This window comes from Carica papaya, chromosome 1 (assembly GCF_054855325.1).
Source record: "Carica papaya isolate Zhongbai chromosome 1, ASM5485532v1, whole genome shotgun sequence".
Lineage (NCBI taxonomy): Eukaryota > Viridiplantae > Streptophyta > Magnoliopsida > Brassicales > Caricaceae > Carica > Carica papaya.
Genome location: NC_142309.1, coordinates 25,090,025 through 25,202,913, shown reverse-complemented (window position 1 = coordinate 25,202,913; position 112,889 = coordinate 25,090,025). Strand labels below are relative to the sequence as shown.

At 34.7% G+C, this 112,889-nt stretch overlaps 12 protein-coding genes and 1 long non-coding RNA gene across 39 annotated transcripts; 9 read left to right on the top strand and 4 right to left on the bottom strand.

Annotated features, from left to right (window-relative positions):
• Window positions 1–3,321: 3,321 nt before the first annotated feature.
• Window positions 3,322–10,143, bottom strand: LOC110816746 (Peptidase M20/M25/M40 family protein). 13 transcript variants are annotated; one of them, XR_015821483.1, is made up of 7 exons: window positions 9,189–10,143; window positions 8,958–9,095; window positions 5,269–5,508; window positions 5,011–5,176; window positions 4,525–4,579; window positions 4,133–4,206; window positions 3,322–3,701 (listed from the first exon to the last, which is right to left on the bottom strand). XR_015821483.1 is itself a non-coding variant. In XM_088222561.1 (4 exons), the coding sequence occupies exons 1-4, from the start codon at window positions 10,056–10,058 to the stop codon at window positions 5,087–5,089; spliced, it is 1,338 nt and encodes a 445-aa protein (XP_088078687.1). In that variant the 5' UTR covers window positions 10,059–10,143; the 3' UTR covers window positions 4,823–5,086. The 13 variants fall into 13 exon arrangements, 1 of the variants encoding a protein (XP_088078687.1); XR_015821491.1 differs by having other exon boundaries at window positions 3,322–3,582; XR_015821486.1 differs by having other exon boundaries at window positions 4,133–4,198.
• A 1,264-nt stretch (window positions 10,144–11,407) lies between these two features.
• LOC110816784 (transmembrane emp24 domain-containing protein p24delta5-like) lies at window positions 11,408–12,875 on the top strand. The gene is made up of 4 exons (XM_022045099.2): window positions 11,408–12,039; window positions 12,159–12,371; window positions 12,463–12,539; window positions 12,670–12,875. The coding sequence occupies exons 1-4, from the start codon at window positions 11,803–11,805 to the stop codon at window positions 12,812–12,814; spliced, it is 672 nt and encodes a 223-aa protein (XP_021900791.1). The 5' UTR covers window positions 11,408–11,802; the 3' UTR covers window positions 12,815–12,875.
• A 695-nt stretch (window positions 12,876–13,570) lies between these two features.
• LOC110816715 (Thioredoxin superfamily protein) lies at window positions 13,571–23,246 on the top strand. Of its 3 annotated transcripts, XR_002540072.2 has the most exons (4): window positions 13,571–13,944; window positions 14,053–14,142; window positions 14,278–14,531; window positions 14,638–22,338. XR_002540072.2 is itself a non-coding variant. In XM_022045021.2 (3 exons), the coding sequence occupies exons 1-3, from the start codon at window positions 13,687–13,689 to the stop codon at window positions 14,365–14,367; spliced, it is 438 nt and encodes a 145-aa protein (XP_021900713.2). In that variant the 5' UTR covers window positions 13,571–13,686; the 3' UTR covers window positions 14,368–22,338. The 3 variants fall into 3 exon arrangements, 2 of the variants coding, with proteins under 2 accessions (XP_021900713.2, XP_021900714.2); XM_022045021.2 differs by having other exon boundaries at window positions 14,278–22,338; XM_022045022.2 differs by lacking the exons at window positions 14,278–14,531; window positions 14,638–22,338 and adding an exon at window positions 23,041–23,246 and having other exon boundaries at window positions 13,575–13,944.
• A 3,506-nt stretch (window positions 23,247–26,752) lies between these two features.
• Window positions 26,753–29,010, top strand: UMAMIT20 (nodulin MtN21 /EamA-like transporter family protein). The gene is made up of 7 exons (XM_022045035.2): window positions 26,753–27,298; window positions 27,455–27,517; window positions 27,665–27,781; window positions 27,882–28,116; window positions 28,207–28,365; window positions 28,460–28,611; window positions 28,723–29,010. Exons 1-7 carry the CDS (start codon window positions 27,105–27,107, stop codon window positions 28,874–28,876), a joined length of 1,074 nt encoding a protein of 357 aa, XP_021900727.1. The 5' UTR covers window positions 26,753–27,104; the 3' UTR covers window positions 28,877–29,010.
• A 3,019-nt stretch (window positions 29,011–32,029) lies between these two features.
• Window positions 32,030–34,418, top strand: LOC110816685 (WAT1-related protein At4g08300-like). Its single transcript, XM_022044975.2, has 7 exons — window positions 32,030–32,327; window positions 32,430–32,492; window positions 32,678–32,794; window positions 32,995–33,247; window positions 33,344–33,502; window positions 33,798–33,949; window positions 34,048–34,418. The coding sequence occupies exons 1-7, from the start codon at window positions 32,116–32,118 to the stop codon at window positions 34,220–34,222; spliced, it is 1,131 nt and encodes a 376-aa protein (XP_021900667.1). The 5' UTR covers window positions 32,030–32,115; the 3' UTR covers window positions 34,223–34,418.
• Window positions 34,419–38,898: 4,480 nt separating this feature from the next.
• On the top strand, window positions 38,899–41,851 carry LOC110816747 (WAT1-related protein At1g21890-like). The gene is made up of 7 exons (XM_022045062.2): window positions 38,899–39,299; window positions 39,450–39,512; window positions 40,163–40,279; window positions 40,566–40,803; window positions 40,894–41,052; window positions 41,147–41,298; window positions 41,429–41,851. The coding sequence occupies exons 1-7, from the start codon at window positions 39,103–39,105 to the stop codon at window positions 41,631–41,633; spliced, it is 1,131 nt and encodes a 376-aa protein (XP_021900754.1). The 5' UTR covers window positions 38,899–39,102; the 3' UTR covers window positions 41,634–41,851.
• A 1,580-nt stretch (window positions 41,852–43,431) lies between these two features.
• LOC110816712 (ChaC-like family protein) lies at window positions 43,432–54,319 on the top strand. Of its 5 annotated transcripts, none has more exons than XM_088222509.1 (8): window positions 43,434–43,658; window positions 43,744–43,820; window positions 44,750–44,803; window positions 45,437–45,493; window positions 45,574–45,614; window positions 45,703–45,774; window positions 46,207–46,286; window positions 54,179–54,319. In XM_088222509.1, exons 1-8 carry the CDS (start codon window positions 43,550–43,552, stop codon window positions 54,184–54,186), a joined length of 498 nt encoding a protein of 165 aa, XP_088078635.1. In that variant the 5' UTR covers window positions 43,434–43,549; the 3' UTR covers window positions 54,187–54,319. The 5 variants fall into 5 exon arrangements, with proteins under 5 accessions (XP_021900710.1, XP_088078639.1, XP_088078635.1 ...); XM_022045017.2 differs by lacking the exon at window positions 54,179–54,319 and adding an exon at window positions 46,382–46,846 and having other exon boundaries at window positions 43,435–43,658; XM_088222514.1 differs by lacking the exon at window positions 54,179–54,319 and adding an exon at window positions 46,382–46,846 and having other exon boundaries at window positions 43,440–43,658; window positions 44,743–44,803.
• On the bottom strand, window positions 48,315–68,329 carry LOC110816684 (translation initiation factor). Its single transcript, XM_022044974.2, has 13 exons — window positions 68,082–68,329; window positions 66,813–66,918; window positions 65,810–66,114; window positions 62,482–62,587; window positions 62,227–62,396; window positions 61,911–62,016; window positions 61,659–61,825; window positions 61,177–61,282; window positions 54,205–54,552; window positions 54,040–54,116; window positions 53,837–53,961; window positions 50,169–50,420; window positions 48,315–48,664 (listed from the first exon to the last, which is right to left on the bottom strand). The coding sequence occupies exons 1-13, from the start codon at window positions 68,249–68,251 to the stop codon at window positions 48,639–48,641; spliced, it is 2,064 nt and encodes a 687-aa protein (XP_021900666.1). The 5' UTR covers window positions 68,252–68,329; the 3' UTR covers window positions 48,315–48,638.
• Window positions 54,455–66,250, top strand: LOC148270470 (uncharacterized). The gene is made up of 2 exons (XR_015821464.1): window positions 54,455–54,568; window positions 65,913–66,250. It is a non-coding gene; the product is annotated as an uncharacterized LOC148270470 (long non-coding RNA).
• A 14,200-nt stretch (window positions 68,330–82,529) lies between the features above and the next one.
• LOC110816797 (elongation factor) lies at window positions 82,530–85,593 on the top strand. Of its 2 annotated transcripts, XM_088222484.1 has the most exons (6): window positions 82,533–82,930; window positions 83,344–83,461; window positions 83,582–83,793; window positions 83,873–83,900; window positions 84,506–84,623; window positions 85,331–85,593. In XM_088222484.1, the coding sequence occupies exons 1-6, from the start codon at window positions 82,646–82,648 to the stop codon at window positions 85,410–85,412; spliced, it is 843 nt and encodes a 280-aa protein (XP_088078610.1). In that variant the 5' UTR covers window positions 82,533–82,645; the 3' UTR covers window positions 85,413–85,593. The 2 variants fall into 2 exon arrangements, 1 of the variants encoding a protein (XP_088078610.1); XR_015821444.1 differs by lacking the exon at window positions 85,331–85,593 and having other exon boundaries at window positions 82,530–82,930; window positions 83,873–84,014.
• Window positions 85,594–86,209: 616 nt separating this feature from the next.
• On the bottom strand, window positions 86,210–92,917 carry LOC110816624 (basal transcription factor complex subunit-like protein). Of its 6 annotated transcripts, none has more exons than XR_015821442.1 (12): window positions 92,759–92,917; window positions 92,546–92,634; window positions 91,907–92,177; window positions 91,443–91,489; window positions 91,049–91,086; window positions 90,920–90,965; window positions 90,015–90,068; window positions 89,852–89,920; window positions 88,166–88,242; window positions 87,125–87,189; window positions 86,800–86,899; window positions 86,210–86,447 (listed from the first exon to the last, which is right to left on the bottom strand). XR_015821442.1 is itself a non-coding variant. In XM_022044886.2 (12 exons), exons 1-11 carry the CDS (start codon window positions 92,787–92,789, stop codon window positions 86,827–86,829), a joined length of 891 nt encoding a protein of 296 aa, XP_021900578.1. In that variant the 5' UTR covers window positions 92,790–92,917; the 3' UTR covers window positions 86,210–86,447; window positions 86,800–86,826. The 6 variants fall into 6 exon arrangements, 4 of the variants coding, with proteins under 4 accessions (XP_021900578.1, XP_021900577.1, XP_021900576.1 ...); XM_022044886.2 differs by having other exon boundaries at window positions 87,094–87,189; XR_015821441.1 differs by lacking the exon at window positions 86,210–86,447 and adding an exon at window positions 86,574–86,667.
• Window positions 92,918–96,912: 3,995 nt separating this feature from the next.
• On the bottom strand, window positions 96,913–100,046 carry LOC110816625 (lysM domain-containing GPI-anchored protein 1-like). The gene is made up of 5 exons (XM_022044887.2): window positions 98,823–100,046; window positions 98,082–98,199; window positions 97,783–97,944; window positions 97,663–97,694; window positions 96,913–97,368 (listed from the first exon to the last, which is right to left on the bottom strand). The coding sequence occupies exons 1-5, from the start codon at window positions 99,475–99,477 to the stop codon at window positions 97,088–97,090; spliced, it is 1,248 nt and encodes a 415-aa protein (XP_021900579.1). The 5' UTR covers window positions 99,478–100,046; the 3' UTR covers window positions 96,913–97,087.
• A 1,363-nt stretch (window positions 100,047–101,409) lies between these two features.
• On the top strand, window positions 101,410–111,004 carry LOC110816658 (P-loop containing nucleoside triphosphate hydrolases superfamily protein). 3 transcript variants are annotated; one of them, XM_022044942.2, is made up of 17 exons: window positions 101,410–101,875; window positions 102,073–102,210; window positions 102,576–102,740; window positions 102,848–103,141; window positions 103,291–103,385; window positions 103,976–104,033; window positions 104,166–104,378; window positions 105,154–105,213; window positions 105,829–105,908; window positions 106,047–106,363; window positions 106,457–106,548; window positions 106,629–106,758; window positions 108,084–109,114; window positions 109,193–109,464; window positions 109,694–109,876; window positions 109,973–110,088; window positions 110,213–110,554. In XM_022044942.2, exons 1-16 carry the CDS (start codon window positions 101,612–101,614, stop codon window positions 110,079–110,081), a joined length of 3,501 nt encoding a protein of 1,166 aa, XP_021900634.2. In that variant the 5' UTR covers window positions 101,410–101,611; the 3' UTR covers window positions 110,082–110,088; window positions 110,213–110,554. The 3 variants fall into 3 exon arrangements, 2 of the variants coding, with proteins under 2 accessions (XP_021900634.2, XP_021900632.2); XR_015821435.1 differs by adding an exon at window positions 110,753–111,004 and having other exon boundaries at window positions 101,411–101,875; window positions 109,973–110,373; XM_022044940.2 differs by having other exon boundaries at window positions 101,411–101,875; window positions 109,973–110,554.
• The last annotated feature ends 1,885 nt before the right edge of the window (window positions 111,005–112,889 follow it).

The following is a 112,889-nucleotide window of genomic DNA, read 5'->3' as shown; positions in this document are numbered from 1 at the left end:
TTCTCGTAAACTCAATATATTCTTCTTCTAAAATATTACTAATTCATTATTATTATTATTATTATTATTATTATTACTATGTATACATGTATGTATATATGATCAGGTAAAGATTAGTCGACGCTAGTTAAGAATTAATTATAATTATTTGTTTACTGAAACATGAAATTTTAAATATATAATATATATATATGTGTGTGTGTGTGTGTGTGTGATCACATGTTGTAGGAGCTTTGGTTTCAGAAATTCGGGATTGAAACGAGGATTTTGTTCATTGGAAATAAGAAGGAAATTTCTGACCCGAATAAACTAATTATTGAAGAGGATGTTTCTGTTGAAATATGGCTCAAATTAGTTGACCTTCTTCTTAATTTACCATAAGTAAATGCAACTTGATTATATACGTACGTATGTTTATTTACTATACTATTCTCAATATATACATATATATATATATATATATATTGTGCCTTCCAGTGCATTCTTCTAGATCATGTGCCATCTACATATATAAAACCCACTACATCATAATCTCAACAATTATATTTATGTGGAAAAAAAAAAGAGATTGACTTACCTAGTCATATGAAAAATGACCATTTAGAGTTATCCTTTTTCTTTTTCTTTTTTTCTTTTTTGGGGAGGGGTGGATTTTGAATAAAGTGATATATATATATATACATATACATATAATTATGCTCATATTTAACATACTTTCTAACAAAAAGTTCGTTCCCCATATATGTCGTGATGGAATCTTAAGTGGGTATCCCTTATCTCATTATTAGCTTGTTTGGAGGTGGAGAAAATTTAGGAATTAGGATTAGTGTGAGTAACTTTTTTAATACAAGTATTATGAAATATCCTTTAAAGTTGTATTGTTGGTTAGTTAATAACCAAAAAAAAAAAAAAAATTTACTTTCGAGCTGTTATTGTTGAAGAATTATGGATAACTAAATTAGTATCGCAGATGTCACATTTCGAGTTTTTAAATCATGTTATTCATAGTGTTTTATTAAACGTTTAAGTTCATTGTTCGTGAAATTACGTAGTGGGTTTATAATTGTTAAGTCTACGATTGTTAAATTTATAAAATTTTTTGTAAAACTAAAATATCATATTAAAGTGTAACGTATAAATATTTCTAACTTTTTAAACCAAGAAATAGATAAAACAAATATTTAACATACTTTCTAACACAAAGACTTCAAACAATCACATAGTAAGCGACGATAATAAAGCAATGATAGCAGATAACGCCACAATAATGTTTTGGGGGAGTATTTGCTAATGAAATGTTACTCTTATCTTCATGTTTGAATATCAAAATGTACTAGTGTTATGATTCATACATTTATTCTTCTAAAAAGATTATAAGTTCGAGTTGGACTGTACATCCGCTATATTCGGAGTTCATTTATGTGGTACTATAGTTAATATATATGTATTACTTAATTGATATATATATATATATATATATTTTTACTCAAAATATAAACATAAAAGTGAACAAAAGGAGAATTTTTGAGGCCTACCATGAAATCTTCTCTGTTTATTTTAATATAAAAAAAAGAGCACTTTCAATCAGGCTTCCTCAAATATTTCTATATAATACCATACCTACTCCAGGTCCAAGTCCCTACCTGATAAACCAAAAAACAAAGAACCCATAAATGCAGATTCATACCCTCTTCTCCTCTTAACACACATACAATACATATGTATTTATATTAAATGAATCGTTGTACTTGTAAAATATATATATATATGTTGCAGAGGAAGGTTATATATAAGATCTGTCTTAACTGGCACCGTACCCATAACCTTCCGTACCTCACACAACAATGAGATCAGAAATGCAATAATAATAATGGCGCACATATATATATATATATAAATATAGATAGATACATCCGTATTAGAAGGAGATGGAGATGAGGGAGTAGGGCCACAAAAGATTTTCAACCCAAAACAGGGGGATGCAGATAACAAAATTAGACCCTTGTCACTTTTTCAATAAATACACTAATGGAACAGGATGGGCAAAAGGAAACTGCTATGAAGGTTGAATCAAATCAAAGCATGTAGGAGGATGATGAGGCAGGATCCACGTGGGTAAGGTCTTTTCACCCCCAAATAAACTAATTATATATATATGTAACCATGTATCATCAGACCTGATCACCATCCATCCATGGAGAAAGTTCCAGGAAAATCATAATTTCTTTTAAAAGAGTATGTATGAGGATGAGGGTATCAATTGATCCAACAACCATATCTACATACATATCAATGGCAATCACTCATCACGTAATGCCTGCTAGTTGTTTTTACGTGTGTGAGCAATTATTATTTCTCAGCCCGCCAAGGATAGTTGTTGACTTGTATTATATATATATATATATATATATGTATATCCTGCATATATAGAAAGAAATAACTCTTCATGAATAATTATTTTTCTTTCTTTACTTCTAATTCTAACTTACCTCCCACATGGTTTTCTTTTTCCTTTTGACTTCTCCGTCGAAGTGTTGAAAAAGTTTGTTCTGCAGCAAGTTGCTTCCTGCATACTCATTAACTTGCCATTGCCATATATACGCTTATGCATACAGTATGGGTATATTCTTCAGAAAAATCAATCTTCAAACATATAATCTGTGTAAATATTGTTGTGCAATATGATAAACTAAGCCAGAACATCATGGGAAAGAAGGCACAAAATTTATGAGAGTTGGCAAGATGACGTAACTAAGGAGAAAAATGATTTTAAATTTATTTAATTTTTTATCATTTCTATTCTACTCCTCTCCTTCTCAAACTCTGTATCCAATAAATCCCCATATCACGAAATAGCAGCCAACTTAATTTTGAGGATAAAATTTATATATGTGTGTTATGCAGTGCGTGCAGAAAAAACAATATATATACATATATACTACACACAGCTAGCAGCAATCTCGTATTTCTGCTTCGTGAACAAGTACTCTGAACTAAGAACCAACAACATGATCGTTTAGTAACTAAGAACTTAATTTTCTACCTAGAAGTCATTAGTTTAATTCTCACTGAAAACATCTTCACTTTGCAGGTATATCTTCAGCTATAATGACCGACCTATAATATTAGATTCAATGATACTAGGAACTTAAATTCATTAGTATGATAGTAAAACTTAATCGAATTGAATTCAGTTTCAGCTAACTTAATATATTCCTGGACTAAAGAGATATTCTAAGATATTTAAATTTCTTTAATTGAGAAACTTGCAACAAATTAAAACTTCAACCAGTTTTTGTTTTAACTGTATTTTTAAAGTACTAAAAAAAAAAGAAATACTATTTATCATTAAATATTGTAAAATTAAGATAAATTACACAGGATGTATAATATATGCATATACATACATATAGATAGATAGATAGATAGATATAGAGAGATAATGAGAGAGAGAGAGAGAGAGATACTACTAATGGATAACAATATAAATCAAGGCATGCACGGGGGCGCTCCCTGTGTGCACTACTTTGAGCTGATCATGTATAACATTTAAGACTGTTTCATAAATCCACCTCTTCAAATCTGCATGGACACAGACGTGCACGGACATGGAATATCCAACTAGTGAATAGTCTACCTCTTCCCTTTTAAATAAAATGAAATTTGAACCACTCTATGTATGCAAATATCTCATATCCCGCCTATAAAAGAGAATAAAAAATATAAAAAGAACAAAAATAGACCCAAGAAATCAGGAGGAAAAAGAACAGTTCATTATCAATGGGGTGCAACTCAATTCTCCTTCTCTAAATGAGAATTTAGTTACCAAACTCCACTAAGATTTAACCCTTCAATGACTCAGTTAATTATAGTTCCTGTGTGAAACATTCGATTAAAAATGAACTTCTAACTCAGGTGATAATTATTTTCTCACTGGTTGTCCAACACTAATTCTAAGCACTCGAAGAGAGACAGAAAGGAAAATTCTAGTTTTATCTTGCTGAACATCGGCAAGCTGTAAAACCTGTAGTAGTATACATACATATATACTTCCATATGAAATTGATATAATTATGGTATAACTGGACTGGCGCAGCAGAGAATACAGTGTGTATTAGTCATGATTACTTACTAGGTAAATGCAGCCAGATTGCTCCACAGTAAGATTGCTTTTGTACGTCGAAAATCCTGATTAACACTGTCCAACTTGGCACAAATTCAGAATCAGAAGCAGTCTACAATATGGCATAAAAGAGTAAATGAGGTCGTAGCCCATGTACTGAATTGCCTAAAGGCCTATATAAAGGGATCTCTTATTGTTCTTTCAGAATTACGGAAGCAAAGTTATTTTCGGTATGTCAGGTGTGATTCTAACAGCAACAGAAAGAATTTCCATAGTACACTTGTAAAATTCACGATCCAAAATTAAGTTTTGCAATATCAGCAGTAATTTTTCTTTCTTTTTTTTTGAGAAACATGCATCATACAATAATGAACCCAAATCTGGTAGATCGTGAGGCCTACCTTCATAAATCAAGCCATGTAGCAAAAATAAATTCTATCAGTCACAATTTCCAACCTGAATAATCAAAAACTCGAATTCTATCATATCCATGGTATAAATATTTATTTACAAAAAGAAAAAGAAAAAGAAACCATATTCATCAAGTAGCACCAAGTATGCTTGTCTTAGTGCTGAACTATGTGACTCATCGCGTGATTTCCAACAAATCAGCTACATTAGTAAATCTATATACTATAATAAGGAACTTTTGACAGCTTTAGGACTATAAGTTCAAAACTGAAAGGTGGGAATTAGCAATTGAAGAACTAGGATCAAGGACCATCTTATTATCTGAAAAAGGGGTCCACCACGAAGCGCTTACAAATTGATCAGAGTTAACTTATTGCAATCCATGTACAAGGAATCTACAAATTAACTAAAATAAAGCAACTGCGACATGATTACAGAACTGCAACTATTGGTCAAGGGACACAACACAACCATACCAATGGAAAATGGCCATGATGTTGAAAGTGATGAAAAATCTCATCTGCTCCCTGTAAATCACCCCCTTCAAATCATCTAATGAGAAGCTCCGGCAAAGGAACTCAATGAACTGATCACAGATTCGTAAACCTTGATTCCTTTCAGGTATATGGTGTCCTTAAGGAACTGTAGAACATAGTTAAGTAAGAAAAGAACCAAATCAGCATAAGCACAAGGAAAGCTGTGTTGTACAAAGATAGTTGGCAAACTTTGCAAACCTCATTATGATCATGCAACAAGATGGGAGTGTTTGTCATTGGGGAGAAGCCTAGGGCAGGAATTCCCAACTTTCTCATGTAGCGTGCATCGGTAGTTGAAGACAATATTTCAGGCTTTCCAAGTTTTCCCCCAACTGCTTCAATAGCTTCCTTGAAAACAGACCACCATGGATTTGAACTGTTTGTTGGGGTCATTATTGGGCGGCCCAAATAGTCTCTTATAGGTCCTTTTTCAATTATCTGCCAAGCAAAGAGAAATTAGCCCCATCTTCCATTTTTATTGCTCAGTTGTTGATGGGACAAAGGAAAGAAGCACTTATAAACTAGTGGCTACTGGCAGGAATCATGAGACTCACAACCATAACTTCCACGGTTCCACCATGCCATCAACCAGTAACCCAACGATAAAGCATAAAAACCACACAATCAGTCGCAACAAAATTTGCATGTCACTTATTTAAACAGATATAATATATGTTGATGAAGTCAAATGAGAATCTTCTACTGATCTGAAATATTTTGGTATAGAGAACAGGTTGAAAACGTACTCTGCTTGCTGCAAGGATGCAAGGTTTTCATTGTTCCATCATATGGAAGCAGCAGATGTTAGTAAATTCGTTAGTATACGTTACCAGACTTGTAAAGCAAAAGGAAAATAAAACAAGCATTCTATAGGATATGAAAACAAAGGACTATACATTCCTGTCCATACTAATCTGATGGTAGAAGTTTTAACCCAGCCAGCATAGGAAGAACAAGGCAAAAGCAACTAACCACGCTTTCCAAACAAGGAGAAGAAAGAAAATAAGTGAAGAAGCACAGCTTTGCGGTAGAGAAAGAATTTCAATACCCATTCATGTTTTTCCTCTATATAAAACTCCATTCTAACACCACCTTTTACAGCTGTAACTAATCAAAACAACCTAACTAACTATTTTTAACAAACTCTTACCACTATTAATTGGGTCTTGACAATATCCTCCCGTGAAAGCATCCTTGTCATCAAGGATGTGTATAGCCATAAAGCACAGTACAAAGAAAAAACCCCAAGCGATCCACCACCATTCGGAACTGCCAATGCATTAAATTCTACTCAATCGGAACTTAATTCGCTTTTGGAGAAACAATCACTATCTACAATTAGAGTCTGGAATCTAATTGAATTTTCAAACGAGCTCGGTGCTGATGGCTTCATAAGGAGCTATAGTGATATCATCCCTTGACCTCCTTGCTGCTGATACATAGCTACAAATAACACTAGAAAATATTGTGGTTGGGGAATTTTAACAAGCACCTTATGCTCTTTCATCAAGCCACCTTTATCCAACATTCTTAACATACTTTGGCTCCTCTATGAATTCATCCAGCTTCTCAACAATCATAGATTCCACTATCTCCACTCTTCTCATTATCAACAGAAGAAAAATTTTCAGTAGGAAGAATTGGTGGTAAATTTGAAGATAACGGACGACGACTCCACGTGGTAAGAGAGGACGTGTCACCAAGGGATATCTATATAATTTGCACACTATTTTCCGTGCTTCATTGAGCTTCTGTTCACACCAAGGGAAACTCATGACATGTGAAACTGATGTAGATGGACAGGAAATGATGACAGCTCGCTGGCAACATCATTTTCATCTCCTTGATTTTGCGGTCCAGTCGATGTTCGCCCACCTATATAGAGCAACTTTCTGCTCCAATAAAAGTTCTGTCCTTAGGAACTTACCAATGGAGAAGCTGATGCACACGAAGGAGAAAAACTGCAGCTCGTTTGCAACATCATCTTCAACTCCTTGCTTTTGTGATCCCACCAGCATTGCTCTCTTCCAAATCTAATTTGGAACTTTGTCCACATATCCTTTTGGGATTTTGATTTTACGTTCATGACTACACTTGTGTTTTAAAGTTTATTAGAATAGAAAAAGGAGGAGGAGAAAATGGAGAAGGAAAGAGGAGCAAAGAGAAGGAAGGTGCAGCAGAAGAAATCCTGGCCGCCAAGGTATTAACCTGCCTCTTATACCAAGTTGTCAGGAACCTGTCCTGATATATGGAGAAGTAAAGGAAGAAGAATAAGCAGAGGAAAGAAAAGAATTGAAGAAGCACACCTTTGTTGTAGAGAAGGAAATTCAATATTCATTCATGTTTTCCCTTGATATAAAATTCAGTCCCTCATGTATAGGGTCTTCTCTCTTTCTCTAGCAACAAAGCAGTAACTGAACGGAGAAGACTTTCTCCTTTCTTCGATTTCTCTTCCTTGATATTAGTTGATAATACACTTGTGATTTAGGTCATCAATGTTCTAACTTTTTCATATAAGAAACGGAGAACTCAAACACAATATCTAGATAAAATTCATTATGAACAAAAAATTGAAGATCTCAAATATTAATTATTAGATCAATAACTCAACATTTGCATAATAATCATATCAATGGTCTACAAACAACACAACCAGAATATAAGAGAGGCTCAAAAGTGCCTTGATAAAGTGTTAAAGTTTCTACATTGAAAGGAGGATCAATATGCATATGAGTGGGGAAGTCAAGCAACTACATTAAGTCCAACAGATCAAACAATGAGGAAAGTGCCAAGAGCTTAGGTATATAATTTCTTGAAAACCTGTTTTTTGGATATTGTTCAGAGGATGCAAAGCATGCTTCAGTCACCTACATGAAATTCTATAGTTTTACAATACGCATCTATTGCAAGTTTATAATCAATATTAGTTAAAGTAATCTTTGCCTAATCTCAACATGTAAATCAAGAAAGTATTTGGCAAATAATTTAGCAGGCTCATAAATTTTAATGTAAGGAGTTTAGATAAGGTTAATAGATGCTCGAAGGTAATAACCATGAACAATTTCAAAAGAACTCTTACCAGTTGGTTCTTGTGTTCAAGAACCAAAAATTAAGTTATCAAGTCAGTATTATGTCCAAGCTCTCTTTCATCCTACATCCTTAATTTTTGTATTAAAAGTTGTTCCAAATACGACTTTTAATTTCAAATAAAATTAATATAGTACATTTTGAATTCTTTCGAAATTGATGGAATAAGAAACAGATTATAGTGGTTTAAAAGAAAAACAACTATAAACCATAAACATATACTTCAAAATACAAATAATACTACCCAAACACCATTATGCTAAAAGTGCATGACTAAAAATGCAATTAATTCAATAAAATATGTTAGAAGTTCATGGTTTATTCTGGATATTGAAATCCATTTACAAATAGAAATAAAACGAACTCCATTGTCCATTTATTCCAAGCATAACCTTAACTAACATGGCAACTTAGAGAGAGAGAGAGAGAGAGAGAGAGAGAGAGAGAGAGAGGAGATTCTCAATTTTCCTCCATCCAACTGTCATGAGCTTCAGAAAGTATTGTGTTTTCAATTAACTTATATCTAAAACTGCGGCTATCTTCCAAGCAATAAAGCTCCGAAGAACAAACAGAATCAACTTCCACCGTTAATAGTTTTGGAGCATTACACGTCTAAAACTAATCCTTAGTGAAGTAATGCGGAAAAACTTTATAAATAAGTAGAATATTCGATGTTATCAACAGTCCGTTAACATGATCACAGAGTATTAACCTACGTCCACAGATTAGAATAACCAAGCATGTATCCAGAAGAAAAAGAACACTCATATTAGCAAAGCTAAAAGAGCGTCATCAAGTACCGTGTATGTCATGTTCCTAGTGGCCGGAGCCCATTCTTCTGCAATTCTTTTCTTCAAAACGTCAGGATCCGCAGTAGGTGGCAATCTGACATCAAAACCAGCTTCTGCCTCTGAAGGCTGCATGTTCATCACAAATTCCTGTACAGCACAATCAACCATAGATGACGAACTCAAACACACATAACAAGGTTATATCTAAACATTTCCCAAAATGCAATTCAAGTTACTGACAGTGGAGGAGGGGATCCCGGCTTTCAGATATACGGGATTAACCGAGATGACCTCCGAATTAGCGGCCTGCCCAGCCTTCACCACATCGAAATGAGTGTCTCTGAACTTCGTAACCAACTCAATGCTCTTCATCAAATTCTCCATGGCTCCGTTATCATACATCCTGGACCCATGCCCGGGGGTACCAGTGGCTTTAAGCACAAGCCCCCATGGGGTCCTGTCCGCGTAGAAGACCCTGAACTCGTCGCCGGGAGAAGCCTGGCCTTCGTCCATCACGAACCCAACATTCAGCTCCCGGAACTCCTGGGAATCCGCGAACTTCTCCATCCCGTGAAAGCCGCCAATCTCCTCATCGGGGACGTACGACACATGGACCGTACGCAGGGGGGCGAATGCCCTGGACTTGAGGGTGCGGATGGCCTCCAGGTACTGCATGCCGATACACTTGTCGTCCTGCGCTCCACGAGCGAAAATCTCGCCAGTGGGGGTGCGAAAGGCGGAGAAAGGCGGGTGGAGCCATTTGGCAGGTTCAGCGGGGACGGAGTCGAGGTGAGAGTTGAAGAGAATTGAAGGGAGGGAAGGGTCGGAACCCCGCCAGGTAAGGAGGAGGACAGGTTTGCCCGGGACGAACTCGAGAGAACGGACGTTTAAGGCCAGGGATTGGGCTTGGTCGATGAGGAAGGAGATCGGAGCGGTGTAGTTGGGGTCTGGATGGGCTGTGTTGAACCTCAGGTATCGTTGGTAGCGGGTGACAGGTGTATCCTCTTCTTCTTCTTCTTGGGAATCTTGTGACTGAGATTTTGCAGATAATAGCGAGAATAAGAAGGCCAAGATTAGGAGGACGTATAACAGGCGGCGAGAGGCGGCCATGGGTTTTGTTAGACTGAGTGACTGACTGAGCCACCTCGGTCAACTACGATCCAGTCATTTATGAAGAGACGACTACTGTTAGCCCATATTTTTATTTTTAAATATGGAATTTCACTGTAAAACCCAAACAATGCAACTCAAAATAACGGGTCTGGAATTTAATTAAAATTGATTCAATTAAAAATTTCATCTCCATGAACAACTTATTTTGATATTATTTAAATTATTAATTTTTTTTGAGTATTTATATAATAAAAATTATCACCATATGCAAAATCTATAAATAGTTATTTACTGTTGCAGATTTGTTTGTATGCGATACGAGAGAGAACACTATTTATTATATTTCCTTAAAGTTAAATTAAAATTGTATGGTTTTTATACGATTTTAATGCTTCGTTAATCTTAAACTACGATTTTATATCTCTTTTTGAAAAATATTCTAAATCAATACGTAATTGTAAAATAATTTATTTTCAAAATAACAAGAAATAAATAAAACGCACACGTAATTTTAATACTATAATTGTCTTTTATATTATCGATTTTTATTATTTTTTATTTTATTCATCATAAAATAATAAATTATAAATATAGTATTTACGCATATTACAATTTTATATTTAAATATAATAAATTAAGATTTATGATTATTAAATATAATTAATCATTTTTAAACGAAACTAATAAATTGATAGTTTGTTGCACACATTAAATTTTATATTAAGTTAATTTATTAATAATAATAAAATAATAATATATATATTTTGTATTATTTTATTTATATATTGGTATATTCTATATACGTAAATTTATAATATTTATAAATACGATTTTACATATAATTAAAAATATAACATTTAAATAACAAGAAGATATAACATTATTTATATTTACACTATTTTTGTTACATTATTAATTTTTCTGACAAATATATTTTTTCTTCTTGAGAGAGCTACTATTTTTTTACTAACCATATATATATTTATATATATAAACTGCTTTCATAAACTTGGTACAATATTATTATATTGGATTCTTTCCCCTTGAACCTAACATTTACCTTTAAATCACCATTGACCAAAATCCGCTTATTTGCTTATAAAATCAGAATTCAAAGAGTTTTCAAATTCTATAATTATTTAATATATAAGTAAACTAATTATTCATATATTTACTTTTACAACAATATTATTTCGTCCTCATCATTAAATTTTTTTTTTTCTAAAAATACAGAATTTAAGTTAAATAAAATTGATTTGAAATTATAATATATATTTTATTGATATTTTATGAAATTAAAATTTAAACCACATTTTTGAACCTCTTAAAATAAATTCCAAATTGCGTTGACCACTGCTGCGTTATAGCAGTAGGAATTATACGCTATCCTGGTGCGTGATGAGTATGAGCGACGAGGGCGCGTGGGAATAAACCTTCCATTTCCACCGCCTTTTTTAAATTGACCATCGCAGCCCAAATATGATTGGATGGTCTTCCAACCTCTTACGTCAAAGTGGACCACAAAATCTCTCTTCCTCGAAAATCCAACACGCATTACTTCTCACGCGCCTATATAGATCTCAGCGACCCCTCACTCGGTTGCGCGTGGACAACATCTCCTGCTCTTAGTTAAGGAGCCTAGATTTCATAAAGCATAAACATAATTAAAAAATAAAAATAAAAAAAAAGAAACAGAAGGAGAGAATCAGACACGACGACCTGCGACGCCGAGTTTTCTACAATGGTGAAAGGCTCTCTATCAGGCTTCCATGTAGGGGTGCTGTCCCTAATATTTCTGTGCTTAACGATTAGCGATAAAAGCAATCTCGTCCCCGTTGCAGAAGCTTTATGGTTGACGATTCCTAGTACGGGTTCCAAGTGCGTGTCGGAGGAGATTCGAGATAACGTCGTCGTTTTGGGTAGTTACCACGTGTTCGACGACGATCATCCCGAAAGCGTTCCCAAGATCAGTGCTCGGGTATGGTGAATCAGTCTCGCATAAATGATATAGTCTTTTTCTCTTTTTTATTTGGACAGAAACGGATTATACGTAATGCGAGTGTAGTTTGATGAGAAAAGTGATGTCGTCTTGTGAAGGTAACATCGCCGTACGGGAAGCGTCTGTACGAAATTCAAAATGTGAGTTATGGAGATTTTGCATTTACAAGTCAGGAAGCTGGTGAATACATGGCTTGTTTCTGGACGGATGCCAGTCGGGAACAAACTACGCCCGTAAGTCTCGGGCTTAACTGGAGAATTGGGGTCGATGCCAAGGATTGGGCCTCCATTGCCAAAAAGGAAAAGATTGAGGCAAGCTTCTAACTCGATACTACACATTTATTTTCCAGTTTAAAATATAATCAACTCTGTGAGTACGTATGAGATATTTTTCTTTTTGCAGGGAGTGGAGCTTCAGTTGAGAAAACTTGAAGAATTAGTCAATGGAATTCATGATCGGTTACTCTATTTCAAGCTAAGGTATTTTGTTTATTGATTTTCTGTGTGTTTAATTTGTTTTTTACAGTTGAACATGAATGAATGTATACGTGTGTGTGTATATGTATATATATATATATATATATTTAATACTGGGATGGAATTATTACAGAGAGTTACGAACGAGAGAAATGAGCGAAGCAGCCAACTGGAAAGTGGCAAGGTTTAGTATAATGTCGATCGGTGTTTGCATAGTGGCCTCCATTTTGCAGCTCTGGCATTTGAAGCGTTACTTTGTAAAGAAGAGGCTTATCTAGATTTTGTTCATAATAGACTTCGTTAAAAAAAAAAATATATGTCTGCTTGTCTCAACATAAATTTTCTTTTGTTAATCATAATATTTTATATAATACCACCCTATTTATAATTTAAGAATTATAACTATTTTTTAGTTTTTAATAAATTAAAAATTAAATTTTTTAATATTTATACATAATTAAATTTCATATTTTATGAGATCCCGTTAAACTTATATCTTATAATTATCAATAATTAAATTTAAATATACATAAAATTGTGTATCTTTTTCTTCTTTATTATATTATTTTTGTTGTTATTTTTGTTTTGAGATAAAGTTAGAGTTAAAATTATTTTTGTTAGTACCAAATTTTTAATTTTTAATTTAATTGACGAATTTTGTAAAAATAATTATATTTAAAATAATTTTATAATATATTATTCAATAAAATTTAATATAAAAATTGTTACCAATATAAACATTGTAGTATTATGTTTAATTCAAAAATAAAATTTATGATTGAAATTAATATAAAAACAAAATCATTAAATTATAACACTCAAACACTCTGCTCAAATGTAAGTTAATTAAAAAAGAAATTGTACCTTTATATTAATTACCTAATTAGTTTATTATATATTAATGATTTGAAATATCTATTAAATCATACATGCATACATAAAATATGATTATGTTTGAAATTTACATGTAATTAATAATTTTTAAAAAGATTATCTTCGTCGCCTATGAGATACAATCAGCCCATTTAGGCCACGGCTCAAGAAAAACAAAGAGTTAACGCCAACTAAAACTAAGGTCAATCTTGCAGTACCGTTAGTTTACGGCACAAAAAGGGCCCGACCCGACTTCCTGCTATCGGGTTTTGGAAGGATGGCGATTGCAGCAGCGGCAGCAATAGCAGCGATGCCATCGTCAATGGCTTTACTTACAAGACCAAAGCCCAAGTGGAAGTTCACTACTACGGCTTATTCTTCATTTTTCTCTTCTTCTTCCTCGCCAACATCTAAAACTAGGAAGCTCGTCCTTTACTCGAAACCCGGTTGCTGTTTGTGTGACGGCCTCAAGGAAAAGCTCCAGGCCGCCTTCTTGCTCTCTGGTCCTGATTCCCTCCACGATGTCGATTTGCAGGCAAGTATATCTCTATATTTCTTTATCCTTCTATGTATTTAAATGTATTTATGTATGCATGTGTGCGAGTATGTATAAATTGAAATGGATTTGCTTGGGTTTTTCTAGGTGAGGGATATTACCAGCAATCCAGAGTGGGAAAAAGCTTACCAGTATGAGATACCGGTTTTGGCAAGAGTACTTTCTGATGGCACTGAGGTTTGTGTTATTCGGCTTGCCTTCCTCTGTTTTGTTTTCTTGTTTTTTTTCTTTTTTGTGATGGTTGTTTTAAGCTTTTTGTCTAATTGTGTCGTGCTTGATTATTGTTTTTAATGGGAATTTCTTTAATGTTAGGAAGTATTGCAGTTCAGAAATCCACATTTTAGGAAGACTCCCTTGGTTGATTTTCAGTCTGCAACTTTGCCATTAAATTACCTTGGTTGATTTTCAGTCCGTAACTTTGCCATTAAATACCTTGGAATTACATTCATCGAGGGGGAAGAAGAACATATCTTCCAATAGTGTTGAAGCAAGAATTTATTGAAAGCATAGCGAGATTGAATAGTTATCATTATACTAAAAGAACTCATTGGGGAGTGAGATGATAGGTGAACCTAAATATGTTATATCTAAGTGGCAAAAAGCTTTGAGAGGTTTCATTTTAAAATCTTGTTAAATTTTCCTTTTTTTTCTTTGTGGTTTTATACCTTGCAGATATTATGGCAGGCAATAATGTTCTAAATGAGAGGGCCAGTTTCTCTTGATATCCTATATTTTTTGTTAGACAGAAACAAAAGGTTAATGTTTTACAATTTAGTTGGGTGACAGTAGGAGATGTCCTTCAATGTTTTCTTTCTCTTTTAAGATTGATTATTTTAGCTATCGTTGCAGTATTTTATCAATCACCCCATTACAGATTATTGCAACTCTATTTATTTGGAAGGTCATCTGCAGGAAAAATCTATTTAGCACAACACTTGTGCAAATCATGTAGTGGATGTAGTGTCTTTTCTTCTTTAAAATATTTTAAAGAAGATCGACTTATAAAATAATGTAAATCTAGGTCAACTTTTAGTTAGTTTGACAATATTGTAGTATTATCAGGTGTATCTTTTTCAGCTGAATATAGTTGTTCTCGAAACAAACCTTGATCTATCCTTGTCATTAGCCCATATTTTTCTTAAACATTCTCTGAAGTTTATGCATGGAATACATCAACTTCTATAAAAAATCCTTTTGGCCCTAAAATAGGTAAGAAAATGGACAAAAAGGGATTTCCAAAATGACAGGTGTCACTAGGTGAGGATGCATCCAAAGGGAACCAGTAACGAGCGTGTTCTAGATGAGTCCAAGTCTTGTTCTTGGCCTTTCCTTGAGAGTCCTTACAATGATGCAATACCTGATATAAATGGTAACTAATAGCTGTTACTCTCATATTACAATTTTGAATTAGAATTTCTGACTTCTTCATCTCTAAAACAATTTTAAATTAGAATTTCATCAGATGGTTAGATTGTTCTCTGCCTTCTCCATCTCTAAAATATTAGCAAGTTAATCTCTCTTGTTGACTAGTTGTTGTCCCAGACTTCCAATAGTTTACATAATAAGATCATTCGGATATGACAACTTCTGCATCTAAAAGATGTTGAACTTTAGTGAGATGAGAGTTCACATCAACAATTTTAAATTACATGCAACTAAAATTTGTGAGGATCTGCTTTAGTGTCAGCTCTCTCTACTCTTTTCTGTCCGGTCATAACTTTAACGAAAAATATCATTTTCTCTCAAAAATCATTTGGAAATCGGGTACCCCTCCAAGAATTGCTTTTTTTGCCTGGGAAGCTGCAAAAGGGAAAATCTTGACAATTGACAATTTGATGAAAAGAGGGCATACTATTTTCAACAGGTGTTTCTTATGTAAGAGATCTCTTGAATCATGTAATCATTTACTTTTGAAATGTCAAACATCTCACAAATTCTGAAGTATGATACTCGGGCTTTTGGGGATCTCTTGGGTAATGGCAGATTCTGTTTATTCCAAACTTCTAGTATGGGAAGATTTGAGTGGTAACAAAGCGCATAGGTTAATCACTCTTACTATTTTCTGGGTTATTTGGAAGGAGAGAAACAACAGGGCTTTTGAGGGGCTTGAACAAGATTTTAATAATATAAAAAATAAATGGTTTCATTATTTTGCCTCTACTGTTTTAGAACATAATTTAGAATATTTTGAAAATCTTGGTTCTATTGTAGATATGCTAATTGACATGTAAATTTTTTGTAAATGGGTGGTGCTCCCTTAGCACCTCACATTAATATATATTCTCTTCTTTTATTTAAAAAAAAAATAAATAAATTGAGTGCAAAGTAAAGTAAAACAGTTTCAGTGGATCCAGTATTAGCATTCTTGCAACATACTAGGAGGGAACGTGTTTGATCCGTTGGGTTTTGATCGATTTCTGGTTAAGGAGGAGTTTGTTTAATCTCGTGCTGCTCTATAACTTACTAAATTGTTGAATTGGCATTTTGATAGGGTCTTGGGCAAAACTTATTCGAAGTGAAGTAAGAATTTGAAGAAAATACCTCGCTATCAATGGTGTAGGAAGTAAAAACTAAGATCCTTGAGCATGTGGAATATGCACATTGACCTGTAAAAGATCATTTGATAGACAATCTGTTACCTATTTTGTTTATGGGGTGATAGTATAGCTCTAGCTATGAAGTAAGAATCCTTCAACACATACAGGTTAAAGAAAAAGTAAAAGAAAGAGAGAGGGTACATCAGTGGAGAGTACCATACATGCCAAATTTAGCATGCTTCAGTACTGTGCCCCCTTCAATGGAGTTACTTATAGAATTTTCAGCATTAAAAGTCTTCCTCCCAATTAGTGTTTTTTACTAGCATAGAACTTAATCCTTGTTTTTCCTGCATATAGAGGATGAAGGAAAAAATTCAAAATCACAAGAATGGCTCCATAAGAAAAACTACGTATGCCTAAAACTACTATATGATTCTTGTGGACCTCCTCTTGCTCCCTAGGAGTATTCTGTGAAGTATAATCTCTTTGATATGAGCAAGAACTCAACATTTGTTGTATCCATCCTTGATTTTTACCCGTTGATTGTGAAGCTTATAATTGGAGTTTAAGCTCAAGTGATATGTCTGTTAAATAATGTACTTTACATGTAAATAATTAAGGTGAATTATGCTAAAAGACATTATGGTAAAATCCGTCCTATGTAATTAATTGTTGGTTTCCTTTCTTGTTGTGGAGAACTTGTATATATAACATTAATATTATTTAATAATATACCTGACATATCATTCTTGACATGGTATCAGAATTTTAAGAAAAATACCGTAATTTTTTTACAAACCCTAATCAACCTTCATTGTCAAAATAAGAAAAACACAAAAATCCTAAATGGGATTAGCTTTCATAGCCAGCCATCAGAAAAACTCCAGCGACCACAACCTGCAGCAATGAGCACCAGCAAGCCAACAGCGCACTCACCCAGCCACATCTGCACCCAGCCACATCTGCCTCTGAGCCACATCTGCCTCTGAGCCACATCTGCACCCAGCTTTATGCCTCCAGCAGTGTGCCTGCCACCCAGCAGTGCGCCTGCCACCCAGCTGTGCATCCCTCCAACCACGCCTCTGTACAGCTGCCATAACTAATTCTGTCCTGGGTGCAACCTTCTGTCCAGCTACATTCAGACCATTAGTTTGTCTTATCAAATTGCCCTTAATTTCCCTGAAAACTTTAAATCATGTAGGAGGTTATGTCTCAAGTTATTGGCGCAAATTCCAACATGGTAAATTCACAACAACTCAATGAAATTTCAAGCAATTCAGGCTGTCTATTGCTTGAATGCAAAGAATTACCTGAATTGGCTACAACTACTTCGGATGATTCTTAAAGAAAAAGGGAAAATCAGTCATATTCTGGGCACCGGATCTAAACTGGGAGACCCACAATTTGATGTCTATGATGAGGAAGATTCAATGATAATGACTTGGTTATGGGATTCAATATCACCTAAGATAAGCAATACTTGTATGTTCCTATCACTGCTAAGGAAGTTTGGGAAGCTCTTAAAGAAACTTATTTCAAAGTAAAAGATTCAGCCATACGATCTAATAATCAAATCTTGGTTTTCCAAGCATGGAAGTAGATAAGTGACGAAGTATGCTAATTTACTGAAAAATTAGTAGCAGAAACTAGATCAATACTACTGCCTTCCTATGGATTATTCAACAGCCTTGAAGAAGTTTGTTGGAAAAGTTAGAGTCGATTAATTAATGGGGGGTTTCAATGCAGAATTTGACCAGGTAAGGATTCAAATATTGGGAAAAGAAGACATGCTTTCGCTAAATGAGTTGGAAAAGAAAGCAGGAGAGGAGTTATGCCGAAAACCTCGCTCCATTAAGAGCGCGGTCATTATTCAACGGTTCCAAATCACTCCAACCGGTGAAGGAACTGAGTTAGATTGACACACTAGCAATAGGAGGAGAGGACGAAGATAATATGTGGTGTACCTTTTGCAAGAAGTCAAAGACACACCACGGAGAAATGCTAGAAACTCCATAAGAAGTCCACTACCTCAAGCAAGGAGTGAGGTATAAAATAACCCACAAAATATGGACAAGTTCATGTAGTCAGCCAGGAGGAGGAGGAAAGAACCATTGATCTTAGTAAATTCAAAGTTAAATGAATGCTAAAGAAGCAGGCTTGAGGAACTTGAAAAACCATAGGTATAAATTTGTTGGCACGCACAGGTACATTTTCTCTCTCACAGAGTTTAAATACCTCATACAAACCATTTAAACAGTCAATGATTATATACTCAGGGGTCACTAATTATATGAGTAACTCTTTAAAATATCTCCACACATATGTTTCATGTCCAAGTAGTAGAAAAATTGTCATTCCTGATGGTTCTTTAAACACCATTGCAGGAAAAGGTAACATTAAGATTAGTCATAATCTGATTCTCGAGAGTGTGTTACATGTCCCTAATTTTAGCCACTAAATTATCAGAAGACATGAATTACAAAATAACATTTTCCCTTCTAATTGTGACTTTCAAAATTAGAATTTGAGTCTCCAATTATAACTATGAATTATTGAAAACATAACTATACTTCTTTTGTTGCTATTAGAAAATGTTACATGCTTATATTTAGTACATTCGGATATATTGCAATGCAAATTTCTATTAAAAAAATCTTTAATTTAAAAATGAAACATAATCTTCAAAGTTGAACAAGATGAGTGTCGGAGTTGGAAACAAATTGTATTAGTTGGATGCAACTGGGTTATCTCTCTCCATCATCACTACAGACTCCATCAACAAGTTTTTACTCTACTACAAACGACTCCGACACTCATCTTGTTCAACTTTGAAGCTTATGTTTCATTTTTTAATTAAAGATTTTTTTAATAGAAATTTGCATTGCAATATATCTGAATTTACTAAATATAAACGTGTAACATTTTCTAGTAGTAACAAAAGAAGTATAGTTATGTTTTCAATAATTCATAGTGATAATTGGAGACTATCCTAAATTTTTAATATTTATAGAACTCGATAGTTTGTGTCTTTTGTTGATGATTGCACAAAACTCATATGATTTCTCCTACTTAAATTAAAATCTGATGCGAGTCATATAATACTTCAATTTTGTAATATGATAAAAACTCAATTTGAAACCCACATTAAAGATTTCGAACTGATAGTGCAAAGATTTTTTTTCAATCAAACATTTTCATCATTCTTTTACCATGAAGGGATTATTCATGAATTTTCATGTGTCCACACTCCATAATGAAAGGGAGTGACAAAATAAAAAAATGGTGACCTTCTTGCTACTACACGACCTTTCCTATATCAGGATAATGTCCCAAAATATACTAAGGGGAAGCAGTTCTTCCTGACATCTATATTGTAAACTGATCACCCTAAAGAATTTTGGATTTTGAAAGTCCTGTGAAAACATTCTCAAAATTCTACCCAGAATTAGGGACACAACTGTCTAGTCCCAAGAATATTTGAGAAGAAACTTGATCTTGGAGCCTTAAGGTGCATTTTTGTGGGGTACTTATCTTCTGGATGGGGGTACAACTACTACCATCTACCAACGCAAAAATTCTATATATTTGTGCATGTTACATTTGTTGAGACATTTTTATTCTTCCTAACCTTATCTTCTGCTGGAGCCTATATTTGAAGATAAGGATACTGATTTTTGTTTGAACTCAACTTTCCATCCTTACCACTTATCTAAGCTCCACTTACACCGCCACAAGAAGTCCATCGAAACCCACTAGAAAATCAATCTATCAAGAAACCATATAGGACTCGAAATTTATTCAGGTGTACTTAAGGAGGAAGAATCTGGGTTCTAAACTGAAACAGGTTCAAACACATAAACATGTTGACTTTAAATATTGCTCACAATTAATATAGCACAGTAAAACAAAATACATTGAAGTTGATGGACATTTCATTAAAGAGAAGTTAAATAGTGGCCTGATATGTACAATGTATATGCCTGCCAACTCATAACTTGCAGACATATTGACCAAAAATTTGAATATACTATTATGCCAAATTACCATTGTCGAGGTGGGAATAGATAATGTCTATTCCTCAGTTTGAGGGAGTGTTAAAAAATGTACTTAATGTGTAAATAATTAAGCTGAATTAAGTTAAAGAACATTGTGGTAAAACACATCATATGTATTTGATTATCATTTCCTTTCTTATCCTATTTGTATATATAAGGTCACATTACTCAATAATATACACAACACATCATTCTTGAAAATGCTTGTCTCAATCTTTTTATGTCTTAAGCTGCTACGTTCTTCTTGATAAGTTTCCCCCTTTCCCTTACAGCAATAGACTGTAGCCAATTTCTTAAGTTTATATTTTGAGGACAAGTGCATTTGGTGTAGGCATCTTCAATTCATCCCTTAAATTCAGATTAGGTCGTCAAGGTTCTTTCTCTCACGCCACCTCTGGACTAGAAATTGGTTCATTCTTCAGTATTGCGCAACCGTGTGTCCTTTCCCAAATGCAGGCTTTTTAGTTGTTCTTGAGTTCATTGGGTACTTAGATGTCAAAAGACATGTGCATTATAATAGTATCAATTACTGTTCTCTTGAAACCTTGATGTACTCGCAAGGCAGGATCACAAAATAGTGTTTTACCTCAGCCAGCTGCCAGTTATCTGGCACTCAACATGATTATGGGTTTTGAAGTGGTTTTCAGGTCACTTGTACGCCTAGGTCTTTTCCTCAAAGTTGCTTGTCAATCACTTCGTCATTATCTCTAGCTGATCTACTCCATACCTGTATAAGGGTGCTGGGCATTAATCGGTGATTGCAGGGTCTATCTGGGAACTTAAAGCTTCTGAAGGTTGAGCTTGAGCAGAGGCAGAGGAAAAGCCAGCGCTTCCATTCCCCTCTCCATCTTATTGGGTGTTAAGAAAGAGCTTAAATAAATGGTTTTTGATGGAATAGAAAACCACCCATTCAGAAGGTTAAAATTTGTCCAGTTATATCCTTTACTCTTGTATTATGGGCCACACTCTCTCCAATAGAGGAAGTTGTTGCTTGTGATTCTTCGACTTGTTGGGTTTTTCATGGGTTATTCACCCTTCAGTGGAACGCTTAGTTATGTGGAGAGGGGATTTGAAGGTGGCTAAACCCCTGAGGAGAGGAGCAATTTTTGCATGGCTGTGGACTTTATGGCTTGAAAGGAATCGGTGAATTTTTAACGATTACTTTTACGCTGTTTATTTAAAAAAAAAAGGAACAATTACTTTTTGACTAGCCTGAATTTAGAGGAACATATGACTCTATGGGTCACTTTACCTGTGCTTCACAGGAATTGGGATGCAAAAGCCTCATAGTTCTAAGTGCGAGGACTTCTACTTCTTTTTGTTTTTATTTCTTGTTATGCTATATAGTTTTTAATATTTCTTTTTCTTTTTCTTTTTTTTTTCAGATCTTCTATATGAAGGTCTTAGGGGGATATATTATTCTCCCAATATCTAATTATCTCTTTCTCTTCTTATTAATACTCCTTTTTCTATAAAAAAAACACAACTCATGGCATACTTCTGGGAATGTATAAGGAATTTCTTAGGAAGCAGTCTGAAACTGTAAAGAACTTGTCATATGGGAATTCTCTTAGCTTCCAAACTGGCAATGCAATTAAAGCAAATGAGCTTCTAGCTGTGTCTCAAACAGTACTGCACCAAGCATAGCACAGGCCTGTGGCTCTCAACAAGGTTCCATCAGACCATCATCATTCAAAACCTCCTTGTATTTATTACTTCCATCAACCTTGAGTTGCAGGAAGCATTTCAAATTTACATTGAGAAGGCCATATTACACAAAATTGGAGATTTTATATGCAGATGTATTTATTCAAGATAGTGTTTGATGCAATAATGCATTAATACTTTGAAGAGATTGACTTGAATAGGCTTAATAAAGTTGTATACATCATATGAGACATTGAAATATATTTGTAATCATGTCTTGGTGATTTTTTGAAGAAACATTATGTCTTCTAATCTTAGCATCATATCTGGTAACCACTTTCTCTAGTTTTCAGTCAGATTTCCTCTTGGATATGTTCTTCAGCCGTAAGATTCTAGAGCTAAATAGTTTTGGTTGCTTTTTCTTTTGAGGAACAAACGATCTTGGTTGCTGATTTGCTGTACTTTTTTTTCTTGATAATGTAAAGGCCCATTCTGGGCTTCAACCTGAGCATCCCCTGCAGTGAGGCCAGAACATGACCACAAGGACAAAGTGATCTGGTCGGTTAATTTACTTATTGTAAACTTGTTGACTTGTCAAACCAGAAAGCTATCTTATGACACAAATGATGGGATATCAAATATACTAGCAATAATTGTTGAAGCTTTTGTTAAGCAGCAAACCGCTGGACCCTTCTTGTCCACTTGTAAATGTGATAGAGCCAAGTGGAAGTACTCATGAAGTAGGGCCTGAATAATTTTCATGTTGAATGTGATTTCCTATTTATCAATTTGATTATGATTTTGAGTGATATATTTTTCTCTTTTTTTGTTCTCAGGAAACTCTCCCTAGATTATCTCCTCGTCTTGGAGTAGAGCTCATACAAAAGAAGATAGCGGCTGCTTTGAGACAATAATGAGCCTTTCATGACTAAATAATTCTAGATGTGTTATTTGGAAAACAATATATATTTGTCAAGAAGAGATCTTCTATTGTATATGGCAATAGTCAAGTAAATCTTATGAGAAATTTTCAATTTTGATATACTAAGGCATTTTACTTTTCAGTTCATTTTCTGCAACATAATTTGTTTGCCAGCAGAAAAGAAAAAAGTAATATTCAAATTGAAATCAATTTAAGTTGCATCAAAACTACTTATTCTCTCTGCGTCCTTTAATTTCTTCTCTGTCTTTGTTTCTTTCCTCCATTTTGTGTGGGTCAAATGCAGTGCAATTTACACTGTATAAAAAGTGAAGATCTATGTGCTGGCATGTTATATTCACACACATAACGCATTTGCTGCCTTTGACCAGTCCATTAGTTTAAAGGATATTGACAAGAACTTGTGCTCGGGTTGCTTTGGTTCCATGTCCATCAACTCCTTTTTCCTTTATGTTATGCATGGCTAAGTTTATCCGTGTTTATCATCTGTTTACTAATACTTGTTTTTGGTTTGATGGTAGTAAATGTATTTACTTGGGCAAAAGAAGTGAGACGAAAAAGGTGGTCATGCCAACCTGACACTGCCGAGTGATTCAGATAAGCCTGGCTTTTCTTAGCTCTATTTTGTTCCTGCTTTGGTGACTTTTAGTTAAATGATTCATGAGTTGTGAGATTAGTAGACCACTACTTGATGTGATTTTTGTCTTCTTTCTTAAATTAGCACATATAAGGTCTGCCTGCATTAATTTAGAAAAGTGAGGTTCGTCAAAAGTTATGAATCCAATTGATTGATTCTAGGCCCCATCACCTACGTGAAAGAGAGCTTGATTCTTTTTTCCTTTATATTTAATCTCTAGAGAATGCAACTTACTTTTCAACTAAACTTTCTTGAAAATACCAATTTTGAATCTCCATCACTACATTATCTGCATTTTGTTAAGATTGACACTGGAATCAAATTGACGTAGGAATCTCTCTATCAACCCTACCCCTGTAAAAAAGCTTCCGTTAGTGAGAGGCTAAAGTGCTTCCATATTTGGAATTGGATTTCAATTCAGAAGAATTGATATCCTTTAATTGACACACACACACACACACACACACACACACACAATTATATTTGGTCAAAATTTTGGTTTACTATTTGCTCCCCACATTCTTTATGATCTGAATATGGAATGTGACTGATTAATGCAAGGAACCCCAACGTGCCGGGCACGCCTTGTTGAGATTAGTTTTTTGAAATTCCTCATTTTCTTTATGAAGAGAAAAGCACCTTTTTACACTGGTTTCTTTTTTTCTTTGAGTAGGAAAGAAACTAAATTATTATAGATGATCATAAAGAAAATTTCCCCCACTTTAGATTGCCTCATGCTTTAGAGCAAGAAGATACATCTTCTCTTCTCTTTAATTATATCTCGCACATTGTCTTCTATGTTCTATACGCAAGTCTCTTATTATTATATGATTATTCTCGAGCTATAGTATGATCCCACTTAATGCTTTTCAAATTTCTCTTTAGTTCTGAGTGGATTTTAGGTTAAGTTGGAAAATAACAGTACCCTAATAATATAATTAATGATAATAGTTAATTAATTAAACAAACCTTTTGCTTAATGATTAAAGTTTCATATAGATTTTGTATCTAACATTTGTCTATACTACTCGATTTGATTAGATACATCTATGTGTTTGTGATGTGTGTACATACATACATATACACGTTTGATTTATTATCAGAACCCCTACTTGTGTCGTTATTTGTATCAATTGAAGTGTATATTTACATTGTCTAAGATTAATATTAAACTGTAAATTAGATTTCCAATCGAAAGAGGTTTACTTTAAATTATTTGCCTTCTTTCCTCATCCATTAAAGAAAGTTATATCTAGGGTTCATTGTCATTTTCATTGGCACTAATCTAATCTAATCTAATTTTGACGCTGCTTTACTAATCATCTGTACTGATAATTGTCGTCTTTTTTTTAAAAAAAAAAATGTAAACCCTTTCTTCACTTGAATCTTTCGACAAAAATGATACCAAAGTTTGGATTAATATTTTTATTTTTTAATTTCATTACAATATTAGAAGAAAAAAAAGTTCAATTGTATAATTTTACTTGAAATTTTCAGATAATCCTAAAATTTATTTAATGTTAAAGTTTAAAACAAATCTAGAAATCACAAATTAAAGTGCCCGATTTAGTTTAGTACTTGAAGGTATTTATGAACAGAAAATGTGTTAAAATATAAATACGTTACATTTTAGTAAAAATTTATAATTAGTTTTTGATTTTAATATTTCAATCATTATGTAATGAACAAAATAAAAAAGATTCATTTGTCAAGCAAAAGAAAGATTGGTGGTGGAGGGTTTGATAATGATACGAGTGGTTGAAGCAATTACAACAAATTAAAGTAAAGGAATTGAAATTTCAATGGTTTGCTTTAAACACACACACACACATATTTATATATTTATATATTTATATATGCATGCTGAATATGAATCAACGATACACGGCATTATGCATGGACTGTTGCTTTTCTTCCATGGCAGAATTTTAAATTGAAAACTCGATGCATTTAATTCTATTTATGCCTAAATAATTGAACCCACAACCACCATCATATATATATACACATATATGTATATTTTTTCCCATTCACGATAGGTTTAATTATAAACCTCCTGACCCGTTGAAATACTATTTATGTATGTACGTGTATCATCAGTCATATGTAAGAATCATATATGAATATATGCCTGTCGTAATTAACGAGATGATCGTATTTTTCTGAAGATGTATACTACTTAGAACAGTACCTTTATATATATATATATATATATATACACACACACACACACACATATACATACATATAAAGGAGTAATAATAGAGAACTATCCCAGGAGATGAGAATGAATTCACTTTAACTTGGCAAGTGAACAAGGAAGCACTTAACCACTGTGGCCTTCGTCTTTATATCACCACTTCAAATAATTATAATGCTGAATCCTGGTCTTCTTCGTCCCATGTAATTATCTTTTACACATACATATGTATTATATATCTGTACAGTTGAAGTACAGTTCTATCAGATATGAAAAGTAAAAACAAAAGATCCAATCATGAGATGCAAGTGCGTTGTACATTATGTGGATGACAGATCGAAAGATCTTTTGGATATATTGGTATGGGAAACTGTTCGAAAATGATACAATAATGAATCTTATTACGTATAAATAGTAGACACATCTATATATATATATATATATATGTACATGTATGTATGTACATGTATGCTTGTATTTTTATTTACAAATTAGATTATTGACAACAAATTACACAAATTAAGTAATTATATTTGATTGACCGTTGATTAAAATTATAAGTGTATACATATTCCACCTTTGTTCGATGAAAAAATTAAACCATTATTTTCAGTTCTATACACCAAGTTTGTAACTATGGTTGTTAATTAAATGAAGTTGTGAATTTGTGAAATTAAGGAATCCAACATCACTAATAGTTATGATGTATAATGACATGATCCTCATCCCCTATATGTATATCCCTATCCACAACCACATCTCCAAAATCCCACATACGAACTTAGGTGCTTTCCACCTCCAACTCAACAATCATAAAAACTAATTAAATATACAAGAGAAAGAGTCCTGTGAATGAACAGGCAGATAGAGATTAGTCATGAAAGCAAAAGAAATTGGTCCCTGAATTAACTAATTAATATTTAAAAGTATTTTTATATATCATCAATAAAAATACCTTTTTTTTTTCTATTTCAGGGTGTTTATGTATATATGTACGTAGTATATCTAGAGGAAGACATGGGTATGGGTGCATATATATATGTGTGTGTGTGTGTGTGTGTATATATAGTGTGAGAAACAGTTGAAGTGGGTGTAAGGTGTAAGGTGTACGAGATTAATTACTATGGGAAATTTAAGAGGAATTTTTGAAAAGGTTAAGCCGTATGTACTTATGGTGTGTCTGCAATTTGGGTCTGCTGGTAATCTCATAATCAGTATGGCCACTCTCAATCATGGCATGAACCGCTACGTGCTCATCGTCTATCGCAATGCTATTGCTGCACTCGCACTTGCTCCTTTCGCTCTTCTTCTCGAAAGGTTCCTTATATATATATTTAAATTAAGATTTATATGTTTTATTAATTAGATAGTACTAATGTGTTAATTATAATATGATTAATAATAATATAATTTGTTAATACTAACACACGTAATCTTATATATATATATATATATGTGTGATAAATTTTGCAGGAAAGTGAGGCCGAAGATGACATTGAAAATTTTCTTCCAAATAATGATCCTCGGATTTCTAGAGTAATTGCTTCTCCCCCACATCTATTATATTCTTAAAGTATATACATTTTAAATTATTAATTATTATATATATATGTATATATTGGTTAATTATAATTAAATGCAAAGGTGATTAGAGGAGATGTTAATTAATTAATTAATTCGCAGGCCAATCATTGACCAAGGTTTCGGCTACTTGGGGATGCAATTCACATCAGCCACATTTACATCTGCAATTATGAACGCTGTGCCCTCTATTACCTTCATAATTGCTGTCATTTTTAGGTAATCACGTACCTTCATGCATAATTAATTACACTGCACATATTTTGCTAATAATTAATCAACATGTTAGTTAGTTAATTAATTAATCGAAAATAAGCAGATTAGAGAGAGTAAAGATGAAGGAAGTGAGGAGTCAAGCGAAGATGATTGGGACACTTGTAACATTCGGAGGAGCTTTGCTTATGACGCTATACAAAGGCCCTGTCCTTAATCTACCCTGGTCAAAAGACACCTCCCCTCACGGCACCTCTTCTCACAACCATACAAACTGGGTTGCCGGCACACTCCTAATTCTTCTGGGTTGTGTTGCATGGTCCTGTTTCTACGTCTTACAAGTAATTATACATATACCACTTAATTTAATCAATCCTATGATTACGTATAAACTATCTTAACTAAACATGTTTTAACTTAATTTAATCCAGTCTATAACGATTAGCAAGTACCCGGCAGAGATCTCACTATCATCGTTGATATGTTTGGCCGGCACCTTACAAAGTGCAGCCATTGCGGTGGTTGTGGAGCGTCGATCTAGCGGATGGGCTGTTGGCTGGGATTCCAGGCTTTTTGCACCCTTATACACTGTAATTATAAACTACTCACCATTCTTTCTTTTTATATATAACAAATTATTATTATTACTATCTCGAACTTAAATTATAAGTTTTTACAAAAAAGGGAATAGTGAGTTCGGGAATTACGTACTATGTACAAGGAGTCGTGATGAAGACGAGAGGGCCGGTGTTCGCAACAGCATTTAACCCTCTTTGCATGATCATCGTAGCTGCACTCGCTTCTGTTATCCTAGCCGAACAAGTTTACTTCGGAAGGTATTTGTTTAAAATTAGGAACTAATCTTGGATTATTCTTTAACTCACAAGTAAGAAATGATTATAAGTACTATTAATTTGATGGTTAATTTTAATAATGACTTATTGCAGTGTGATTGGAGGAGTGATAATAGCAATGGGTCTATACTGCGTCGTTTGGGGTAAAAACAAAGATTACTCTTCCCCTACGAAGGGTTCTGCCATTGATCATCCCCAACAGCAAGAATTACCAGTTACGACTACTAAGGCACCATCAACTCCTTGATGATTTGGAAGTGAAACAAATATGTATCTGCATTTGTATGTGTATATGTATTTTATTGCATGGTTTTTATAATCGCGTCAAATACATCAACATGTATCCATATATATATATATATATATTAATTTTTCTTGAAATTTATATTATGAGAAAATTAATGGAAACGCTTAAACTATCGTCCACATGAGCTCAATATTTCGTTCAGTTCGTATTTTCCATCAAGGAACTTAATCAAGTACTTGCAAGTCCACAGAAAATGGATTGTCGGTGAATAATAATGCAATTCCAACATGGGTTTTCCTATATATTAAAAAAATAAATATATGTGAAAAACCATGTTGGAATGTGAAATAGGAAAGATAAATGCATATATATATATATATACACCCACATACATGTATATAATCAGTTCAGGTGTGTGAAGCCAACATAGAATCTAGCTTTGTTTTCCACTATGAGAACACCTGGCGGGCATTGCTGACTTAAGATGGTGGGTCACTGTATAACAGTAGAGCCCAAAAACACAGTTCTCTCTCTCTCTCTCTCTATATATATATATATATTGGATTATGGCAATTTTTTAACCAAAATCGGACAGGAACCGGACCAGTTGTGTGAAAGTGGCCGCCACTAATCAACCAGGCCAAGTTCTGGTGATTTCCAAAAACTTCCATCTATTCCTCATCAAAAAATTTTAAGACTATTTATTCAAAATGTGTAAATTCAAAATCTTTAAAATGCAAACTGTAAAAGTTGATGATTAAAAATAAAAATTTTGAGTAGGTCTGCTACTAAAGTTGGGATCAAGATGTCTGTGTTTTTTACATTAAACAAAAATATCATTAATTATTTTTGAGAAAAGTAATAAATTATTATGTACATACATACATACATACATACATACATATATATATATATATTGTATCATAAGGTTACAAAAAATGATGGAGAACATGATTGAAAACTTTCTGAATATCGGTCTCTGTCCATATGTGATGCGATATTCTATCATTTTCAACTTTACTTTTCTCCTCTGTTTGGATGCAAATTAACATGAAAAAAAAAAAGCACTTATGACGATGGAGAATAAAAGATTCCTCCAATTATTCTATATATACATATTCATTAATTAATTATTTATAATTAACTAATCCAAATTAAATATTTATTGGTATGGAAATCAAGATCGTTGCATGGGCGTTGGTGATTTTCTTTGACGTGTAATTTACATGCAAAGATAATCACAACCTTGTATATTATTAAGTTTTTTATTTTAATTAAATTATTATTATTATTATTAAATTTTAAAATATTAATGGTTGCCTACCTACTATAATTATTAGCTTTCCATATCTATACATTGCTTCCGATTTGTAAGGTGGTATTCCACTACCCTTATTTTTCTTTTTGTTGGAATCCGAACACGAAACCACCAACTTTTTTAATTGTCTCCCCATCTGTTTTTATACTCATCTTCAATTATACACTCACACACACATACATATATATATATATATATATATATATATATATATTCTGATAGAATTAATATATATATTTCTTTGAAAATAACTTCAGATTATTCAAAAATTGTTACATTAATTCACACGTCGTCACAAAGAATTATTGCATATGTAGAGTATCTGTTCATCAGTGATTTTCGTTGATGCATATAATTTTAGTGGTCCACTTCCAATTTTTGTCAAAATTAACGTTTCAAATTAGTAGATTTTACATCTGCTTACGTCTATGACTATACGTATATATATATACCCAATAAAATATTTGTTTTATATTACTTTGTCGATCTAAATTATTACATATTATCAACGAGCACTCTAGAAGAAAGTTTTACAAGTAGAACAACTAACTAGTTATACTTTTATTATGACAATAACAACTGAGAGAAGCGTATATATATTGGGCAAGCAATAGCACATAAATATAGTGAGTGACACAAATCGTACAACTCGTAAGTTGCTTGAAGAACTTACTTAAGGATTAACATCACTGCACTAATCTGATTTGGTAATTGGATTAATTAAGATCAGAATATATTAAAGGGGAGTGTAGAATCAAATTGATAGCAATTAAGCAACCATGTGATTTAATTAATGGTATCCAACTCTTGATACCACCATATGTCGTCATCCTCGAGCATTAATCTTTAATACGATTTGGTGGTCAATAAATCAAATCCCCCCTCCCCTCCACTTAAATTCCCATATTTAATAATCTTTAATTTAACTAAATAAATTAATTAAGAAATAAAAAGAGAGTGTGATTAATTTAATCGTATGTGGATGGAGACAGATGGAATTAATTAACACAAATTAACTTCTGTTTAACGATGATAATCCCGCAAATTAACTTCCAGCAAAGTGAAAGATTCTAGGCAGCTTGTTGGAATATGGGGCTGTTAATGGATAAAGAATCTCAAAATAAATTTAGGAAGTCATCATCCTGATGGAAAACTAAGAGATGAGGGGAATCTATTCATTTCATCCTAGTTAACAGAAGCCTACACTAGAAATAGAATATATGGCCTCGATACACACACACGCATATATAGAATATAATATAATTTTAGATGGGTTAGTGAATAAAGTTTGAAATCAATGTATCTTACTATATAATAAAAATATTATATCTAAATACATATATAGTTTATTATCAGTCTTGTAACTTTCATGGCAAGAGTATTTCAAGTAACTTATTTTGTGGCAAGAATATTTTAAATTTATTCTTAATTCCTTTGTAACTTTATTCATAGATCTTAATTGTGTTGTGTATTGTCAATCATTTATTGACGTGATAGATGATATCTCATTTTATTTATAAAAGATTACGAGTATATTTTTATTATAAAATTATATTATAATTAATGTATATATATATATAATTTAATTAATAAAATATATAAATTTTTACTTAAAAAAATTATATTGTATCTGAAAAACAAAAAAACTATATCTTAAATTCAACCATGTTGAAAATAAAACAGGTATAAAAAGAATTAGAGTATTTTAAGAGATATTTAAGTTAATTAATATGGGTAATAATTGTTTTTTTGGACATATGGTGTGTGGAAAGTGTGAGAAATAGTGGGTGGCTCTGTGTTTTGCTTTTAATGGGATATATAAATAGACCATATCTCCATTCTAGTTATCTGCAGCAGCCAAAGAGAGAGAGAAGTGTAAGCTAGTAGCTTCCTTGCAAAATTAGAAAGAAAGTAGAAGGACATGGGAGAAGTAAAGGGAAGTGAAATGTTGTTGAGGAGATTAAACAAAATTAAGCCCTACTTGGCTATTTTGTCTCTGCAATTTGGATTTGCAGGGATGTATGTAATTAGCATGGTTTCTTTGAAGCACGGAATGAGCCATTTTATTCTCGCCACCTATCGTCATGTTGTTGCTACCCTCGTCGTTGCTCCCTTTGCTTTTTTTCTCGAAAGGTCTTCTTTTTTTTTTTCATCGGTTCATAATTTTTCATTCTTCACCCAAAATTATACCTCTCGCTTACTTAATGAATCTTGTGTTCTTAACTTTTGTTACAGAAAAATCAGGCCGAAGATGACCCTTCCTGTTTTTCTTAGAATTATTGCACTCGGTTTCCTCGAGTAATCCTCTACTCTTCCCACCTTTAAATATTCAACTTCAGTTGATTAATTATTTCACCAAACTGAAATATATATATATACACACACACTACGTTTTTTTAAGTTAAATTAGTTCGTCAGCAAGAAATTGATTTTATAAATAAAATTTGGTTATATATTTAATTAGTGTGGTTATTATGGAGCAGGCCAGTGCTAGACCAGAACTTATATTATATGGGGATGAAGGCCACTTCAGCGACGTTTGCTTCAGCTTCTGCCAATGTCCTTCCCGCCGTTACTTTCATAATGGCTGTTATTTTCAGGTATTGAATAATTTTAATGTCTATGCGAATAAAAAAAACTCATCAACTTTTTTTTAATGACTAATCGGGTCATTAGCTTTGGTGAAGATAAAATTACGTTTTACTTTTTACTATTCTAATTTTACTGAGTTAATTTACAATATTAAGGTTAAATTTTTTTAACAATTGAAGAAAAAAAATTTGAAAATGTTGATGATTAGGTTGGAAAGAGTTAATTTGAAGAAGGTGCACAGTGTAGCAAAAGTGATAGGAACAGGAATCACGGTAGGTGGAGCAATGATCATGACATTATACAGAGGACCCATCGTTGAGTTCTTCAAGTCCGGTGGAGTCAGCCACCATGCAGCCGCCGCCACCACCACCTCCGATGGATCCTCCGACCAGCATTGGGTCACCGGAACTCTCATGCTCCTAGCCAGTTGCTGTAGCTGGGCTGGCTACTTCATTTTGCAGGTAATTATACATTTTTAAAATTTTTTAATTAACGATAATATTGAATTACTGGAGTGATTAATAATTTTGATTCTTGAATGGGTAATTTGTGATCAGTCATTTACGTTGAAGATGTATCCGGCGGAGCTGTCTCTTGCAGCATGGATTTGCCTGATGGGCATGGTGGAAGGTGCGATTGTCTCCCTTATTATGGAACGTGACATGAGTGTCTGGATAATTGGTTTTGACTCCAGGCTTCTTGCTGCAGCTTACTCCGTACGTATATATTTCTATATACATATATATATATATATGTATAGACACAATATTCGATACTTACAATGGGTATAACTACTTTTTTGTTAGATTCCAAAATATGTACATAACCAAACTGAGCATCTAATAATATCAAGTGTATATATTGTAAACAAGTTGATGCACTGTTAAGTAATGATTCCTTTTCACTTGAGTAGTACATATATATATATGGCTATCACAATATATTCTGTCGTAAAATTATATCTATATATGTGCACGTATATAATTTAATTATTAAAAGTGAATAATATAGGGGGTGGTGTGCTCTGGAATGGCATATTACGTGCAAGGAGTTTTAAACAGGCAGAGGGGACCGGTGTTTGTAACATCATTTAGTCCTCTTTGCATGATCATCACTGCAGCTCTTGGAGCCATTGTGTTAGCCGAGAAAATCCACCTTGGCAGGTAATTAAATTAATTACTAATGATGGGTTTAATTAATTAATTAATTAATTGACTAATTAACTAACTAATGATGGTATTAATGTAATGGACCCGATCAGCATAATCGGAGCGGTATTTATAGTGTTGGGACTGTACACGGTGGTGTGGGGTAAAATCAAAGACCGTCGAAACGAAGATACGAATAAATTTGGCGATCAAGAATTGCCGGTAACGAGTAATTACGAAAAGACCAACGACGCCAACAACAACAACATCACTCCGGCGACAACATAACATCTCTCTCTCTCATCTCTCATCTTTTGTAATCAGGGCTGCCTGCTATCTATATTTTCCTAATTTTTCTTTTTCTTTTTTTGTTTCAAGGTAAGATGATATTCAAACATATGTATTTACCTTGTTACTTTTACTTTTTACTGTTGAGATTTCAATGCAAGTAATTGAAGTAAATCACCAATTTTACTTTCGTTTACAGTGCTCCTGTTTCAAATTCTGAAACTAGCTTGTCTTGGTCCCTTGGGTCAGTTTCTGCATGAAATAAGACCCAGTTAAGTCTTAACAAGACAAGAGATTAATTGTATTTCATTACTAAAATTAAATTTTCTTTATAAAAAAAAACAAAAACTCAAGAAGGACGTATAACGTCGGCGATGGAAGCTGGGAGAAAATTCTCTGAGAGAAAATGTAATCTACTAAACAAAAGTATGAACAAGAATAAGAAAGTAAATGGGCCGACATCTTTTGATATCCAAGCATTCTTGATGAGAGTCCATGGATCGAACTAAGTACTGGATCTTTTAGAAATTCCCTAATTCGAGATTAAAAAAAAAAAGGGGGGGGGGGGGGGGGGGGAGCATTTCCCCTGCCTGTGAAGCTGGTAGTGATGAGGAGAGATTAAAGAGACTGACATCCATGAATCCGATCATCATAGTCAAACTGATTAGACAGACGAATCACGAATTTCAACTTATTCGGTTTAAATTATCAATTTCCCCCGCAACCCATATGGTGATATGCATTTAGTTGAAATGGGTAACCATCTCTTCTTCTTTTTGTTTCAATCCTTCTAAAATTTGAACACAAAGAGGACGGCATTAAAGTTCTCCGAAAAACTCCGGCTAATAAATGGTCGATTCTTCGTGAGCTTTCGCCCGACTCCAGCTCGAATTTGGAGCTTTCTCCAATGGATTTCTGCCAAGTAGCGGCCCTGCTACCCTGCCAAGCCCTTCTCCTTGCTCTCTACTTTCATTTCGAAGGTGGATCAAAAAAGAGATTTTCACCCTTCCCCAAAAAATGGTGTCGTCCCCGAGGAGAGTAAGTGAATGGGCTGAGCTAGATTTATGCGTTCTGTTGGGCCGGAATCGGGCTTCGTAAGGAACGGTCTGTGTTTGCGTGTTGTAAGACTTGTATTTGGGTTGGGTTTCAATTAAGGTGTGCTCTATTTATTTATATTTGGGCTAAAATTGAGGGGTCGAACTGGATTAGGTTCTGGGCATTGAATAAAATAGAAATGGGAGAAAATGGAAGTGGGTTTTAAACTTTAAAGAAACCAGATATATGCGTATGCATATATAGTGTTTTAGGCATAATTTACAAATATGTGGATGAAGATTTTCCGCAATTGTATGAGTTTCTTTAGAACAAATAATTATGATGAGGTGAGACACATAGAACGAGAGAGAAAGATTGGTCATTCCTGTTGATGTGCTGTAAAGCACGATAATGAAGAAACGGGAAATTGTGATGTGGATCATACAAAAAAGCTCTCTCAGTTGCTGTCATTCAATCCATAAATATGCAGGAGAAGAATTATATATTCACTATCTTATTATGTTTCTCTTGTTATCATTTGCTTTAATATTTCCCCTCTAGTGGGAAGATAATTCTTAACCGCATCTTTTCATCTTAATTCTGTACCTATCATACACTTCTCTCTCTCTCTCTCTCTCTCTCTCTCTCTCTATATATATATATATATATGCATATCAATGATATAATATATCTAATCATACAATAATTAGTTAAACATCAAGGGAAAAATGACGTTTTCATGGCTGCTTACCTACTATGATAAAGTTTACTTGCCATACATGATTAAAAAAGTTAGCTACCCATTAATTTTTACGAGGTGCTTCACTAACTTAAGTTTTTAGAAATTGGAATCCAAACACGAAAGCACCAACTTTAGTTGCCTACCCATGTATTTTAACACTCATTTGCCCAAAATATTATTATATACATTTCCTACTTTTTTTCTAGTACTAACATATGTGTGTGTGTGTGTGTGTGTGTGTGTGTGTATATATATATATACCAATGTCCAAAAGCAAAAGTATGCATACATATATATATATATATACGTGGATACATACATGTGATTATGGCAATCTTATTATATGTCTCTTATATCTTTTTTAGTAAAGTTTCAGCATTATTCGTTTAGAGTTATCCAATGTTATCCAATATTTTAACTGCAAATTATTTATGACCCATGACCCGAACCTAACGCATGATGTTCATCATTCGTTGTAATATTAATATAATATTAATGTACGTGAACTGTGCATATAAGGTCAGAAATGGCAGCCATTGATGCTCCTAAAATTTATGTCCCCATTAAAAAATATACTAATTTTCAGTACATTTGCTTTAGTACGGTTAGAAATCACTATTCTCCGCTTCACATGAATCAGCATGTCAGTAAGAAATATACCTAAAAAATTATTCAGCTACCAAGCGAAGAACAATAAGCATATGCTTTCTTTGATCTTTACAGCTCTTCTTCTTTCAGATATATGCTTTATAGGCAACTAGAGTTTTTTAAGATGCTCATCATCACATGCTAAACCAATACTATCTAATCAGCTAGGTATATGATGTGTGTGTGTGTGTGTGTGTATATATATATATATATATGAACGTATCAAGTAGATAGGGTATATGTCTGATACAAGCGTATATATGTATATGGTTTTCTTTGATATATTCTTTTAAACCTTGATTTAATTTCTCGTAAATTAATCCTAAAGGCCTCTTTACCTATCATCAAATTAAAGATTTATGTGCAAGTTCAAGAATATTTTTACATTACTTACATGTATATATATACATATACGTAAATACGTAAATACACGTATATGTACATATATGGTAAGGTGAGGTAATCGAACTTTTAATTTCAGAAATGCTATCCACTCTTCATAGCACCTATAGAAATAGAGGCTCCACACCGACACCGCATGCATTTGCAAGCATTGTCTTGGAGCACTAAGACCTATTGCCATTTGCTGGTAGTTATTATATATATATATATGTATGTATGGTATGTATGTATGTATGTATAGGTATTTATAATTATCACTCTTTTGTACATATTAAATAAGTTGAATTAGGTCGCACCTGACATGCTATGCAATAATATATATTGGATTATTTTGTCTTTGCATGGAAGTGAGGTATGGAATAATTTGGTGATTAATGATTTTTTTAGAAAAACCGTGTCACAACGGGAGTGGTCACGTGGGTTTTGCTTTATATATATGTATATGTATGTATATATATATATTATTATCTGTTACTTATATTCTGATAGATCTTAATTATCAATCATTTATCTCTTCTGATAAGCTAACCCATCATTTTAGGTTTAAGTCAATTATAAAATTTTAAAAGATTTTTATAGAAAGAAAATTTGGTGATGCTAGTTTGGTAAAAAGATTAAGCCTTAATTAAGTTATTATATTAATTAATACGAAACTTATGGATAATTGGTGTTACGGAAGAATGTAATGCCGTACGTGCCCAAAGATTAATAGTTGCAAAGATACTTCATGGTGGGAGATTAGGTTAGGTTAAACCTTTTTTTTGTCAAATTTATATAGTCTATATACATATATATATATATATATATATATTACACAGATACTAGCTAGTTAGATATCAAATATAAATCTAAAGGCAGGTGAAAGTCTTAATTTGAGATCATATTGTAAAATTTGTGAATAAATTAATCTGTTAAGAACATATAATTAAATAAATAAGTTGTATTATGTTTTAAAAATTAAAATTCTAAAATAATTCCATAAGTACAATCAATTATGCAAACTCATACGTATCTAATAGATTACAAATTAATATCGTCTTATATATAGTACATAATAATTAGAACAACCAAAAAATGCATAACTAATATGCTTTATCTCTTGTTGTTTATCCTTATATATATATATACATATATATATATTGCAAATAGTTTGGTGCATGTGATAATTAGTTTTCATTTTACCTAAAATTATCATTTAAAAAAAAAATTATTTATCATCTTATAATACGTAGTATTTCAATTTTAATTTATTACATTTTAATTTTTTATATATCCGTATTTAGAAGCTAAGACAAATATATATTATATATGCGATATAAAAGAATAAAATATGTATAATAATAAAAAATAAAACCAGAAACTTATTAAATAATTAAATAAAAAATTTTAAAAAATTATATATATATATATATATATAAACTAATAGAGACGAACATGCATATTAAGTGAAAAATTATAATCATATACAAAACCATGTTACATGTGCTAATTAAATTGATAATGGAGATATCTTTTTCATTTTGGGTATAATGGGATCTATGTTATATGTCTTTATATATGTTTCGTGTGTGTGAGTGTGTGTATATATACATATATATATATATATAGATATGCAGATCTGAGATGTGAGGTCATCATATAAAGAATTAAAAATCAGAAAGAAAAAATAGAAAAGAAGGGAGAAAAAGTTAGCTTTAGTATATTCAGAGAGATACTAAGAGTAACTTTCTACAGGTAAGGATATTCTATTTGATTGGAATATACAGAAATTAGGATAATATCATATAATACTATTTGTATTGCATAAATGGATCAGAAGAATCTTTGCCCATACAATAATTTTTCTAAATCAGAGAGACAAAGAAAAAATTGCATGACGTGTGATTTTAATATATATATATATATATAATATATATGTAGAATAATGGGGTGTGTAATAATTTCCTCCTATAAAAACCACCCTGCATCTCCTCTCCTTGTCATACCCACAACAAGTACATGAGCAGCGTGTACCGCCTCTGAAACTCGTACAAAACAAAAAGAAAGAGAAAGGATGTTCAATACGGTGCCTTTAATCCTGAAAAAGATGACGCCATACCTGGCAATGGTGTCAATGCAGTTTGGATACGCAGGGATGTATATAATCACCTTGGTGTCTTTGAACCGGGGCATGAACCATTACATACTTGCTGTGTATCGTCATGCCATTGCCGCCCTTGTCATGGCACCTTTCGCTTTAATTCTTGAGAGGTCTCTCATCCATCTACCTTTTCTCCATTCGCCTCTTCCATTCTTATCTATCTAACATGTATACGATATACACACATATATTTATGTATTTCTTATGTTTATAATTAAGGATATTTAAACTTACTGGTGCTTGCTTGGTTTTTATTGCAGGAAAATAAGACCGAAGATGACGTTCCCCATCTTCCTAAGAATAATGTTGCTTGGTTTTATCGAGTATGCATGCCATATTACTTACACCCCATCTTTATCTATGTAACATACCATGCAACATGCACGAGCATATTCTAATCTCCTACATGGACAACATATGTATGTATATATGAGTTTTAGGTTTTACATAATCAATAACTTTCAGCGTTCCAAATTGATAATTATCTTAAATTTCTTCCCAGCGATATTTGTTGTTGTTGTGTAAGACGAAATGTACACATATATATCAGTATAATTATATATATTATATATACATATACACATACATACCTGTGCATTCTGAAAAAAATATTGGATTTAGACATGGAAGAAGTAACACTTGATATATATGTACATATATTTGTATGATTACATGAGGACTAAATTCAGTATTGGTTTAACAATATAACATGCATGGTCTGAGAGACTATATACATATATGTACGTGTATGTATATATATATATATACTATGAACGTATGAACATAATATGGGTAAGTGATCATACCAATTGAAGTTCTTAATATATTAATTAAGAGTAAAAATATTAATTAGAAGTAATTTGTTTTCCATGAATATTCCTAATTGTTCATACGCATATGCATCATAATTGATTATAATCTATTAATTTTCCATAAATTAACAGTGAATTATTGTGGGTTAATGATTTTGCAGGCCAGTGCTGGACCAAAACCTGTACTACATAGGCATGACATACACGTCCGCAACATTTGCCTCCGCCACAGCCAATGTTCTTCCTGCCATAACTTTCATACTGGCCATTACTTTCAGGTACATACCTACATATATATATATATATATATATACGTATATGGATATAATATATTTTTTCAATTAAATTAAAAATACATTTAATTATTATTAAACTATCTCATCCTCTCATCTCCAACTCTTTTAGTGCAAGAATTAGCACGTACTTACCAGCTAGTGCCAGCAGTCCCATCATGCCACCTTATCACCAGATGCCTCTCTCTTGTTCTCCATCATCCTGATCTGATAATCACATACTTGATCAAAATTTGTATCTAACTGATTACTTAATTAATGTAATCTGCAGGTTAGAGAAGGTTAATATGAAGAACATATATAGCCAGGCCAAGGTGATCGGAACGGTAATCACGGTAACAGGAGCGTTGCTCATGACTTTATACAAAGGACCCATCCTTCAATTCATAAACAGCGGCGGATCAACCAATCACGGAGGCCCCGTCAACGCTGTCAACAAGCATTGGATCGCTGGCACCCTTATGCTTCTTGGTAGGACTGTTGGTTGGTCAGGATTCCTCATTTTGCAAGTGAGTAATTAGTGCACAACTTAATCAATTAATGATAATTATGAGTAATTAAATGATAATTATGTTAATTAAATTGTGGTCTGTGACCAGTCATTTACGTTGAAGAAGTACCCAGCAGAGTTGTCTTTGACAGTACTAATATGCCTAATGGGAACGGTGGAAGGTGCGGCTGTGTCACTTGTCATGGAACGTAACATGAGCGCCTGGAAAATTGGATGGGACTCCAAGCTCTTTGCCGCTGCTTACTCTGTGAGTGGCAGATTAATTTGAAAAAGAGTAATTAATTATTATTATTATTATTATTATTAAATCGTGATTAATATAATTAATTTTGATTAAGCAGGGAGTGGTGTGCTCTGGAATCGCATATTATGTGCAAGGCGTGGTGATGAAGAATCGAGGGCCGGTATTTGTAGCAACCTTCAATCCTCTCTGTGTAATCATCACTGCAGCTCTGGGTGTTATTCTTTTATCTGAAAGAATCCACCTTGGAAGGTACTTATATATATATATATATTCATTATTATATTATATCATAATTCAATATCCAATATATATATATATATATATATATTCAAACGTTTTAAAAAGAGGATTGATTGTTGGTGTTGTGATGAAATGGCAGTGTGGTTGGAACCATTTTCATAGTTATTGGCCTATACGCTGTCGTTTGGGGAAAGAGCAAAGACAATAAGAGCTCTGCGATAATCATTGATGAGGATGAAAAAGGTGGAACCCCAGAATTGCCCATCACAGATCCTGTCAAACAAATCAACGACACCTCCCATGAAACCGCTTATGAATTGAAGAACAAGACTGTTTCAACTTAGGAGCTATAATTTTTCAAAGACCCAAAAAAAATATATATATATTTTCTGAAAATTTATGCTACAATGTTGGAGTGGAAGCTATTATTCTGTATAAGCCTCTGTCCTTTTTTTTTTTTTTTTGTTTTACTTATATTTTTTTGTAAGTTTCATAAAATTGGAGGCATCTTTTTGTATCTGTGAAATTTCCCATCAAAAGCAGAAATAGCATTTGATCTCAAGTTCTTTACTTGTTCGATATGGGATTGCATCCCGTACCACCCTCGGTTGTGCAAAGTATATAAGCGAATAAGGGTAAATAGAATATCAACTCAACATAGTTCAAATTGCGGTATATGCCAAAACCCATGTGATATATTCCCTATAAGTCGCTTTTTCTCTAGCCTAACTCTATTCAAGCTCATGTTTCTTCTCAATCTTCTTGAAATTGGGCCTATTAGATGTACACCAAATTTGTTCTTTGCAGCAAGTTGTTCAAGAAATCCTCCAACGTATACTTTGTGTGTTAAATAACCATTAAATTCATTGTTTCCAATTGCAAATGATAAATGTTTGAAATTATTCATCTACGAGGGAATAGATCTCAAAAAATTTCATCGAATGTTGGGTTTGATCAAGTTTTTAAACAACAATTAGTTCTTTATTGAAAACAAAACAGAATCAAACTTGTTAAATTTTTTGAAATATATAGTTGAATGCAAGAAGTTATAATAAGTACGGATTATTTTTCTTAAAATATCATATACTCACTAATTTAAGTAGAGATGACAACATGATAGATTTACAACGAATTGTATTATATTCAAATTCAACTTGAAGAATAAATTCAAACTCATAATTTTTTAAACTATGTTGAGTCTATGAGTTATTCGACCCAAACCCAACTCAAGAGATTTATTATATTTATTAGTAACGAAATTAAAATTAAATATATATTAATTATATTTATTAATATAAAAGATAAATATATTTAAAATATATGTATAACAAATTAGATTCGCACGAGTTTTGAAATACTAAATTTGAACTCGCCCCAACTTAACTCTTTATTTACTTAATCTAAATTTAAATCGATTAAATTAAATGAGTTTGGTGTAAAATATAATTATTAAGATTAAGTCACGTTAAAAATTATTTAAGCAAGCAATTGTAGAAGGTAGATGACATTTTTTGTGAACCACCCTTTTTATATGTAAAAGATATTCTAAATCAATTGAGAATTGAAGAAATTTTATTATTTATAAATAGAAATTATCTTTTTTTTTTCTTTTTTTGCAATCAATTTTGCTACTAAATGTAAATTTTATATTGTGTATAGTTGTATTTTTGAATATATTAGTCAAAATAATTTTTTTTTTTTTTATAAATCAAAGTTCATTTTCAAACTATACAATTTTTTTTTTTGAACTTTATGAATATGAATGAATTTATTTATATCATATAGTGAATATATAGAAATTTAAATTTGCCAAATAACTCATATGATGATTTTGTAGGAGTTTCCATTGGGTCATTTGGCTTTTTTTTTTTTTTTTGGACAAATTTTGTATGAAATAATAATTTAATTTAATACAATAAAACTATAAACTCGTAAATGCTAATTTCTAAAATATTCAGACAGGAATATTTCCGGCGGACCCCACAAGAATTGTGTCCCAGTCAATTACAAGTATCTTTCTTTCTTTTTTTTTTTTTAATCACCACGGAGATATCTGATTGGACGCAATTGGTTAGTAGCATAAAAGTGAATGTACTCTAACATCTCTCCCCGCCGTCAGATTCATACAGTAAAAGACCAGTAGGATCATTTTTCTTCTCTCTTCTCCAATTGGCCCGGTCTCCTCCGATTCTCTCTCTCTCTCTGCACCTTCTACCGCGAAACAGAGAAAAAGCCGAGAAGGCCAGAGGAAGAGAGGGAAATGGTTATGTGGGTGTTTGGATATGGTTCTCTTATATGGAAAGCCGGTTTCAACTACGATGAGCGCCTCGTTGGTTTCATCAAGGGGTACCGCCGTGTCTTCTATCAAGGTTCTATCTCCTTCTCTCCTTTTCTTGGAATGTCTGGATACGTATGGACTCATTATTTATGAATCATTAAATGGTGTTGATGTAGGAAGCACCGATCACAGAGGAACAATCGATTATCCAGGAAGAACAGTCACATTGATTCCTGCAGATGGGGAAGTCTGTGTATGTGCTCTTTCTTTCTTGCTTTCACTTTCGTTTAAATACGTCTAATATAATGATAAGAATGAGAATACGCAAGGAGTAAGTGTATGGTTATGAGTTCTGAAACTATCAGAGTTACTTAGCAATTACAGTGGAGGTTCAAACATTCAACAAAATATTCTAGCAATTAGTAATGGAGGAAAGAATTGGCTTCTAATTTATGGGTTCTTATGATAACCGACGACAGAATTGATTTTAATTGGTGGGTTTCATGACAAGGAAATAATTGGCTCGTGATTGATTGACTGCTACTTGCAGTTCGATAATTTATGGATTCATGTGGATATCTGATTGGGAGAGAGATGATTTTTAGGTCGTAATATCAGTGTTATTCTTAATTTACCCGCCATAATCAAGGTATTGTAGCGGGAGATTATGTTCCTTCCCTTTTTGGTCCAAGTATCAGAATTATGCCTCTTTTTTTTAGAGTTTTTGAGGAGTCAGAAGCGTTATTGTCGATATCTCCTGTTCTGAAATGAATTCTTGCCCGCGAAACATAGCTGAAATCCTCAATTATCATGTCATGATTCTGGGTATTTACATCCATAACATTGTTGCAGAGGAAATATATTTGAAGGGAGGAAAAATGTCTAGGTTGTGGAAATTACATGATTTACATATTTACATATCTAATGGTGGAAATAGAAGATTCTCAATACTAATACTTCTATTTGAATTTTAAGAAAAACAGGCATAGATCAGGAATAGATTGTCTAAAAATAAAATGCAGCTGCTTTCCTTCAACAACACATGATTTTTAAGCTTTACCCTACCACAACAGAACTACATTGTCAATATGCATAAAATCTGTTTTCTCAATATGGATGCAAGATTATCAAATGAGACTCAATATCTGAAGTAGATTGTTCCTTGATGTTGCAAGGTCACAGTGGGGAGCTGCCTACAAGATTTCTAAGAAGGAAGATAAAGAAACTGCATTCACGGTATTGTTTTCTGTATGCCTTTTTACTTCAAACTTAGGCTGTTAGTTTACTCCTGCTCTCTGCTGTAGCTTTTTCTTTTCTTCTTTTTGATTTCTTGTAGTTGTGTTGTACCTTTTATGCTTCCAGTGTATGTGAGGTTGCTCATTATTTTTTGGCTATTTCAGTGTGTTTTCTTCATGTTAAAGGCCTCCTGGAAACTTCTTGTCATCTCACTGAATCCTGTTTTAGTTACACATGATCATGATATAAGACACATACCCATAATTTAGCTAAATTATCAAGCATGAATATGTCTAGACGCATAAAAAAATGGTGGCATCGAAAAGGCAAAGATGAGCTTATTTTTTCGTATTAGACCTCTTCTGTCAGAAAGTACATTTATCCTTATAAGCTTGCCAGACCCTTCCTTCTGTATTTTGGTTTTTCTTTCATAAGAATGAATGTCGATACAAGTTGTGAGCACTTAATCCTTCTAGAACACTGACGTACCTTGTACTTTTATCATCCAGAATTTCTAGAATTACCCTTGTTATTCCAATTTTGGTTGTGAATCTGTTTGTTTCAACCACATTTTATTATTTTCTGATTCAATTGTTGATTTATTTCTTTCACTTTCTTTGTCTTTTATGGCAGTATTTAGAAGTGAGAGAAAAACAGTATGACAAAAAGGCTTATCTTGACTTCTTCACTGTGAGTTCTGAGTGCTAAGACTTCAGTTATGGATGCTAGGCTTTTATCAGTCATATAATGACTACTAATAAATATTTCAGGAGCCTAATGCATCAACTCCAGCAATTTCAGGAGTCATGGTGTAAGTGGTAGAAGCAGCCATGGCCTACTATGTCTATGTACTCTGTATTTCCTAGAGTTAACTAGAACCACATTGACACCATTTGCAGATACATAGCATCTCCTGACAAGAAGCTCAACAAAAATTATCTAGGGCCAGCATCTCTTGAAGATATTGCCAAGTATGTTTCGTCTATATGTGCAGTTTAGCTGTCGGTTGAGAATGTCACTCATTTGAATGACAAATTCTTCATGAATATGAAACTTCACCTCTAGATGTATTTTGAGCCACAGGCTCATAAATTAAGACCTAATACTACAATTGTCACTGACCGCACTGCAGAAGAGAAAGGTCTCTACAGTCCATAACTTATAATAAATTTCTAACGGTTTTATCTGCTCTGCTCCTTGAAACATCTGTATTTTTATGTTTAATAAATATAAGTTCAGATGACATTGCTATGAAATTTTGTCAGGAGGTGACCTTGTTCTCCCGTCTGATTGCAGATTGCTAAATGGGTGCTCCTGCATTATAGTGCACCTTAGTTCCTACTGGGTTTAAGGCCTGGCTATGAATAACTAGTTTTCTCCTTTTCTTTTTCCCATTTCTGCAGTCAAATTGTTAACGCCGAAGGCCCCTCTGGACCCAACAGAGACTACCTTTTCCAACTTGAAAAGGCTCTCGTTCAATCGGGTACGCATCCTTGAGAACTCAGCTTGTTTGCTGTAAATCATTGCAACACTGTGCTTCTAGCAGATTTTCTCTTTTTTTTTTTTTTAACCCTACAGGATGTAAAGATAAACATGTTATAGATCTCGCTAATGAAGTAAGGCGTATTCTCTTGGAGAGAGAAAATACTGGTTCATGATCCTACAGTTTACAGAAAATTAGATCAAGTTACCGTCATACTAAGCCTCAGTTTATTCCCCGAGGCAATCTATTGAATCATTATCTTCTGATGGAGAGTCCATTTCACTAAGCCAACTTTTAGGTTAATAGTTATTGTCTCTGACCGGAAGGTATACCTCTGAATCTGGAGCTTGAGAAGGCTGATTCTATTGTTTAAGGTTGAAGATCATTGCATTCTTATGCCCTTACATGGACCAACATTTCTGGGCTGTATCAAAACAATGTATTACCACCATGATTGGTGTTACCAAGGGTGCTTTAATGCTACACCCCTTAAAATACATCCGAGGACTGTAAAACTCAAAAAATATTTTTTATCTTTCATTAAAAAAGTAATAGGTGTATACTGGATGTTTTCTTTTAGAAGACAGTTTTAACGAAATTATTTTTATTTTTGTCAGACCAAAAAATTGTACTTGTTTCTTCAGAAAAGGACTTTTCCCTGTAAAAACCAGTGAATTTCCTACTTGTTCCCTGATCTGCAAGTGAAGAGCGTTCCTTTTTTTTTTTTTTTTTGTCTCCCCTTCGTAATACATTATGAAAATTAACGTGTTGCCTGTTATGGTACTATCACATTAAGACACTGTTTTAGAGTTTATTTTTGAAAATTTTAATATATATGATAGCGTATTAACATATAATAGAGAATATAGAGTAAATTATGCATCTTAGGATCCAGTTAAGTTCATTTGTTCAACTTCTAAACTGGAAATTTGAGAAGATTTAATACTTTAAAAGTCTAGAAAATTCACGAAAAAACTTTTTGAATCTCTTAAAAGAATTAAAATTTGAAACTTAATTTATAAGTCAATACTTAGTTATTGGTAGATTAAGCCTCCTTAAAATCCTTGACCTTTTGTATGCATTATTACAAAGTCAGAATAACATTTATATTCTCCCTGAAATTTTTTTTTTCCCCAAATATTATAAGAGCTGATTCTAATGATAATAACAATTTCATTTTAGGGGGCCTTAATTGTCTCCTGATCATCTTCGTACTTCTAATAGGAAAAGAAAATGTTAAGATCTTTTGGCCAACATTTTTGTATATATTTTTCTTAATAAAAAAAAAAAAAAAACCTAAATTATATGAATCAAAGTTTAAACCTCATAAAAAAGTAATTTAACAAAATATTTTTTGAACATTAAACAACCTAAAAGTTTCATGATTTGTCCTATAAATTTAAAACACAACAAAATCCCCCCCGACAAATATACCAATCGTTTTGGACATTGAATTTCAATATTCTACCATCGGGCTAAACAGATCTTGGCTCTATTATGAGGCGAAGTTATTGATCAAACCATATTAAACCATTTATAGATACTGCCATTAGCTTCTCTGAATATCTGATAACTACGAGGGCAACAGAACACTAGTAGCCAGTGGCATCACTTACTGAATGGATGCTCAACTGAATGACTCTCGACAGAACAGGCTGCTTCAGAAATAGCACCTGTGGTATTGGGAGTATATGAAAAATTCCAGTTTTAGATCTAAAAAATAACATCTTCACACAATAATTTTCTCAATCATGTTAGTATTTGGTTTCTACTACATTCTGCAAAACAAGGAAAAAACCACATCAAAATCGAGGCAAGACCTTCGAGATTACCCAATTCCAGCATTACCTACCAAGAAAAGTGGCAGAAATTTCCACCGTTCAATCAAAACCTCTGGCTAGTTGACACAAACTGCCTGATTCATATGAGACAACCACAAAGTTGGATGGGGATCCATTCAGGAGGTTCGAATAGATTTAGCTTCCTCTTAAAAATAGACCTCAGATCCATCAATCAGGGTAAATAATGTGAGTCGAAAAAGAAATTAACGATGGTCAACATGAACAGTTCTGACTGTTTTCACAAGCCATCAGCATATTTACAACTGAAAAATGTCTTAAACTTAGAACACACCTTTTGGATCAAACTAATACTGCACAATTCTACGAATCTCTGTTCATGGATCATCATACCAATGACAAGCCCAAGCAGAGATAGATCCTGGATCCCTCACCAACTCCACATATTAGAATAACAAAAAGAAATTTATCTAAAATAAAAATAATAATACATCTATTTTTTCTAACTGCCCCAAACATCTTGTTCTTGGACATCTTGAACTCTAATACTGGATTAATCACTTTCCTCGTCATCCTCTTCTGCAATACGGTAGAGGGAGAATGTAAGGAGAAACAAGATGATGACTTCCAATTTGTAACTTACAAAATGCTCAATCAGTGATATTACAGAATGCTCAATGTTCACTAATTGTACATTCAAATTAGAGCAATAAGAAACTAAGGCCCTCTTTAGTTATAGAAAACTCTGACGTTTTGTCAAAATTTACCTATGTTTGTATAGAAAAATTTGTATGGTTGATGAAAATGAGAACATGGTTTGGGAAATGATACTGAAAATATAGTATGCATTTTAAAACAATAAAATCATGTTTTCCAAATTATACAATATTTTTATTATCGTTTTCAAATCACATTTCATTTCAATAGTCAAAATATTCTTCTACACAAACACAAAATAATTTAGAAAGTGAACATAAAAGAGTATTAAGTGTTTCCATATCAATATAATATATTACGTACCTTTTTTTATTTGGATATATATAACATAGACCAAACTTTATTTATTCTTAAATTTTATATAAATGAAGATTAACTAGTTCGTATGCAAAAGCAGTCAAAAAGTTCATTCATATTTACTAAACTAAGCATGAAGATTTTAGTTATAATTACTACAGGTGAAGAGTATCATAGAAGGAATTTGCAATTTCATGCAGCAGGAAACAAGTCTGTTAACTCAAAGTCTTCCAAGGATATGGAATTCTAACTCCTATTAATATGAGATTACAAATTATGATGTTTAGCCCATATAATTTATAGAGCTCTAAGATTACTATTGAAAAAGAAAAAGGAGAACCAAAAACCATCCAGAGCTTCATTACATAATAAGGATATTTTGTGATTCTTTTTCTTCAATATATAGGCCTTGATTTGCCTTAAAAGTATTTATGAGTAGCTCTAAACGCTCTATTCAAATTTACCTATTTGGTAATGTAATGAGTTAGCTATTTATTAGATACTCATAACCAACTTTAATCATGCTATTCTAATATTAGTTTGCTATAGTAATAAGAAAACCATTTAATTACCTCTCACGTAAAAAAGGAGGAAAGAAAAAAGAAAAATTCCCCTGACTTTTAGGATGTTGATTCAAAATACTTACTTTACCTATGTTTTTAGTAAACATCTTTAACCAAACTCATAATTAATTATTTTTAATCAGCACCTAGGTGCCTTTGAAGCACTTTTTAAGCAGATTTTTTTAATAAACCAAGCACCCTATTGGGTCAAATGACTTAAATAGAAAAGCTTGAAATTAATTATGGGAAACTAAAAGCTAGGAGAAATACTAGTTGTGACAATATTCTACTCTGCGTCTGCATCAAGATTACTTATTACATTAGAGCATGGTTTGATCCTTTGCAAAAAAGAAATACTGAAATTGACGGTGCTTGACCTATGTTAAAATATTGATGACAGACCACAACCTTCACTAATCACCACTACCATTCTCTTAATTCCCAAGCCCAGTCATAAAGTAAGCAGCAAACAAAAAGAAACCATTAAAAATTTATGAAACACTTACCCTCATCAAACTCCTCACTGTGGCTCTCATCACTGTCATTATTATCATCGTCTTCATCATCGCCCTCATCATCTTCATTTTCATTATCAGTATCTTTAGAATCATCAACAATATTTTCATCTGGAATTTTGGGCTTTGGTGGAGCAATAAAACTGGTGGCAGACCTTCTGCGTGAACTTGAAACAATATTACTCACGTCAATCCCCTCGAGTTCCTTTGCTCTTTCCTTTTGCTTTCTTACTCCCTTGATTTCTGCGGATAAAAAGAAATCAGAATTCGTTGTATTAATGCATTCATCATCCTCTCATGTAACTATTATAACAAACTCAGGATGAAACTTTCCTACTGAATCTCAACCACCAGCATTATTTTAAAAGAAAATGATCCAGTCATACGTAGCCAACTTTCAGTTAAAACACTGTACAAATTCCACTTTGTTAACATTAAAAACAGGATGCTATTAGGTTCTTAAAACTGACTCTAATAACATAAAAATAAGCACCCCGAACTTTTTTAGTTTCTTAATTTTTTTTATCTAACAAATTTACTTAACTACTCTCTTAAATATCCCCTTAAAATTAAGACTAATAAAAAAATTATAAAAAATAACTATTTATTTTTTGCAAGCCAAACTTAATCTAAATGCAAAACTGCTTATTTTTAAAGTAACAATTTATGTACCTTAAGCTAGTTAAAGCACCTTATCAACATACTTTTTGTACATAATCTCAAACACCCTCTTATAATTCCTAAAATCACCAATCCCAGAAAACCAATGAACTTGGACCCTGCAAATTTAATACCATGAAAGACTGACCGGGAACAGGAACAGAAGCACATCAATGATTATATTCGCATACTTCTAGATAAACATTGTGTCCTCATACACAACACCAACTCTCCACTAAATAGCAATCAATGGCAATACAGAACCTAGAATCTAGATGCTTTAAGAGTTCAGGGGATAACACCATAAGTTCCAAAAAGGAAGACGAGATGAGTCCAGAGTTCTTCTTTTCCTTTCCCATACCCAACCAAATTACAAGTACAGATGATGCATTTAGCCCTTTACATAAACATGACCTTCTCCCTTTACATTTTGGACAAAATAAGAAGGAACATGATACCTCCAGTCCGGAAATTTACACGAAGTGATGTTTTCCCTAGTACTATGCATGAATTCAAAAGATTGGAACTGTTATGACAAATTAACTAAACAAATTGCCTATTAGTCCTTCCAAGTCTGAGATGGTTAAATTGGGGAATCATAGCGATACTGCAAGGTTGGCGAGGGTGCTGGGTTGTAAAGCTGTTAAGTTGTCAATTAAGTACTTGGGTTACCACTGGGAGCTAATTACAAAGAGATAAGTGCTCGGGATCTAGTGATGAATAGTTTTGAGAAGAAGTTGCTGAGACGGAAGAGGGTTCTTCTTTCTAAAGGTGGGAGAGTAACACCCACTTAAAGAACATTGAAATTTATCCATTTATTACATGTTTCTGTTCACTGTTCTAGCAAGTGTTGCCAAGAGAATAGAAACCATATAATGTAGAATCTTATGGAGGGATTCAAATGAAAGAAGAAGATCTCATTTAGTAGCATAGGAGGAGATCAAGAAGCCTATCACTCACAGAGGATTGGGGCTAAGGTCCCTAGTGGATATAAACTTGGCCCTACAAGGTAAATGGTTGTGGGGGTTTATGCATGAAGAGCGTACATGGTGGATAAGGGTGATAGAAGTCAAGTATAGTGTAGATGAGAAAGGTAGATACACCAGAACTTGACAACACCATACGGAAAGGCTTGTGGAAAAAGATGTGCATGGGTAGAGCCAGATTTCATACGGGTATCAATGGAAGGCTGGAAAGGGTGACCGAATTAGTTTTTCGAAAGACCCACTTTTTTCTGAGAAAAAAAGTGTGAAGTATATATTAATAAGGTACCAAAAAAGCGGAGTTACTACCCATGTACAAAAAATTTACAATAACGTCAGTGTATCTATGATATTCCCAAAATTCTCATTACTAATAATGTCATAACTTAACAAAATAAATCTAAAATAGTGAATCCATCTATCTCTTAATCTATACATATTAATCACTACACCTTTAAAAGCTTTAACATTTCTCTCTTTTCAAAGAATCTAAAAAACAATAAAGGGATTAAATTTGCTATATTTTTTTTTACATATAAGTCATCCCAAGCCCAAATTGTCCCACCAACCGGACCAGCAATTACCCAGTCAAAGACCCATGGTTGAAAGGTGGAACCATAAGAGATTAATATCTGTAGATTTTCACCATAGCGTAACAGAAAGATATTCCGGTGAGTGAATCTTCCAGAGATATGGGGGGAGCTAAGGAGTGGCAGGTAGATGTACAGAGAAACCTCAATGATAGCAAGATCAACAAATATGAGAACCTCCTATTTATCCTATCTCCCATTGTCCCGGACAGAAGGGACGATCAACCCATATGAAGTCTTAGTAAATTTGGATCTTTTACAATCAAATCTCTTTAAAGCATTCGACTAAGCAGGAGAAGGTAGCAAGTTTCCTTTTAGACAGAAATAGAAGGCTAACGCTCCTCCCAGGGTGGATTTCTTCATATGGGAAGCGAATGGATGTTACATTCTGATGATTGATAAATTGATGAAAAGTGATACGATTATGACAAATGGATGTACTTGTATAAAGGAGTTGCGGAGACTTGTAGCCATTTCCTTTTATGGTGTCCGATGGCATACAAGTTATGGTCGATGATTTATGGTTAATTGAGTATCAGCTGGGTGATCACTCGGTCAGTCAAAGATGAAATTTGAGTGGGGAAGAGCATAATTTGTGGAGGAAATGTAATTGATCTTATTCCACTCATCATCTTTTGAGTGTTATGGAAGAAGAGAAATAGAAAAGCTTTGGGGGGGCGAGGGGGATTGAGAATGAGAGGGATTTTGATATGATTTGAATAGATGGTTCCAGACTCCTCGTTTTTTTTTTATTTTGGACCATCTTCTGTATTCAATAAAAAATTTTGAGAATCTTATTAAAATCTTGATAGATAGGTAAATATTTGCATACGAGTTGGCACCACCTTGATGCCTATTAATATAATTCATACTTTTATTTTAAAAAGAAATGTTTGTTAAAGAACTTTAACAAAACATCTTGTTCTACATTTAAAAAAAATCCAAAACAAAACCAAAACATCCTGCGATTTGAATATGATTAACCAAGTCATTTCCAGCATGCCAAGAAATCCAATATGAATGCCAAGCACATACTTTGGCTAATTCTTTCCAAAAGATCAGTTCAATTATAGGATATATTAGAGATAGAGATTAGTTTCATTCCTTTTCCCTTTCTCTTGCACCTATCCCTACCGCCCTACAAATGCACAGATTGGGGCTTATTCAGTTTTCCAGGTTTTAGGTTATTTCTAGTTTAGGTCATTTGGGTTTCAAGTAACTTTCAGCAGATTTTTTTGAATAAATCGAATCAGATTTACAAGGCCAGGTAAGATTTTGCCATCTCTAAGCGCATCACATATACTGGACTCTATCGTACCTCCACACAACAGCAATCAGCATATTACAGAGCAAAAATAAAAAAGCATACAGCACACTTACTATTGCGAGCCTATAACCAGAGCTACCAACCAGTGGCAAACTTTACCTTTTTCGGAAGGATTTGCAGACAGTCCTTCTCTAGCAAGAATCTCTTCAAGTTCCTTTATCAAGTGGGTCTCCCGTTTGTTATCAGGAACCTGCTTTACTTTCCGGTAAATAGAAGGGGGAACACTGCATATGAAATAAGCAAAAGTAAGGAATCCACCAGAAAAAGATCTGGATTAATAAACAAACGAGTTGAATTAAAACCTCATCCCACATGCTTTGATAACTGATTTTAGATGCTCTACTTGTTTTCCATATGCCGGAGTCAATACTTCTTTTTTCTGCATAATAGTAAAATTGAGTTAAAGGATACTGACTAAATTAGAACTTTACCTTTGCACAGATTTTTAACAAATGAAAACGGCAAACCTTCATAGGCTTCTCAGCAGATGATTGAGGCTGGCTATCATCGGAGATAATTTCACTGTCTTCTGCATTAATATCATCCACTGAATTCTTTTGTGAAGGCTTCATCCTCTTCTTGGCAGACGCTTTTGTATTACTTTCAGGTATACTCCGTTTTTTAAGCCGCTCTGGTTTCTGCATTTTTGTTTTTGGAACAATTTTCTTTTTGGATTTCACCTTATGTTCTTCCTCATCAGTCTCACCTTCTAATGAATCAGAACTTCCCTCAGATGCTTTACTTTTGGAATTCTTCTTAAGATTTTTCTCCCCAACCCTAGATAGAGGTTTTGGAGCTTCATGAGATTGTAATACCTGATCAATTCCGAAGGTAACTGAAGAATGATAATTCTGTATTTTTTTATTGCCTTTGATAATGATACAAGAATTATATTTACAATACAATAGTTACCATATTTTCACAAAAAAATCCTCATAATTAGTGAGAGGATTTTCCAGAACAAATGACAAATCAAATCAAAGAGGTTTGATAAGAATCCTCCTAATAAGTGAGAGGATTTTCCAGAACTAAAGGCAGACCAAATCAAAGAGGTTTGGTCAACCTTTGTGCTATATCTTCTAAATTAGGAAGTAAACATTTCTGATATAACAACTACAATTACTCGATTTTTAACACTCCCCTTCAAGTTAGGCAGTAAATATCATGTAAGCCTAGCTTGGACCTCATATCTTCAAAATTTGTCTTTGCTAGCATCTTAGTCCAAATATCTTCTCTTTGTTGAATAGTGAAAACATAGGAGATGTTAATTATTCCCCCTTCTAAATTCTCCTTGATAAAGTATCCATCTATTTCCACATGTTTCGTCCTATCATGACGAACAGAATTCTTAGCTATACTTAAAGCAACTTGGCTCTCGCACATCATATTGATAGTACCAATTACTTGAATGTTAAGTTCACTGAGTAAGCATTTTAACCGCATTCCTTCACGCATCACATTGGTCATAGCTCTGAACTCTGCTTCCGCTAACCCCAAGCAACCATTTTCTGTTTTTTGCTTTGCCAGATAACAAAATTTCCCCACACATAAATACAATATCCTAAAGTGGATCTTCAATCAATACTAGATCTTACCAAATATGCATCAATAAACACTTCGATATTCTTGTTTAGTCTTATATGAAGTGAAGCCCTCCAAGAGTTTTCTTCAACTACCTTAAAATATGATATAGTCGATTCATGTATTCTTTAATAGGATTATTCATGAACTACCAGCCAAACTAAAAGTAAAGCCAATATCTGGTCGTGTGTGTAAGAGGTAGATGACTAGTCGATTCATTGTTTTCTTCTTCATTTTTCCTTGGGTGATTGCTTCTATTGGGGTATTTGCAGGCTTACAACCCAAAATTCCTATTTCTTTGAGTAAATAAAAGGCATACTTTCTTTGTGAAACCACCTTCCTAATTGAGACCTTATAATTTCCATTCCAAAGAAAATTTTAGATTTCCTAGGTCTTTGACTTCAAATTCATGAGTTAAAACTTTTTTAAGTTCTATAATCTCCTCTTCATGGTTTCCTGTTAAGATAAAATCATCTACATAAACAATTATGATAGCTATCCTTCAACTAGGAGAATGTTTAACAAATAGGGTACAATCTGACTAACATTGGACATATCCAAATTTCTTACAGTCTTAGAAAATCTCTTAAACCAAGCTATGGGCAATTGCTTGAGCATAGAGAGATTATTTCGCTTACAAACCTTGTTTGAGTTAATATTGATCTTTGAGACCTTCAAGGATCTCCATGCACACTTCTTTTCTCACTCTCCATTGAAAAAGACTTTCTCGATGTCTAACTGATGAAGCTTCCAATCAGAATTGTTGCCAATAACGAGAGAACTCAAATGTTGTTAAGTTTTGCAACGAGTATAAAAGTCTCCTAGTAGTCAATACCACAGGCTTGAGTAAAGACTTTAGCAATGAAACAAGTCTTGAATCTGCCTATATATTTTTTAAAAAAAATAAAAGCATGTATACTACGTATGTAACACCAATGGAGTATCACTCCTATATAAAATTATTTACAAATCGGTTAGAACATTTAAAACTTTTCCAAAATCATTCCACCCATACAAATCATGACCCAGAATTAGAGATCCAAAAAAGTGAAGCCATCTATCTCTAATTCTTCCAATATCTCTCACACACCAATTGAATGCTCTATTGTTTCTCTCTTTCCAAATAACCCAAAAGATAGACAAATGAATCAATTTAGAAAACTTATATCTAATCTCCATCCCGTCCTAAACCCACAATTCATTTTTTACCGAACTCCCAATCACCCAATTTACACCCAGTAAGCTATACACCATATGCCATAGACTATATGTCACCGAACACTACAGAAGAAGATGGTTGCATGATCAACAGTTTCCAAATAAAGGTAGCACCCATTCGCCATAATATGTCCCCTCCTCATCAACTTGTCAATAGTAAGGATGCACTCCTGTTCAGCTTCCCAAGCAAAAAAAAGCAATACTCGAAGGTGCATTAGCCTTCCAAATTTGTTTGTCAAGAAAATTCAGTTTATTATCTTCTTTGGACGTCAAGTAATCATAAAATAATTTCACAGTAAAAGCGTCATCTTTCCTGAATTTCCAAGTAGCTTTATCATTACATGTATCTAAATGGACATCCATAAGAACTTGAAGAATCCTTGTATATTCGTCAATCTCCCAGTCATTCAGATTTCTAACCAAATCGATATCTCACCCGCTTCTCCCATCCCTACCCCTAAACACCTCCTCCACCACCACATTATTCCTCAACACTAAATTATAAACTCTTGGAAATAGATTTTTCAGGCTGCCCCTTCCCAACCGCTCATCCTCCCAAATATTAATAATGTTGCCCCTCCTAATCTTCCACTTAATACCCTCAAAGAACTTCTCCCTCCCCAAACAAATACCCTTCCAAAGACCCATCCCATGAGGCCTAGCTAACCTCCTATCACTCTCTCTTCCCACCATGTCCCCCCACCTCGCCCCAATGACCCTAAACCACAACAACCCCTCCTCCGTATGGTATCTCCATAACCACTTCCCCAACAAAGCTTTGTTTAAATCCACCAAAGACCGAAGCCCCAAGCCCCCCTTCCCCTTAGCCCTCTTCACATCATCCCACCGACGCAAATGATATTTTCTGTTACTGTCATCATCCTCCAAAAAAAAGCTACATTGAATACTCTCTAATTTCTTAGTAATTTTGACCAGGATAGTCAACACTGACAAGTAATAAATAGGGAGATTCACAGAAGTACTTTTAATCAAAGTCAGTCGCCCCCTTTAGAAAGGAAATGTTTTTTCTATCCCGTGAATCTGCCTATGTTAACAACTGCATTGTGTTTAATAGTGAAGATCCACTTGCATCCCAGAGGTTTTTTTTCCAAAGGTTAATGAACAAGGCCCATGAACTATTTCTCTCAATTGTCTTGAGTTCTTCAATAACAGCTTACTTCCACTCATGATCTTGCATGGCTTCTTGAATGCTATTAGGAATTTGAATTTCCATGAATTTAGTAGAAAAAGCATGATATTCAAGTGATAATTTCTTATATGACATTAAGTTGTAAATAGGATGATGAATACGAGATTTGACTCTTTTCCTTTAAGTAATTGGTAAATCGAGATCTTGTAATGTCAACTTGTCAGAAGTTTTACCCGATTGTCTCTTCCCAAAATGGCTCATGTCCAGCTTCATGACTAGCTCTTTCGTGCATTTGTTCCTGCGTAAGTGTCTGGCTTTTCTGTCTTCTTGAGTATATTAAGAGTTCTTTCTCATTGTTTGGAGAAATACTCTGAAAGGGACCTTTCGAACTAGAACTGATGTTTGGGGAAACAATAGACTTAGGAGGATTTGACTCAACAAATTTGGGATCTTGTATTTGGGTGTTGCTCCCAAATTTCCAAAAAAAAAAAAATTTCTTTCGTATTTCCATTATCCCCCTTAACATCATTCTTAGAATAAAATGGTTCATTTTTAAAAAATGTAATATCTATAAAGTGATAGAATTTCTGGGTAACCAGAGAATAACATTTATATTCTTTTCGATTTGGCGTATATCCAATGAAGATACATTTTATGGCTTGGAGATCAAATTTGCTTCTAAATTGTTGAGAAACACAAACAAATTATCAACACTTGAAGACCTTTGGAAGAATTGATGAGACAAGTCATGTTGATGGATAGGCACTTTTGAAGACTTGACAAGGTGAATGGAATTGTGGGACATGGGAAGATATCCAGTTGACTAAGTAAGCTGTAGTGAGAATGGCATCCCCCGTAAAATTTTTGGAACATGAGACTAAATCATGATAGCTCATGTAATTCCTAATACAAGTCTCTTTCTTTTCAGCTATTCTATGTTGTTGAAGAGCGTCAATGCATGAATTTTTGTGGATAATTCCCTCTTCGATCAAATATTTCCAAGGATAAAACTGAAATAATCTTTGGCATTATCTGTGTGGAGGATTTGGATTTTTCTGTTGAATTGAGTTTGCACTATTTTATTGAGAACTTGAACAATTTACAACCTTGGATTTTTCCTTCATTAGAAATCCCCAAGTAAAGTGTGAGTTGTCATCTATGAACATTATGAACCATCTTATTCCAGTCAAACCTTGACTTTGTATGGTCCCTAAACATCAATATGAATTGCTTAAATGAGATTTGATTCTTTATATTATTGGATAGGATAGGTATTTCGGACATATTTGGATAATTGACAGGATTCTGACTAAAATTCAATAAAGTTATGATTAAACAACTAATGAGAGAGTTTGTTGAGATACAGAATATTTGAATGACCTAAACGATGATTTCATAATATTATTTCACTATTTTTATTCTTGATGGCAAAGAAACATTGTTTTCTTTCCGCAAAAAAATTCTCATGAGGTTCAGTTGTTTTGAGCATGTAGAGTCCCAAATTCGACATTGTTAATCATCTATCCCAAAGTCAAATCCTGAAAGATACAACATTTAGAGGTGAATATAGCGACAATTTTTTTTCCCTTGTAAGTTGACTAACTGATAGAAGATTGCAGTTCAGATTTTGCACAAATAGAACTCAATTGAGGGTGGTTTTCTAATAGAACCATAAACCTTCCACCAATCACTTTTGAGACCAATCTATCAGCTATATTGACATTGTCTTCTTTCCATTAAAAAATTATCATGAGGTTCGGTTGTTTTGAGCATGTAAAGTTCCAAATTAAACACTGTTAATCATCCATCCCGAAGTTAAATCCTGAAAGATACAACATTTAGAGGTGAATATAGTGACTCAGTTTTTTTCCCTTGTAAGTTGACTAACTGACAAAAATTGCAGTCTAGATTTTGAACAAATAAAACTGAATTGAGGGTCAGGTTTTCTAATATAACCATAGATCTTCTACCAATCACTTTTGAGACCAATCTATCAGCTATATCGACAATAAAATTTTCATGAAAAGTAGCGACATTTCGAGTAAAATATACATCACCAGTCATATAATCAGAGGCTCCATAATCGACTATCCACAAATTTTTCTTGTCCACCCTATAAGTTTTGAGAATTATTGAAAAAATACCTTTGTGCCTCACATTTGCTATTCCTGAAGGGCTGGAATTTGGAGTAAAAAAAGTCGGTCGTGCATCAACAAGCAGCTTTTGAATGATTTCCAACTGCTCCTAGTCAAATTGGTTTGATTGTTCCTTGGTTGTAGTATAATTTGCACATCCCTCCCTCTTGGTTTTTGGCTTCCATATCATGTGGTTTTCCATGAATATTCCAGTAGGTGTTACGGGTGTGTCCAAGTTTCTTATAATGCTTGCACCATGGCCTTTCCTTATTGGTGTGCTTGTCCTTAGTTCTTTGTGATGCAAAATCGTTATTATTAATGGACTAGTTCCCAGGCCCCATCATTCCCTTTCTCCTGCTTTCTTCCTATCAGACTGCAGCTAGTACCTCTTGCAGATTAGGAGGAGGTTTGATTGTTAGGATTCGACCACAAACTTCATCAAGGTTTTTTTCGATCCTAACAGAAACTCATAAATTCATTTCTTCTCAACAATTTTATTATACTTGGCTGCATCGGTTGGCCAGTCCCGTTGAGTAGTTTCATACACATCTAATTGCTGCCAATACCTACACAGATGGTTGAAATATTGGTGGCTGAGAGGTTCTCTTGAAGGAGGTCATTGAGGATACCTTCCATCTCAAAAGCTTCCATTGTATCTTCCTTATCTGAGTAGGTTTCACGCGCAAATCCCAGATTTCCTTGTGCTGTTTCATAGAGAATAATTCTCTCCAACATCATTCCTCATGAAATTTATAAGCCATAACATGACTATGTTACTTTCAGTTCTCCACATCTTGTAGAGTGGATCTTCAGATTTTGGTTTAGTGAATGCACTTGTAATGTAGTCATCTTTTCCTCGACCACAAATGAACATCATAACTGAATGCAACCAATGAAGATGGTTATGGTCATTCAATTTGTGTCCAGTAATGATAAAGGCACTGGACTCAAATCCTCCATTAGAGTTAGTAACAGATTGAGATGAAATAGTAGAGACGATTGAGGCTATTGAACAAGGAGGAAAAAGTTTCTCGTTTTAGAGAATTGCTCTAATACCATGAAGAATGAAAATTTTGTGTTTTTCATGGTTTTTTATAATAATACAAGAATTGTATTTATAAAACAAAAATTACCATATTTACACAAAAAAATCTTCCTAATTAGTGAAAGGATTTTCCAGAGTAAATGACAAGTCAAATCAAAGAGATGGTCAATCTTGGTGTCATATCTTCTAATTAGGAAGTAAATATTTATGATATAGAAACTATAATTACTTGATTTTCAACAGCATGAAAAGAAATTAGATTGACTGAATTTTTAGCTTAAGTACGGCCTCATGACCAAGTTAAAGTTACCTCATCTATCTGCTCAGTTATGAAACTCTTGTATGGATCAAGAGTATATTTATCAAGTTTAAGATCTTCCTCCAAAACTCGTCGAACTCCAGTCATTGTAAGGTTTCTGAAATAAAAGTGAGTGAGATTATTACGTGTTTATATTTTTATTATCAACCAATCGAAAAATGAAAACCTACATGTAACAGATTTCCTAGGAATAGGACAAATATGTATATACTACCTGTAACAAATTTGCTAGGAATAGAACAAGTATGTATATAGAAAATGATAATTTAACTAGCAGTATTTTAATCCAACGAAACAAATGGCAATTTAATTACTTTTCCATTTATCTCCTGACTAATTATTACCTCTAACTGAAAATAAATCATGTTGTAATTATGCATAGTAATATTAATATAAAAATTGGAATTTGGAATTAAATAAGAAAAAAGTAAGCAGGACCTGAGTTAGATAACCAATTCAAAGAATCAACTTACTCTGAATTTTTTTTTATATAAGAAACTCTTTTCCTGATGGCTTCCTTTATTGTGGTCTCAGGAACTTCTTTGTTTTCTTCGTGTTGACTTTCTTTATGTTTGGAATCCTTAAGATTTTTCTCCCCAACCTCAGCCAGAGGTTCTGAAGCCAAATGAGTTTGTATTGCCTAATCAAATTCCAGCAGTAACCATAAGAATTAGATTGTCTGATACTTCTGTAGTTTAAGTACTGCCTCCTGAAATTAAACTCACTTCATCTAATTGCTCATGTATGAATTTGTCATATGAGTCAAGAGCATGCTTATCAAGTTTAAGATCTTCCTCCAAAACTTGATGGACTTCAGTCATTGTAAGTTCCCTGAAATAAGCAAGTGAATATTATTATTATCTATTTAACTCTACCTGAATAAGAGTTAATTTCCCTTTACATCGAAGACCAATAGAAAAATGAAACCGATGCATAACTGAATTATTAGGATAAAAACAAATGTTTACATGTAAAATTATGATTAAATATAGCAGGACCTTAATCCAACAATACTAAATTAAATAACCAATTCAAACTTACTCGGCCTTTTTCAGAAAATAGGGAGCTCTCTTCGTGATGGCTTCTTTTATTGCGCTCTCAGAGACTCCTTTACTTTCCTTACTATGAGTTTCTTTACTTTTGGAATTCTTCTTAAGATTTTTCTCTCCAACCCCAGTTAGAGGTTCCAAAGTTACATTTGCTTGTATCGCCTAATCAATTGCAGAGGTAAGCAAAAGAAACTCCATTGCCTTATACTTTGGTTTATGTAGTACCTCAAGGACAAACTAAACTCACCTCATCTACCTGGCTGCGTATGAAATCACCATATGGATCAAGAGTATGCCTATCAAGTGTAAGATCTTCCTCCAAAATTCGACGAAGTCCAGTCATTGTAAGTTCCCTGAAATAAAGCAAGTAATGCTATTATATGTTAAATCCCCTGAATAACTGGTAATTGTCTTTACATCCAAGATCAGTACAGGAAACATATATTTATGTAGAAAATGATGACTAATGAAGCAGGATCATTATCCAAGGATCCAAGTTAAATAACCAAATCAAAGAATGAAAGCACATAGAATTAATAGATAGGAAACTCTTTTCTTGAAGACTTCCTTTATGGTGCTCTCAATGACTTTTATTTTCCTCACCTTCGAATTTCTTTACTTTTGGAATTTTTCTTAAGATTTTCCTCACCCCAACCCCCCAACCGGCCATCCCATTAGAGGTTCTGAAGTTAAATGTGCTTGTATTCCCCAATAATTCCAAAGGTAATCAAAGAATTTTTTATTGCCTGACACTTTAGTTTAAGTACCGTGTCCTGGATAAATTAAACTCGCATTGTCTACAAAATATATGTTATGTCTGGAAGCAACAATCAATAATACCAATCTGGTATACCAGCCCCGGGACCCATGTGAAACACAATGCAGAGGCAGAAAATGCACCACCAGAGTCTGAGTTGACTCCAGCCTCTACTTAGGATTCTCCTTAGTACTCTATCTTAGTTAGATGTAGCCAAGGAATTCACCAGGAATCATATTGTATTAGTACTTTAATTTAACATTACTTCCAAGTTCTTAAGGTAGGGAATATTTGGACTTAGACATGAAAACATCTCTTTGAATCCTAGGTTGTAGGAGCAAGCAGTCCCTATAAATATTCGCTGCAACAATGATTCTCTTCGATAACCCCTAAACCATAGACCATTGATGCCATAATCCAACAAGCAAGTTTTGCGCATGTTTCCAGTCAGTTGATCATTGCACAATCCAGACTTGGGATAATAACAAAGTGTTTAAAAGCAAGACTTCATGAGTGATATGCTGACTTTCCATGCAACAGTTTATCAAGAAGAGCACACCAACAGCAGGAGAAAAAGGAAGCATGATAGGCCACGATTTCAAGAACAGCAAGGAGAGCACATAATGCAACTATCAGAGTCTTTATTGAAAATTCTCACAGGCCAAGCTAGACAATAGCAGCACAATGGAGGGAAGCAGCAACGAGCATCGCTAAAAACAGCCCCTGGGTGCAGGTAATAGCATGGACAGGGAGGCACGATCCCTTGATTTGCTAAGTTGGACTTCTCTCACTTTGATGGAGTCCCCTTGGATGGCTGAATTACTGCAAGCATACACATAGCTGAAGAAGATAAGTACCTCATCACCTGGCAAGCTGAAAGTTCCAGGGAGGCTAAAAATCATGCAGCCATGGAGGAATAAAGACAAAGAGGTTTGTGTCTTAACTATGCTGAGCCTCTTTTACCCTGTTGCGGTTGTAAAAAATTAGTCTGCTACAACTTATGGAGATATAAAAATGAATCATCAGAGCTGAAAATCCAGATTCACGCCATTACCAAGGCACCTACACCTCAAAATGAAGGTCAAAGCCTTAGATTATGACATGCCCTTACTTGTTCTCACTGATTTTGGTAGAGCTTGGTTTATGTATGAAGAATTTCTTTCTGATCTGTGAATTATGGTGGAGTACCTAGAGGGCTTCGAAGTAGTGATGACAAACAAAGAGAATTTGCAGACTGGGAGTGTGCAGGCAAATACCTCTGCCGCTAGGTACAATTTGTTTCTGCCTGGATTTATTCATCCTTCGATTGAACAGTTTCGAGGATGTGCTTGGATTTAATTGGCTATAAACATAGGGTCTGACAAGCTGAAACTTTGCATCTTGAAGATGTCCTTCTTATATCCTGTTCTTGTTATAACATTGCAAGGTACCCAGATTCTAATCTCATCACTCCTCGCTTCTCAATGGTTGCAATAGAAACAAGCATGCAATTGGAGCTACAGTGGGTCCTTGTTGCCTCGACTCAATTTTTTAGCCTCCATCTAGATTTCCACCCAATCACAATGATGAGCACCAAGTAACACTATAGGAGGTTTTAAAACCCAATTGTTGCCCATCCATATCGCTATCCTCATTATCAAAAAGATGAGATTCAGCAATGTAATGATATGCTACAACAAGTCATTATTTGGCCAAGCCAATCACCCTCGTCAAAGAAGTAGATGCCTTATGGAAATTTTGTGTGGACTGCCGAGCCTCAAACAATGAGGAGGTTAAAGACAAGCTCCCTCCAGAGCCTTCAACAATGAGGATACTGTTTTTGGGAATTGAGACTAATAAAAACATTTTAGTAGTCGAGAGGAAGCCCTTTAAGGATCCTCAAAACCATGTCATTTTTGGTAGACCAATGCCTAATGGATGCCATAGATCCACATAATATATTTAGTTTGATGTACTGCAAATTCAAACTAAAGTAATAAGAGTCAAGAATGCACGGATCCTGGAGAAGTTGTTCAATTGTGGTCTGCACTTCACAAGCAATAAGAGATATTGGGATCGAGCAAACAACAAAGAATTTTAGATGAGACTGTGGCTTGGACCCAGGAAAAGACAAGGGCATTGCTTTGCTTGCACACAACAGATTCTAGGTCGGCAATGTCTTTGTCATACTCGGAAATAGTAGAAGGGTAAGAGCCAATTCCATCAATGTGAGAGACAAACCCATATTCCTAGAATATCATAAGAAAGAGAAACTTCTAAACCAGATAATTCATGGAGTCTAGAGCTTCTTTAACATAGTAATGGATGTTGGAGATGCTAAAGCGAGGATCATAGAGACAAATGGCAAAGCTCAAACAAAAGAAAATGTTGCTAAGTTGAAGAAGAGATCAAGTATTGTTAACAGTAAATACAGAGACAAAGAGAACAGGAGGGAAAAAATGCAAAACATGGAGGAAAAATCAATATGGCTCTCATACAATCTTCAATTTATAAATTACTACTTTCAGTCTAACCAGTATGGTACGTATAGCATATGTACAAGTTGTAGAATCCTACTATTACAAGAGAGTTTTGATAACACAAGAATACAAAAAAACATAATATTATCTTGCCATTAAATAACAAGGTTATCAGTATAGTTATTCCTTTAAAGAACAACTAGTCATCCTTTACGTCAAAGACCAATTCAGAAATGAAAACCTAAACATAAAAGAATTGCTCGGTTTAAATACAATATTCTATGTACAAATAACGATCAAAATAGCAGTATTTTAGTAATAATACTGAGTTAAATAACTAACTCACAAAATTAACATACTTGGAATTTGTTAATATATAGGAAACTCTTTTCTTGATGGCTTCCTTTATCATGCTCTCAGAGACATCTTTATCTTCCTTATGTTGTGTTTCTTTTGTTTCAGACTTAGGTGCTTTATGTGCTGTAAGAAGACCCATCACAGGAGAGCCCTCCATTTTCCCTTCATCTTCAGGGGAAGCTTCCTTCACGTCTTTCTGGGACTTGATTCCTTGAGGTGAGTCTGATACCTTTGCAGTTGAACCAGTGTCTTTTTTTCCAGCCTTTCCAGAATCCTCGGACATATTATCACCAACACCTTCTAAAGACTACCATGAAAAATGAAGCAGGTTTTTTTCACAAATTTGAATTCAACAAACAGAACAGCATAATTTGCTTGATCATGTAGCGGGTCTTTGACAAATCACATTAAAATAAAGATGCTCATTTTTCTTGGTTTATGCACATTACTTTTCATTGATTATGGGCATGGCATAACTTGCTCCTTATTTTCTGATTGCATCCAGTACAATTTATAAATTACTTCCATGTTACAGCTTACTTAATTTTACCAACAAATTCTGCTCCAACTGTTTAATTATCAAAATATTTTGCCACAAAGAATCATATGCAAACTTCCCCAAATCAGTATATATCCCAGCAAGCTTTTCCAGATCCATTGTGTGATTCAAGGCAATGCTAAAGTTAATACAAGACAAAGTGCAGAATCCTGCCTTGACATCACAATTGAAAGCCACTCCATAGCATAGCACCAAAGAAGCTGCAAGAGCTTCAAATCTTAGATGCAGCATACCTCTGTGCATTTGCATATACTGTCAGTTCAAAATCAAATTTACCACTCTAGTACGCCCAGTTACCCATTTCCACCTAAATATAACAATGTTAATTTATTTACGTTTAATAGAAAGAATGATACCGCAAAAATACTAATAGAATCATATTGCTGAAAGCATGACTCGCTCAAAAAAATGCAGGAGAAAAAAAAAATTCAGATCAGTAAACCTACCACTGCAAGACATTCCCTGACAAAACTCTTATACGCATCCAACGCATATTTAGCCAACCCCAAGTCCTCCTCTAACAATCTCCTAACACCCTCAAAGGTAATAAAACTGCACAAGGAACAAGGGAAGCGGAGAAAGAAAAAGAGTATCATAACCATTCTGCTACTGCAAGGCACTCCATTAATATTAAATAAACTATTTAATAAAAGTAAAGAAAATAGTTTGAAGTAAACCTTTGGTTCAACATAATTAGGAAATAAAAAGTTCATCGAGAATTATCTCAAAGAAAAAAGTTCAACGAGAAAACCAAACTACCAATAACACACTTCTTTTAAGGTCTTTTATGCACCAAGAGTTTCAAAATTCTAAAAAGTATTTTTGCACACGTCATAAATCCTGTTATGCAGACAACATGAAAGAATCAGCACATAAGTTCTCAATCCACTAATAACACAACCAGCCACTGTTTCACATTCTGAGCTGTGTCATATTTTTTAGTTTTTATTTTGGAGAAAAGAAATTTATAAACAAGGCACCAAGTGGTTGCCACCAGTTTAGAAAATAATGCCGTACTTTTAAATTATCACCATCTCATTTGTGCCTTCCACCTTCACGGCACTCCACTTAAGAACATTCCAGTTGCTGACAACCAACAAAGAGTGACCTCTCTGTTAGGCATCAGACGAGATCCATGTTTCATATGTATACGATTTATAAATTTAGACTTGGCTTTTACGATAATTTTGGCAAACATTCTTACAGAGATGCAGTTTTGCAGCGATGATTTTTCTTTAAAAAAGAAAGTAGCAAGATAATCCAGGGATGAATAAAATACATTCTTTTAATGTATTTCTCACTCAGCCACTGTGCTGCAGAGAGCCGCTAATATAGACCAAATTTTTCCATGGTTTTTGAATTCCTTCCTCCAGTAAATGTTTCTATATTTGAAGAAGATATCAAATTCCCTTCAACAAATCCATGGAAATAATCCACTGCCTTTCTAAAAACCCGATTAGATTAGTAGAACAAAATAATTCTAAAGAAGAACACCATCAACTATTTCAAATAACAAAAAAAGGTCAAATCGAAACCAAATCCCCCTAAGTAAAAAAGAACACTACAAAAACCATAAATCCTACAACCTGCTAGTAAAATCTCGGAGAACAAAGTCATCTTACCAATTGACCGCTGCATATACGCAGACCTAAATACAAACACATTAACACGTACAAAAATATCCGTAGAGTGAGAGAGAGAGAGAAAGAAAGTACTCTGATTGCTGCAATAAGTAAGAAACACGAGCGCGCGTAGCGGCCACAATTCGGGACTGTAAATCCTTCGTCCATGTTTCCTCCGTGCCTTGCCCGTGGTCGACTCTATCCTGAGCTGGTTCCTTTGTGTCTACTTCTGTGGCACCGTTGCCGAGCGCATCTTCGGCCATTGTCGGGAGGTTTCCTGCACCCGCAACGACAGGGAAGGAAGAGAGCGAAAATAGTCTGTGTGGGTTGCTTTGATCTTTGTCCTGTTAAACCTTGACTGGGGGTGCAACATTTAAGAGGAAATGTTAGCGTGCGAATGGCGCAGTGTACCTGCCTGGTGATCTCTCCGATGTGTGAGATCAGAACCGTCCATCTTCATAGAGCCTCCAGTTTCGGCCACGTCTGTACACACTGAAAAATCCTAGCCGTTCATGAGCGCAGTTTATCGTCACGAAATATACGTTAGTGGCGCAGGTACTTAAAATCAATTTCAGTGACGGATAGAATCTTAAAGAAACGTGGCAAATTCCGCTGGTAATTTATAAATTTTTAAATATCACAATATTTTATTATACTCTAAATGACTCAAATTCAACTCCGCATTCACCTTAGAAAATTATTAAATTTAGTTTAAATTTTAATAATTTAAATAATATAGACTTTTAAATAAATATATATTTTTATTTTAAATAAATTTTATGTATGATTCAAACTTGAGGATGTTTTGTGGTTTTTTACCTTATAAAATATAAGTTGATATTGATAAATTTTAAATATATCAAACAGTTAATCTTAAATTTATAAGGTATTAAATACATTTTGGTGCACATATTTAATAATTTTATTTTAAATAATAAATATATATAGTATTAACTTAATTATGTATAACGTAATATTTGAATAGTATTATTTTTAATTAAACAATGAAGATGTAGAAAAATATATTTCATTAACACACGATTTAACAAATTAAATTATTTTATCAAAATGTTGTATTTATTAATTATATTCAAAATTTTAAAATATGTATTTTATTTGCATTCATTTATTTTTTATAAATATGTAATGTTAAGTATATTATTCATTTATCTTAATTATTATTTTTTGCACATAATATCCTACGCGAAAACAAATATAAGATCATAATTTTTTTATTAACTTCTAAGACTGAATGAATAAATATGTTATGCATATAGCATTTAAAAAAAAAAAAAAGGAACAGGCTCCCCCTCTTTTTCAAAGGAGGGTATGTTATATTAACGGGGGAAAGAGAAGGGAAAAGGAAGGTCGGATTTTTTGAAGTACATAGAGTATGTGTTTAAGTAAAAAGTCAACAGGATATTTTATAATAATAAATTTCATATTTATGAAGGAGATGGGTATGAATATTTTCTTCTTATAGAATAAGCTTTTATTTTTAAATTTTTATTAATGCACTACTCACAAAAATATGATTCAATTAAAATTTTTATATTTAAAGTGACTGAGTAAATAACATTATTAATTATAAAATATATTATAATATATAGAAATTAAAAATGTAACGTAACATTGTAAATATTATTTATACTTGAGACTTGTTTGAAGAATGTCGAGTTTGTGTTATTATAGAATATTGTATCCCAGAGTAATAATACTGATAATTTCACTAACAATTTTAATATTTGACATTATGTCAACTCAAAAATAATAATTTGTTAAATAAAATTTAAATTATTTAACAAAATATCTTAATATCGAAGTTTTACAACCCCTTAAATAATGTATATATTATTAGACTTTTCATAATAATTTGAAACAAATTTTACCTGTCGTTTATGTTATTCCCTTCATACTTTGTTAGGATCGACTTTTGAATCACATGTATAACCTAACCGCTAGTATTAAGGTAATAGTTTCTCTAATTACAATAAGAGCTTGTATTTATTGTATTTGTAAAGAACTGTGGGCTCATTGGTTGTGATTCTAAGTGACCTCATTACACTTGGATTTGAGGCTCCACAAAAATTAACCTCAATAAAATTTATTTCATATTATGGGACATGCATAATATATTCGTTTCATAGAATAAAATATATATTTTTAATACAGAAATTGTAATAACCGAAATTAATTTGTAAAATTTAAAATTTATGTATAAAATTTAATTTTTAATTTTATAAATTATTATTTAATGTAAACATAGGAAAAAAAATAGGTAAAAAATGAAATTAAAAATAATTTTGGAAGAAATGTGTGAAAATTTGGATTCTAAAGGTGTTTCTGAAAGAAAAATCGAAAACTTGGAGTCAAAATATAATTTATAAAAAATGTGTCACGTAGGACGCCTAGTCAATAACTCCGACGAATCGGAGCATGCTTCGTGGCAAGGCACGCTGACGCGATGCCACGCGGGAGGCCACGCTGACGATCCGCGTACCCGCGACCGGACGGTCCAGATCAAATCATGATAAACGATCAAGACTCACTTCCTATTTAAACGCGATCGGTCGATCCATGTCAAATGCGATAGACGGTTCAAATTAAAAGAAGACGGATATAAATACTCTTCTTCACACCAAACCCTAACCCTAGCCATAAGACCCCCCCGTCGGAGAAGAAGAGCCAGTCACCGGGAAGGGAGCCGACCGTCGTCCGCCGCCACGCCTTAGCCACTTCCGACTAACAAAAAAGGTAAAAAAATTTCAATTCGCTCGAAATTCAATTTTAAACACCCAAATGGTCAAATCAGAGCAAAAGAACTTGTGGATAAGATAGAAATCACGAGTAAATCCCGATGGCACCATCGTAGGAAAAAGTAAAAACTACATCTGATGAGGCTCTTTCTAATTCTCCTTTCGTGTAATTTTTTTACCATTGTAATCACCATTCTTTTTTCTACAGGTTGACCGAAGCAAAACACCCAACCACAAAGGTGAGCCGGTAAAGCTGTTGCACCAAAAACTCCACAGCCAATAAACTTGGGTTTTTCAACTTTTTTTTGCCAATCGATACCCATTAACATGTTTTCTCGTAGGAAAATGTACAAAACTAGCCGAAATTGACTAAAACTGGCCAAAAACAGCTAACTCGAAGCAAACCGCGGTTACAAGCGGTGGTGCCGTCGTCGGAGCATGGCAGAGCTGTCGTGCCGGAATTTCAGAATTGGCCAAAAATAATTTCTAACACTGATTTTGAATTTTTTTGGGTATATCTAGGTACTTAAAATGTGTTTTAATCCCCGAAAAAAAATATAGGGAACTCGAGAATCGTTAGTAGGCACAGCTGAAAGTTTAGCATTTCGGACATCAATTTGAGTAAGAATTTCTCACCTTATTCCTTGTTATGGAATTGAAGTAAATAATGTGGTCTTTTGTACAAATTATAATGGAGGCAGAATCGATTATTTATTACTGTTTACCATGTTTAACTGAGTGATTTATTTTACAGTTTGAATGCTTGATAATACACCTGAATTGGTATGATAACTCATTTGTATTTTTTTGATATATATATTGCATGTTTTACATAATTTACAGTTAAAATTGAAAAATTAGAAGATACATAGAAAATCCTACCATGAACATTGCCTCATACGGGACAGGGTATCGAGTATTGGTAATTTGGTGCTCATACCGGATGGGGTATGGGGACAGTCCGTTTCATCCTCATACTGGACAAGGTATTGAGAGATTGTATTTCTTGGCGCTCATACTGAATGGGATATGGGGACGGTCCTTAGTTGAAAATATTGAAAAAAGATTCACACGTAGTAGGGACATCCCAATGGACCTTCACGGATACAAGTAGGCTAATAAATGAAAAAATTGTTGTTCCGATTAATTGAATATAAAATTATGATATTGTTATATTATTGACTCTATAGGTCAGTTTTAGAAATCTCGCTACGGTAAACATGCAGTAAATGATTTTATTTATGATAAACGAATTTTACTTAAATTAAGAGCTCCATTAATTATTTTTATCATTTCTACCAACTTTTATTTCTGTGTCAGTAAGTAGCGTGATATTTTTACTGTACTAGTATAGCTCACTCTCTCAATTAACTATTTCAGATCGAGAAGACCAAGATCCAAAGACCGATCTGCAAGAGGGTTGCGAGTAGAATGTTTAGTTTGTTTACTTCTCATTTATTTCTTTGACTATTAATTATTCTTTTAGAATGGTCATTCTCGTAACCCTATTGGGTATCCTGAATTATTGTCTAAGAAATGTAAACCCTAACGTTATTATTTCACTTTCGCACTTAATTTATAATTTATTTTCTTTCAAGTCCATGGACTGTTACAGTTGATATCAAAGCCTTGTTTCTCGGAACCATTAATTGCACAAAATCCTTAGGAAACACCAAAAATTATGAATTATCACTCAATTATTTTTTTGTGAAATGCAGGTACAAATAGATGAGGAGAGGAAGACTCCCACTAAACCGAGTAGTCTGGGAGGGTTCGCTTCAAGAGGATGTTGATTGGCTATTTGAAATACTGGAGAGACTTATTGTTGTCCAGCATGTCCGGAAGGAAAGGAGGGAACTACCCAACCCTCCCCTGCTGCCCTAGGTTGAGCCACACCTGCAGCGAGAGGATCCTGAACTACCCTGGTTCGACTCTGCTCCTCCACAGTACCATCTAGCACCACCACAGTATGATCCGGTACTCCAACCACATTATCACTCGGCACCACCACAATATAGCCCAATCCCCCAACTGCATCACCCAACACTACCACGGTATAATTTGGTGCCTCCACCGTATCATCCAGTACCACCACTGATCTGTATCATCTTGACTTGGTTCTTCTTTTTCTATTTTTTTAAGAAAAGAATACCACTTCTCCTACCCGTATCGAATAGAACATGCTGAGCCAAATCTTCTTCATGTAAAACCAACTTGATTTAGATTGGGAGGAGTTAAGTTCTTTTGATGGGCTACTATGAGATACAACACTGTGATCTCCATTGGAAGTACGACATTGTGGCCATAGGTTAAGGCAAATGGAGTCACTCCCGTAACTTGAGTGATAGACTTACGAATCTCATCCGGTTGACACCCCCTTTTTCAAAGAGAGCATTTTTTATAGTGACTGCCCCATGGGAGACCGCTACAAGGCCATCCAGTTCATCCTGAACACAATCTAGTCCCTCTTCCAAGGGACCTAGTTCTTCCCATGATGGACCCAGACTACATTGAGATGTATAAAAGACTAAATTCATCTACTTTTGCAGGGGCATCATCCTTTAAAGAGGCCGAATACTGGTTGACTAAGACAGAGAGGCCTTTACGACTCTTGGGGTGATTCCCAAATAGAGAGTCATACTTGCCACCTACATGCTAATGGGAGAGACAGGCCGCTGGTGACAACTCAAGCAGGCCACCCAGCTCGTTCAGTCACTTGAGAACAATTCTTGACAGCCTTTAATGTAGAATATCTTCTAAAACATCTCCGACATCTGAAGAAAATGAAGTTTGCACACTTGTTCCAGGGTGACATGACTTTATCAGAATATGCTCAAAAGTTTCTAGAGTTGGGCCGGTATTCCCCTAAGAGCATGATTGATGAAGGTAGGAACGTAAAAAAGTTCGAGTGGGGTCTCCGTCTTGAGATCAGACAGCAACTGTATGTGTTCGAGCTTAATACTTACTCGGCTGTTCTAGCCAAAGCACGTCTAGTGGATAAGAACCTTTGCATTTTTCCTCCAACAATAGGGAACCCCAGGCCCTCAGCTTCATACCGCGGACCAGCATCTACTACATCTGTTCAACAGAACAAGAGACCTAGGCTGATGACTTAGGCTCCCCCTCAAATTCTAATAACAGGACGTTGTAGGACTTGCTAGCACTGTGGCAAGGATCATTGGAACCAACCCTGCTATTGCTTTAACAATACTTACTGCATATGTGGGAGTGCTCAACATTATACGAGAAAGTGCCCGAGAAATCAGAACTAGGTCAGACCTCCTATCCAAGACAGGGCTTACAACCTCACTCAGCAATATGCAGAAGCCAACTCATACGTGGTACAGGGTACGTACACTATCTGTAATCATCTTGCATATGTTTTGATTAATACTGGTGTCTCACATTCATTTGTTTCACATATTTTTGCATCAACCTTAAATGTATTACTTGAAAATTTTAATTCTATGTTATTTGTGTCTACTCCTGGGAGTATGACACTATTGGGAGAGGTTATATATAGAGTCTGTATCATAGATATAACAGATAAGAAATTGAGTATGGACCTAATAGAGATCGACACGAGGGACTTTGATGTAATCCTATAAATGAACTGGCTAACAGCGTATCACACCACCGTAAATTATTTTCATAAGAAACTTGTATTCAACCCTCCTAATGAGGATTCATTTACAAATTAGTAAAAAAATTTAACATTTGTTCCCTCATGGCAAATTTTTCTATTAGCAAGTGCTTTAATCCGGCTGTTTTCTCTAACTAAGCAAACTCAATAAATAAATTTATATTCAAGAGATTTCAGTAGTTTGAGACTTCTCGAATATATTTCCGGATGAACTACCTAGACTATTAGTAGACAGAGAAGTTAAATTCATCATAGACCTTCAGCCAGGTACCCAGCCTATTTCAGTTGCTCCTTACCGCATGAGCCGTGTTGAGATAGAGGAGCTGAGAAAACATATTAATGAATTATAGGATAGTGGATTCATCAAACATAGTGTGTCCTCTTGGGGTGCTGGAGTCATATTTGCAAGAAATGGAAATTGGACGTTGAGGTTATGTATCGACTATAGAGGTCTGAACAAGATCACGATCAAGAACAAGTACCCCCTCCCCAGAATCGATGATCTTTTTTATCAGTTGTAGGGTGTCCAGGTCTTCTCTAAGATAGACCTGCGTTCAGGTTACCATTAGGTAAAGGTCAATGCAAAAGGCATTCCCAAAATATCATTTCGAACCAAGTACGGACAATATGAGTTGTTAGTCATATCATTTAAACTAACCAACGCACCAGTTATAATCATGGATTTGATGAATAGGGTTTTCAAATAATTCCTGGAGCAGTTTGTCATTATCTTTATCGATGATATCCGTTTATTCAAAAAGCAGAGAGAAATATGCTCACCATCTGATTCAAGTTTTGCAGGTTCTCAGAGAAAAAAAGTTGTATGAAAAGTTGAGTAAATGTGGGTTCTACCTCGAGCAGATTACCTTTCTATAACACATCATATTAAATGATGGAGTGTCAGTGAATCCCAAAAAAGTTGAGACAGTGCGCGGCTAGGAAAAATTGACTCAGTCAAGGAGATACGTAGCTTTCTAGGGATGGTAGGTTATTATCGTAGGTTTGTGAAAGGGTTTTCTAGCCTAGCTACTCATTTGACTCGGCTCATAAAAAATAACGTCAAGTTTGAGTGAAACGAGGATTGTGAAAGGAGTTTTTTCATAATTAAAGAAATGGTTGACTACCGCACTTGTGGTGGCCTTGCCGAGCGCGTCGGATGGATATACAGTTTATAGTGATGCCTCCTACCTAAGGTTGGGTTGTATTCTGATGCAGCATGGGAATGTCATAGCCTATGGGTCCAAACAGTTGAAAAGTCATGAGAAAAACTACCCAACGATGACTTAAAACTTGCTGCGATTATCCACGCCTTAAAGACTTTGCGTCATTACTTGTATGGGGAGACCTTTCAGATTTATATTGACCACAAGAGCTTGAAAGACATATTCACTCAAAAGGATCTCAATATGCATAAGATAAAATGGATAGAACTTCTCAAGGATTATGATTGCAACATCTTACATAACCCGGATAAAGACAACGTGATAGCTGATGCACTCAGCAAAAAAATTGCAAGCATATTAGCTCACTTGATGATTTCAGAATATAGGGTAATAGGAGTCACACAACAGGTATAACTTCAGGACCTGAAGAGAGTCACATGTTTGGTCTATCTAACTATTCAACTCGAGTTAATCGAGAGGATAAAGGAAGCTCAGTCCGCTAATTCCACCCTAGCAACTCTCAAGAAAGATGCAGAACAGGGAATTAATTCAGAATTTCGAGTCTCTATCGGTGGGTTGCTTAGATGTCAGGACAGAGTGTGTGTTCCAGGTGACAGTGAGTTGAAAAGGGACATCATGACAGAGGCCCATAGCTCAAAGTTTGTCATGCATCCCAGAAGCACTAAGATGTATCAAAGTATGCGACCCCGATTTTAGTGGAACAAGATGAAAAGAGATGTGGTCGACTTTATTTCTAAGTATTTGGTATGTCAGCAAGTCAAGACAGAGCATCAACGTCCAAACGGACTACTTCAGGCATTATCAATTTCGGAGTGGAAGTGAGAATATATCACAGTGGATTTCGTGATAGGATTGCTTAGAGCACACTAGGGACATGATGTCATTTTGGGTAATTGTTGACTGACTCACTAAGTCTTCCCACTTCTTAGCCATCAAGATGACTGATCCCTTGAACAAGGTAGCAAGAATATATATCCGGGAGATAGTCAGGTTAATGGAATGCTAATGATAGTAGTGTCCGACAGGGACTCCAAGTTCACTTATCAGTTCTAGTCTAATTTTCAATAAGCTATGGGAACGAAACTGTCTCTTAGTACTGTATTCCACCCTCACACCGATGGACAATCAGAAAAGACGATCAGCACACTGGAGGATATACTACGAGCTTGTGTTCTTGACTTTGAGGGCCATTGGGATGATCATTTATCCCTAATAGAGTTCGTCTACAATAACAGTTACTAAACAAGTATTGACATGACTCCATACGAGGCATTGTATGGCTGTCCATGCAGATCGTCGATCTGTTGGGAAGAAGTGGGTGATAAAAAATTATTTGGCCCAAATCTTGTAGAGGAGACTACAGCCAAAATAGTTAAAATCAGGAAGAACATTCAGACGGCTCAGAGCAGACATGTAGCGCCCGGACCGAGAAGGAGGAAAAAAAAAAAAAACCACGTCGGCAGCCACGTCAGCAGGCCCGGTCAGCAGTCTCGGTCAACCGGAACCTGCCACGTGGTAAAACCACGTTGTTCCAAAAAGGGCCACGTTGGCGATCCGCGTGGGTGTGATCGGACGGCCCAGATCAAGCGTGCGATCGGACGACCCAGATTTAAAACAAAATGGACGGCTGAGATCAAAAGGCAAGGGGTTATAAATAGAACCCCCACACAAGACCACAAACCCTAGCCGCCTGCCGCTCGCCAGAGAAGACGAACCAGAAGCCGGCCGCCGCCACCCGCCGCCGCACCGGAGGAACTTCCGACCGCCGATCGAGGTAAATTTTGTACCCCCGACTCATTTTTCCACGCTGATACCTCCTGTGGCCAAATCGGAGCCAAAATCCCGGCCAAACGGCCGGAATGCACGGCCGAAGCCCAGCGGCGCCGCCGCGCCCTTCTCGGTTTTTGCCTCCGATGAGGCCCTTCCCGGCCTCCGTTTGATGCAAATTTTATATCACCGTGATCACCACTCTTTTCTCTACAGGTTGACCGGAGCCGAATCACCAAAACACGAACCTCGCCGGAGAGCTGCCGCACCCGATAGCGCCGCCGCCGGTAAGCTCCGTTTTTCCGTGATTTTTTGGCCCCCCGAGGGCCCTAGGGTTGTTTTCTCGCAGGGACCGATGCGAGTGTGGCCGAATTCGGCAAGAAACGGCCGAAAATAGCCAACCCGAGGCGAATCGCCGCCTCCAGCGGCGGCGCCGTCGCCGGAGCACGGCGGAGCCGCCGTGCCAGAGTTGCGATTTGGGCCGAAAGGGGCCCTGGGCCTAATTTGGGATTTTTTTTGGAACACGTGCAGGTACCAGTAGTGCGTTTCAGTTCCCCGAGGAAAATTCAGGGAAAATTAGGGACAGCCTGTAGGCGCACTGCGAAGCCGTGTTCGGACCCCGAAACGAGTAAGGACCCCTCACCCTATTTCCTATCACGGTTTTAAAGTTCAATAAATGATAAAACGGTATTTCATGAATCAACGAATGTGTGAAATTGCTTAAGGTCGCTAATGGAGCCCGAATCTAGTGTATTTGTCGGTTAACTGTTATTTGGCCTGTTTTACAGTCTTCAATGCAGCATGAGGTTCGATGTTTCCATTTTATGGTTTCGTATGCATATTGTACTGTTTTATTGATTATGGATTGAATGACTGGGGTGTTGATACTGCATGTTGTGTGTTTGGCATAAATTATCGTTTAGCTTGTTTGTATGTGATTGAAAATGCTGACTGAGGGAAAAGGCGAATGAAAGATTACGTGAATGGAAATTGTATAATGTGTTCAGCCTGACTAGATATCCTGGGAGATGGTGGACGGACCGGGTCCGTAGGGAACCCTACCGGGATTGTGGTCTCCCATACCAGACGGGGTATGGAGATCTTATGTGTTTTGGCGCCCATACCGGACGGGGTATGGGGACGGCCCGTTTCACCCTCATACCGGACGGGGTAATGAGGTCTATGGTTTGGCGCCCATACCGGACGGGGTATGGGGACGGCCCGTTTCACCCTCATACCGGACGGGGTAATGAGGTCTATGGTTTGGCGCCCATACCGGACGGAGTATAGGGACGGTCCTGGAATATAATCTCAAGTGTTAAGGATTAACGGTTAGCGGGACCCCTATGGATCCCTATGGATACTAGTGGGCTTGTGAATTAGGAAAATATGTTGTGAAACTATTGAATTACGAAAAGTGTGATAGGTATTATGTTATACAGTTCATATATATGTTTTCATGATGATGATGATGTTATTGCTTTCGTATATTGTTTTATGAATTTCACCGAGGTGAGTAAATGGTAAAGGTTTTATTTTCGATAAAAGGATTTGTTGTAAATTATGCTCCATTGGTCTTTTTGTGTTTTTCTACCCACCTTTACCTCCGTGACGGTGAGATATCGTGATGTCTTTACTGGGCTAGTGTAGCTCATTCTTTATTTAATCATTTCAGATCAAGAGGACATCGTTCCCGAGCCGCTTCCGCAGGAGGACGACGAAGGGGACGCCTAAGGACTCCATAATCACCTTCGTAGTTTTTACTTTCAAGTTTCTCCTTTAGGTAGTTTAATCTTTTATATTTTGTGAGCACGTTTTGGTTTTAGTGTAAGGGATGTTATTCAAATTTTGACTTCGCTTCCGCATTTGATATTTTTAATATACACTCCATTTTAAATTTCCGGGACCGTTACAAGACAGAAGAGTTATGCGGTTACCCGGATGAGGGATTTAAAATTTGAGAAAGATGATTGAGTGTTCCTTAATGTCACTTCTTTCAAATGAATTAGTAGGTTTGGCAAGAGGAAAAAACTAAATTTCTAGTTTATTGAGCCATTTGAAATCTTAGACAGAATTGACATCATCACTTACAGGCTGGTACTGACTCCAGAACTATTCAGGGTCCATAATGTGTTCCATGTGTCTATGTTATGTAAATACAACTCGAACCCCTATTACGTCCTGGCCCATGAGCCCCTTTTGCTCTAGGAGGATCTGTCTTACGAAGAAATACTGGTGGGTATTGTGGACCGAAAGAGCAGAGTACTCTGCAACCAAGAAATTCCCTTTGTTAAGGTCCTATGGCATAATCACACACACAGAGAGGCCACATGGGAGCTAGAAGCAGACTTCAAAATCCAGTATCCCCAACTGTTTGATTGAATGAGAGAGAGGCAAATTTGAGGAACCAAATTTTCTTTAAGGGTAGAGAGTTGTAATACTCGAAATTAATTTGTAAAATTCAAAATTTATGTATAAAATTTAATTTTTGATTTTATAAATTATTATTTAATGTAAAATTATGAAAAAATAGGTGGATGATGAAATTGAAAATAATTTTGGGAGAAATGTGTGAAAATTTGGATTATGTATGTGTTTTTGAAAGAAAAATCAGAAACTATGAGTTAAAACATAATTTAAGAAAAATTTGTCACATAGGACGCCTAGTCAGCAGCCCCGACGAACAGAAGCGTACCGCGTGGTAAGGCACGTTGACACGGTGCCATGCAGAAGGCCATGCTGGCGATCCGCGTGCCCGCAATTAGACGATCCAGATTTATTTCCGCACTCGTCGATGGTCCGGATCTATTCCCTCCTTAGATGTGATTAGACAGTCGCGATTAAACATGATGAACGGTCTAGATCCACTTCCTATTTAAACACAATCGGACGATCTAGATTAAATCACGATGAACGGTTCAGATTTATTTCTTATTTAAATACAATCAGACGGTTCAGATAAAATGCGATGGACGACCCAGATTAAAAAGAGACATATATAAATACTCATCTTCACACCAAACCCTAACCCGAGCTGCCATACCCCCCGCTAGAAAATAAGAGCCAGTCGCCGAGAAGGGAGCCGACCACCGTCACCGCTGTGTCGGAGCCACTTTCGACCGCCAAAAGAGGTAAAGTTTTCCTTATTTGCTCGAAATTCAATTTTAAATACCCCTATGACTAAATCACAACAAAAGAACTGGTTGATGAGCGAAAATCGCGAGTAAATCTCGACGGCGCTGCCGCGAAAAAAAGTAAAAATCACCTCCGATGAGGCTCTTCTTGATTCCCATTTCATGTAATTTTTCTACTATTGTAATCACTATTTCTTTTTCTATAGGTTGACCGAAGCAAAATATTCAACCGTGAAGGTGAGCCCGCGAAGCCGCCGCACCGAAAAACTCCGTCGCCCGTAAGCTTTGATTTTTTTTTACTTTTTTCAGCCAACCGCCGCCCCTTAATGTGTTTTCTCGCATGGATGGGTACAAAACTGGTCGAAATCAGCCGAAAATGACCAAAAACAACCAACCCGAGGTAAACTGCCACCGCAGGTGGCAGTGCCATCGCTGGAGCACGATGGAGCCGCCATGCCGGACTTTCAGAATTTGCCAAAAAGGGTTTCTAACACTGATTTTAATTTTTTTGAGTATTTGTAGGTACTTGAAGTATGTTTTAATCCTCAAAAAAAAATTTAGGGAACCTGGGACCGCTAGTAGACGCATTTGAAAGTTTAGCATTTCGGACATCAATTTGAGTAAGAATCCTTCACCCTATTCCTTGTTATGGAATTGAAATTTAATTATAAATAATATGGTCTTTTGTACAAATTAAAAAATATCTATAATTAATTACATGTTACTAATGAAGTCAGAACCGGTTATTTATTACTGCTTGTCATGTTTAACTGATTGACTGATTTTACAGTTTGAATGCATGATAATACACCCGAATTGGTATAATAACTCAATTGTATTTCCTTGATGCATGTATTACATGTTTTACGTGATTTACAGTTAAAATTGAGAAATTGAAAATTAAAGGTAAACGAAAGATTGTTTAATTAAGTGAAAAGATGAATGATAACCTTACTGGATATCCTTAGAGATTGTGGACGGACCGGGTACATAAGGAACCCTACCCTGAACGTTGTCTCATATCGAATGGGGTATCAATGATTGGTAATTTGACACTCATACCGGACGGAGTATGAAGACGGTCCGTTTCACCCTCATACCGAATAGGGTATTGAAGGATGATATTTCTTAACACTCATATCGGATGCGGTATATGGACGGCCTGGTAGTTGAAAATGTTAAAAAAAAGTTCACGCGTAGTAGGGACATCCCTATGGAGTCCCATGGATACCAGTAGACTGATAAATGAGAAAGTTATTGTTCCGACTGAATATAAAATTATAATATTGTTATGTTATTGACTCTATAGGTCAGTTTTAGAAATATGCAGTAAATGATTTTATTTATGATAAACGAATTTTACTTAAATCAAGAGCTCTATTAGTTATTTTTATGATTTTTACAAATATTAATTTATGTGTCGATGAGTAGCGTAATATTCTTACTGGGTTAGTGTAACTCACTTTTTCAATTAACCATTTCAAATCAAGAGAATCAAGATTCAGAGCCCAATCCATAAAAAGGTTGTGAGTAGAACATTGAATTTGTTTATTTTTCATTTATTTTTTTGATTATTAGTTATTTTTTTAGAATAGTCATTTTCATAATCTTATTGGATATCATAAATTATTGTGTAAGGAATGTAAAGCCTAACACTATTATTTTGCTTTCGCATTTAATTTATAATTTACTTCATTTCAACTTCACGAGCCGTTTCAGAAATCTTAAGATATTTGTAAACAATAAATAATTTTTTTAAAAAATATATTTATAAATTTTAAAAATAGAAAATCAGATAAGTTGATTTTTAAAAATATTTTTAAATTTTTAAATAATATAGAGAGTTAAAAACCAACTAACAAATATTTAATATTATTTTTGTCTTTTAAAAAGAATTAAAAGAAATAGTATTGTTAACAATATTTAATTTAATTAATTAAAAAAAGGTAAATACACAACTTTTTATTAACAGGAGAGCAAAAAATAAAAAATAGAAATGGCTAAAAAAGTAGTTTTTGAAGGGCCTGCTTGCAAAATAAATAAATAAATAAAACTAATCTCTGACACGCAAACGATAATCATCATCTCTCCGTCCAAGAGGAACACGGTCATCATTGAGGGTTCGGTTATTGACGAAAAGGACCTGAAATCAAGACCATTAGGCGAAGAAATCATGGGCGGCCATGACGCGATGGAGGTTGCCAAGACAGTTTTGGAGGTTGCTGACATAGCATGGACTGCCGTGGACTGCTGCCACCATCACGGCAACCCCCATAAGGACGAGGAATCTCATGATGATCAATACTTACTCGACGGTGATGAGACCAAGGTTTTGGGACGAGAATTGGAATCTCTTAGGTCAGAAAACCGGCATCTTAGGAGCTTACTCGAGCAAAACCTCAAGCTTCTCCAAAATCTCTCCGAATCTCCCGCTCTATTACAAGATTGCCCTCCAGATGTATGTAAATTGCGTGTTCATTTCGTTTTTAAAGAAAATTTTGCTTCTATATCTTGATTGTTTGAGCTTTCTTTACTTTCGGGAAATGACTATGTCAATGAGTGTATTGGCGTCGTTCATGAGAAGAAGTCTAAAGTTCAAATGATGAGTTGGTATTTCTTTTTTTTGTTATTTGGGTATGGTATGGGGTTCAATTATCAATTTCGTTATGCCGTTTTTGTTGGAAGTTCATACTTTTAGGATACAAATGCTACTGACTTTTTCATGACATGGAGAGTCCTGCTTAACTTTCCTGCTTAGCTTTTTGGTTGAGAAATGGCAATTTTTTATCGATGTTAAACTATAATTTTCACTCTAGATTGATTTTTTGTCTTAATCTTGCGCGTAATTTCTTCTTTCCTCAAAAAATGCAGCTGTACAAACGTCTAATATCTACTGTGAATTCTAAGGATTTCTTGACTCGGCTAAATTCTTTTAGCCAGGCATCAGTAGATGGAACTGGCAACGAGTTCCCATTCAGAGAGCCCACAGGTTGTTGCATCAAACCAATTGCTGTTCTCTCTATGTGTACATTGATTTCTGCTGTACCTACATTTGTTTGTTAAGTTGTATAACCATATAATCTACCTTTCCTTTTGGGTCATTGATTAGGAGAAGATTTGCATTCAGCTGAAGTCCTCATTAATGTTGACCATGATCAACCCAGTTGGTGGGTATGGGTCACTGATGACATGGTTCCAAGTAAGGTCGAAGAACGAAGTGGAATTGATGATGAAAATTATGTAATTATCACTGAGGAACACGTGGTAGATGGCATTGCCAACTTTATGGCTAAATGCATGATTTCACATCCAAAAGCTCGGGTACCAGGCAATTTAAACGTAATGATCAATATTAACTCTTCAGGCTGTGCCTTACACATTTACATTCTTGGAATTGCAGGGTTTGGCACCAGAGGAGCTGCAGAAAAGTAAGTTCACAGTTTTAACTTTTTTCTTTCTGGCTTTATCTAAAGCAGGCCAACCTGCTTAGAGCATGTCTATAGTTACAGGCCAGAATGTGCAACCCCGGAACTAGAGCCAGGGTATAAGTTCACAGCTTCGCCAACTGATCTCAATGCTTTTCTGCCTGTAAAATATTAAGATGTAGAACCTTATGATTTTATTGTCACATGATTCATAAGGAAATTAATCTCTAGTTTTTCGTCCTGTTACTATCTTAGTAATTAGCTATTCATGGGCATGCATGAATATCAACTTGATGAACATCAAAGCACTAGAATGCATTATTGTGTGCATGAGGTCATGAATGATTTGGCACTGTTCAGTTGATTTTTTTCTTTGTTTTCCTGATGGAGCATGATTCTTTCAATTGCCTAACTTGATGCCTTGGACGTTATAAAACCTGTGTTCATCTGTTTTTTGAGTTCATTGATTGGCCGAATTCAATATTTTAGCTCTACGCTTAGCACCATTTACCCAACTTTGGTATGAACTATCTGGATCCATCATAGTATAATTCTGATTAGTTAAATTTATTTTGTTACTTATTTTAGTGACGTCAATCATTTTGTAGTTTTGGCCAAAGAGTTGGGTGGTGGGAGCAAGCTGGAGAAGCTGGAGAAGGTGATGAATATTTGGCATGCTGGAAAAATGTTCTATACGCTCTCAACATGGGGGCTTGCGTTAATAGGGTGAGTTGTACTTCATCTTTCAAGCATTGCTTGCATTCATTGGCACTCACGGTAAATCACTGCTCGAGGTTGTCAAGGGAAAAATAAAAAGGAAACTAGTGAATAAATTTAAAACCTAATATTTTACGCATTTATTAAAAGATGGGAACTATACTTCCATTTTCATACAGAGAAATCCAGAAGTTTTTGCGATCAACTGTCTTCTTCTCAATTGAGTAACATGAAACTTTTTTACCATTAAGATAGTAATCAAGTGTTACACACCTAGTGCTTCAAGCAAAAGATATTGACAATGTTAATGTAGGAAATTTTTTTTGACATTTTGGATAATCTTATATCTTCCTTGAAAGGAATTTTATTTAGAGAGCTTTTTAGACTACTTTGGTCTTACTGAGCCGCACAGACAGGCTAATTTAACGTAGTAACTATGACTCAAACAAGACATTGTATAATGAAATAAGAGCAGCCACATTAGTAGCCTTGCTACTCAGTTCTTTTTCCCTAAAAAAAATAACATACAAATGGGCTTTTAATGGATTTTCTGCTTACATCTTTTTGAATAGATTTTTTGTTCTGTTGATCTGAGTTGTGCCGTTATGAAAATCCCAGTAGACATAAGACTGCTTTTTCTCCATTCCTTTAAAATATACTGGAGACAAGTTAAATATGTTTCTTTTCTCCTTTTTTGACATGGGTTTTTGATTCAGGTTGTACAGGAGCCGTGGTGTTTTAAAAATTGCAGCAAAGGGTGTTCACAAAACGGCCATGGTTGTTCTAAAGGCTCTCTGAAGTACCGTTTCCACTAGATGATTGTTGTCGCGTAATCAATTTATACCCAAAAAATTCATGCTGTTTGCGTGTGTGCATAATAGCTGAACTTCCATTCTCTTGATTCCATGAAGACAAATGTAAATATTGTAAATACATGCTTTCAACTCTATTATAGTGAGCGACTGCATTGAATATTTAATTGATCCATTTCCATGATCAATTTCCAAGCACATCATTGGTGCATTGTCATTGATCAGGATTTTACTTGTCAAGCTGGGAGTTGGCATGTCAGGATTTAGCTCCAGAGCTCCATTGCAAAGCTTCTACTAAAAATTCCTCACACTCTCTCATAATATCCTTTGAAAAAAAAAATCGTCCAATATGTTATAACTCCATATTTATTGGATTTGGAAAAAAGGAAAAGATCTTTGTGTGGACCATGTTTAGCAGTTTGTAATATCTATTTTATTATATGATAGACATTGTAAAAGTGTTTAATAAAGGCCAATTTTCAGAAAATAAATAGTAAAAACAAGATTATAGAAATGGAGTAATTCGTTGCAAATTTAAGTTAAAAAATTTGGTAAAACCCATAAAATATTCAATTGACTAAACCATAAGATAATTTCAACTGCCTTGATTTCTCAATGTTGCTCCACAGATACTTCCCGCACAGTGGAACAATAATTTCAATAAAGATACATAGTTAACTCTAGACACACCCCCCAACGGGTAGGAGTCGGAGTTTCAGAAGACTAACATTCTAGTTTGTTTTTTTCCTTCTAAAGGTCATAATTGAATAAAGTGACTCAACATTGCCACCAATGAAATAAATTCATAACGATATAATATTTCACCAATTTTGAAGTACTACATTCAATAGACCAGACTCGTTTGTGAAAAGTACCAAGTAAATAGCCGGGAGAGAGGAGGTAACCAACTCTATGCATTCCAAAATGTATGACAAAAATCAGTCCAAAATCCTTTCAAAGTGCTAGCACCTGACTTCATGAACGACACGATCTTAGTATTCTGCTGGGAAGCCACTCCTTGCTGAAAATTTCTTTCTTGTTGTATTAGCAATTTAGCAGTGACAGAGTGAAGAATCACACTGCATACTCAGGAAAGAAGATCAAGAGGTTGTCCATGAAATGCAATGTCACCATTTAATAAAACAAATTGACAAAATAATTTAAAGATTCCATTAAGCATGTCGCCATTATCTAGAAGAAAATTTGCTCCACCCTCCGCGCACATTAACACAGTTTCTAGTCTGCAGTCAAAATTACCGGAGTAAACAGACCTTTGCTCATAGTTATAATTTTATAAACTAGAAAAAGCACTATATAATGGAGATCAAAAACATTTCCTCTGACAATGCACCATATGGATGGAGAGAAGTTACTTTCTATGCTTCACAGGAGGATATATATTATGATTCTGGAGTCTTTCTCTTTAGATTTGACGTGTTGGTAGCTTCTACTTGGGATTGACCAAATACTGACCTGCATCACACACAAACTACAATAAGACAAACCCAGATCATTAGGGGCCCCGGCAGCTTTACTAGTCCGATTTTCCAACAAAGTATCAGAAAGAGCTTGTTAAATATAAAAGATAGCATCTGAAAGTTCACACTATGAGAAGAATTGAAGCACGTAAAGCTCTACAACACAAATATTAAGGTAATTGTGCTCACCCACAGGTTGAACATTTTTTTTGATGCTTACAGAATATGGACAAACATACAGAACAGATGTAGCCCATGTCAATTGTATTCTTGTGGCAAAAACACCTGCAAATTTCCACAAGTTGATCAGCAGTGTATTGTGAATGAAGCAACAAACAGCTATTGATTTCTTTAGCAAGATAACCAGATATCATATCAGGCTAAAGGGTGTTCGAGACATAATTAATCAAGGAAAACATTCTAAAGATAAAGATTGAGGAACATCATAAATAATGCAGTAGACTCAAAAGGAGAAGGAAGAGAGGCCAAAATTGCTTCTCATCCAAGTTTCTCTAAAATTTTCTCAGAATTAAGGAAATAGTTCTTGGCAAACAACTGTCCTAAACATGAGATTAATTCATCTAGTGTATTTCTAAAACATGAGCAGAAACATTTTAACCAGTTCTAAGTTAAAGAAAGTAATTGTTTTTTGAGATAAAAAGTATAAACAGTATATTAGACTATAGCACCAACAGGGTGCAATCCATTTACAAAAAATATTTACATCTCAATAATACTATCAATGACATATCCAAAATCTTCCATCCTATACATGTCGTGCCCCCAAAAAATGGAGCCAAAATAATGATACCAACTGTCGTTTAGTTTAGAAATGCCACTCTCTACCCCGTCAAAAGCCCTCCAATTTCTTTTTTCTAGACCACCCAAAGAATAGTTAAAGGAATAAATTTAATACATTTCTTCTTTTAACAAATTCCCCCCACCCCACAACACCCAAATCTCCTCCTTAACCAAACCCGCACCAACCCACAAATGCCCAACCATACACCATAGACCATAAGTTAAAGCAAGTATTATACAGTACTATACTAAACAAAGGGAAGCTGTAGCCACGATACTGTAAAAGGACAACAATACAAAATTCCTTGGAGTTTTATTTGCCACCCTTTTTATTTCTCAAGTGACATAGGACAGCAAAAATGAAGCAAAAATGAAATCATTGTAATCAATGAAGCAATAAGGAAAAACATTATAAAAGAGTGTGAAGTGGAAAAAGAACTATCCACTTTGTTAAACTTACGAGGCACGGAAATCAACACCAACAGGCTTCGGAAGTTGTATGAAACTGCGAGAATGCAAATCAGTTGCAAAAATTGTCTGAAAAGAAAGACGACAACAAAATTAATGCAACAAAGAAGAAGAAGAAGAAAAAGAACCTCTGCAGGTCAATCTAAGGAAACCACTAAAGTTGTATCAAAGGAAAAAGGAAAAATTGTAAGTTAGATTTTGGGAAAATGGGAAATTCTCTTTTTCTGCTCATTTCAGGTGTAACCGAATTTTGAATCCTAGTATAAATAGTGTAGTTGGAGGGAAGAGGAATAACATAAATTTGAATTCATAATTCCTCAAATTCGAACTCTCTTCTCTCTTATTCTCCCTATTCTTGCATTCTCTACTCTCTCCCTTCTTCTCTTCTCCTCTCTATATCTACTCTCTTCTCTAAGAAGACAAACAAGAGCTCATGACCAAAGCTGTTGACAATCATATTTAGATCATAAGAACAAGTCCTAGGACCACAAGTTAAATAAAAAGACTTATACATAAACCAAACTTCTAAACCCTCAGAATACATTGCTGGGACTAGGATATGAATTATCCAATATTACAAAAGTTTTGCAGTCAAATATATGGGGACTTTGTCAACAAGAGTCCCAAAATTGGGGTTACTTAAACAAAAAATAAAAACAACATGGAAGCTAATGTAATCTTTTTTGTAAAAAAAATAGTTTGTAAAGAAATCGGTAACATATAGCTAATTAATAACAACTTATGCAAAAAAGTTAAAGATTTAGACATTCAAAATTAGTAATTCTGTTAGTTAGAGAATATCACAGCCTCTGGTTCTGGACCATCGGGATTTTCAGATGCCTAACATGCTGATGAATGGTCAAGCATAAATCCAACATCCACACCAATGTGTATGATTTCCGATACGGGTGCGGCTCTAAAATTGGAGAGTGCAAGCAGCTGGCTTTCATGCAACTGGCACTGGTTAGATCTTGCAGTGAGAAATAGAATTGGAATTCTATTTGGATGATTTCTCTTAGGATTTTGATACATGAAAGAGTTGGAGAATTTGGTTAAAATAGTCATAAAAGAAAAAAGAAGACAAGGAAACTACGTACCCTTGGATGGAAAAAGAACTGATTTTTTAATAGAAAAAGGACATATATCAATCAGAAGTTAGCAAAGTGTGCCACCTGTATGGAAAAGGAAGAAATGTGACAGGTATAAACCAAAATTTCTAAGATGTCCCCTAAAACTTCCTCATTGGAGATCGGGTGATACTTGAACCAAAGGATTGGGGTTTTGGAACCAATTGTACCTTGAAGACCTTTATCTTTCCCTTCTCTTATGGAATAAATCTACCTTTTAATCTTTTATAACAGGAGATTTAACCCTGCTCATATCCTCCACCAAATTTTTTTTGAGAAGGAGGTGCAATTAAATCTGAAGGGCTTTGCTCAAGGATATACAGTTCTAACAGTAGAAGATTGTTATCTAAACCAAAAAGCTTTTTCATAAGTTGTTTAATATTTTAAAAAAAATAAGTTGCTTAATATTTTTAGGGATGGAAAGAATTTCGAACCTTGGTGGATAACCTTCAAAAGTTTCACAATTTATTCAGATATCATAGCTGGAGACAACAGAAAATTTTGGTATCATAAAAATGGTTCCATATTGTCTACTCAAGTGAAGAACATACCGTGAGATATTGAAACAAGCCATCCAATTGTTGAGGTTTGTGATGTACACCACCAGTTATATAGGAAGCCTGTTACTCTTGCATCAGAAGCAATCAATAGAACTACTACTAGAATATGTATACATTTTTCTTTTTTTTTGGGAGATAAGAATACATTTATTACCTGCTGCAAGAAAGCAGAATTCTGAGGACCTATATAACAAGAATCTATAGGAACCTGTCAAAGCATGCCAATTAGCAAGAGGCTAAAAATTCTCAGCTCGCAAAGGCTATGAATTCAAATAACAATAAAAACAATAGTCATAACAATAGTAAGAAGAAAACATCAACAACAATAATAGAAATAAATTAATGTATTAAAATATCTGAAACTAACTAAAACCTTGCAAAAAACAACACAGTTACACTAATTAACTCCTTGCTATATCTGCATGCAGAACTTTAAGATATTCTAAAATATTAGTGATCAAATCATCTCACTAAACTTGCTAACTTCATATGACCAATACAAAGTTCCATCCAACAGCCATATTCTACTTAGAGAGAACATTTAGCTAGACTATCTCATAACCTCAACTCAACTAAAAAAATAGGAGTTTAGACAAACTGCTTGAATACAATTATGGCAAACAAAGAAAAATGTTATGACCATCTAAAACCCACATGTCGGCAAACTTTCTTTAGAAAGCCATCTCAGTAAGAAAGACAAGAAGTTAATTACCTGTACTAACCTTAACATAAACAATGAGAGATATGAGCATGCAACAATTTTACACAGATAAAACCATATCTATATGCATACATGAATATAACAAGGAATGATTACTAGCTGTTACCATGAGATGCAAATTAGATCCTTATATATTATTATTCCCATTAGGAAAGGTATGAAGGAAAAAATTCAAGAATAACAAATCTAAGTTCCAAAACTGATCCAATCACTTATAACCAACAATTCTGCCAATAAAATCTAATGCAATAACACAGCAGTCAAGTATTTACAATAAGAAATTTGGTAAACAATATCAGATTAGAAAAGAGTTAAAAGTTAAATGCAATGTTGAGTACCATGGAGTGCTGGGCAGAGAATATAGAATTCATGACTGAAACATACCTGAAGAGAACAAAATCTTTGTAATAAAACCAACACGAAAGAAAGGTAAATAATTCAAAAGCATCACAACGGCTAGTACATACTGTTCAGGTCCATCTGGAGATCCCTGCAAGCATAAAATCTGCAATAATATATCAGTACCATTACCATTTTGCATTTTGTAGAAAATGCACAATAAAAAGGAGGAAAAGGAAAAGCATAAAGTTATGACACTCGAAATTATGATTCAAGAAGGCCCCTTCAACCAATGAAGTTGTAGAGAAAGTTTACTAAAAAAAATAGACAATATTTTCTTTTAACTTGGTCAAAAGTACGTTATTAGTGTACTCCCTAGAGTATGGAGGGAGGGGGGTACCCCTGGCAGAGTCCGACCTACACTCTTGATTTCATTAAGGTAGGGATACTGATGTTTGGCCAACAGACCAAGTGAGCTTGATTAACTAAGGAGATCAATTTTGATAATATATGAATACTCACTCTGGGTTGAGGATGGAGTGGTCCAGAACGAAAAACTCTCTGTATATCTATTCATGAAGTCAGATCAAACAATCTATTTAAGATCCACTTCAAAACTTTCACAAAAAAAAGAGTGAAAACTGCACTCCCATTTCACATACAACTCCCTGAGCATTTATGGTGCTTGGATAAACTAACTATCATCAAAAACAAAATAAAAGCTTGCAAGAATATCATTTCATTAACTCCAAAAGCTACCCCATTTTCTTTATGATAATTATCCAGTTGCTAAAATGGATCAATATTAGAAGAAACGTCAAAATTCCAAGTTAAGTTACTGCCTTTGAATGCTACATGGTATAACAGTCATTCAGTTCCCTGAAGACCAAGCATGTTGCAAACAGATTTAACACCCAAAAGGAAAACAGAAAACTGTTCTTCTTGTCGGAAAGAAGCAATAAATTCAAGCACCAATTCAAGGATACAACAAAGAGCCATTGATAATGACCCTGACAATAGGGACGACGCTATCCTCCCCTCTGGCTCTTCCTTGCTCAATGTCTCGTCCTTCATCACAAATTCTTCCAATTTTTGCAACAAGCCGGCAAAGATAGCAGGCATTCCCCCACTCTCATAGGTCCGGTTCGAAGCCAAAGACGAATCATAAATATAATCACAGGAATTATATCCAGTAGCAATAACAACGACTTGGTTCAATTGATTTAAGCACAAAACTGAGTTCAAAAAAGCAAGTACCTGTACGTGATTCAAACATGAGAACCATATTTTTGCTTAAAAGAAAAAAATATGCTGCTAGTAAGTTGCCACAATCACATTGGAAATGAGAATAAAATGGAGAAACACTTAAATGTAATAAAAAGGAAAAGGAGTTTGCTCGTTAATTTCGATGGCATTTTAAACATGTCGTTATAATAATCAACTAGTAACACAGCTCAGCCTCAACTAAGTTCAATCAATATGATTTTTTTTCCCGGTTGATTACTTGGGGTCTTTTAAGGCGTTCGATTATTCAACGATTTCCACATATGCAAACATACAATTAGGATTCACATTGGTGTAGATTAGGGTTTTTCTCTTCTTTCAACGCGAGATAGAAAGATTACGTGAGAGAGAAATTGATGGAAAGAGAGCGAAGAAGAACTCCAGAAAAAGGGATTTGTGTCAAGCAGCACGACCAGCAGACTAACATCATCTGCAAAACAAACACATAAAATAGGAAGATCATCAACCAAACAAACAAGACATACACTAACATATATATACACACTCCATATAAACATAAATGCACGCAATGAGACAGAGGAAGAAACGCATACCTGAATAGAGCTTACAAGACATTGAAGCCATCCGCGAGCTGTTGACGAAAACGCTAGCTGTGTAGCTTGTTTAATAGATTTGTCCCTTGGAGATTCATTTGGCGGGAATTGGTCCAGTCCCAGTCCCGGATATATAAATCCAGGAGCAGAATTAATCTGGACTGTTTGTTGGCTGAGCCCATTATTGAACTGAATTTTCTCTTTCTATTATTGCCTTCAAAATCAATAAAAATAATTTTTTTTTTAGCACAAATTGGTTCTCGGACATCTACATTGGATTTTGTTTTGGAATATTTTATTTTTAATCATTGTTCGAAATTTTAATGATAATAAATAATGTTGATTTAAGAAGATAATTAAAATAGAATAATTATGAATAATCAGATACTAACATGAACCAAATGTTTAATTTATACTAAGAAAACTTTAATGATTAAATCAACAATAAAAAATGTCATTACTTTTATATAAATAATCTAAAGTTATTTATAATTACAAAAATATAATAAAAAAAATTAGAATTAGTATCAAAGAATTATGATGTAACATTTGATTGTAATATATAGTTATAATACGTCATTTTCATATATTTTATATACTATTTACAATATGTTATTCAATTTTTACAAAATCAGTCAAAATATGATCAAAGTATAATAATTTTGTCTTTATATTATTATTTTTTTTAAATTAGTTACTATCACAATTTTTCATTAAATTATTTTTATACTTTTAGTTTTTTTTTAATTTAATAGTATCACGTGTATAATAATATATAATACATTCTAATTGATCAATCTGTAAATAAATAATTACGTGATATATCATTATATTAAAAAATAATATTAATAAATTTAAATCGGTCTAAAAAATAAAAAACTAGGTAATATAAATCATAAGATTTGTATTATCTCTTTACTTTGTCATACTTTTTCATTTGTCTTATTTTTTATCAAACAACTCACCTAACCTCACAATTAATTATCTAATAAATGATAAATCACTAATCAACGCTTTAAATCAGTTGTCTTTGCATATCTCTTCGTATTTTGCAACACTAGACTCCCACTAATTATGCGGTGTCACCACCCATCACATATAGCATGATATCACTTATCCTCGTGTCTTCCATGTATGTGTTTTTTGTAGCGCCCGGGAAATTGAAGAAGGAAAAAAAAAAAAGGGCTACATCAGCAGCCACGTCACCAGGACCTGCCACGTGGCAAAACCACGTCGACTGGGAACGGGCCACGTTGGCGATCCGCGTACGCGCTATCGGACGGCCCAGATCAAGCGTGCGTACGGACGGCCCAGATCAAAACAAAATGGATGGCTGAGATCAAAAGGCAAAAGGGTATAAATAGAACCCCCACACCAGACCACAAAAACCCTAGCCGCCTGCCCCTCGCCGGAGAAGACGAACCAGACGCCGGAGACGCCGGCCGCCGCCACCCGCTGCCGCACCGGGGAGATTTCCGACTGCTGATCGAGGTAAATTTCATACCCCCGACTCGTTTTTCCACGCTGATTTCCCCTGTGGCCAAATCGGAGCCAAAATCTCGGCCAAACGGCCAGAAAATACGGTCGAAACCCAACGGCGCCGCCGCGCCCCTTCTCGGTTTTTGCCTCCGATGAGGCCCTTCCCGGCCTCCGTTTAATGCAATTTTTATATCATCGTGATTACCATTCTTTCCTATACAGGTTGATCGAAGTCGAATCACCAAAACACGAACTTCACCGGAGAGCCGCCGCACCCGAGAGCACCGCCGCCGGTAAGCTTCGGTTTTCCGTAATTTTTTGGCCCCCCGAGGGCCCTAGGGTTGTTTGATCGCAAGGATCGATGCAAGTGTGGCCGAAAACGGCCAAACCGAAGCGAATCGCCGCCGCCGTGCCGGAATTGTGATATTGGCCAAAAAGGGGCCCTGGGCCTAATTTGGGATTTTTTGGAACACGTGCAGGTACTAGTAGTGCGTTTCAGTTCCTCGGGAAAAATTCAGGAAAAATTAGGAACAGCTTGTAGGCGCACTGTGAAGCCGTGTTCGGACCCCGAAACGAGTAAGGATCCCTCACCATATTTCCTATCACGGTATTAAAGTTCAATGATCATAAAATGGTATTTCTTGAACCAACGAATGTGTGAAATTGCTTAAGGTCGCTAATGGAGCCCGAGTCTAGTGTGTTTGTCGGTTAACTGTCATTTGGCCTGTTTTACAGTTTTAAATGCAATATGAGGTTTGATGTTTTCATTTTATAGTTTCGTGTGCATATTTTACTGTGTTACTGATTATGGATTGAATGACTGGGATATTGATGCTGTATGTTGTCTGTTTGGCATAAGTTACCGTTTTGCTTGTTTGTATGTGATTGATAATGCTGTCTGATGGAAAAGAGAATGAAAGATTATGTAAATGGGTAATTGTATAATGTGGTCAGCCTGACTAGATATCCTGGGAGATGGTGGACGGACCGGGTCCGTAGGGAACCCTACCAGGATTGTGGTCTCCCATACCGGACGGGGTATGTAGATCTTATGTGTTTTGGCGCCCATACCGGACGGGGTATGTGGACGGCCCGTTTCACCCTCATACCGGACGGGGTAATGAGGTTTATAGTTTTGGCGCCCATACCGGATGGGGTATGGGGACGACCCTGGAATCTGATTTCAAGTGTTAAAGGTTAACGGATAGCGGGACCCCTATGGATCCCCATGGATACTAGTGGGCTGGTAAATGAGGAAAATATGTTGTGTAACGATTGAATTACAAAAGGCTTGATAAGTATTATGTTATACAGTTCATATATGATTTCATGATGATGATAATGTTATTGCTTTCGTATACTGTTTTATGGATTTCACCGAGGTAAGTGGATGGTGAAGGATTTATTATTGATAAAAGAATTTGTTGTAAATTATGCTCAATTGGTCTTTTTGTGTTTTCTACCCACCTTTACCTCCGTGACGGTGAGATATCGTGATGTCTTTATTGGACTAGTGTAGCTCATTCCTTATTTAATCATTTCAGATCAGGAAGACATCGTTCCCGAGCCGGTTCCGCAGGATGACGACGAATGGGACGCCTAAAGACTCCATAGTCATATTCGTAGCTTTTACTTTCAAGTTTCTTCTTTAGGTAGTTTGATTTTTTATATTTTGTGAGCACGTTTTTGGTTTTAGTGTAAGGAATGTTAATCGAATTTTTGACTTCGCTTCCGCATTTGATATTTTTAATATACATTTCATTTTAAATTTCCGGGGCCGTTACATTTTTACTATTACAAAATACACAACAGCGATCTTTCAATTTAGTCTCGTCATTCTTATAAAAAAAATGAAAACTCTAATAAATATAGAGCGAAGAAATTGAGTTTTTTTTTTAAAAAATTAATACATAGACCTAATTTCGAATAAGAAGCATAAAGAGAAGGAGAGCACTCATCATTTGTTGCACATTGGCAAAGCAAACTCACTAAATGATTGACAAGGTAATTTCAAATAGTGTTGGAGATGGAGCAAAAGTGTTTAGCGAAGTATCACACGGGGAGCTTATGTTATTAATTTTTATATTCTTTTTAATTTTTAATCAGTTCACATTAAATTTTTTTAACATAATATCAGATATCGCGTAATATCAATTTACACCGAAACTAATAAAAAAATACCATGCGTTCTTAAATTTAATAAGTGAACGAGATGATTAGTAAGTTAAAAAAAATTGACTAAATTAAATTTTTTAAAAAAATATAAAGACCAATTTAATCAAAAATGGATATAAAAATTAATTTAAACAAAAAATAATAATATGAATATCAAATCATTATTTTTTGTCCTTAAAAAGAAGGTCCCTACAACACAGCCAAGAATACAATAATAGAAAAGTGAAAGAAATGGATTAACTTACCGTGGGCAGTAGTAATTTCAATTTCTCATTGATTTACCATCGTATAACCCAAAAAAGAAAAAAAGTAGAAGGAATTTTGCCCAAGGAATTTTGCCTTACAAACCATCCGAAGATGCAATTTATAGATAGTTGAAGTTTCTGTACTGGCAAAAGCAGAATTGGCCATGCACTTTCAGAGACTCCAAATAATAATGAAGAGGGATGAATTTCCACAAACAGACAAACTCATAGTATATCCAGTAATGCAAATCTGGGTGAAGCAAAATAAGATTCCATTAAAAAGTACAAGAAATTGGCCGCATCAGTTTAAGATTGTAAAAAATATAAAAGATTACATACAATACACCTCTGAGACTGATCAAAACCAAGCGACAATGCATAAATAACAGAACCCCCCACCATCTTACTCACAACGGTTGCAAGCACAGAACTACAAGTTGCGGGACATCATAAATTCGACAAAGAAATACAAGGCAAGTGCACCCGGTAAAGTGGCCAATGAATTAATCAATGAGCAAGCATCGGAAAGACTCCCTATAGGGCTATTGGCCGCTGGGCCAAGTCCAGGAAACGACCTACCTCCTGGGACTACTGATGGGTGTGGCAGCGTCGTCCCAGCACCAGCTGACTCAGGCGCAGGTGCCGGTGCATATGTTGAGTCCCTGCTTACTGTCGTAGGTGGAGCTACGAGTGGAGGAAACTGCTGAGGTCCTGCATCATTTTTAGGAAGGAAATCATCAGGAAGACTTACGATGAAGTTCTATGTTATCTGTTGATTTTGCTTCGCATATGAATCATGAAAAGAAATAGTTCAGGATGAATGTTTTTAGTATTCTCCAGAAACTATGTTGTTGTGCGTTAACTATTTCACGAACATGCAACTCTTAATATTTTTATGAATAAGTGAATATAGGTTTTTTTCTAAAGCTAACCAGGAGAGGAACATTTCATCTTCCTCCAACTGCACCAAAAACAAAAGTGCAAGAGCTTTTAATTAAATTTTACCTGGGCATCGAGGTTGAAGAGATGTAGACAACCTGCAGCATAAACAAAGACGAGAATAAGGGATCAAGTGTCAGATAAAAGTCAAATCACGAATACACTTTAGAGAAAGATGCATCATACATGGTCGCTATGGAGCCATTAACAAAACCATCATAACTGCAAGTAGTAACATTGCATCCAGCACTCGTCTGCTGCACCGTAACATTCCCAACCATGAGGTTACTGTTTTTACACTGCATGCTTGAACAAGAAACTGCCAAAGAAGCAGGCGTGCAGTACAAGCTGACTCAAAGAACAAAAGGAAACTGATTAAACTCCAGATTGGCATACATAATTTTAAAATAAAAATACAAAAGCTTTAAAATTACTAGAGTTAACCCATTAATGAACCGCAATTTGGAGCAAGGCAAGGGAATTACTTTCGGTTTCCAGGCCCACAACTACATTGCACACAGTGGCTTGCAGTTATAGCATAGCTCCCATTTGGTACAATCAGTCCAAAATCAGAGGCATATCTTGGAAAGCTAGAAGCACAAGCTGAAATACAGAAAAACAAAATTCTTAACCTTCAAACAATGTCCCAAAGTTAGAACCAAACATTTTGACAGGAAAAACTCTAGAACCAAAGAAACCAAGCTTCGATATAGATTAAAGCATCTTTTGGTTTCCATTTTTGAAGTTCATACGTGTTTAATTATATAAGAGATGCGTGTTTGTGGAATTCTCAAACATAAAGAAAAGAGGTCGTCGAAACTCCTAAAACCAACATTTTAAAATATTCAAATTCTATCATTTGTCATTTTCTCTATCCTTATTCCAAAATGCATATAGAAAAGCTAGAAAACATTTTTAGCCTAACAAAAATCGCCTAAGTTTCTGTATAGGCATTAGCCTTAACAAATTTAGACTTAGCAATTGTAGATACTCAAATTCAACATCTTTATTTGCAAGAGTAGTTAAAAAAAACCTGCTAATTGAAAAAAAAGAAGACATACCCAAATATAGGAGGAAACAAATTAACAGCACCATTTTTCTAATCTCAACAAAGTACATAGTTTTATGAACAACAGAGAGCAATTTATTTATTTTCCTTATCAGTCAATACCGCCATAAAACACCTGGCATTCAAAATCAAAATCAAAATCAAATCCACAGGATACCTGACAACGGAACAGCAAGAATGTCCCCGGCCTTAATAGCAGTACTCCCCATGGCATTGACATTCATCAAATCCGTAAGCGTAGTCGTATACCTGGCAGCGATTCCCGCCAAGGTATCCATAGGTTGAACCACGTAAGACATATAAATCGCCGGCAAAGAATTATCAGTCCCGTTGAAGCAAGTACAGGGCAGAGGCACCAAGAGAATCTGCCCCACGTCAAGAACAGAAGGGTCCGAAATAGAATTGGCCTCTCTGATCTGGTCCGCTGAGACCAAACCCGAGTAAACATAATCTGCTATAGTTGAAAGAGTATCCGATGGGCGGGTCTTGTAGCGGGTCGAGACGGATTTGCGAATACCGTCCACGCAGGAGCAATTGACAGGAACCTTTAGGAAGAGCTGAGACGGAAGGATGTGGTTTTCGACATCGGGGTAAGAAATGTCGATGGCATTTGCGGTGAGGATGGCGATTGGGTCCACCTGGAAGAGGGAGGCTACCTCCGAGACTTTGAGGTCCGTGTAGAGAGTGTAGCCGAGCATGGCGTTGCAGGAATCGGAGTTCGAGCATGGCTCGATTGTGGACTTCGAAGTCACTGTAGCAGCTACATTTGCCAGAATGAAGAAGATAATGACGGGTGCTTTGTGGTTTTTCATTTTCTTGGAGGAAATTTTATGCTTTATGTTTGCTTCGTCCCTCTTCACTGGAAACAGGGAAACAGGGGAGAGAGAAAGAGAAAACGAAGGTGCGAGAGACGTTTGTTTTGCTACGACCAAAACGAAAAATATGGGTTTTTCCGCCGTGGGGGTGGGGGGATTGGGGGAGAATTTGAAAACTCAACCCCAAGAAATTATGGGTTTTTTCAGCTGGTTTAGTATTTGAAAGAAAACAAACTGGGTCTTCAAGGTTTCTAGGGTTTCCTTTTTCTGTTTCTTCTCGGTCGTCTCAACAATGTGCTGACAGTTACAATATCTATGAAGAGAGGGACACTAGATCAAGGATCTAAGACAGTTAAAACTGATCTTTTGGGACCTTTAGGAACTCAGATAGATTTTCAAGCGAAGATTAAAGCTTAGGGTTCGGCTAACTTCTCCTTCGCCCGGCGCTCACCAACAGTTACAGTCGGTGAGAAGAGAGAGATAGGTAAAGGTCTTTTTCTTTTTTCAAACGAGTGGAGCTCAGGTAAGAGACAGATGCGTAGCATAGAGTGAACAGACACAGGTCAGAATTTCGATCTTCGAGACGAACAACTTTTTCATTGGACCATTTTGTCCTCTCCAAATCCTGCGTTTCCCACTTCTTCAAAAGTGTTCCTCATCCAGTACGACGTCGTTTCACCATAACGTACACCAGCGAAGCCCATAAAACGACAACCGTTTTCAGTTTATCTTGTTAAAAGAAGGGTGTTTTAGTCATTTCGTTCTATTGCTTTTTGAGAATGGCTGCATATATGTTGTACCCCACTTTTGATGCCACTACGTCCGCCCTTGCTTTTTCTTTTCTGGTCTGGAGGAAAAGAATTTCTGGTTTTCTTGCTGTTCGGACGTCGTACGTTCTTCCACTCGACAGCTTGGCGCGTAACCTACACTGTCTCGTACTGAAGTCACGTGCATGTCCCTGAGGGGTTGGAACTTCCTACATCCTTCCGGAAAAAGTCGAAGTTACTGCGGTGCTTATATCATGTTATTTTGTAGTTATTATATTTTTTCCTATAAGTTATTTATTTATATTTATATATTAAAAGTATAACTTAAATAAATGCACAATCCCCTTTTTATTTGAGTTATTACTTTTATATTTGTAGTTAATTATATTTTTAATGTAATAATATTACAATAAACATTACATTATTTAATAAAATAAAACTAATTTAATTTAAATTATAGTTGGAAGATGAATTTTTTTAAAATTATTTTAAAGAATAGAGTAGTAGAAAATATTAAAAGAAATCAGAAACAATAATAAAATTAAAATGCAGGATTTATCAGAGACAGAAGTTCAAATTTTTAAAATTATCAAGGAGGATCTAAATTTTAATTAAATCAACAATATTGCTCTTGAGGAAGGTAAAAGTTAATAATAAGTAACTTTTTAAAACGTGATTACGAGAGTGTTTAACTTATAATATCATTAATAATTAATTCATTTATGCACTATTGGTTTAGTTTAAATTGATTTTTAATCAATTACCCATATCATAGCTTATACATAATAAAAAATATATTACAAATAGAATAATTGTTGTTTTTGTGTACTTTTATTATTCATTAAATAATTTTTTATAAAAAAATAAAAATATTATATACTATAAATTAATTGACAATTATTAGCACACCTATTAAACAAAAAATAAAATTGTATATGATATCAGTGATGACGAGCTCGATAAAAAAATAAATATATTTTAAATTAAATATTTTTAAATTTTAATAAATATTTAAAAATATTCGTCTGATGAGAATTATAATCGTTTTACTGAAAATTATATAATATATATATTTAAAATTTATAGCGGGAGACCAATTAAATATTTCAAACAGACGACAGATAAGTTCATTGTTAACCAAAACGCATGGTAAAATCGCGTTTAAGTTACCCAACCATGGCACGAATTACTTTGACCTAAACCCTTTACAAGGCGGGAACAAAATCTTCATTCCCTCCATGGTTCTCTCCCCGAATCCAGATCAGGTTCGCTCTGGACTTACTTTCTTCTCACTGCTTCAAAACCAAAATTCCAAAAATTGCCTAATCCCTAATTGACGGAACAGAACTTTAATTAAATAAACAATGGAAAAATTAGCCGAGGAAGGTGGGCAGGTGACGGTGATTGGCTCTAATCAAATGGAACGGAGAAGTGTTCGCCGCAGACTCGTCCAGTCAACACTGTTCCCACATAGACCTCCAGAAGTTGAATCCACGGGCGATCAGAAATGTGATAATTGTAATGAGGAAAATAGGAACAGTGAAGACGAGGAGTACTGCGGGAGCCAAGGCAAGAAGACGAGAAGGCGAAAGGGAAAGAGTACACCGCAGGATGGAGCTTCTAAGAAGGTTAGTTATATGCTCTTAGTTGCTTCAATTTATGATTAACCGTGACTGTTTAAACTTATATTTGCTTAATGTCGTTGAGACGAGCTTGATTAATCTTGGGAATTTGAGTAACAATTTGATGTGAATTTAGTATGGATTCTGTTATCTTCTAGTCGAGATTCCTCTCGGTCAACAATTTTCCTGTGTTTGATCATCAGATGAAGAAATCTCCTGCGAAGATAACGCCCAAGAAAAATGGTACAAACAATGGGAGCATAACAGCTAATTCGATTGAGAATGAGGATCTATCAACTCCAATCCCTAATTTGCGGCTGGAGGCAAAATTGAGAGCCGAGGTAAGTGGTTTTGGTTTTTTTGCTTTGTCTTAGTTCTGTTACTTTCTCTCCATTGAATAATCTTTTTGCTGTACATCCTTTTGTTGGATATGGATGTTGTCTGTTTCCTAATGTGCGTACTTCTCTAAGTGTTTTCGGTGCTTTAGAAAGCTAGTACATGAAAGCCTGGTTTCAAAAGTATATACGACTTAATATATATAGCAGTTCTGCATAGATTATGTGGAAGGTGTGAATCAGGAAGGTATGAAAACAAAACATTGTGACGTAAAATTAAAGACCTTGAAGCATATATTCTACTGTTAACTTCCACTATATGGTGTAAATAAAATTTGTAAAATCTATGTTTTTTTTTCTGGCTTTATCAGGAAAATTCACGGCTGTTTGCGGGAAAGCAAATGCATCCATTTTTCTCATCACGGAAAACAGGGAAAAAAATCCAGGAGGTATCTGAAACCGAGAGTAATCACCTAGTTGAGAAAAAGGATAAAAACTTTCTTATAGGTCCTATTCATGTATTCGAAAAAATGCAGGTATCGTATTATTGGGTCTGCTTTGCATTTAATGTTTTGACTTCAACATGCATACTTATTCCTTCTTTTTCTTTTAAATCCGAGACCGAATGTTGTCTTCTTTGCAGGATGATGTTACATCCATTGATTGGAAGAATTGGACATTTTGTGAGAAAACCCGTATTGACACAACTTGTGGTTTAGAAGGTTCATTCACATTGGTCTTGAAGGACCTTGTCAATGCTTTCATTTCTAATGGTTTTCCTAGTATGTTAGATCCATCTGATGTAACAGTTGCTCAAGAAAAGGTGGGGAATCCATGCCTTATCCAACAAGATTCTTTTGAGAAATTGCCAATAGCCCCTACCACGATAGTCGATGAGCAGGTGGCATGCTGTCAGCTCTTAGGTGAATCAGAATGGGTACATATTACAACATTCTGTAATGTGTAATTTATTCTGCACTTCTCTTTTTTCTTTCGTATCCACTGCTTGATTCTCTATTGGGTGTAGTAGTTTAATAATAGCACATTATCCATTCTTTTGAGTCACAATGGTCATTTTATTGGCAGCCTTTGAAGGTAGATGAAGTTGTCTTCTTATCAGGACATACTGATGATGCAATAAAACCAGATAGTGAAAGGCTAAACATATTCTTTGATGAAAGGTTAGGAATTTTTTAAATTTGCATGCTTGTTTCCAATCCCTATGCTGCTGAAAGAAGGAAACATATTATTGTGATAACTTAACTTCGATGGAATCATCGCCTGCTCTTATCAAATGAGTGGCATCTTATTAGTAATTCAGGGAAGTCTTCTTCATTAAAACTGTAATTAATGCTTGAAAACCTTGCCTTTTCCATAATATGTTTGATGTCATTTTTTGGCTTACTACATGGTAAATATGTTAAATTTTCGTTATCCTATATGTCTTCATGGATTCTTCCCATTATTGTAAGTAGGCTTAGAATAAGTCCATCCCTCATAAATTTGTCATGCTTTAACCATTCTCAGCATTGCTTGTTCAAAGCAAACAACTATATAACTGACATGTAGTTCTTATTTTTTGTACCATTATTTTATGTAAGCATTTTCGTGCTGCATGTCTCAAGTTGTTCTTATCTCCTGGAACTATGGTGGGCACATTTCAGTGGTTTTATGCACTTCACCATATAGAATTCAATAGATTTTGGCAGTGTAGTTCTATGATTACCTTGCTGGATTTGCAGACTGATGCCCTTACTGTATTGGTTGGCAGTAATCAGCTTGAGGATATCTTATGGACAGATAAGTACCAGCCAAAGAAGTCCTCAGAGGTCATTTATCTGGATCAGCTTTATTACATTGAACTTGTCTATTTTTTGCTATTATCCTGTTAGAGACAATCAAGAAATTATCTTCTATTTTATTCCTTATCTTTTTTCTTTTCACTAAACCATTTCCTACAGGTTTGTGGGAATGCTGAATCTGTGAGGTCTATGAATGAGTGGCTACGTCTTTGGCATGAACAAGGTTTTCGAGCAATGGAAGATTCCAGCAATGGTGATAAGCACAACACAGGAGATAGTGATTACATTTACAATGGTTATGACTCTGATTCAGCAAATGTAGATGAATGGGATAACCTGAAAAATGTCCTATTAGTTACAGGACCAGTAGGGGTGCGTGAAAACATATTTTAGCTATTTTATAGCATATTTTATTTTTTGCTATATTTTAGCTAAACCAATTACTATGCATATTATCACATCCTGATGTTCTACTCATCCTCATTAATATCCTTGCAAATTGGTGGTTTCTTTGGCATTTGTTGAATTCTTAGCTGACTCCTAGGCATTTGAATTGAATTCTCTTTGTGCTTCTCTTGAACTCAAGAATTTTGATATTTTGATGTTTCATAAAGAATCAGGAGTCTCATTATGCATGCAAAATTTAGATTTGTCTGGCTATATTTTCTCAATACTTAAACATCAATTCTTATTATTTATGATATTGGATCTTAATTCATATTGTTTTCCTATTTTTGGAGTTATCTATCTTAGCTATAGTTCAAGTATGTTTACATGTCAGGATTTGGAAAAGACGTCCATCTATATGAAAGATAAAAAAACCATCTATATATCTTTTTTTGGCCCATGCCTCTTTGTCAAATATGTATGTATCAGCTTTTGGTGTCACATTTTTTGATAATTCTCAAAGGAGCATCACTATTTCATTCACTTCATTTCTGCCGCGTGTCACATGGAATTGCATTCTAAGGTAAATTGTAGTGGGAGAAGATACAGCAATTTTTTGCCATTGCACTTGTAATACCTGGAGCTTTTCCTTTTTAATCCATATAATGGTTGTAGATGCACCATGCTGAAATGGAAGCTTTCATTTCATTGTTGTGCCTTTGGTTTATATCATGGTTGAAACATATTTCTCTTATCACAGAGTGGGAAGTCTGCGGCTATCCATGCTTGTGCAAGGGAGCAAGGGTTTAGAATTCTGGAGGTACTATAATCTATGTAGTTATTTCAAACTTTTTTGCCAAATTTGTTGACCAGCACTATAATCTCTATAATTAGTTTTGTTAATCTTTTTCATGGTAGTTATTATGAGTTTTTTGTTGAATTTCCTCCTTGCTGTCCTGTTCTTGCATGAATTCACAACTTGCAACTGAAAGACTGAGTTTAAAATTTGGGAACTCACTGATGTTCAGCAAGTATGATTAACTATGCAAGGAAAGGCGAAACAAAAAGGACTCTTCCGAAGCCCCTATGGCATGAAACTGCCCTTTTCACTGTTTATACAATAACAACATCTTTATATGATCTGACTTGTTTATGAATCAGCTGGAGAAAGATGTCTTGAATACTTTGACGGTTTTTGCTGCAAAAGAAAAACTGAAGAATTTCTTCTACATCTAATATTTTTTATGAAGCAATCTTACAATGCATGATTGCCTTATCCACTATTCTGCACAGATGTTAGAATGGATACTTGCATGCAGCTAAATGACTGATAGGCTTATTTATCAAACCGTTCTCCTCTTCAAATTCAGTAGTTCGACATGACAAGAACAATCTGTAAGGAAATAATAATATCTTTTTAATGTACCTATTTCAGTCTAATGCATCAGAGTGTCGTAATGGACCTGCTGTGAAGCAGAAATTTGGAGAGGCTTTGGAATCCCATTGCCTTACAAGGTTCGTCACTTTGTATACAAAAGAACAATTTTCTTCATCTGTTGAACATTTCATTTATTCCTTTTTGCAACTAATCATAAATATACTTGGAAAGCTTTTAGAATAGAAATATCCTACATGACAAGATACTTATTCCAGGTCGTTGGAAAATGCTGTTGATTCATATAATACCATAGAATCTGCTCAAGTCGTCAATGACGAAGCAGTATATGAGGATGATAACAAGGTCACTGAACTGATTCCAAGATTAGATAAGGAAGAAAATCATGGTGCCAGCAGAACATATGGGAAAATTTTATGCATGGAGAGTGAAAATGGAAACAATCAGACCAAAGTGAGGCCCTTAATTATCGTTGAGGATGTGGATATTTCTTTTCAGGATGATCGGGGTTTTGTTGCTGCCATAAAACAAATTGCAGAGAGAGCCAAGGGACCTCTAATATTGACTAGCAATGGTAAGAACTGTTAGTCTGGAATATTTTCTTTTCCTCTTGCCATTTTGGTTGGTCTTCATATTCCCATTACTTAAATTATTGTGGAATTCACAGATAAGAATCCCGTTCTGCCAGACAATTTAGACAGGCTAGAATTATCCTTTTCCATGCCATCATCGAAGGAACTACTTTGCCATCTTTCTAAAGTATGCACTTATAGTACTTTTATAATTAGATCTGCTTATGGGAATTTGTCGCCTTTGTTGATTTGGCTGTTTCTCCATAGATTTGTGCTGCAGAGAAAATTGACATTCAGCCTCATTTAATAGAGCAGCTCAGTGAATATTATCAAGGGGATATTCGGAAAACTATCATGCACTTGCAGTTTTGGTGCCAGAGTAGAAGACATAGAACAGGTTTATCACAATGAGACTCATAGTTCCCCTGCATGTGTATTACTTTTTCCTGATGTTTTGTTATCAAATCTACGAAAGTGCGTTGAGGTTTGTAGCTTGTCTAAGTTTGGGTAATGTTTCCTAAGGGAAGTAATGTAAAGTATTAGAGAAACTAGAAGTCACAATTAAGTTAATTATTCTGCTGCACACTAAAGTTATGAAATTTGTTGGTATTATCTCAAAAGATTAAACAAGTCACTGCAAAATTATAGGTTGCTGGACATCATTTAAGCATTTGAAAATCTGCTAGCTGGATGACTACATGGTACATCAACTATCGAAAGTTGATTTAGCATTCTTGTTCATTTTAAAAAACAATTTTTTGTTTTGGTGACACCATTTTCAGAAAAATTGACCAGGGGCAGTTGATCAAGTATTGTCATTTTTACCTAGTTAATGTCTATGTCTAGAAGAAATAATTCAAATAATAAAGTCAGGAAGAAGATGAGAACATTTGTGAAAATTAAAAATTTTTAATGATATACTTAAATCCTATTCTTGCTCGAGTTGCAACCACAACCAAACTTGAGAGTTTCATTGTGAAAGTACCATACCCGAAACTCTACTTAGAACATATATATGTGTGTGTGTGTGTGTGTGTAACAGAAAAAAACAAATCATTCTAGCAAAAGGCTAGATGCAACCACTTTATTGTATTTATGCCCATATCTCAAAGATTTTCCTGCAGTAATCTCCAAATTTTGGCAGGTCTGATCCTGAGGAGTCTCAGGTAATGGAATTCAAGGCATAGGTAGCATAAGTGCAGTCTCATAACATTTAATTCTTTGAAATTCGAATTGGCTTTTGTTCAGAATTGTTCAAACTTTAATGTAGCGGAAAAATGCTTGGCTATCTAGCTTTTGAAATAACTATTTTACTAGCTTTTGAGATTGACAATACAGTCTACACATGGTCTTGCACAATTGATGTACTACAGTATCAATCTTTGTGAATGTCAGCCCATAGTAACAGCCTTCTATATGTTCATATTGGAAAGTGAACAGGTTGTATGTGATTTACTCTAGGAAGCTTTTACTACTATGTCTTTAACATTAGCATGATTTTCTCCTAATTAACTCCACAAACTTTTGTCTTAATTATATAAAAAATTCCATTGTATTGTTTGGCTTCATTTTTGTTGATAAATGTATATCCCTTCCAAACATATGAGAATGCATCGGAAGGATTTACAAATCGCTCTTAAAATGCCCTTGATTGTTGAACAGTAATGCATAGAAGTCTGGGAAATATGATTTCCTTTCATCATTTTTCTTTTCATTTCACAGTGGATAAGTTGCACAAGAATTATGGCCCACTGCTATTTGACCTTGATGCTAGTCATCGAATATTACCAAAGGTTATTTCCTGGGATCTCCCATCCCAGTTGTCTGAGCTAATTCAGAAGGAGATCACAGAGGCATTGTTGCTAATGGAAGGAAATTCAAGGAAAGTTGACAATGAAGACACGACAGACAGATTGGGAATTCAGAATATAAGAACAGACTACATAGAGCTTAAGAAGGAAAGGTTGTTAAGGAGGAATTACTCTTTTATTGCCTCATCTGAAATTCCTAGTGACACCAGAAACCAGAATTCTCCACCTGGGAAAAATATTATGAGAAAGCGAAAGCTAGTCGTTTCTTCAGATTCTGAAGATGAAATTTTAAATGATAGATATCATGTTGCTTCAGACAAGATTAAAGATAATAATTTGTTCCTGGAAGATGATAGTAGATTTCCTTCTGATTATCCAAAAATGGAACATGATACAAACCTGTTAACTAATGTGCCACTCTGTTTTGAAGCAGAAAAATTTGTCGAAAACCATTGTTGCTCAGAAATGGGAAATGGTAACTCATGGCTAAACCAGATTTGCAACTCAGTTGATATTTCATGTGTTCCAGAATCATCCTACGTTCCTGAAACTGAAATTAATAATGAAACAGAGGTGTTGTCCAGAACGGTGTCTTATTGCAATGTAGCAGAAACATGTGATGCTATTGCAGAATTATCTGAAGAGGAGAGCTTGGATGATTTTGATGATAATGATGTAGTGAGTGTGTCTGGAGTGTTTCAAGTTATGGATGAGTGTAGTCGCATAGATTTTAAGAGGAGGTCCGAGCCTATGGAGAAATTGGAGTTCAGAATTAACAAATTAGTACAAGAGTCGTGGAAAAAACTTCGTGATAATTGCAACGATCTCAAAGAGTATGTTGCTTCAGAGCCAAAACATGCTCTTCAACTTCTGGAACATACTTATGGGATGTGCAATGTGATTTCGGAAGCAGACCTTTTGCTTTCCAACTGCCGGAACAAAGTGAGTGTTATTGTATATCATTATTTCCTTTTGCTTTTATTCCTCTGCACTCTAGATGCTGATTATGTACTTTTGCAGGACCCTTTGGAACTATCAAATAATGAGCAGTTGGAGATGGCTTCCACTATGGCACAACATAGATTTTGCATTTATGCAAGAGATGTTTCTTCTTGCCAACCAAACATATTTTCTCAGACTAATGAAGATTTTGGAGGGCAGATGTTGACTTCTAAAACTAACACGACTGCACTACGGTGGGCAGTTGAAGAGGAGGTTGGACTGAGTAACACCTTAAATGATGGACAGGTTTCAGAGGCGAGCTTAGAAAAATGTGAGATAGCATTTGGAAGGTATACCTTCAACCTCTTCTTTTAAGATATGCTAAGACCTATTATTTGCATAAATGATAGTTTTGACATGGAAAATCACAAATCACTTGCCATTTTCGCTTGTGATCACTTGTAGTACTATCTTTTGGTTTGCATGCTCTTCTGCTGTTTGACTTATTCAAAGTAAAATTACCAAAACATGCTATAAGTTGCATTGTGTCATTATTCATTTTACAATACATGGCCTCAGGCATCCGCAATGCAGTGAGAATATATCATGTCTCGTTAACATAATTAAGTCCCTAGTTTCTCCAAGGGCATCCTTGGCCGTGAAAGGTGATGGATTTCATGAATATGTTTCTGCATTGGGAACCATATCAAGATCTGATGCTTCTCGTCATTCAGAAGGTGTTGATAATGGACGGACACAGAGGTTTGTGCTTTTGGTGTAGATTGTTTTTCTTGCAAATTATTAATAACTGCTGCTGACAAAATTACTTGAATCCAAGTTAATTTACATAACTTGTAGGTCAAGGAGAGCTGCTCGACATTACTTGAGTACTGGTGCACTATCATTGTCCCCTGAGGATATTTCATTGTTGAGTCAATACAGCATGTACAGAAAGGCCACATCCTAAATAGCGGGTATTATTGGATTGAGGATTCTTTTAGATCACTAACAGAGTTTAACTTGTTAGCTTTCACTTATACATTTATTTAGTTGGGTGAATCTTTCTCTGAGGCAAAACTGAAGAGATTTTTAGAACAGAAATCAGGAATTGCGCGGATGCAATCAAGTTTCAGGCAGTGACCCAGAAATGTGTGAAGCACTATTTTATGCTGCTTCTCCATAGCATTGTGGTTCATGCCCCACAATTGGATCTTGATGCAGTGCCTCAATTTGTGAAGGAAAGAAGTCGTTTCTAATAGGTATTTCGATCTGGGATGTAATTTCCATCTTTATTCTTGTAAACCTTATAATTGGTGCTTCAAACTGAAATAAATTTTAATTAAATAACGGATACCTGACTTGGTTATTTGATGGTGGTCATATACTCATATGTATTTATGTGTGTAATAAAGAGAAGCATTACAGCTTTCAGCGTTGAAATCTAGAACTCATTCGGTATGTGGTAATTTTTAGTTGGACTCGTGAACTCGTGGTTGAGGGCCCTGGCCATTAGTAAGACATTCTAAAATTAAATTCACAACTAACCTGACGTGTATCTCATTTCGTTTCCTTTTTTTTTTTGTTTATTTTGTCGACCGCGCTTTATGGTCGTCGTGGCTTTGTGGCTTGTATTTACAGGATTCAGGCAAGGGCTTTGGTAATCTCTATTTGTAACTCGAGCAGTTGGTCAACCCGAACTGTAGTCCACCAAGTCTTCGACAATTAGCTCTCCTCAAACATACAAGAGATCATGTATGTCAAATATTTATTTTGAATTAATTATTCTTTATCTTTCATGTCAACAAGTTATTAGTGTTTGCTGTTGCCTGTGTTAAAAAATGACATGCATTTTAAATTTTTGAATAAAAAATACATGCAGTGATATATAAACCTTAATTACCATAACACATACGTAGTTTTTAAATAAAAATATATATATGAGATTATAGTTGAATTCGAATTTATAACTCTTTATTAAAAAAATGAGTGTATTAATTATTAAGTTAATGAGTGGTTTCAAACTTCTAACCAAGCTTTGACCAGCGTTTTTGAATTTAAATTTGATTTTTTTAAAATTATATTTCTTGATATATTCCTTTTCTTTTTTGGCCTGAGATTCATATACCAAAAAGGAAATAATTAAAATAAGCACCACTCATCGTGTATAGATAGATATACTATTAATATCAGTTGAGTAAAACAACTAGTTATTACAGTGATATTAGCAGTGGTTTAAACAAAGTACATAATTCATCTTTATATTAAATCACCAACTATATTTTATTCCTACTTTCTATTATTACCAGTCGTCTTCATGAATTATCATCACTAGTCTTTATCTAATATTAATGTTAGAAAAAACCTCTGTATTGCACGAGCACATAGAAATGTTGTGTGGAATACATTACATGAATCATGAACTGGTCTCACACTCTTTTAAATAAAAGACCAACAGCAGCATACGTGTTAAATTCTGGTTAAGATCTGAACGCAGCTAAATATTGCTAGCTCGTAACCAGTGAAAAGAATGATGACACCATAATTATATACGTTAATATATGTTTTTTTCTCTTCCTATTAAAAAAGTATATCCATATATATTCATATTAAAAAGAGGGTGTATACCGCCGCCCCCATTACTCTTTACATACATATATATAATTATATTCGCGAGATGCAAGAAATGCTGCTGCTGAATGCTAATTCGTCTCTATTCTCAATTTGAAACTCCATTAATCCCCCCCTCTTCTTTTTTTGTACTCCTTTTACTCTTTCATATTTTAATTGATTAAATTTGAGGTTTTATTTTTTAAAAAAAATACGTAAAACTTTCTAATAAGATTACAACAAAATCCGAGATTAAATCATTATGATGACTCAAATTGATAAGAATAATATATCTGAGATAACTCCATTATCTAGTAACCCCACGGCCCGAAAGTTAGGAGTCTCTTCTCATTCCACAAAGCCAAACTACACTATCCTTGAAATGGAGGAGATCAGATGAATTTAACACAAAAATACATCAATACTTACAATATATTGTGTATATAAAAATAAATTTAATTTAATAAAATATAATACATACTCTCGAAAAATATATATATATATATAGAAACAAGGGGAAGAAGCTAGTCAAAGTTAAAAAGTATAAGTTGTGATTGGAGCATTGGAGTTACAAAAACAAAAACAGAAGAAAAAAACAAGAGTAAAAATGAAGGGGTAATGGGTAAATTTGAATAGTTATGAGGGTTAAAATTGTATTTTCGGTGATGGGAGCAGTATTAGCGTCTCAGCCGGGGGCAATTATTTGGAAGTACGACCAGCAGGGTTCTGACTTGATTCACCTCAATTCACGAGGGCCCACTTTCTGACATTTCCCCCTAAAATTACCAAAATAAATTATTTAAAAATTGCATGTTAATTATTATTTGAGCCTGTTGAGGTGGTCAGATTGTTTTACTGACAAACTGAGTGAATGGGAGAAGCTGCAAAAGAAAACAATTGTTTCCTCTCTCGCAAGTTGGGAAAAATTGTTATGAAAAGCAAATTTTATTTTTTTAACTTTAATTTGAATTTTTTTGTATACATTAAAAAACTCGTGATAATTCCCATGTTACTTGTACTTTGAAAATGACTTAAAAACTAATGGTACAAAATGCCCATTGTTTATTCGGAAGAAGAAATTGAGATACCCATATTGACATTGCAATTTACAGAAAATTGGAACAGATCCAAAACTAAAAGACCTTACCATGACTGCTGGGCATCTTTT

What these genes read in the sequence shown, in the direction of transcription:
- LOC110816685 (XM_022044975.2), top strand. Translation starts at nt 32,116, where the DNA reads ATGGGAGAAGTAAAGGGAAGTGAAATGTTGTTGAGGAGATTAAACAAA. An exon ending in TTTGCTTTTTTTCTCGAAAG is followed by an intron (nt 32,328 to 32,429) that starts GTCTTCTTTTTT and finishes CTTTTGTTACAG; the next exon opens with AAAAATCAGGCCGAAGATGA. An exon ending in GAGAAAATCCACCTTGGCAG is followed by an intron (nt 33,950 to 34,047) that starts GTAATTAAATTA and finishes GGACCCGATCAG; the next exon opens with CATAATCGGAGCGGTATTTA.
- LOC110816712 (XM_022045017.2), top strand. Translation starts at nt 43,550, where the DNA reads ATGGTTATGTGGGTGTTTGGATATGGTTCTCTTATATGGAAAGCCGGT. An exon ending in CCGCCGTGTCTTCTATCAAG is followed by an intron (nt 43,659 to 43,743) that starts GTTCTATCTCCT and finishes GTGTTGATGTAG; the next exon opens with GAAGCACCGATCACAGAGGA. An exon ending in CTTATCTTGACTTCTTCACT is followed by an intron (nt 45,494 to 45,573) that starts GTGAGTTCTGAG and finishes TAAATATTTCAG; the next exon opens with GAGCCTAATGCATCAACTCC.
- LOC110816658 (XM_022044942.2), top strand. Translation starts at nt 101,612, where the DNA reads ATGGAAAAATTAGCCGAGGAAGGTGGGCAGGTGACGGTGATTGGCTCT. An exon ending in AGGCAAAATTGAGAGCCGAG is followed by an intron (nt 102,211 to 102,575) that starts GTAAGTGGTTTT and finishes TGGCTTTATCAG; the next exon opens with GAAAATTCACGGCTGTTTGC. An exon ending in TTTCCAACTGCCGGAACAAA is followed by an intron (nt 109,115 to 109,192) that starts GTGAGTGTTATT and finishes GTACTTTTGCAG; the next exon opens with GACCCTTTGGAACTATCAAA.
- LOC110816784 (XM_022045099.2), top strand. Translation starts at nt 11,803, where the DNA reads ATGGTGAAAGGCTCTCTATCAGGCTTCCATGTAGGGGTGCTGTCCCTA. An exon ending in TTCCCAAGATCAGTGCTCGG is followed by an intron (nt 12,040 to 12,158) that starts GTATGGTGAATC and finishes CGTCTTGTGAAG; the next exon opens with GTAACATCGCCGTACGGGAA. An exon ending in TTACTCTATTTCAAGCTAAG is followed by an intron (nt 12,540 to 12,669) that starts GTATTTTGTTTA and finishes GAATTATTACAG; the next exon opens with AGAGTTACGAACGAGAGAAA.
- LOC110816746 (XM_088222561.1), bottom strand. Translation starts at nt 10,058, where the DNA reads ATGGCCGCCTCTCGCCGCCTGTTATACGTCCTCCTAATCTTGGCCTTC. An exon ending in CTAGGAACATGACATACACG is followed by an intron (nt 5,509 to 8,957) that starts GTACTTGATGAC and finishes TTTGCTTGGCAG; the next exon opens with ATAATTGAAAAAGGACCTAT. An exon ending in TGTTGCATGATCATAATGAG is followed by an intron (nt 5,177 to 5,268) that starts GTTTGCAAAGTT and finishes TATGTTCTACAG; the next exon opens with TTCCTTAAGGACACCATATA.
- LOC110816715 (XM_022045021.2), top strand. Translation starts at nt 13,687, where the DNA reads ATGGCGATTGCAGCAGCGGCAGCAATAGCAGCGATGCCATCGTCAATG. An exon ending in TCCACGATGTCGATTTGCAG is followed by an intron (nt 13,945 to 14,052) that starts GCAAGTATATCT and finishes GGGTTTTTCTAG; the next exon opens with GTGAGGGATATTACCAGCAA. An exon ending in TACTTTCTGATGGCACTGAG is followed by an intron (nt 14,143 to 14,277) that starts GTTTGTGTTATT and finishes CTTTAATGTTAG; the next exon opens with GAAGTATTGCAGTTCAGAAA.
- LOC110816684 (XM_022044974.2), bottom strand. Translation starts at nt 68,251, where the DNA reads ATGGCCGAAGATGCGCTCGGCAACGGTGCCACAGAAGTAGACACAAAG. An exon ending in TACTTATTGCAGCAATCAGA is followed by an intron (nt 66,919 to 68,081) that starts GTACTTTCTTTC and finishes TTCCTTGTGCAG; the next exon opens with TTTTATTACCTTTGAGGGTG. An exon ending in TACGCAGCCAGGTAGATGAG is followed by an intron (nt 62,397 to 62,481) that starts GTGAGTTTAGTT and finishes GCAATTGATTAG; the next exon opens with GCGATACAAGCAAATGTAAC.
- LOC110816624 (XM_022044886.2), bottom strand. Translation starts at nt 92,789, where the DNA reads ATGGCTTCAATGTCTTGTAAGCTCTATTCAG. An exon ending in ATTATCAATGGCTCTTTGTT is followed by an intron (nt 91,490 to 91,906) that starts GTATCCTTGAAT and finishes CTTCATGAATAG; the next exon opens with ATATACAGAGAGTTTTTCGT. An exon ending in GCTTGTTTCAATATCTCACG is followed by an intron (nt 88,243 to 89,851) that starts GTATGTTCTTCA and finishes CTTTCTTTTCAG; the next exon opens with ACAATTTTTGCAACTGATTT.
- LOC110816625 (XM_022044887.2), bottom strand. Translation starts at nt 99,477, where the DNA reads ATGAAAAACCACAAAGCACCCGTCATTATCTTCTTCATTCTGGCAAAT. An exon ending in TCTTGCTGTTCCGTTGTCAG is followed by an intron (nt 98,200 to 98,822) that starts GTATCCTGTGGA and finishes TCTGTATTTCAG; the next exon opens with CTTGTGCTTCTAGCTTTCCA. An exon ending in AATGGCTCCATAGCGACCAT is followed by an intron (nt 97,695 to 97,782) that starts GTATGATGCATC and finishes TTTATGCTGCAG; the next exon opens with GTTGTCTACATCTCTTCAAC.
- LOC110816747 (XM_022045062.2), top strand. Translation starts at nt 39,103, where the DNA reads ATGTTCAATACGGTGCCTTTAATCCTGAAAAAGATGACGCCATACCTG. An exon ending in TTCGCTTTAATTCTTGAGAG is followed by an intron (nt 39,300 to 39,449) that starts GTCTCTCATCCA and finishes TTTTTATTGCAG; the next exon opens with GAAAATAAGACCGAAGATGA. An exon ending in ATGTTGCTTGGTTTTATCGA is followed by an intron (nt 39,513 to 40,162) that starts GTATGCATGCCA and finishes ATGATTTTGCAG; the next exon opens with GCCAGTGCTGGACCAAAACC.
- LOC110816797 (XM_088222484.1), top strand. Translation starts at nt 82,646, where the DNA reads ATGGGCGGCCATGACGCGATGGAGGTTGCCAAGACAGTTTTGGAGGTT. An exon ending in CCCATTCAGAGAGCCCACAG is followed by an intron (nt 83,462 to 83,581) that starts GTTGTTGCATCA and finishes GTCATTGATTAG; the next exon opens with GAGAAGATTTGCATTCAGCT. An exon ending in ACCAGAGGAGCTGCAGAAAA is followed by an intron (nt 83,901 to 84,505) that starts GTAAGTTCACAG and finishes ATCATTTTGTAG; the next exon opens with TTTTGGCCAAAGAGTTGGGT.
- UMAMIT20 (XM_022045035.2), top strand. Translation starts at nt 27,105, where the DNA reads ATGGGAAATTTAAGAGGAATTTTTGAAAAGGTTAAGCCGTATGTACTT. An exon ending in ATGATCCTCGGATTTCTAGA is followed by an intron (nt 27,518 to 27,664) that starts GTAATTGCTTCT and finishes ATTAATTCGCAG; the next exon opens with GCCAATCATTGACCAAGGTT. An exon ending in TTTTTGCACCCTTATACACT is followed by an intron (nt 28,366 to 28,459) that starts GTAATTATAAAC and finishes TTTACAAAAAAG; the next exon opens with GGAATAGTGAGTTCGGGAAT.